Source organism: Diorhabda sublineata, chromosome 3 (assembly GCF_026230105.1).
Source record: "Diorhabda sublineata isolate icDioSubl1.1 chromosome 3, icDioSubl1.1, whole genome shotgun sequence".
NCBI classification, from domain to species: Eukaryota; Metazoa; Arthropoda; class Insecta; order Coleoptera; family Chrysomelidae; genus Diorhabda; species Diorhabda sublineata.
This window is the reverse complement of record NC_079476.1, coordinates 41,790,479-41,934,657: the sequence shown is the minus strand read 5'-3', so window position 1 is coordinate 41,934,657 and position 144,179 is coordinate 41,790,479. Positions and strand designations below refer to the sequence as shown.

The 144,179-nt window shown below is 32.0% G+C and overlaps 7 protein-coding genes across 9 annotated transcripts; 3 read left to right on the top strand and 4 right to left on the bottom strand.

Annotated features, from left to right (window-relative positions):
- Nucleotides 1-33,580: 33,580 nt before the first annotated feature.
- LOC130441268 (annulin) lies at nt 33,581-46,130 on the bottom strand. The gene is made up of 7 exons (XM_056774863.1): nt 45,832-46,130; nt 36,928-37,161; nt 36,440-36,664; nt 36,140-36,386; nt 35,208-35,398; nt 34,796-35,142; nt 33,581-34,651 (listed from the first exon to the last, which is right to left on the bottom strand). The coding sequence occupies exons 1-7, from the start codon at nt 45,947-45,949 to the stop codon at nt 33,728-33,730; spliced, it is 2,286 nt and encodes a 761-aa protein (XP_056630841.1). The 5' UTR covers nt 45,950-46,130; the 3' UTR covers nt 33,581-33,727.
- Nucleotides 46,131-47,822: 1,692 nt separating this feature from the next.
- On the bottom strand, nt 47,823-56,861 carry LOC130441628 (hemocyte protein-glutamine gamma-glutamyltransferase-like). 2 transcript variants are annotated; one of them, XM_056775389.1, is made up of 8 exons: nt 56,753-56,861; nt 54,739-54,941; nt 52,412-52,638; nt 50,030-50,299; nt 49,371-49,633; nt 48,969-49,307; nt 48,315-48,911; nt 47,823-48,113 (listed from the first exon to the last, which is right to left on the bottom strand). In XM_056775389.1, the coding sequence occupies exons 2-8, from the start codon at nt 54,935-54,937 to the stop codon at nt 47,891-47,893; spliced, it is 2,118 nt and encodes a 705-aa protein (XP_056631367.1). In that variant the 5' UTR covers nt 54,938-54,941; nt 56,753-56,861; the 3' UTR covers nt 47,823-47,890. The 2 variants fall into 2 exon arrangements, with proteins under 2 accessions (XP_056631367.1, XP_056631368.1); XM_056775390.1 differs by lacking the exon at nt 56,753-56,861 and adding an exon at nt 56,214-56,482.
- Nucleotides 56,862-60,693: 3,832 nt separating this feature from the next.
- LOC130441457 (transmembrane protein 231-like) lies at nt 60,694-63,154 on the top strand. The gene is made up of 5 exons (XM_056775156.1): nt 60,694-60,832; nt 61,587-61,753; nt 61,811-61,936; nt 62,574-62,802; nt 62,892-63,154. Exons 1-5 carry the CDS (start codon nt 60,694-60,696, stop codon nt 63,152-63,154), a joined length of 924 nt encoding a protein of 307 aa, XP_056631134.1.
- Nucleotides 63,155-64,085: 931 nt separating this feature from the next.
- On the bottom strand, nt 64,086-65,370 carry LOC130441455 (mitochondrial import inner membrane translocase subunit Tim21). The gene is made up of 3 exons (XM_056775155.1): nt 64,888-65,370; nt 64,586-64,820; nt 64,086-64,318 (listed from the first exon to the last, which is right to left on the bottom strand). The coding sequence occupies exons 1-3, from the start codon at nt 65,175-65,177 to the stop codon at nt 64,178-64,180; spliced, it is 666 nt and encodes a 221-aa protein (XP_056631133.1). The 5' UTR covers nt 65,178-65,370; the 3' UTR covers nt 64,086-64,177.
- A 252-nt stretch (nt 65,371-65,622) lies between these two features.
- LOC130441454 (solute carrier family 66 member 2) lies at nt 65,623-72,919 on the top strand. Of its 2 annotated transcripts, XM_056775153.1 has the most exons (5): nt 65,653-65,965; nt 66,023-66,159; nt 66,624-66,689; nt 69,727-69,943; nt 70,825-72,919. In XM_056775153.1, exons 1-5 carry the CDS (start codon nt 65,763-65,765, stop codon nt 71,015-71,017), a joined length of 816 nt encoding a protein of 271 aa, XP_056631131.1. In that variant the 5' UTR covers nt 65,653-65,762; the 3' UTR covers nt 71,018-72,919. The 2 variants fall into 2 exon arrangements, with proteins under 2 accessions (XP_056631132.1, XP_056631131.1); XM_056775154.1 differs by lacking the exon at nt 66,624-66,689 and having other exon boundaries at nt 65,623-65,965.
- Nucleotides 72,920-74,735: 1,816 nt separating this feature from the next.
- LOC130441600 (PITH domain-containing protein GA19395) lies at nt 74,736-75,872 on the top strand. Its single transcript, XM_056775348.1, has 4 exons — nt 74,736-75,026; nt 75,124-75,245; nt 75,302-75,406; nt 75,519-75,872. The coding sequence occupies exons 1-4, from the start codon at nt 74,844-74,846 to the stop codon at nt 75,733-75,735; spliced, it is 627 nt and encodes a 208-aa protein (XP_056631326.1). The 5' UTR covers nt 74,736-74,843; the 3' UTR covers nt 75,736-75,872.
- Nucleotides 75,873-77,193: 1,321 nt separating this feature from the next.
- LOC130441599 (transforming growth factor-beta-induced protein ig-h3) lies at nt 77,194-134,221 on the bottom strand. The gene is made up of 6 exons (XM_056775346.1): nt 133,836-134,221; nt 88,815-89,072; nt 88,282-88,545; nt 82,234-82,443; nt 81,670-82,155; nt 77,194-80,489 (listed from the first exon to the last, which is right to left on the bottom strand). The coding sequence occupies exons 1-6, from the start codon at nt 134,023-134,025 to the stop codon at nt 80,179-80,181; spliced, it is 1,719 nt and encodes a 572-aa protein (XP_056631324.1). The 5' UTR covers nt 134,026-134,221; the 3' UTR covers nt 77,194-80,178.
- Between the last annotated feature and the right edge of the window lie 9,958 nt (nt 134,222-144,179).

Genomic DNA, 144,179 nt, shown 5'->3' with positions numbered 1-144,179 from the left:
TTCAGCGTATTATACAAGGAATTATTAAACCGTCTTGTGGCAAGTATTCCAGCATTGGTAAACTTCTAAAGTGTCAGCTTGAGACGGGCACCATCCACTGATGGATCTCCGTAGGTCACTCTAAGACGTCTTGTGGGCAGCGTCTTTTCAATCTTCTCTATTCCAGCAGTATAAACCTTTGGATTTTGGTGGTTTTCGTTGCGATTTTTGTTTCTTATTGTCTGAATAACTTCGTTGATGGTTGGAATACTGAGGTCTGTGTCTAATGTGTGGTTGTTTATAAACCATGGAGCATTAGTTAAAATTTTGCTATATCTTGGTGTTTGATGGCTTACTGCAACCCCATAGCTCTACGCCATATGTCCTCATTGATTTTATGATGATTTTAAACATAAATATCTCATTTTCCATTGTTAATTACGATCGTCTGCCGATTAGCCAGTTCATATTTGGAGATTTAGCTTTAGTTGTATTTTTTTAGCTTGTATGAAATGTCAAAATATAACCTGTAATTTTGGTCGGTACTTTTCGTACGATAAAATTTGAGGAAGCTCCAAGAACAGTACCACTAAATTAATTCAAACGAATCAATTTATTTCGATATTAATTGAGGTAAATTGCTACCAATCGTTATATTTTCAGCTCCCCTATACGCCTCTGTTTTGTGTCGCTTCTTATACGTATCATCCTGTATATATATAACTAAATTGAACGTTCTGATTGTTTGAGAATTATATATACAAAATAGTAATGAAAATTTCATTTCAAAAATTCAAGTTTAAACAAGTCATTTACCAAATTGTTTTGTCATAGAATTCGCCACGCCACACGCATCCAAGTCTTTCGAGATACAGTTAACCAAAGAATTTGTAACGCTTTAGAATATATCCCATTCTCATTCACCATTGTGACCATGGTCATTAATCATACAGTATGTGTGTGTGTGTGTGTGTGTGTGTGTATGGCAATATAAACAAGTATTTTTTATGTCATCGGATACCTGAAGGTTTTTGGATAATACCTTGTTTATCATTGCCATCAACACCGTGGGGAGAACTAAAGCCTTCGAGAATCTTTTTTAACCAACCATTTAGAGAGACTCTACGAAGAAGAATCGAGCGATGTTGTCAATTTACAACTTGTATTATATTCTGAATATTTAGGAATTGTAAAAATAATTGATGAACCCATCTGCATCGAACTCACGGTGCATCTTGCGCACATTTGCAGCTATCTTGAATCCACGAATTTAGTTTGAAATTTCTATTCGTAAAAAAATTTTTTCTATCAAAAATCTTAGATGTTGCTGATGGTTTTTCGTTTATTTTCTTAATGATAATGTTTATTCAAAATTCGTATGTTTTCCCACTTCGGCAGATCAAATTTTCTTGTGCGCTCGTCGAACGATCTTACGATTCTCGCGCCCCACCGGATTTATAATGTTCAAATTGGACTCCGGAAGTGAAAATTTGGGAAGCTAGAAACGTTCTGTCGATATAATGAAGTTTCAGTACCAATTTCATGAACCAGTTTCGTCGCATTCTGAAATATGAATTTTTAACCGAGAAAAATTTTTTTGCCGGATCCATTTCGGGCAAATAGGCGATGTTCTATAAGTTTTGTTGAAAATTAAAAACATGAATTTAATCACTACAACAATATTTGATTAGTTTTCTTCACCACCGTGTATAACACTTAATTATTTAATCATAAATAATTGCATCATATAAATTTTTTTCTATGTAGATCAATATTAAAACTTATACGGATATGCAAGGTTCGGTTATTAATATTCAGAAAAAAAAAAGATTTTACCATCAATCAAAAATTTCAAATTGAAGTTCTTAGATGACGGTGTGTTAGATACAGTGAGACCCATAAGGACAAGCTGCTTGGACATGCCAAGCGCAGGTTAATGCAGCAAATCAACGTAGAAGACTGAAAAGTACAAAATAATCTGACTTGGTATAATTGCAATGAAGTTATACAAGTGATTGAAAAAAAAATTAGAAGATAAAAATTTAAAAAACCCATTTTTAATTACATAACATACAATTTGGCAACATGGTCAGATTATTCGTCGCAAGCTATCGATACAAGTTGTTTGTTCTCCATTCAAATAAGAATTGTGGGTGGCCAAACAACTTGGAGATTATTATAATCGTAAGCTCTCTTTATTACGATCGAAAGTCACAGTTGAATGTGAACTTTGGTGTATATCATAAGTGTCGACTAGATGGGAAACGGTTAAATCCTTTTTGTGGTCTATTCAAGGATGTTACAGGATTAACGTTACATAAAAAGTGACAATAAAAGGAAGTTTGTTTGTGTCATCGCAATCAGCTATTGAGATAATTCAACCTCACGTGGAAATTATTCTGATCATATAATAGTTCGAACATGCTTATTTGACGCTTCGAAAGGTTTTAAGTTGAAGTTCTCATCATCTGGCTAATCTTTATTCGTTGTTATATTTTGTGAAAGATCCGTTCTCTTTTCTGATGTTTTCTCTTTCAAAGATGGTACTCTTGGACACAAATACACCAGTTACTATCGCAATTGGTAGCAGCGCTGAATGTCTTGATCTAAATGTCTAAAAATGTCCAACATCTCCAAAAATGGTTTGTACCAGCGACAATCTCAATTGCTCTAAGTAAGCAATTTATTCAAAAGTTACATTAAACGATTTGTTTGAAGTTTAACCCAATCTTTGATTGTCCGAAGTTACTCCAGATTCCGATTCTCTACTTCAACAACACGCCATTCTTAAAAATTAATTTGTACATGTTGAAACTCGAATTGAGGAAGTGGTGTAGCCCACCAAATCGTTTCAGATCGCTCGCAGTGTTGTCGGTTCTTTGATTAGATAGATAGTGTTTTAAAATGGTACTTCATTAACCGATTTGTGACAGTGAAAATGTTCCATTATGACAATTCTCCCTCGGGCAACAAAAATACTATAAAACCATATAATTTATAAGTTTCTGGTTCGTTTTATTACCGGCGAGATTTAGCGGTTGTTGTAACGACTACGACAGAGTCTGTACATGCAAATTTTACAGGAAAATCTCCAAAACGTCGGGTAATTACCGGGATGTAAATTGGAACGTATAATAAACTGAGAATAATCCGGGCCTTATCACAGCAGAAGTTCCCAACGACCTCGTTTAGGTGGATTGTACAAGGAGTTCATCATAAGCACGATTACATGCTCTAAATGGACGAAATCGCTACACCAAGAAAATTTTCTTATTTAATACTTACACACATATCAATGTCAATATTTGATTCCAATTCAATTATTTCATTAATTTAAGCAGATAAATGAATAGAAAACAGCATTAGAGAATTAAGACTAAGAAGGTTTTACTTCATAATTACAAAAAAAAAAAGAAAAGGTTAAGCTAGAAGATTATGAAGATAATATTGTATTTGACGTAGTCTTTTATAAAACTCACTCTCCTAGCTCATTACTCCACATATTTGTTCCACGTTCTACAAAAGTTAATAAAAAATTTAAGGTTCGAACTTAAATAATGTTGATAGGAGTATCAGACGAGAAATTTTCTGAGTGTAACCTCTTCACGATAATTTGACTATACCTCCTATCTCCGTAGTCATCTTTGGAGGGGTTGGCGTGTTCTTTTCACACCATTTCCGCGCTTCCGCCATGTTTTATCCTCCCAGCTGGTTCTCCTAATGTTCCTCGCCGACTAATTATCATTAAACTATCTAAATGCTAATTAATGATGGCTATATTCGCGTCGGATTGCGCCCTGCGGAAGGAATGCTAATGAACTTCCCTTCTTTTTCATTCCCCGTTCAACGCTGTATCGCTTATCTCTCTATTGGGGAAAGAGGGGGGACGACATTGCTTGAAATGCCAAAATGTCGGCACCACTCTTTCTTCTTCTTATTCACCCGTTTCTTAGAATTATATACGAGGTATATAATATAACATATTGAAATTGTTGAATTATAACTAAAAATTAAAAAAGATAGAGTCCGGAATACAGTTTTACCATACCTATTAGAAAATAAAATTGGGGACTGATGTACAGACAATGTGGTAGTCGTCAGAATTCAATTCAAAGTTTTTATAAACTAGAAATCTAAGAAAATTTCTGGAAAAGAAAAAAAATTAACTGAAATTATGTTAAAGACAATAAACTTAGAATGAAAAGTGAAAAACTAGCAGAAAAAAGTTTTAAAGATGTATTAAAAGTTTACGCAAGGGATTCCTGTGTACAGAAGAAAAATTATCAAACCAATGAAAATACGAAAAGAGTTGTTCACCATCAGCATGGAAGAGTCTAAGAGTTTTTTTTTAAAACTAAAGTTTCGGTCCTCCATTTGATCTTAATCAAAGCTTCAACATTCGAGTTACCTCTGTGTCTGTATTGTCGATAGATTTCATACTAGAAAGGACAATAAAATCAAGAAAACATAGTATCTATGTCGAACATTCTACATAGTTAAAAAAGAATTTTGACGAACGAAACGTCAATTCATTGATTTTGTTTTAACACGTTAAGCCCCATCCAAAATTGATAAAATTTTCCCAGAGCCCAATTTTTTTTTGTATTCTTACACTCCAAGGAAAAAAAGAAAAAAATGATGATTTTTGTATGCGGTTCATATTCGCGCTCTGGGCTCGAAATAAATTTTACCGCTAAAACTTTTCCCGGGTGCCAGAGCCTGAGGTGATTATGCTTTCTACAAAGCATGCTTAAGAAAGGGTAAGTATTGACATAAGATAAGGAGGGGTTGCAAAACCTCGAACCGTGGTCGACGTAAAGAAGGACGTTGATGCGGTAAAGGAAAATTGCTATTGAGCTGTTATTTGTCACAGCGATGATGAACGCCCACATTCTTAATAAGAAAATGATAAAAAAGAAAATATAGCCATTAATGATTTCTTAAATATAGCAAAGAATTTATTGAAGAAAGAAATTATGTATGACCAAAAAAACCCATTGCCTAATGAAGAAAAAAGGTATAAGTCTAAGAGATGGTGTAGGATACGGCGAAGAAAATTATTGTACAATCCAAAGGAAAAAATTGATTACTTATACTAGTGTTTATTTAATTTTTAACAATTTTAACAAAATTAACAAGAATAGGTATAGGCAATATAAAGGTAGTTCAAGTTTAAAGATTTAATCAAATATTATTTGAATTATGTCGAAGAAAACAAAAAAAATATGAAAATCAAATGAACCAAGTGTAGGGTAATATTCCAAAGACCCAACAAATAAACTGTAAAATTCATTTAAATACGGTCCTTTTGGCCGTGGAGGAAATTTGGAATAAAATATGTCGGTCCATAGGATCGGTTTGGGTTGTGGGAAAAGTTCAGATGCGGGCCTACGGAACGCACCAAGGCCCAACTTTTTAAACATAAATTGTTGACAAATCATTGCTAACAATCAGGTTTCAATTATAGACATAACGTTATTAGATAATTGAGAAAAATGGAACGGAATGGAGTAAATGTAAAAAAGATTATATAGAGAGATTTTTGAAGAAATAGAAAATTTAAAATTTGGTTGTTTTGGGTTGATTCTCTCACTGTATTATTAAAAACTTCAAAACTTTCGTTGGTTTATTGTATTTGGTTTTCTAGTTCATTTTGGGGAACGAAAAAAAAAACTGTATAAGACAAGTACGGAAACGCCAGTGTCGAAAAGTCGCGTTTTAGTATGCAGGTCGTGTTGTAGGTGCCGTCTGCTATTCATCGTTATACGTCCGACACAGCCTCCAACTCATTTGTGACTCCTGGAGGGTCTTAATCCTTCACAGTCGACGCTCGATGACTAAACCATCATCGGGGACTGGGATGTTACTAACTTCAATAAGCTCGCAAAATAATATATAATTTTTATATTACAAATTCGTAACGAAAACTCTAAATGAGCTTATAAACACGATAAGAATATTTTTAATACAGTAATTAGTTGCACCATAGATTGTGAAATTGATTGAAACCATAAATTTTTATTTTAGATTGATTCGAAAGTTGTGCAATTAATAGAAGTAGATATTTAGCGGTATTTGGAACACATTGATCAGTATATGTAAGATCCAAAATGTACCAATCAAATTACTTTTTTAAAAAGATATATTTCAATATTTTCGAAATATGATTATGGGCTTAACCTTCGAAAAACCATAACGAAATTTAAATAGGAACCGTTGCACAAAATTTCATCAAACGTTTCGCTTCCGAAATCCCTCGACATAACGCCTGCGACAGCAAGTGGCATTTACTACCCTCAACCTGCGATATTTGGACACTACGAGTATACACTTTGCCGCAAACAATAAGCAAGGGATTACCGGCGAATTTGGTACGGAATTATTGGATATTGCGAAAGGGAATGTGGATTAGGAGAATGTCGATACTCGATACACTCCAGGACGTGGGAAATGTCAATAAAGGATATTTTTATTTAACAATCGTTGCATTTCCTCACAAATTAATTTATAAATCGAAATTTATATTAAATTGTTTGTCTAATATACGAGGATATATTGAAACATTCTTAACTTACTATACCAAACCAAACAAAATTTCAATCTGCAAACCAAACCTCCACAGCTTTTATTACCCCCTCGTTACCGACGAAAATTTACGACCTTTTAACCTTTTTTTCAGTTGTGGAGAGGGATAATAGTCGCACAGAGCCAAATCTGGTAAATAAGGGGGGTGTTCTAGTAATTCAAACCCTAAATCACGAATCTTGTGTACAGGGGCGTTGTCTTGCAAAAACAAAACACCTTTGGTTAGCTTTCCGCGACTTTTCTCTTCAATTTTTTCCCGTAGTAATGTCGAATAGTAATCTCCAGTTCTTGTTCTATACTTATCCAAAAAATCAATGATGATTATTCCACGGCAATCCCAAAAAATTGAAGCAAGAACTTTTCCAGCAAATTTTTGAACACGAAACTGCTTAGGTTTTGGAGAACCATTTCATCGATTGTTGCTTTGTTTCTGGATCGTAGAAATATACCCAAGTTTCATCTATATCTTTATATCGTTTTCAAATCGAGCACATATCGAACGCGAAGCTTTTGGTCAACATTCAAACATTTCGGGATCCATTTTGCAGCAAATTGACGTGAACTATATGATGAACGCTTCCGTATGAAATATTCAGTGCTTCAGATCAGATCCCCTTTAGTCCAAATCGACGGTCTGATAAAATCGCCTTCCCGATCGGTCATCATCTGCAATGGAAAATTTACCTCTTTTGAAGGTTGCAGTCCAATTTCTTACTGTCGCTTTCGAAGGACATTTTCACAATTTCGATGAACATCTTTTTTCTTTTAATTTATTGCGTGACTCTAGTTTACTTTTTTGACTTTAAACTTTACACTTACACTTCTAATAAGTTATTGTTCGTTGCTATGGTAACGGAACTGGTCTAGGCTAACTAGATATTAATACATCCTCAACGCTTTTTTGCGGTGCCAGTACTTCATTTTATACGACACCTACAAACAAACAGTACTTTTAGAGGTTAGCTAAACAAGTTTTCAGTGATCTACACGATTCTTTCCCATCGACATCTATGATCAAAGGTGCGAGTTTTTGAAATCTTTTCAGTGTGGAGTCGACCAAAATCCAGGTCTTCAAGTTTTGAAGATAAACACTTTTAAAAAACTTCGATTTATTTGGACAGTTTTTGGGTAAATGAATATTTGATTTGATAGCGTTACAACAAAAAGTGGATATTTTTTTTTTTATTTATGTGTAAAATAGTTTTACTATATTTCCAGTGTTCTAGTTTTTGTAACAAGAAAATAAACATAAATTAATGTCAAAAATTTAATGACCAAATATAACTTTAACCTTTATTGTGATTTAATCATCCAAAAATAGATCATTTTTTTCCAAACGAATCTCTTAAAAATTGATTATTTTATGATGATCCTTCAATTACTGAAACTTTACGAGACGATATCGAATACTTGGAGGCAGCCTGCAACAACGGCCTCTTGTCATTTTCTATTAAAAAAAGGTCTCGTTGCTCTGATACAATTAGCCAATAATCCCCGTAGCTAAATCCCTATTTATTCCTCTCCATATAACTGACGGAGGGGTAACAAGGGACCCATCTCCGTTATAACGTTATCAAGAATAAAATATACACTTTTAAAAAGCTACGCGGGTCGTTTCGATTTGACATTCGAAAAAAGCTTTGAGTAATTGCTGATAGAAAATTTATGTTTCGGGGGTTGAAAGATAATCCACAATTTCGCAGTAAAAATTGATAATTGATAAATTCGTCGTTCATTTCTCGAAAAATAAACGCGAAAATTTCGAATTTACTCAAAATTTTATGAAATAAAATATCAAGCCGACGAAATTTCCTGCCATCTACATCTAGAATAGTGTTCGAGTGAAAAGTATCAACTATGGAAACTTAACTAAAAGAATCTGACGTTAGATGAAAGTTGTTATTATGGTGATGAAGAAACTCTTGTTAGTGATTTGGATTCTGCATTTTCTGATGATGACATTATATTTATCTATTGCCACCACCTCAGCGTTTGTACAGACACGATTGACTTAGTATAGAATGGTCTGCAGAGCCAGAAGAATCACACGTATCTTGATTGTCCACCTGATAATTTACCTCTATTTTACTGCTTACCGACTGCTTCTAAATGAGGAAACAAATAAACAAAAATCGTCCATAATTTCTTGTGGTACAAATATATGAAAATGAAAAGTTTTGTGGCGATAACATAATCATGTAACGAATTAAGCTGCAGACATCGCCAACAAAAGTTTCTCACGTAATTAATATTGGAATTTCTTCGAAGAAAGCAGAAGCCGGTGGATCGTGAGTTGCGAGGCAGTCGAGCCGGTAACTTTAAATGGTGTCGCCGAAGGACTATGGAGATGATCTCGAATGTTGTATCCGATTCGACACGTAACCGTCTTCACTGTCAGTTTCATGAGGTATTCAAGCTCCAGCAGACCTCGCAGTTGATTTACAGGATGTTAAATCAATAGAAAAATTTTTATAACAAAAATTATATAATTAATAAAATTAGGGCTCCATTAGAACTCGACACCATTAAATTCGTTAATTATTGCAATTGCAATTTTTATTATTTTGGAATCTTGATGGAAAATATTGTCTGATCTTTTCGAAAAAATCTTATTGTGAATCTCAATGAACATTCGCATAATTTTATGTAGACACGACATTTACTGAAACTTCACATAATAAATTTTCCGAGTTGGCAAATTGAGACAAATCAGTGGAAATCAAGCCGGCGATCAACTTTAGTTTATTGTCTAGGGAGAAGTCAATCTCAACAATGGGGTGAGATCCACCCCTCAAATTATTCGATTAGACCCGGAGATCAGCTTTTAATAAGTAACATCCGTATCATACGACGTCGCTAATCTCTATCTGTCGCTGAATCTCGCTCGGGATTTTCATTCAGGTGCGGATTCATTTTTTTTTATACACTTTCACTGAAAAATAGCCACAGGTTATCAAAAATAATAATAAAACGAAATTTTGCTCATTTATTATTATGGAATATCAGTTTTAGAATGTGTCTCAAATTTAAGTTAAGTCGCTGGGAACTAAATGTGGTGAATACAGTGGGTGGTAAACCAATTCGATATGCAATTCGTAAAGTTCATGAAGGTACGTTGTCCTGATAATTTTTAAAGTTAGTCCTCTTCTTCTTTCACTTTCCTTAAGACTTGTTTCTTCTGCTTCTTGAAAAGTAGATGTCCAACTTTCGTACCATTTTTTTGTGAAGGTCGGCCGGGAGTTGGTTTTGGAAGTTGGTTTTTTATCCTTTTCCCTTTCATCTCAACGATCTACCATCATTCTGTTAACGTGGTCGATCTAATATCGTCGATTTTAAGATCTCTTAAAATTTTGTTTCTTATTCAATTTCTTAGGTTCACTTTCATCATGTTCTTCGTTTTTTTTTTGTGTCCGGTGTACAGGTCTTATGGTTGTTTCCTTCTTCAGAGCAGGATGACCCTTCGAAATCCACGTTCTCGATTGTTTTCTAGTTTCTGGATTGTAGCAGTAGCTAGTATATTTAAACCCATTAGGTATTCAGGCTTCTTGAAGAAGCCAGACATATTTTTTACGATGATCAAGCAGATCATCTGCGAGAATTGTATATGTCAAAAACAGGATAATTCCAGATCTTTGAATGGAACTTATCCATCAAAAATCATATCCAAAGGTCTCAAAACACAAATGTTTAGTAATAACGTTGTCGGGCCTCTATTTATCAACTCAAATATTTATAGTTAGTTACAAATTTTGTAAAATTACGTAAATCAAATAATTTTCACGTCGTGTAACACCACCACGCCTCTGGTTTTATTAGTTGGTAAAATAATAATGATTGTCTATGTTCGAAACCCATCCCATGCAAATACAGACCTGTCGCATTGTTCACTGTTTGTGTTACACAAACCACCCTTGATTCATATTCGGCCTCATCCCTTTCTAATGTCAAAGTTAATGCGAGATGCCTGTGTTGTGTTAGCTTCTGTAAATATCCCGATTTATTTAATGCTAATGATAATCAATTTACTAGAGGGGTAGTTCCCGGTTTAATTGAACATGTGGTTATAAAAATATATAATCCCTTTAAGACGAGAGGTTATATATGATGAATTACAACTTTTTTAGTCTTGGAAATTGTTCACCAACATTCAAACAAATACTATAAGGTTTTATTTTGGCTCAACTCTGATTATCATTACACTGATCTCTTTCTCGACACCAACTCCCCTTGTAGGAGCCTCCAGACTTAAACTACGGGACTTAGCTTGGGCCAACGCTGGGAAACCCGGACTTGGCAAACTAATAATGACCCAAGCCTAGTTCAAATCTGGGTAATCTAGCCCCGGCTATTCTATAGCCAGCCAGGCTTGGTAGAACTCTAAATAACTATATTAAATCTATCTTTACAAGCTTTGCCAAGGGTTGCAAACCGGTCTAGGGTTTATCTAAGCAACCAAGGCTGGTCTAGGTTTGGTAACTAAGCAAACCTGACCAAATCTGGACCAATAACGGCTTCCAAGATAAGGCCAGAGTTGTACATACTTGGTTCAAGTCTGCGCGTATACTGGGTCCATCGTAAAGTCCCATATGGACTTTTATACAATATCCATATACAAATTGTTTCGTGGGTAGACTTTACTTTATTCTTCTGAATACTTACAAGTTTATCGTCTATAGTTAGCTTGTAAAGTTGCTCAAATGTTGTGTACTCAATATAAATAAATTCCACTGTATATCAAAATTATCGCTTTTAGTAAAATTTTATTTTTTTTCGGCTCCCAAGAAATGTGTAAACAAAAATATTGAAACGACTTTTATTATTGTTGAAATGTACGAAAACAAGAAGGGAAACAAATACCACGTTTTCTTGTAATAAAGGGCTCAAGCAATATGGTAAATAGCTCGACATTCTGGCCGATATGAAGGATCAAACCACTAGAAACTGTCAATTTTGTCATCGCTTCTTGTGAAAAACCCCCCGTTTGCGTACAAAACATTAATAGACCAGGAAATAAACGTTTGTCAAATTGTCCGATGTAGAATTGTGGAAATGTTTTAAATTAAATTTATTCTTTTAACCGAAAATTTACAGTTTATAATTGTGATTATGTAAAACCTATTATATCTGTATTTACATATTTTTCTTTGTAACACACCTTCTTTAATAATTTGTTATAACTAATTTGGATTATGTCACTTATGATGAATTATTAGAAAACACGGAAACTATTTATTAATAATAACATTCAGAAATTATTAGATTGGCGTTATAAGAAAAAAAAATAATTTCTGGAATGTCTTTGCTCGGTCTAAAAGAATAATAGCGAATGGAGGCACCATCTGCTATCCATTCCCTACGACATGATACCACCGATGGACGGGATGTTCCTAAAGTACGCATACTAATGTCGCCTAATTTGCATGTAACACGCAATAACACGCAGTGTGTGTGTTTGTTGACACAGCCGCTACTTGGTCAATACAACAAAATCTACCCTGATACTGTCAATCATTAAATTCAATTAGGGTAAATATCATATAGACAGAATTCCATCCATTACAATCAATTCATAAATATAGAAAATATAAATTTAATATAAAAAAGAAGTTTTAATAGTAGCTATATAATTGAATTAATAGTTTTCTTTATTACTAATTGATTATAGATATTAATTACACCTTTTTTCATCCCTTTTACATCTACCTAGATTCCTAAAATAGTCCAGGTGCACCCCCATGGAACCACGGGAAATCTTATAATAGGAGTGTACTCGAAGTTCCATCTGATTTGGGAATAATAAAAAAAGTTTCGGAACTTTTCTGTTCTAGACTATTTTCTCGGAATATTCAATGGTGAAATTGCCCTACAGTTAACTAGGAATTTTGCCAGTGGTAAGCCTTAAAATATAAGCACGAGGAATGAAAATTAGAAAAAGAAAATACAAAGTATTGTCAAAAACAATATGGAAAACTATTTTGGTTTAACAAAGTAAAAAGACACTTGAAAACATTTCGGTATATTCCAATCCGGTTGTGATGAAAATACGTTGCGAGAATTAATTATAAAATGATACGTATCCTCGTAACAAAGTTCCTCAAAATAAATCTCCAACCTCCATCTGTTTAGATGCGACGTATCAAATAAATGGTTCAAATATAATTCACCCTTTCTTAGTTGAAAGTGTGAAATCGGAGCCGAGGAGGCTATATACTCATTAAAGTACGTTAATCGCATTTAAATTTGCTGTTTAAATATGGAGCCTCCTAATAATTCACTACAAAGTCAAACATGCCTAACTGGGGTTGTCTAAAAAGGGTTCAACTCGCTACCGAAGATTTATGGTCTTGACGTCAGAATGAGCAGTGAATGTGGTGCGAATTTAGAAAATAAACGCTCTCTGACTAGCGAAAATTGTTGATAAATATGTTGAGAACATATTCATGTTTTTAGGTGTCGTAACTGTCGTATCTACAGATACAATAAAGATTTTTTTTAACCTCGAAAATTGATAAGAAAAGTGCGTGCTTATCATCAAAGTTTCGTAATGAATTGTATATAATATAATGGTTCCTAACTTAATCTAAGAAAGATAATACCAAATATTACAGAGGAATTTTAAAGTTTCAAAATCCAATTCTTTGAGACTTACTTAAATATAATTTTTCCAATTTCCAATTGCAGAAGTCAGTAATGCGAGAAACAATCAATATTTCATAAATACTGACAGCATTAGTACCAAATTAAGAAATGAAAAATAATGTTTAACACCCGTATAACATACGGGAAACATCCAACAAACCGTCAGTCCACGTGGACTTATCATATTCACTGTTGATCAATGAAAACATCGAATGGTAAACATAAATGCGTTTCTATTGGCCGAAGCTGTCGGAAGGCGTATGAACACAATTTCTTCGTAATATTCCTGCGATAAACAGTGGCGTGACTTGGTGAGATTTATTTAAATAAATAAAAATCGGAGTTCTTTAGGCCTTTGAAGACAATGGAATTGCAAAGTGTAGTAAGAATAAAGACAGGTATGAATAAATGGATGGCAATAACCGAATCTTCAAGGATAGTTAGACGACGACAAATATTTTGTTATAAATCACATTCTGTGCTGGACTTTTCTGGCGATGTATTTGACGACAACGTTTACAATTGACTGTACTTACCTGATAAATGTTTTGACATCTATAACTTTGATTTTTAGATTCTTAACTTCTATTGTTGTTATTTAATAGACCACTAGCTGACCCGGCGAACTCTGTTCCACCTTAAAGGCAATAAATAAGCCGATTTTCGAATTTATTAAGTTAATTTTTTTATTATATCCGCTCCTAGCTCAACTCCAACTCAACCGATTTAAGTGTTCAAAACCTCAGAAGAAAGAAGATGTTTCAGCGAGTGTTTTTGAATCAAAACGAAATCTGTAGCTATATTAGAACCTGAGATATAGATCTTTGAATGTAGAAAAATTGCCAAAAACCTACAAAAATCCATAACTCCACATTGAATGTCCGCGTCTAGCTCCTCTCCAACTCAACCGATTTAAGTGTTCAAAACCTCAGAAGAAAGAGGGAGTTTCAGCGAGTGTTCTTAAATCAAAACGAAGTCTCTATCTTGAATAGAACCTGAGATATTGAGGATAGAACGTATGTATGTGAAAAACTCCCATAAGTAATGTAGAGGGGGAAATCGCATTTGAGTATAATTTGAGAATGGTAAAAATCAGATGAAATCCGATGGTTGATGGCTGATCTGTGCATCAATACCTTTCATTGAAAAAAAAAATTAAGCAAATCATCAATTTTTTTAATATATAAAATGACCATTTGATTGCAGACCAAACCCATGACGATTAAATCCACACTTTCCAAACCATGACTTCTGAATTTTTATGTAACTTTTGTACCTTAATTTTAGTTATTTGAATGCTTTTTGCAATTTTAATCGCCTTTTCCAAGTTAAGATTATCTTTTTGAAGAAGTGTCTCTTTTATAACTTGATTCTTTCTACCAAGATCAACAATGAACTTGTGTATGACAAGATTTTCTCTCAATTTAGCAAATTCACAGGTTAGACTTAAATTTTTCAATGCAGTTAAAAATTCATCAACTTTTAAGTGCCGTACAACCGTTAAATTTGTTGAAAGCTTGAAATGGAACTCAAATTTTGTAACTAAATCTACGTATTTACAAGTGTCCATCATCTTATCCAATATCACTTGCCCTCATAAATATTTTGAAATTCTTCAACCGTTTGGCCGAATCGTTGACTAAATTTTCATCTAGAGACAAAGATATGTGATTGCTTTGAACTTTCGAAGAATCTTCTGCCCGGTGGAGACTCTAACTACAGTTTTATCTTTACTAAACATTTGTTTTTGGCTTTTCAATAACCTGACACCATGTTGTGTTATGACGCTGTTAATTATTTAGCACTTTAATTATTTAATTTAAATACAGTAACGAAATTTAAGCGAGATCTCGACAGATAACCATCGACCAATTCCCAAATCTGTAAGCTGAACTTTATTTTTAGAAATCTGAAATCTGCAAGTCTGAATCCGCTAAAGTCATTTTTTAACTTGATTGATTTATTCATATGATTCATCTTCCATTGACTCTTTGGTAACCGGGGGCTATATTTACTTGGGACATCGGACAAGGTTTTCTTAAATAGCGATGGGTTTGAACATAGATAAAATATCGAAAACGCGTACAATCAAACTGAATTGCATACAATTACACTTTTAAAAGAAGCAGACTATAGAAGCATCCAAAAGATATATATGAGTCGATGAGGGACATACACGTAATAAATTTTGGTATAATGAAATCGTCAAAAGTTGAAGACAGACTTTTTCAATTAATTCATCTACTGGTTTGAGTCCACCATCAAGATTATAGTACATATCGGCTTTTAAAAATTGTCTTTAATAAACTGGTTAAACAAAGATTCAAAGAATAAATATTACAAAGCAAGGAACGTCGCAATAGTTTACAGAAGCGTGAAAATTCGTGGCCCACCCTGTAGTATCAACGACTTGGTGATCTAAACAGATGGAAAAAATAAAACAAATGAATCGAATTTTTTCATTCCCAACATAAAGATCTATTTCATCACCATCTTTAAACGTTTTAAACGTTTTCGAGTTACATTTTTAATCATTTGATGATAAACATGTGGTTTAAAAAATTACTTGCTATATCACTTAACCGATTTATAGTAGTGCCAAAGACTACTTTATGGTAAATCTCAAAACGTTGATCTCGTTAAAAATATTAAGCACGTGCAACATTGAATGCGTCCATTCAATACACTTTTAATGATCTACTGGAATAAAACTAGGAGTTTTGTCGTCTATTTTCCTACGGTTTTAAGACTATCAGCTCCAAACGTTTATACGGGGGCTTACAGATAGTTTGTAGTTAGATGATGGGTATCATTGTCACTAAAAATGGATAAGGAATTGAATAATGTGAAACGAAGGACTTCATTAATAGTGTTTCAAACGGTATATTTCAAGTCAGCAACAATCATTTTGACCTTTCAAGTGTATTTAAACGAATAATCATCATTTTTAGTACGAGAAATTAACAACAATAAGATGATATCATACATTTAAACAGATTTTTCCAAAGCCTTTTGGATTTTTCCAGGGCTCAATTCTTGGACCTTCATTTTTAATATTTATAAATGACATTTCGAAATGAAGTACCTTATATCTTTTAATACAAAACTTGACCTTTTTCATTTTAATTACTGCATTTATAATCTTGTATTGATTTAAATATTTCAAGATGTTGGTGTTACATTTAACAGTAAATTAAACTTCATTCAATACATTAACATTATCCTTGGTGGAGCTTTTAGGAATCTTGATTTCGTATTGAAAAACTCTAGGCACTTTTCAATATATTCGTTGTTTTAAAACTAGAATAAGACAATCTTATTTGGAACCAAAACTACCATGGGACTCATATCAGCAATTCACAGAAAGTATTTATGCTAAAATATATTTAGTTCCAGTCTGAAAATATTGATCCCACCTCAAGAAACAACTCAAAATCCACTCAAAAAGCTTCAACCTAAATTGCGGCGATTTTTTTGTTAAAAAATCGATTAAAAATACATTTTGACTACTTTTAGATTGTACAGATTGTCTCTGTGTGTATAAAGTTAACGAGATATAATAATGATTTTTTTCTAAGTTCCAAATAGGACTACAATTAAGTGCATCTGTCTGAAGAACCGTGTATAATAATAATTTTAAAAGTATTTAATAAAAATAATAAATTAATAAAATGAAGTATCTACGTCTATGGTAGATCAAACAAAATTGTCGGTGAGGGTTTTTTATAATTTGCAATTGATATTGGAAGAACCAGAAACACTAACCAATACAAAGAAGTTTAAAAGTGATCAAATCAATATTTGGAAACATTAAAAATATCGCGTTAAGAGTGATAAAAATAAACTATAAAATAATTGAAAGGAATTTCTTTGAATCCCACATACAAAGTTCTCGGTAGAATTCTTCATAGGAGGTAAAAAAAAATGACAAATAATTATTGACTAGAACAATGCGTGTTGATGTGTTGTGCGGGAGCCGGCGATTCTCTTTGGTCACGTGCCTACTCCTCGGCGGATGCCGCAATTATGAACCAAACATCAAAGAATCCGTCGCCCGCTATCGCTACGCCCTTAATCAACCGGTAAAATGTACGGATTTCGACTTATTAATATTCATCGACCAGCTGCTATTTCTTGCGCAGATTTGTTGAATCTTGCCTTAGGGCCGATATTACCATTATGTTTCAGGACCAATATAGGCGAAAATGCGATAGCACCCATTAGTAGCTAATTGATTGATTACCACCAAATAAAAAATAAAAAACTTACTCCAGTAAACCAGAGACGTAACAGTATAAATTAAATTTTGGACTCCATCAAACATCCTATATCAAATTGTCATATTTACTCATTTTCTATGTAAATTATGATCGCGATTTTACTATAATTGAAATCTTTTCAGCTCTTCATCACCTTTTATATTATCATTGTATTTCTAGATTATTTCGCTTTCAATCTTTTCTATTTTCCTTTACTTAATCCAACATCCTATATGTTTGATATCTATTTAATATCCCTCACACGATTTTTTCACGAAAAAAGCATCAAAAACTTTCTTATCCAAAACATCTGACATTTACAATAATCAATTTGATTGATTTCTATTTCTGCCCGACCTCAGGAATGATTTACAATTAAAGGCGCGTTTCGAAGTCTTAGTCGTACTGTTCGATTGACATATTCGCACAATTTTTAATGTTTTGATTTATTGTCTGAGATCGTGAAGGAAACAATAATTAAAGCAACTACTACTATACCCACCAACCTCCCGCGACTTTTGTAGATGTCGTACGGTTAATACTTTTATTTGCTTAACTGGATTTAGTCGAGTTTAGTAGTTTATTAAGCCCGTATTACACGAAAATGGGATAATGTTTGTATATAACTTCAAATATAACCTAAAAACCTAACCTATACCAATTATGAGTATTGAAAATGTTTATTCCTATTGACAATTAAGCTTGGAAAACTGTTGAACTGTTACTTACTAACCAAAGCCCCATCAACAAGCTTTCGTTAATATTTTTGCTAATCGTCGATTATACTTTACCTTTCATGAACTTGAAGTTGTACAATATGCTATTTATTCGGTATTTAAATGAATCTAAAACTTGTAATATTTATTTTTAAATTTATTTATCGGAAATTAACTAGGTAAGATATAAATCCGTTCTATTACAAGTCGGTTATCAGAATAACATCTGATTGGTTCCTTCTATTTGCTACTAGAGGTAGATGGCAAATAATAGTACAGTCAACGGCAAGAAAAACATCCCGCCGGATAATTTGTTTAATGCTGAAAACGGGTGGAGAACGTCCAAGATGTTCAATAGAAAACTGAAGACGATGTTTCGATATCCACGACTTTTTATCGCGGAAATAATCCGCCGGTTGAGCAAACGATTTTTCGATACGTAACTTGAACTCACCGAGAAAGTCTTGATCATCACTACAATAAAGCATTGTCCAATTCCTCACTTTGTAAAAATTGTTATAAATAAAGTAATTTCACTGAACTATCAGGCGTTTCTCATGATTTTTCACGTCATAAGACGAAGTGAAATTTCAAAGGAAATCGTACAAAAGATGCGGCCAACATTCTAAATTAACATTCGAATCATTGTTTAGACTTCAAACTATACTAATATAATGAAATATTGAGTTAAATTCACCTTTTCTTGATTACTTTCACTAGTAACGTTTGACATGATATATTTGGAAACAGTTAATAAAATTATTTAAAAAATTAGATATTGCAAATAACAATTCTACTTGTAATTTCGAAAATTATCGATTTTTATTTCAGTTCCTTTTTTAAATTGTTTAATTTTTTAATCGGATTCCTTTTTTTGTCACTCGCTTTTCATTTGTTTAAGCTAATTTCCTCCTGTTGGGATTTTCATGTTTTCTTATAATTGTTCACGATTATTAATATAATCTAATTTCTTTCGTACTTTCCATCATAATTCTGTTTATTTCTTCAGTATCAAATATGTCCACATTTTTCTATTTAATTTATTCATTCACGCAACTCTAATAATTATTTGAAGCCGCCTCTCGTTTTTGTCGTCGTCTAAACCCACCTTAAGTAATAAGGTGTCCGGGAGCACTTATACCACACACGTAGCTAAAAAGCGATTGCCCTCACTCACTTTTTAATCCATCAATCTAGCAATCGTAGAGAGCAATCGGCTTGCCACGTTTTTATAACTGACAGATAGGAGTGTTAGTGCTGCATTGAGATTTTCTTTGTGTATTTCAATGATGAACGGTGTCAGAGACGCACCAAGACCAAGTAAATATAAGGATAAATCAATTTAATTAAAAATAACCATATCTAAATACCAAAGTTTGATTATTAATAGTCTAGTTGTTATTAGTAATAGTTGAAATAAAAAGTGCTTTTTGTTTTGACCAGGGTTAAATTTTTAAAAATGTATGTTTAACTCATTTACAGTTAATGTTTGGGCAGGAAGATCTTTGTGCAGAAGCTCCTATTCATCGGCCTCTTCGGTCATCCGATTTTAATCCCTGGGATTGCACAATTTATTCGTATCTTGAAGAAAAAGTTTATGCTACAGAAGTAAATTCACCTCAAGAATTGAAAGACTTCAATGACCTCCTAGTTGACTCACAACCGTTTAGAAGATTCGTGAAAACGGAAGATATTTCTCAGAATATTCCTAATAAGGGGAAACGAATTTTATCAGTAGTAAAATTGAATAACGTTAAAGTTTTCTTGATTAATATTGAACAAGTTATATTCAATTCTACTTAATACGAAGTTTGTAACTAGCGCCCTCTATGAGAGACATAAAAACATATTCATTTGATGTATCAATTTTTAAAACATATTCGTATAAAATTTCAATACAATGTTCCCAGTAGTTTCGGCAAAATAGTAAAAAATACATTTCAGTTTTCAAAATCTATCATAGAGACGGGTTCACCTTTTTTTGAAACACCCTGTATTGTCTAGCTGTGTGTGCCAAATTTGAACACAATTTTACAGTTTGTTTTATGAATTCCGTCTTTTTTACATGAATCCAAAGTGGTAATGGTTAAGGTACAGCTTGTATACCAATCAATTTGTTGCAAAATTTTTTGGCATTGTCAGTGAGAATCCTGCCCGAAAGGAGACAAACTTCTCACAACAAAAATTCCCACAAAGCATGTTTTTGATATGTACCCCTATTTAGTGAAAAAGAATCAAATAATTAATATCTGTAGAGATGAAACTTATTTCCAAGAGACTAGTAGTTCCCAATATTAACTGCTCTAAAAGTAGTTTTAGGACTACCAATTATTTATCTATTTATCTACCTTCTCCGCCACTGCCCGCCATGAACATACCGATTGATTACGATGATATTGAAACATTGAGAATTAGTAGATCCAAATCAGATCGTTGGTATCTGATACACTTGAGATGTCTGAGATTTGATATACAAAAGAAAAGACTTGTCAGTTAGTGAATCATGCTAATCAGGTAATAGAATAAAACATGTTTCGTATTTTCTGGAACAAATATAATTTCAAAAATAAAAGAAGATTTGTAGTTAACTCGTTAAATGTAAAAATTCTCATTTTTCTCAACTGATTTTATATCTTCCCTTCAACATTAACCCATAGATTTTATGAAGAGATCTCAAAGAGATGGAGAAATTTTACGAACACCCTAAAAAATAGAAAAATTTCTTCTTCGTATAATTTACACTAAAAGATTTGGTTCGGTTTGTAAGAGAAACTACGATCTCTGTTATTTGAGACTAGAAAACATAATTAACCAACTAATCAACCTCCCATCTCTTTTTTATTTTAATCTTTTGTCCTTCCGCAGCATTTTTCTCATGACAAAGAACCAGCAAAACAAATTTTCGATCCCTCATTTTTTGGAGTCTTTTACCAACATTATAATTTGTCTTGTAAGATCCTTGGTCGAATCCAGTTGAATTGAATCCAGAACCTTTTCCAAAGAATACCATAGATAATTCTGGATTTTCTCGTGTCAATATCTAATCTTCTTTTGTCTATAGGATTATGGCTTTTTGGTAATTTTGAAAACAATGGATTTAATAGATAAAATAAGCAACGAAGACGTCTGTCTACAACTCTGTTAGTCGCTAGGTAATTTAATACGACGTTTAGCGACGCGTCCGCCATTATATAATCTATGGCGCGTACACCATTTTTATTAAAACCGCAATCTATATTTCAAAAACCAAATAGATCTTACCCGAACCTCTAATTCCATGCTTTCTAATCACTTTGAAGGTAAGACCTTTTTACTGAACTGAATTGGTCAACGCACCATTCAAAAAAGAAGTCTTAAGTGGTTTTAAGAAACGAACTGAAACTATTAGTGTTGGAAACAAAATTGGTAAATTTCAAAATTCAAATTACCTCCCAATTCTATTTTTTTTTTTTTTCGAAATACGAAATCATCGAGTTGAAATATTCAACTGACTTTGTCGTCTGTGAGTTTTTTTTAAGCGATGTGACAATTTCTAAAGATAGTAATTGGTAATTCAATTCTGATCGATGGGTTTCAGTTCTCCTAGTTCAGTTCAATTATCTGCTACTTATTTAACGCGGCGGTTCACTTTTTATTATAAATACCTTTCCTCGTAAATCATCGTAGCAATATTTTATTTAAGATATACATCTTTATGAGGTATTCAAATTTGTGTAATTTGATACCGTTGAATCCAATCAAATCTTCTAATCCAACGGTTATAGTTTATTGTGGATATAATGAATTATGGTAGACACGGTAATTTTGTTTCGAGTTTACACTTAAGTAATGATTTCGACACTAAACGTTGAAAGAGACCGCAGGATGGATGGCCGACAATCGACTAATCGTGTTTCTACACCAGAGACGGAGACAATGAAAAACGTATCTATTATACTAAAAAAAAATTTATTTGCTGACAAATTTCTATTATATAACATAAAAGTTTTCGTTCAATATTTAACAATATTTTATTAAGGAATAAAACTTTATCTTTATTTATACTTAGAAAAATGTTAAATATTTTTCATCTATAAGCAATATTCCACGCATATCCCTGATCTGGAGATGGAGGTAGTCTCTTGAAATATACCACGTACACAATCAGTATATGCTTCAAATTTGAAAACACCATCAACCAAGTTGATCTAGATTCTATTTTGGCTGAGACTGCTTCTTCGTTATCAACAGAAAAATATTCTGTAGCGGTGCTTAAACAAGGCCACACGACGTTCTAAAACCAGCAACCGTTGTGGTTGACCTTAGGAGATGACGACTCCATAAATGTAAAGAAAATCCACAAAACGGTACTGGATGATCGTCAACTGGAACAGCATGAGCTAGTAGACCTTGTAGGCTTTCCAAAAAGTGTGATACATCGCATATTAACCGAAAATTTCGACATGAGAAAGCTATGCTCAAGATAGGTGTCGCGAATGTTCAGAATGGAACAAAAACAACGTCGTGAAGTCGTTTCCTTCGGTATAATTTTCATTGACTATTTTTAACAAGGAGCGGCGAGTTTTATACGAACTTATTGCAACGTTTGAGCGAAGAAATCGAGTAAAACCAGCCGCATTTGACTAAAACGAAAGGGGTATTTCATTAAGACAATATCCGTTATTACAATGGCCAAAATTAATTAATTGAAGTTTGAACTGCTACCTCATACACCTTATTTAGCAGACTTAGCGCCCTCGGATTATTTTCTGTTCCCACACTTGAAAAAATAGCTCGGTGGTAAAATATAACACTTGTTCACGGGTTGATTGCACGTAGGGCATAAAACCCTAAAAAAATTTAACTGAAAATTTGACATTCTGGAGAATAAATCCGTGTTAGCAAAATCAAATCTAATTAATCTAGGAACGTTGTTCCGAATAGAAAGCTACGATATATGGTTAATTTATTGACCTATTTTTGTTTTCATTCAAACAACTTATTAATCTTATTATTTCCTTTTAGTTAAGCAGCTTTTATCTCAAGAATTGTTGTCGTTACCAATTGATAAGTGGAACGAAAACAGATTTCAATACATAACAATATATTAAAATCAGCTTGGGGTACGGTACGAGGTAACCTTTTGAGTCTACGTCGGTTGATATTTTTGACTAGTTGATTAGGATAAGACCGGAATCTTTTATAGTATTTCTTAATGATCACTAACTGAGATAGATCCCTTGCAATGATATACATCTTTAACTGGATTTCATATGTCCAAATAGCTCTGAATATTGTCTTATATATCAATAATTTATTTTCGAGAGAGAATTATCCAATACAGTTTAATCCCAAGATGAAGAAGTGTTTGGCTTCTTTTTCTGTGCAATTTCATGACTGTTTATCGAAATGGAGGTTTCCTCGTTTGTTTTTTTGCTTTATTTTCAATGTAGTAATGTTATCTGAGAAAACGATGTGAAGCTACTAAAAGATATAGAAACCAAAATGTTACCTTGGAGAAAACAGCTGCGGGAATTGTTTACCTCACATTAATATATTTCATATTTTTTTAAATATTCTTTTTTATTTTGTTAAGTAAATTTTGAGGACTAAACTCCGCCGCTGACCGATTTCAAACCGCCATTATTTATGGGATACACGAAAAGCAAAGTTGGTTCGATAATTAGATGCTGAAACTAATTAACCGATGGAGCGGGTCGAAGGTGTAAAACAAAGAGCCGCCAGCCTCAGGCTGACCAATATCACACACAAACTTCAAAATCGCCATATAAATAATAACACTCGGTTTGTTTCAAGTCTCGTTTCAGTACTGAATAGACGATTTTTTTGAAAATGTACCCGCGATTTAAACAAAGTCAATATGAAAATTTGAATACTTATTAAAATGACATTGAAGACGAATTGCTTAAATTTTGAATCTTTGTTTATAAATATATTTTTAAACAAATTGGCACCAGGTTATTTCAGAAGTTAGACAAAAAATTTTTAGTTACGTACGTTAGCCCGAAGCGACCTTTTATTTTCCAAAACAAATTAGTGCTGTAACAGGCCAAGGTAGTAAATTTAAATTATTGCATCAACCATACATCACTAGTGACTGTTAAAACGATTCGACTTCCACAAAAAACTTATTGCAATTTCATTCTTAGGGACCGTTCGATGACTTAAGTTGCAATAAACGCTGTTCACTGCTCTTACGCAGACGAATCGTAAAGTTTTTGTCGAGACGATTGGCATACCAACGACCACTGAAAATTAACACCAACATATTTTTTCAATCACTTAAAATTAAATAAATTTATAATTAATTTTTAATAAAATTATGACTATTCTGTCTTCTGCATAACAAAACAAAAAAGTTTGGAGATGAAATAACGAAAAATATTAGGTGAAATTTTTTAAAGTTGTAAAAGAGTTGTAAAAATGAACATCGGGTGGTTCCAAAAAAACAGACAGAACCAAGCACTTTGAAATCTTGAGGAATACAACTATCCATTAAAGCTCTTAGCTCAAATATCTTATCATTAATTTGGGGAACGCTTGGATGTGAACTAGATTTCGCCTGCGGACGCCCAGAACGTCAATTCATCGGGATATATTCTTTCTTTGGAGAAGTGCAGACCTGTGAAATCAGCTATCAAAACACAACAATCTACAGAACAATATTCACAGGTATCTCCACAAGACAAGCACCACTCGACCTACTAAAGTGTAATGGGGGTTCATCCTCTTACTTCTTACATAAAAAAATACGGACCGAATGGGGAGAATATGCAATACTATAGGGTTTGAGAGAGGAAAATATACTATTGAGAACCGTACGTAAATACGAAATATTAAAATAGAAAAAAAAAACACTTCGGTAATTAAAGATCTTGCACGTTTTGAGATTTCTGAAAGCAATATGATTAATAGTTATTAATACTGAGTACCGGATGTTTTTGAAGTGGGTTGTACGCGGACGCTCATGATGGAAAACGAACCACCGGATCCTCAACGAACTGCTAGTACTCCGGAGAGCATTGAAGGAGCAAGATTCCCAGTAGCGATTACAATTTTGTCGACAAACGCTTACCATGTTTGAAGGAAATGACAATTTGATATTGAGGACGAAGCCCATTCTCATTTGGAGCACCTAAAGATAGCAATTCGTCGACTCGTCACTCAAATTGATGTAAAGAATTTAAACCAGTGAGTAAGTAATAAATTCTATTATTTAAAACGTGTTTCTGTACCAATAAAATATCATCCAATTTCCATTAAGAACGATCCTGTATATGCACAATTTAGCACACTTGTCAAGGATCGATTATAACACATTCTCTATATTTGTATGATTATCCTTGCTAGGATAACCAGGATAGTATCAATGGAATGTTTCGACTCGATTCAAACGATCAGCTGATTTTGAAATTTTCACACTTTCAAAAACGAATTAACTTCATATATTCGTATCAAGATACTTGCTGGAGTTATCAGGATGGCATTTATAAAATCATTAGACTCGATTATCCTTCGAGTAAACCATATTATCATTGTATGTATGTTATGGAAATATATAAAGTTAGTTTGCATTAAATTGGATAGAAAAAGTTCGAAGCTAGTTAATTAAACATTGGAAGGTGATTTTTTTTTTTACTTTATTTTGGACGTTTTCGTTTTCAATAGTTAAACCGTCGGGTTAAACCATCTCCCATAATACAAAAGAAGTTTTATTGTGTAACTCGTTTACTATTTCCTAATATTTTAATGGAAATTTCTTTATTAAAAACAAAGAAAAAAAATAAACAATATTACATTACATTTTCTTTATTGCGCCCAATAACATTCTTTCGACAATGATGACATACGTTTATAACTGCTTCTTGTAACAACACCGATAAAAGAACTATAATGAACTAAGAACACTCGCTTCTCAGAAGGACATTTAACAATAATACACAATGAGAGTAAAAGACCAATAACTCCTTGAGTTTTATTATTTCTCTTCGAAACGTTTACGGTAGGAAGCAATTTTCGCAGTTCAGAAGCTTGACGAATCTAGTTAGTTCTAAAAAGAACAATGGTCGTATTGTCTGCGTTAAATTATCTATTCTTGGTGGTGAGATATTATACGTATCCGAATGGGTAGATTTTCATATTTAATGTACCTGTCATAATTTTTAAGAACTATCTCAAAATGGATCAATTCAATACCAAAAATGAAATGTATCCAACGCACGCGTTTCTTTTCTTAACCGAGTTTTTACCAGAAATCTGCGCAATCCTCAGATCGTGTGCTGCTTTAGTGAGTTTTGCGAACTCATATTGAAAGTGAGGTTAAGGACACTACCTTATTAGAATTCGTCATCAAATCGAGCAATTCAGTCGTAATTCTGATGAGAATATTGACAAAATTATAGAATCAAATAATGAAAAAAACACCGTTTTCAGTAAAAAATTAGTATGGAAAGTATTTATGGACTTTTGCAGTGATAGAAAGTATCAATTAGATGAAAATCGAATTGTGGAAGAATCGGCGTTGATTTCAAAGGATTGGGCCGTGAACATGAGAAGAAAAGATGATACAAAGCTTAAAGAAACCACGGTCAAAACCATGTGGAACCTTTAAATGAGCTGTTACAAGAAAAATATAAAGAAATGAATGTTATTATTGACCCATTTAAAAATGTATTTCAATAATAGGCGTGGGCACGAATACGATTTCCGTGGCGCCTGGATTTGACTATGCCATTTTGTGAACAACCCAAAATAAGTCGAAAATGAAGAATAAAATTTTTCGATATCTCGCTTCCTTTTCGAGATATCGATACTTGTTGTTGTTGGAAAAATTTATTTTTATTCAATATTTCTATATATAAACCTAACCAAACCTTTTATTGGTGCACTTTGAATGTAAAAAGTTGAAAAATCGTGAATTTTTACAGCCAAAATTGTATAAAAAAAATTTTCTTTTAAAAATTTATTTTATTATTATTTTTTTACAGTCATTGTTATCCAGGAAAATTGTGAAATACTACAGTAGTTTGACTTTTCAATTATAAAACAAATGAAAGTAAATAACTTTTGAAAGCATTCAGAACGGACTTTCAACTCGAGGATATTTTTATATTAAATTGCTAATTAAATCCGCAAACTATCATTATTTTTTTTAATTTATAAATAATGAAAAACAACCGACAATTTTTTATGAAAAACATCAAATTATTCATGTATTTATCGTATGTTAAGTAATATTCAACACAGAGTGATGAAAGTTATCAAAAATGTTATAAAAATCTGTTTTTTTCAATATAATTTTGGAGTATCAGGTAAATAATATAAATATTATTGAATTACAAGATTCATATTGAATTCGAAGCGATAAAATATTCATTTCCAACGAAGTATTGAACGACATCTGTTCAATATTAAAGCGAATTTTGAACTAACGTAACTTTAAGTATCGATATCTCGAAAACGAAGCGAGATATCGAAAAATTTCGACGGTTCTGTAACAAATCGAGTGTAAAATAACTTTGATCAAGTCAAAATGTGTACTGAAAACAAATTTTTAATAGGAAACAACGACAGCTACATTTTGTTAGATTATTTAAAAAAATTGATGTCAAAAAGGGCGAAAAATATTAAAATCAAGATCATTACTAAGAATAAATCGTCATTGGAAATCCGAAAATGATCACTGGTATGATAATCTCGTCCTTTATGGGCAACTTATTAGAACTCGTAACAATTTATTTTCCGAAATTACTTTTTCTTATCTACAATTATGTCGCGATTAGTGAAAAATCGCAGAATATTTTTTGGATTTTCTTCTATTGAATGACGTTATTCAAAATATGATATTAAAAAAAAAAACTTGAATTATATTACCATTTATATCTGCATAATACTTTGTAAGATACGATATAAATTACGTAATCATATGTTGAAAATTTTATTTTACTGTAATTTCATTGACTGACAGGATTTATAATTTAATCCACGCTATCAATAATATATTACTATAATTATAATAAAAAGCGTCATCGGATGTCCTAATAACAAAGTAGAAAAAGAAGTACAAAGCGTTGCACTTATTTCTTAAATTATACGAAAATGTATAAATGTACAATTTTTCCCAACGTAATATTCAATCTGCTATACAGGATTGGACTGTGCTTTGCGAGCGAAAATTATCCCAATTATCAACTATTACAAATTCAATTGCATAACTTCATAACTAATGTCGGTTTAATAAAAATTCTTAAGCCTCAATGTCGTAACTTCACTTTTTCTAAACATTCTTTCTTTTTTTATAATAAATAGTATGGACATTCAAAGAAGAACGAAGTTCTCTTTTTTTGAAACAATAATAAACGTCATGCCTGCTGTTGTCGGATCAACATTTCCAGATTACAAAAAGACCTATGACTATGTCTGTTTACGTGATTATAAAATCTAATACAGGCTTTATCTAACTATGTCACTTTCATTTATGGTTCTTATGGTTCTTTCGATACATTGGGGAAGAAACTAGCGGTTCAAAACTTTCCTTTAGGGCACAACTAGGTATGTATATGTACTTTTGGATCACACTATTCAATATAGAAGACGAATAAACTTGATCATTCGAATTTGTCGCTATAAAATGACAGACAATAATCAATAGTCATCAAAATTAAATATTTTCATTTTCGTTTTGGGAATAATTCTTCATCGGGCTTTTCTGTAGCTGGAGTAGTGATTTAAATTTATATTTCAGTCCCTCCTTAGTTCGAGCATGTGTACTTAAATAATGAATAAATAATTCAAAAACTAATTTACATCGAATCTATTCTATGAAAACTATGAAAATACACAGTATTATCATTCTTTATTTGGCGAGTTTTCAATCGAACTGCTATTTTACGTTTCTGTTTTCACTATAATATATTCTAATTATATATTTTCTCTATGTTTTGTAATTTGCTACTATTTTTTTTATAATTGAGGTATTCTTTTTGCATGGAAAATGTAAAAGCTTTATTGAGTCGTGCTATTATACGTGAAAGAAATACAAATTTCTCTACTCCAATTTCGATATAAATAATTAAGTTTTCCACTCGAGTAATACACATCCCATTTTTTATTTCGAAGTCTTTTTGGCGCCACAAATACGATGAAAAAATCCCTACAAACTTTACATTAAGAAACTAATATACAAAGGAATGCAAAGATCAAGAGATAGATCAAAGATACAGATACAAATAAAACAAAAATTAGAGAAAGAGAAATTGAAAGCAATCAATTTGGTTTTCAAAATGGATAGTACCCGTTAAACAACATATTTGCAGCTCAAGAGATAGTTCAAAGATGTAAGAATATCTACTGTTAATATTGAAAAAGCCTTCGACATAAATTAACTCATAATAAAATGCTAGAAATAACCCAAAATTCCTCTCAGGGTCAAATAAGAAAAGAAGTAAGACGTTCTACCTCTAATGCTCTTCAATTTGTACTCGATGAAGTTGTAGAAAACGCTGATGAAGCCAAAACCAAAATACCTTCTGCCATAATTAAGGAATAATGCTCAATACAAAAAAGTCCAAATATATGATCATAACATTCAAATAGATCAAATAGAAAAATTAACGTACCTGGTAACCTCGTGGAGATCCGAGCCAGATCAACCAAAGCGAGAGCAACTCTAAGAAATCCTTGATCTGCGTATAAGGATGGAAATATGTCTTTTATGAGCTCTTAATGGAGCAGAATATCTAGTAAAACATTTAGAAGCATATCTTGCGTTTTTTAAAGATTGATTTAGTCGGATTTAAAGGTTGATTTAGCCCCTGGAGCGTATCAACAAATATCGAAATAATATAAATAGCTAAAAATATATATTATGAAGAATGGGTTCAAAAAATAAAAGTATCTTTCCGTCATACTCATTTCACCTCTTCCAAAAATGCTGTTGATGTTGATAAATATTCGTTTGCAATTGTTTGCTTGATCTGGTATAACCTCAAATATATTCCCAACAAACCGATCTCCATAATTTTCGGAATTTCGCTTTTTTCTGTTGAGAGTTAAAAAAAAATATCAAGTTAATTACAATTTAATGACTCCTGATGGTATATATTCAAGTTATAAACTCTTCTTTCCACTTTGGTAATTGAGAAATACTATCATTATAAACTCAAAAGGTGTTGAAGTTAATCAAATTGAAGACAAAAACGTTAAAAAAAACCTTAACGTTTAAGATATTTCTCTATGCCTCATTATTTTCTTCAGACTGGTTGAATTAAATGCTGGACATTAGCGAGTTTTAGGAATACGAAAATTGGCAACGAAAAAAAAAACATGCAGTCAGTGGCATACAAAATTAAGTAACGAAGGTGTAATCCTAATGGAATAGAATTATTACCGAGCTTAGTTATTGAAAATTTCGATGTAATTCGTTAATTTGGAAACGTATCAATACTTTCAATCCAATTTGAACGACGGATACATTCTCAATTTTCTAAAAAAATGATAGGTCAAGACATACGATTAACAGGTGATCAGCATTTCGATCGATAACGAAGCAACAATTGCTTGCCAGACACACTGTAGTGGAGTAAAAAGGATTAGTCAACATAATTTCCAAATTAGAGGCACAGAAAATTTATTGAATGTATAAACCTATGTAAGAAATATTAAGAGGAGTCTTGGACACACGAAGACGCTAGGCGCCGAGGTTGCAGGGTGTATTACGTTGAGGACGAAACATTTTTCCCGTTCTTAAAGTTTCCAGTTCAATATCTATCCTAGTATTGTGGATTTAACCACTTTTCATATTAAGTATACTGTTTTACCGAATACAAATTTTAATTAGATCAAGTTGAATTGAGTGGAGCCAATGCAAATTTGGATTAACAAGTTATTAATTTAAATTTGTCTAGAACCCTTATCCCAGCCCACGTACGCGCTTATTTGGGTTCCGCGTAGTAGAGTCGATGGGCCACAGTAACACCAACACCAGCTAATTCATCATATCGAAGGTGGTTGTGCCCTGTAATTATCGGAGGCGCCGCTCGCACCTTCACTTGTCTCTCGGCCTCTCATCTTAGCCTCCTAATATCACCAAGACGATTAACTTTGCGGTTCTATAAGAAACGCCGACGAATTCAGTAAAACGAAATAAGAAGCTTCACGACCAAATTAAAAAAAGATATTACGTACGATGTTTCTCCCCAAAAAAAACGGTACATTCGAAAGTTCTTGTATATGTTGGAAATATATAAAACAAATACAATACAATGGACTATTTATTATTTTAGTTTGGAATTTGGAAAATCGTACTGTTAACTCTAAATACGAGGTTTGTCCGGAAAATACGTATAAAAGTTTATTTTTACAATTGTATTTTCCTCGAGACAAGATGCATTCTGCCAACGTCGTTTTCACTATTGCCAACATTGCTGCAAGGCTTCAGTTGTGATCATATGGCGCTTCCACATCTCCCAAATGTCTCCCTCGAAGCACCATTTTGTATTTCGGGAAAAAGAAGGGACTAAATCGGGTAAAAAAGGCAGGTGGTCAGCTTTAGGCAAAAAACTCACGCACAAAGGACACAAAATTGTCTTCTCCTCGACTTTTTTAATTCTCGGTTCTCGTGCTAGTTTCCATTTCTTGCTTTGACATTTGAGCTCATCATCGAACCACAGTACTCAACTCTCTGTTCTGTTTTGAAGTCATAACGATTTTCGCAAACAATTTCTTCATTTCAAGTTTTTGTGTCACAATTTCGTGTCTTCTTTCACTTCTTTTCGGATCTTTCAATTCTCTCGTGTATTGAGACAAGCAGTAAAGAATTCGTACCCGTTTCTTCTACTAAAGCCTTCTCATAATCTTGAAAAATATGAATGGAAAAATGAGACAAAGTTAAAATATAGAAAGAAAGACATTCCTAAACACGACTTGCAGATATATTAAAGGAAAATTCAATTTTGCACATTGAGGAATGCATCCTAATTCAAACTCCAAAATATTTTATTTCGATTTATGTCATCACATATCTCCAAAAATGTCCGTGTGATTGATTTTTTTTTTGTTTAAAAAAATTGGCAATACATTTCTGTAGAATGATATTATTATTACATTAGGTATTTTGGCAAGTTTATTTTGAGTCGTTTGTTGTCTTCTCTTGTCAAAGGATTGAATTTTTGTCTAAAATTTGGCAGGTCTGATGTGGAAAGAGCCTAACGTAATGTCCCAAGGACACTCCCTTATGAATATCTTGCTTTTATCCCTTGAATATCTGATTTGTAATTTTCAATTTCCATTTAAATTTTTTGGTTATTGAGATTTGTTTGATTGTTTAAAGTGCCAGTCGGGATCAAATATTTGGCTGATGACCTGGAATACTGCCAAGTAATTAACGTTGTTTAACTTTTATTATTATTTGTATTAACCTCGTATACTTAATTCCAAAAACGATTTTGGTGCCTCCATCTATTATCGAATAGTTTTTTCTCTACCCAGTTGTGGAAATTAAAAAAGGGATTATTCCTATGAGTATAACACATTGTCTCATAGATGGCAGTGTAAATTACATTCCAATTATACAAATTATTTATTATTATTTCCAAACATTTAATATAGATACGTTATTATTAGAATTTTATTATTATTAATATTCATCATTATATGTCACGGAAACATCGACAGTTTTGTTTTGGGAGAACAAAAAGAATTCTTCCGAATAAAAGTTTTATCTACGCAACAGTAGATGTCATAAATAGTATATACAGATTAAATACAGTTATTATAAGGTTTACAAAAATATATAAAAGCTTCACAAATCCAATAAAAATTTGAAAAACTGGATAAAACTGAATTATATTAAATATATTCGTTCGCGACATCTATCTTCACTTTCATGCACTTATACACGATAATATTCGCGAAAATACGAAGTCAGCGACATCTGTTAATTTTCTTTCAAACTTCATTAGAGTTAACGACAAAGTCTGAATACGAACGAATGTTTGTAGACACAAATTTAATAGTTTTTGAATTTGTTCCTTATAGGCTATATAATAATATATATTCCGCTTTAAAAACCGTTTCTAGTTTTATTAGTTGTCCGTTACTGATTCCAATATGATGTTAAAAAAGGTTACTTCAATTTTTGTTATTTTGAGAATGATTCCCAAACACAAAAACGTTTAGGAAATTACTGGAATGAGAAAAATAAGGAAAATTACGAAAAACAGATAAAAAATTGGACAGCATCAAACGCTTTTACAGATTGTATTGTTGTTCACTGCTATAAAGTCAAATTCAGCGCCATCTAGTGACACGCGATGCTCGCCAATTATATAATATTTGAATCTATAGCTGCAAAATTAGTAATTATTCTGTTTCATCTTAAACTTGGTAAATAAAACTAAGGAACATACTTAAAAATTTTAATTTTCGTGTACTCTAAAAAAACATAATAAATAATAAAAGGTTCCGAACTAGTTTATTCTGTTCCGTTTAAAATCAAGGATATCATCAGAAATAATTTATTGAAAATGATATGAAGCCGAAGTCGCAATTTCAAATGGTCTCTATATCCACGTCGTTATCCAACGCATTGATATATTTTTTGGGTTCGACCATTATCGAAATAAAACCGTCTACATCATCCATTTGCTTACAAACAAACTTGGCGGCTATAGTATGTCTCCCTATACGCGGAGGAGTGAACTTAAACTCCCCTTTGGCGCGACCTCCTGGTGGAACGCTCTCTTTAGCAAATACTTTGAGTTTATCCTCAATTCCAGGACCTTCGACGGTAAATACACCTTTTTTAATTGCTATAGGAAGAGGATTCTCCACTGAAATGTCAACGTAAGTTTCAGTATCTTCTATAGGTGGCGTCTTTAGTTTAATTTTAATATCGGGTTTTCTAATTCTAAAATCATCTTGCGCTACGTACTCAAAGTTTGTGTCTTCGACTCTAGCCAAACATACCGCATTGAAAGCGCACTGATCAATCACTCGTTTAGCATAATCTTCATAAGTAACCTCCAGTTTTATTTCGTGGGTTTCCTTCGGTTTAACAGTTATTATATATTTTTCTTGTTTCACATTATCTCCAACCTTCCCCGTATAATTGACAACTTCCACTCTTATTTTTACGGAGATCCTGTATTCTTCCGTTTTACTTCTATTTTTCATATTCAACACCACATTGAATGGCTGACCTATTTTCACGTCATCTATAAGTTTGAAATCGAAATATACGTCGTTGAAATCTTCGTTCAGGTAGTACCTAGAGAATAAATTCTCCGATTGACGCAGAGCTCTTAACATTATTGAACGTTCTTCATTGGTAGTTTCTTGAAATTTGTAGTTATAAGTTATATCTTCCCTATCGAAACTTCCTGGGGCTTTCGTGCAGATCAATTTGCCGATACCATAAGTATCTTTATCTAACAGTTTCAAAGGTTGGGTGGGTCCCGAATATTTCCAGAAAATCTACAACAAACTTTTTAAATTAGTTTAGAGGATACAGAAAAATTTTGAGTTATCAGAGAAGACATTGCATCAAAAAACCAGCCACAAGACGAGATGGGGTTTGAAGAAACTAGAGGAATTTTTTCGTGTTTCGTGTGAAATTACCTTATCGGCGTTAACTTCGGAATAAAGAAAATTTGTATCGTAAGGTCTCGATATCTCTCCTTGTTTAACAGCGGCTACGGAGGCAGGGCCGCATCTATATTTATCGGCACTCAACTCTTGGGGTGTAGCATCTATGGCTTGCCATCCTCCATACTGGCTTCCGAGATCGGGGCGATCCATAAACACTTCGTTCCATACGTGGAAATTCCAAACGGAATCAGAAACCATTTCCTCCATGATAGATCCGTCTTCGTTTAGAAAATAATCCACGGTAAGGGAGTTCTGAGTGTCGTGCGCTGAAGAGTAGTTCGTTACCGTTCTAGCTGGTATTCCTATCGCTCTGCAAGCTGAATTATTAATCAATAAACTAAGCTCTTTAAATATGTATATTTCAAACTATAAATTGATATACCTGTTGCTAGAACACCGGCAAATACCCAACACTGCCCGTATTTGACTGGTTTTTTCTTCTTATAATATTCTTGTAGTATTTCGCGGCTTCCCAACCATTTCGTAGGAGGTGTACCGCCACTGTGATCGGTCGACCAATTCCCCATCACTGCTCCATTATCGTCTGGAGAATTCACAGCTGCAGCTAACGCCCTATAATATTAAAAATGGAAATAGCATGTTTAGAAGCTTGCAAAATTTCTCCTTTCACTAATTTTCTAGATATAACTTCATGTATTTCGAACCCACAGCATATTTGAGTTAAGAAAAGTAATTTTTCTGATATTTCCGATGTCGTTTATCAAAATATCAGCTTCAATACTCATATAAAGAAAACTTTTTTGTTTTTTAGATAAAAAAGGAAGTCGATCTGCAGGATGGGTACTGCTATTACTTAATACTGATCGAAAACTCGCTTGGATTTTAAATTCACCTGTTCTGGCTACATCAGATTATTATCTTAAGCTTGAAAAAATGACTATATTTCATACTGAATACCAATAAAGAATATAAGGTTTATTGGTGCGTAAAGTTTTATAATAAAACAGGTAACTCAAGTAGTAGTGGTAGACTGAAGGTAAACAGTTTACTTTGAGTCTCTGAAGACGATAATTTGGTTATCGAAACGCGCGTCAGACAGTGTAATTGTGAGGATTGGTGTATTAAACAGTGTGTTCAGTATGAATATCATCAACAGTTCCATAAATTCCAGAAAGAACAAAGTTAGCTTCATCATTGCTATTATTAATAACTTCAAACAAAAAGACGATTCAACAACATGTTTTCTGATGGCTGCAATTAGCTGTAATCAATATTTTATTGTACAAAAATCGAAATATGTAATCTATATTTGATATGAAAAAAAAAATTATATAATTTTAGTTCATTAATTACCTGGTGATCATCACAGGATCTGATCTAAGTTTAACTTTGATTTTTGCTACTACATTTATTAAATATAAAGAGCATTCCAAAATATCTTTATCGAATTGATTATATTTCCATATCACAGGTCGAAGTCTATTATAAGTTCCTCTCCAAATTAAACCGGTATCATTAAGTACAGTCTCTTCTCTCCATTCGCTCGATTTTAAATAAACTTGATCGTATACACACCAAGGATTGAAAAGAAGATAAATTCCTGGAAATTATTGTAACTAAATCGAAACACACGAATTTCGAATGTTTGCTTACCCGTCTCCCAACTGTAACTAAATGCTCCCGAATCATTAATAAGTTTAGTATCGACTTCCATACACCATTTTCCGACTATAGCATCTGGGGGGGTTGTAATTTGGATCGAAATAATACAACCTTCGGCTTTATCTAATATCACATTCCACGACAAGTTTTTATCGGTTTTTGTTAGAAGAGGAACTGCTACCAAAGAACCGTTACCGTGAGACAGTCTTTCTTCGCCTAGAAGAGTTGAAATTGTAAATTAACGATGGGGTTATTGATTGCAGACAGTTTAGGATTAACTCTGAATATGTATTATTTCTAAACGAGTGCGCGAATTTGAAAAATTTTTACTTTTCGCGGAATATAAATTTCAATTGCAACTATTTCTATTTTCTCCTCAACATTCACGTTCATAAAAGTGTTTTACACCTTTCTTTCTTTTCTATTTTTTAATAAAAATCCGTGAAAAGTCGAAACAGATGTCTGATATCTTCACTTACCATCGACGAAAAATATAAAAGAAACACCGTCTTTAGTTACGTCGTAAGGTCGATTCAAAGTGATATCTAATTGGAAACTTTGACCTCTTCTCACCACCAATTGAGGATAATAATCACGTTCCATTAAATCGTATCGAGTCGTATGATGAAATGGTCCGTTGATTTTTATACAAGCATCTATATTTCGTATGATCAGGATATCGGGATCGTCTATTACATCGTTTTCTGAATCTCCTGCAAAAAAAATTGAGGAAATTGAAATCGAACCTATAATAATTTCGAATTTCTATAGATACTGTAACTTTGTTATTTTAAATAAAACACCTTGTATATTAATATATTTTTGAAATCTACGTAAAATTTTAATACACTTTTGTCTCATAATTTTTTCCGAAATACTTGCATACTTTTTGAGTTATTAATTTTTTTTTTCAAAAAATTTGGCCGATGCACACCCTTCAAAATTATTTTTTTACAAGGATACCATTAAAAATATGAAAATGGTTTCTATTCGTTTGCTTTAAGCAAGCTCAGATGTATTTGAATCAATGTTGAAATTTTTTTCATTTTATACAGGGTGTGTATAAAAAGTGTCCAAAGTTTAACTGTATAAATATGAAATTTCTTAATTTTTTTAAATAGAACCACCCGGTTTTTTCCGTTTAAATGCATTCGGGGGTTAAAAAATAAGGCAAATTCATACATACATACTTTTCCAAACCTAAACCTTACCGTTATCCAGATATCAAATGTTTTCTATAAATTCCTTTTCTTAAAGGGTATTCCATTTAAAGTAACAAAGTTAGTTAAAAAGATCGTATCCGAAAGCTCAAACGTAGAAGTTTTCATGATTTTACTACAAGTATTTCGCCATTTATACAGATAGTTTTAACTCGTCGTGGGACACCCTGTATAATGGAGTTGCTGGAGTATTATAATTCATACATTACATACAGGGTTTTTCAGAAAAACTTCGAGGAAATTCGGGACGTCCAAATAGTTTTTTTTATTCTAGTAATTCATTTCTTAGTAATTCAAAACTTGGATTGGGAAAAAAATAAAATCAACGATCTTACACTATCAGTTTCTTTCTTTTGGGGTACATTTTATACAACACCAAATCATTCATACTGAACAAACTGTTTATTACACCAACAATCAAAATTACACTGTCTGACGCGCGTTTCGATAACCAAATTATCGTCTTCAGAGACTGAAGGTAAACTCTGAGTTTGGTGTAGTGGTTTTGCCGGGTATTGTTGAATAAAAATCGGAATTATTTCTTTTAGTTGGGTAATTGAGGTTAACTTCAGTACTCAAACTATAAAAGTAACGAAATTTTTGTAACTTGAAGACACATTCAAAGAGGTCCAATCAACAAGACCTCCAGAAACGTAATCCATAACGAAGATGCTTTTCGAACAACGAGTAGTAAGGTGTTAAAGTAGTTGTTCAGACACAGATTTAATAGAAAAACAAGCATCGGAAAATTTTTTCACCAAAGAGTCTACGTGTAAAAATGTAGACCAAAAAACTTGATCGACTTTGGAGATCGTATTGTTGAGTTTTGGAGGTTGTAAAATTGCAGGAAAAAACTAAAGTTTTCTCAGTATTTAATCAGGACTTTGCCCATGGTAGAATGAACCTCTCCAGAGGATCCAAGTTTGTAACATTATTAATGAATATCAAAAAAAGTATTGGACATAAAACTGAACCTTGAGGTACACCATTACTGGTAAATTACTCGAAACTTTACCATTAGATCGTAACAGCTGTTTTGTTACATTCCAAGTAAGAAATTAACCATTTTAGGAAGGAATATCTTAGAAGCCTTACTACTCTAAATTGTTAATCGGAATTTAGAGGTGAACAGAATCGAAGGCATTAACGAAATCACAAAAAAAACCGTTATTTAGGGCATTTATTAGGTAGGAAATCAGATTGTCGAACTTTCAATATTTCATTTTCAAAAAGAAAATGTAATTTATTTCTCATTTCTTAGACCCTTTTGATACGTTTATGTCTCTAAATCTTCTTGATTTTAAGTATTTTCTGCTTCAAAATTAGTTTTTTTTAATAATTTTACAAAGGTAGATAAAATATTTTCATGAAGATTTAAAGATTTAAACGTCAATTATTATATATCTTTAAATAATTTAAAAAAAAACTAATTTTGAAATAAAAGAAACTTAAAATCAAGAAGATTTAGAAACATAAACATATATCTAATTATAATGCGTTTGTGGTTTATTCAAGAAGTTGTTTATATTCACTTTTTTTTTTCAGTTTAGTATCAAATCGTAAGATTTACCAAGAAATATTGTGTCAAATTAAAAAATCATGAGTAACAATTCGTCTCTTTCAATATTTAACAACTGAGCGTCACATAAGTTAAAAATAACTAATTTTGTTTAGTTAACGTCCAGTACCGAGATTTAGTAAGAGGTTCACCTTGACTTAGTAAGGATACCTCAATGAACAATTTGGCGTTGGAGGAAGTGTAATAAACCAGGGCGGTATTAAAAAAAATATTACAGAAATAGCTATAAAATACAATAATAAGTTTTCAATCGGGGAGATGTATTGGTACATTTTTGGAATTATGAAATAAGCTTAGCAAGATTGTAATTATTTGACTTGAATAAAATTCCTTATTCGTTATTGAGAAACGTGTTCACAACAACGAGTGGTATTTGTTTGTGTCGAATAATGTCAATTTTATTTTTCATTATATGGAATTTTTATGAGAATCTCTCACTCAATATGAAAACGGTTCAGAAATACAAAAATGAACAGGATTTTTATTCCAAATAACATCCTGTTTGGATTTCAAAAAATCCAGGACGCGTCATTTGAAGTCACATTATTAAATTTGACTTTCGCTAGTCTATTTTGCATTTAGCGATCATTTTACACAATTTTGAACAAATTAAATTGGGAAATGAGACTAGATTATGCGACAGCGCGAAAAATCAGAAAAAATAAGAAAAGATGTACAAAACAATGTACTCAATGTATTAAGGGCGAACTTAGAAAGAAATATGAACTTAATACTAAGAGGATGGACGATTTGGAAGAGACTAGATTGGCCAAAATACGAAAATAATGGAAAGAAACATGTTAAATAACAACAAGAGAAAGATTATAAGCTCCGATCCTGTTTTGGCTTTTTATTGTTTTTCATTTTCATAAAATTATAATGTGGGAAGTATTACATCTATGAAATCTATATATGTACTCTAAGTGCCTACACTAGAGTTACTTATTAACTTATCAATGTCTATATTCCAATGAAATTATTATAAATAAATGCAAACACAATCAATATTTCAAATGTTTTTTTATAAGAATCTTTTTTTACGTTTTTGAAAACGGTTCTGTTCTATGACGTTTTTTTTTCGCAAATATTTAACGTAAATTGTACAAATCAAACAATCTTCAATAAAAAAAAGTACACGGTGTCTCATCGAAACTTATCCAAGAAATAACTGCCGAAGTAGTAGTAACTTTCTAATAAAGTATATCGAACTTCATAAAAGTTTGTATTTTCTGTAATCATTTTACCTTGATTTTAGGTCTCTATAAATTAAAATTTCGTATAAAAAGTATATAATATCGACGTTTCGACTATTTTCAGTAGTTATCAAAATATATATTTTCATTTTGCTTGTAAACGAAATTTTATTTGATAGTAACTTGAAATCAAGATAATTTATCAAAAAAATCAAATGAAAGAGGTCCAAGAACTGAAATATTGAAAAAGTTTTTTATTGGGTGAATTCTAAAATTCTAAAAACTGCTCCCAAAAATCTCTATTTAATTTTTTAGATGCTGAAAATATGTTAATATACAGAATAGCGAAACCGTGTAATTGAATTTTACAGAAATAAACTGACCTTCTACTATTAGAAAATTTATGATATATTAAAAACAAACATTGTGAATGTTGATTTTAAAAGATTTCAATACAATACTAGAATTAACTCAATAGGAGATTACAAATTATTTGGTGAATCATGCTTTATAACATCCAAAATCTCTTAAACACTCCATAATCGAATAGATCTCGCACTGTTTTTGTTTCTCGATAATATTCAATTAAAGTAATTTTCTCGTCGCTCCTGTATGTACTCATTCCATTCCGCGAATTATGTAGGTGCATTTTAATGCAATTTAAATAATAATGAACGCATTGATACACGTCTATTTATAATTTTTTGATTGGCTTCTGGTAGTAAAAGTATTTGAACCATAAGTAATCTATGAATCGATGAAATCAAAAATTTTATATCTACGTCAGTTACAATATTCACGTTTTTTTTTCATTCATTTGCGCTGAAAAAGAATGTAATTTCTGAATCGGTCAAAACTGCACACCAGAAGTTGTTGAATGGTAACTGCGGCGACTATGAATCTTCTCCCTGGAAAAACGTACTAAAACAGGCTTCGCAGAAAGAGTGTTACTAGATTATTTTGAAACTAAATCCAAAATGTGGAAGACTTATTCAAAACTGAAAGGCACCTTAATGGTAAATAACGACGTAGACATCAGTAAATACTCGAAACTAATTGCAAATTTGAAAAATAAATCAGTTGGCTATAGATTCAAAAAATCTAAAACATTCGCCCGTGAAGAAACTAACAAGTTTATGTTGCAAACTCTTGTTGCAAATTCTTCAGGTTGCTTTAATATTTGGAATGGCAGGAGCTCTGCGGATCGAGGAATTATATAAAATGAACTGTAACTAAATTTTTGTTTATTTCAGTTTAACATACCTCGACAGCGCTGGTCATTGGCACACAAAAACAATCATAAGTTATATAAAGGATTGTTACAAAATCTATTACAATGCTTTAAGAAACTCCACGATTTTCCTTATTTCCGTCGGGCATTTAAGTGTCTCCATGAGGTTGGTTTTCATATCAAACTGTTGATACGCGGTAGAATATTCTCTGCAGTCGGTGAGGATGTGCTTAACAGCCACAGGATCTTGACAAGGACGACTCTCTGACGACATCAAATAGCCGTGTGGTTGATGCGAAGTCTTCTTATTGTAACAGCTTCCTTCCTATTTAAAAAGTTTAGGGAAATGTGAGAAGTAGATGGGTGGATGTGATGTACCTAGTGCTGTAGTACTCTTGCTCCATGTATCGCGCCAAGATTTTTTAATGAGGTGTTTGAAGTTAATCTTCAGATCACTGGCCAGCTGTACTGGGATTTCAGGATGATTCTTCGTGGCTTCTTTGGCATGGCGATCGGCACATTCATTTCCAGCAATTCCAGTGTACGATGGAAGCCAGATGAGAGAGAATGTTATGTTTTGGACTATTGGATGGTTGGTGAATATGGTTGTGATTGACTGTATGGATGAACGAGAGTCAGTACATATGGCGATATGTTTGTTTCAATTCATCAATAATAATTATAAAGTCATTTAATGAATATTTTTTGAGATAATAACTGTTTTTTTATTAAATAGCAGAGTAGAGTTCACGTGTTAAATATACAACTTTGAATAGTCAAAATATACATACTGATATTTTCCCAAAAATTTTCGAAGAATTATTGGAAATTGAGAATAATATTTGTGAATTATCATTTTTGAATCGCTCTCTATTTCAGTTCTACACAAAATTATTTCAACTAGTTTCAATACCAATGGATTAAAAATTTTCAATTTCAAGATATAAAACTCAATATTTAGATTATTATCGAAAATAATAAAATCCTATATAAACCAAATATTATCATAATTTCTCCAGTATTTGCTTTTAAAATATTTCGAAAATTCTATTTTTGTTGCTGTTTCAATTCAAACATATGTCTTATGCATCGCCTTGAACTTTTTATTGCATTCTATTGATATAATATCTATTAATAAAAATTTGAAAAAAAAAACAATAACTTAAACTTGTATGGTAATTTTGACAATTGCATTACTTATATTCAGTCGTTCAATGTAATAAAAACTAAGAAAAAGGTGACTAATCAAAATTATTTTTAGTCAAATATTTACAGATTGTTGCAATTCGAACTTATGTAACATTATGTGAACAAAGCGAGTAATTGTTTAAAAATTTCTAGACATGTTTTCAATTCTAACTGAAAAAACAAATCCACAGTTTCCAAAATTCATAAATTTCAAATGTAATGTAATATCAAATCTATCGACCTTGACAATGAATTTTAAAATATTATTGTATTGTAAGTTTGTATCAATTGATTTCTCAATTTTTGTAATTAGAATTTAGAATATAAATTAAATGTTTTGGTTTTCAAGACTTTTCGTTCAAAAACTGAATTGTAGGACATATTTTTATTATCAGTTGAACCTATCTACAAAAATATCTATCATTTGTATTGTTATACAAAAAAAGTTCATTATTTTCGTATTGACTCTGTACTAATTATAAAATTTTAATTATGTAGAAATCGTTGGGTTCTTATTGAAAACGTCTATCAATTAACTTTGATATTAAAAAAAAAAGATATATAGTTGTATTCGAAGTAACTAGCTTGAATTAATATCCTTCAAAGTACCGAGTATTTCTAGAAGCTTCTTTCAGAAAGGCTCTTACCTACTTTAGCGCGGTTTTCTTAATGACACAAATGATATCGAAAATTCCCCATTTTAGACATATTATTATAGTAAAAATCAGCAGATGGTACTATATTTAATAATTATTGCGGTTGCTAAATGAAATTTTCATCATCCAAAATCTCGCACATCAAAACCGATTCGAAACATGGCGATTAGTCAAGATGAAGAAGTTCCCTGTTGGCTAATGTTTCAGGTCTCTTTCTTCTCTTGTTTCTCTTCACATAAACTCTAATTGTAAGTCGTTCCAAGCCATTGCCAGCTTCCATCTCCAGTGACAAGCAAGCTAGCAAAAAAATTCGGGTCTAAATGCAGACGATCTTTTAATTTAATCCCGATCATTCCATGCTTTTAATTGACTAATTTCCATTGTTAAATAACTTTCAAACAGTCTTCGAAGTTACTAAAGTATCGACATTTTGCGAGCTTTGGTTTATATTGATAACAGTGGTACCCTTTACTAGAATACCCTATACTAGAAATTGGGGATATAATGAAAGTGGTTTCATTAATTAGACCTTCTGTATGTCTTCCGTTGAATGTGTGATCTTTCAAAATAACTTTATTCCTCCTTTTAGGAAATTTATTTTTTTACTAATTTTGCATAAACCTCCCCACAAATATATTATGTACAAAACTGTTTTTTAACTGATAATTTGGCACCGCACTTCCAAATCTAATTTTTTTTTGAAATCGAAGGGAATATTTTGCAAACAAACCATTCCAGAAATCAATCTATCCATTTCCAATGATCTAGTATTGGAGCTACACCATTTTGGATTCTTTATCAAAGTATCTTTGAGATTAATTTGTTTTTTTTGGCTTCTTCGAGAGGCTTTGATGTCGAAATACAAAGTTTGCATTCGCAGATATTTTACTAAAGAAGTTAAAAATGAAGCTTGTTTTTGGTTTAATTATTAGAACTCTAATAAAATGTAACACATTAAATAAAGACACACAAAACGCATCAGAATCTCAAGATTAAAAAAAAAACAAAAAATTGAATTACCTCCGATTTAAAAGTATGGGAACCGAATTCGATTTCATATCAATCTGAAGTTTTGATTTTTCGAATTTATGAAAACTGTTTTTTTTACTATTATTCTTTTATCCAGAATAAAATATGATAATGCCTGTAAAAATTCCACCATTTTATGGTTTTTTGTACCATAGTCCGGTCAATTTATACATTCGAAGTTACATAAATTACCGCCAATATGAAAATCAGTAAAATTGTTTAAAATATACATAATTAAAAATAAAATTTGAAAGTTCCCTATCATTTTTCGCAATTATCAGCAAATCGGTAAGTTTTATCATAAAAATATCTCAGACAAAAATTGTAGATCATAAAATTATCTATAATAAACGTATCAATACTTTTTTTTTCTACGAGCCACCGTTTCTGAGATATAATGATTCAAAAAGTGCATGTAAATTGCAAGCAAATTTAGCACTGCACCTCTTTTTGCAGCTGTAAAACAAAATGGGCTCAGCAGTTTTTCGCGCGTAGGTGGAAATAAAATTTGAAGGGGTTCTAATGTAACTTCCAACCCCAATCTGTAGGGTTTAGATGATGACCAAGCCACACTCGAACTTGGTACTATACCCGAAAAAGATGTTGATCAGCAACAGCTCAAACCAATTGAACTTGTTTTTTACTTTTAGTATTTTTAACGAAATTTATCGATACTTATCTAGCCAGGTAAAATGGTAAAATGGAATGACCTATAGAAAAAGAAAATTAACATATATTGCAACTCTAGAGATGTATATACATGTCGTACTTGTATATTATGACGATTACAACTTTTTATATCTCAGAAACGGTGGCTCGTAGAAAAAAAAGTATCGATACGTTTATTATAGATAATTTTATGTGATACAATTTTTATTTCGAGTATTTTCATGATAAAACTAACCGTTTTGCTGAAAAACGCGAAAAACCCCTTTCCATACACGTAAATTTCATTTTCAATTATACTGGTTTGCATTTAAGTAGCTTCACTCTTATTTTTTGGTCTAATTTGACCGGACTATCAGTAGTTTAAAATAATTAATTGTACAGGTTACAAATAGGGTTGAAAAACCGTAGCAATGACAATGAAAAAATGTTTTTGATATTTACTAGATTTTAATGAATTTCGTATTTTTTATTTGCTGACGACATTTCTAATGAATAAAATATTTTAAAACAATTTGTTGTTGAATAAGGCATGATCGCCATCTATCTTTAGAAAGCGTAATGTTGAATTTTTTGTATTTATAAAAATTTTTTTATTTATTTTAATTATGAAAAACTTACCGGCTTCTTTAGGCTTTGGCATATGCTGTAACTGTAAATCCGCGTTAAGTTTCCATTTTGCTCTAAAAAATGAAAAGCCTCCGGGGCAACATCTTTCAGAAAAATTCATTCTTCCCATAATATTAAAACTGGTAAAATAATTTGAATATATACAAATTTCAAAAATAAATTAAAAAACTTATTCAACACTTTCAAATCATAATTTTTATTAACAAATTTTATAAATAGAAAAATATCTAGTTGATATATTATGTTGAAATGAAGCGCGTGTTACTGAATTCGCGATTCTTATAAAACTGAGAGCATTTTATATGTTACTTTAACATCTCCCACGCCTTCGACATCGTTTTCATTGTTAAAATTGTTCTCCCGTCTAAAGATTTTCTTCATTAATGAATCCAATTCCACTACGATATTTTTTAATGATATATTTAAAAAAAAAATTAAATTGTTCATTATTTTTAACACTATTTCATTAGTTTGTACGTCGTAAACAAACTATTACTTTTACATTTTCCTCCTCCCATCATAATGTTACGGATAAGTTCGCAAAATGGTTCCCTAGGCCGGCACTGACCAGCTACCATGAAATATTAAAAATTCACGTTTTTTATAAATGGCAGAAGCTCCTTTGATGTTTCCTTTTTATAATAGCGAGCGGTTTATTTACGTTATTTTTTTTCTATTTCTGGGAAAGTCTTATTAAGTTTTATTTTTATTAAAACTTTGTAAAACTTCGTTTTTGTAGCGTGTAAATGAATTAAGAACATGAGGGACAGTGTTTACTAATTCACCCCACGAATAGCTACTGCTTAGCCACCATGGAATTTTAAGAATTTGGCGAATTCGCGCGGCGCCTTTCGCGTTTTTTATAAATAGCGGAAGTGCCTTTGTCTACAGTATTTCTTTCAAATAATTACTAGGAAAGTCTATTTATTTATTTCTTTTACTATTTTTCATTTTCTAAAACTTTGTGGAATTTTATTTATGTGTATAAATGTATTGTGTAAACGGAGTTAGTAAGTTTTAAATAAATAGTCGTAGTGAAAAGAGCGAATTAGTGATAATAATTAGTTAAGTGATATTTATAAGTAAATTATCATAAGTTAAGTGTATTGTATAGTGTGTAAATAAATTAAGAATGTGAGGGACAGTTTTTATTAATTTATTAATTCACCCCACGAATAGAAAGTGTGTAAATAAATACGAAAAACATTTTTTCATAATAAATTTGCTGAAACTAATAACAGCAACAAGTTCACAGATTCAAAAAATTACAATTTGAGAAAAGTCTAGAAAAACAAAATAAAAAGTCTAATTTGCTTTCTAATCGTTTTCATTTCTAACTAGATTTATCCCAAAACGCAATTAGTTTTAAACGACACTTTTTCCATTGTTTTATCTGTCATTTTATTCTAATATTGAGAAGTATTCTTCACTTTATACTTCGATTAGCCGCTATAATTTATTTATCTAAAACATATTATTTCGTAATCAATAATATCATCTCGTCATACGAACTTCAATCCAAACTCTGCTAGTTAATTTCCTGCAATCAATTCTATTCGTATACCGTGTTGCGATTAAGTGCTACTACATAAGTTTGTCCAATAGCACATAGTAGAATATACACAGTATTAATAAACATACAACTTTTAATTTCATTCAGTCGATTCCCAGCTTGGAACCACCAATTTTTCTACAGATATAGTATAGTAGATTTTTATACTTGTATACAGGGTGCACGCTTTAAAATTTAGTCTTAGGCTATATTTAGGCTATATTTAGTTGGCTGACTCAATCGTGTTCGTTCTATTAATTCATCTGTCTTGGAAAATTTCATTTGAATAATTTAGAACACGACCACAAAAATCCTGCTCTTAACTAATGTCATTAAAAGTATTACCAACTGTATTTATTATTACAGTGTTGCCAAATATCGATAAAAGGGTATTTATTCAGTGGAATCCTTTAACAGAAAATAAAAAACATGAAATGAAAATAGATTTATTATCAGTATCAATACGGTTAATTCAAAAAATACAATATTATTTTATATTTATTCAATAATAATATTCGTACTTCCGTGAGCATTATGAATTTCTTTAGAAGTAAAATTGACGATGATTTTCTTGGATCCTGGTTTTTTAGCTACAAAACTAGCCGACATGACGATCGTTTCTTTTGGTTTCACATCAGCATGATTCTCTTTTTTATTTATTCCTGGTCCTTCAACAGTGTAAGAACACTGAGTTAATGGAATTTCCAAAGGATTTCGGAAACTAAAAACAAAACAATCGATAAAAAAAGAGATTATCGTAATTGTATATAGTGTTTTTCAATAGAGGGCATTCGATTTGGTAACACTGCAGTTTAAGTGACAGTTTGAAGTTGTTTTCATTCAGCGATTTTTCATTTCCATGAAAAGTATTGATGACAATTAAACAAAAAATGATTTTTGCATGATTATATTAAGCTCTGACCTGAATTTAATATTCACTTTGTCTTCAGCATTAGCCTTAACTGGCGCAGTAATTTTTATATCGGGAAGGGTCAAATTGAAATCATCTTCTTCGCTCCAAACTTGTTTAGTTTCTTCAACATCTGCTACGGCATAAAGTTTGACAAAAAAATGATCCACCAATTTATTCAGATAATCTTTAGGAAACACCTCAAGTCTCACAGTTTCTCTTTGATGCGGTTCGAGTTTCAGAGTACCTCTGGTTTTTTTTATATCGTTCGCCGTAGTACCCATATAATAAACAGATGACGCTGTCATTACTATCTTGACGGTTCTGACGGCGTCCGATTTATTTTCAAGTCGAACTTGCATATTGAATTTATGTCCGTACGGGACGGTTTCGATATCGACTAGATCAAATTCTACGTCTTGGTGTTCATTACCGGGGATATCGTAGATGTGTTTAGCTTTAGGTACTCCACGAACGGCATTGTAAACTGCTAAACGTTCCGCTTCGGAACCTTCTTTGTTTTTGAATAGATCCGTTATGTCTGTATAGTCGTTATCTCCGTTATCGTCTGTTGGACCTAACCTCTTAGTCAAAATCATTCTTCCTACACTGAAAAAGTTGAAAGTTTTCACCTAATGATACATTTAAAAAAGTGAATTAACCTACTGATATTGGTTGATAGATATTCTGCTGAATCCCCAATCGGATTCATCGTTCTCTTGGAAGTGAACCACATCAGCATTTACTTCGGAAAATACGAAAGGCGTATCATACAAAAAACCAATTTCTCCTTTTTTAACAGCAACTATAGATGCTGGTCCACATCTCATGACAGTACCGCTAACCTCTTGTGGAGTGGCATCGATAACTTGCCAACCCCCATAACCTGGAGGTAAATCTGGTCTCGTCATCCAAACGTCATTCCAGACGTGGAAGTTCCAACAGGAATCGTTACCGGCTCCTTCGAGACCCCCTTCAATTTTCTCACCAAAGATATCGAAGAATCTGTAATTATGGATGAAGTATATCCATGATTTTGTCGAAATTGAATTTAAGTCAGTAACTCACTTATCAACCGTTAAAGTAGCATTCGTATCATGTGCCGAAACATAATTGGTAGTAGACCTACAAGGCATACCCAGAGCCCTGCAGACTGTTACAGTTGCAGCAGAATATACCCAACATTGACCGTATTTGACGGGAGTACCATTAGTCGCCAAATATTGTTCCAGTATTGCACCAGTTCCTGTCCAAGCGAATGGAGATGTTCCGTCGGAGTAATCACCGTCCCATCTTCCTTCTAATAAACCATCGTCGTCGAGTGCGTTGATCTGCAAAGCATAGCTTTAAGTTTATACCATTTTTATCTAATTGCGTAAAAGATATATGGAAAATGGAGTAGATGATCTAGATGCAACCAGGCGTAAACTAGTTGGGAACGTCATTCCTATTCATCAGATTCATAAAGGCGGCAGAAATGAAAACTATTAAAGGAATGAGCCTAAGATATCAAATATATAAGAGAAGATCTGTAAATTGAAGATATAGTACGATTCACGAGATCGAGACGACGATATTGGAGGGACCACGACTAACTTCAAAGTTACCTCTCGGTCGATTTCCCAAGAGACGGCATCTATTTGTCAAGAGGCTTAATAGAGAAAGAAAGAAGACTGAGTCTTAAAAAAAGAGAAAAAAGAAGATCTAGTTTCAATAGAATTACTTACTATTGCTGATATGGCTCTAGCGACCATTATCGGATTTCCTCTTTGAGCTGTAGCTAAACCAGATTTTTCCAAAAGAAAAACTGCTGCCGGTAAAGAGATTTCGTCAAACTGTCCAAATATCCAATGTTTTCCTTTCGGTTTTTTGAATGTACCTGTCCAAATTTTACCGGTTTCGTTTAAGACGTACTCGTTTCTTTCTTCTTCATTTTCCATATAGACGCCGTCTTCTTTACACCATGGATTGAAAATAATATAAACGTCATTTTCTACCTAAATTGAAAGATGCTCATCAGCTAAGTTAATACAAAAATATATTCAATATTATAAGATAGTATAGAAGGTGTCAATTTATAAACGTACCACGCTAATAAGTATTTTCAAGAGAAATATAACCTCAAAATCTTGAATGGAAAATCTTAGAAACACAGAAACAAGTTCAAGAGATTAAAAAATTTTTCGCTGACATTTTTTATGAGTGAAATGGATATTTTTGCTTCTTATATCCAACAAAATAATTAAGTAGCATATTTATTTGAAAATTATTATTAAACATTTACTAAAACTAGACTTTTTATAGTCCTACAGATATGGCATTGATGAGTTTGTTAATAATATTATTAATATTATTATTATTAACAGTATTAACACTCCAACAAGGATGGTTCCAGAAGTACCTGGCCTAACCTAAAGATGGTAGCGATTGATTGGAAAATGTCATTATATTAGAAACTACACAATTTGTACAGTACATGTTTCAAGTTTGAAGACACCACGTTGTTTAGTTTTTGATTGGCAGCCATTAATATTGAACGTTTTCATCGTAATGTGATACAATACTTTTATTTGAAAGACCTTAGCCCAACCAATATAAAAGCTGAACTAGATTCTGAGTTAGATGGAATGTGGATCCATCCCTTTACATCCGAAACAAAAGAATCTAAACAAAGAACTGAAAAGGAAAAACCGGCTCCAAAGAAAGCAAAGGCAAGGTCATGGCGTCGGATAATTTTTTTAATTGATTATCTTCTGATTATTGAGTTGTTTTAGTTCTTGTTTTCAAATGAACGAGTCCCGAATGTACGGTAACTTTTTAGTGGAAATTTATTGAAAATTATCTTCTCCAGGTTTCAGTTTCTCAATTTATTTATTTGTTTGTTTGTAGTAGAAACAGAATTTATTCAAAGAAAACAAGTTTTATCAAATCATTATGTCACATATTTGCATATTCATTCGATTATTAAAATTGAATTTGTATTTTCATTGATTATAAAAGAATAGAAAAGTTCATTTTAGATATTAAAAAAATACAACATTGGATAAGGAATGGAATTATTATACGAGGAGGGTCCCATAAGTACGTGGCCCGACAAAAACCTACGTTTCATCACAATCGATGGAAACATCTTCACGGCGTTGTTTTTGTAAACTTTCAGTCCATGATCATCCAGTACTGTTTTATCGATTTTCTTCAACATTTCTAGAGTCGTCACCTGTTGAAAAATGATCAAATTGACAGCTGACTCAACCTATCCCTATCTCACACAATTTTTCATTATATAGAGTTAAAGTTGGTAACCATGTTCATGGTAATTTTTAATTTGGTTAAGTTGGCAGGCGACAGTCACTTTTTGAAATTATTTGTAATCTCAAGAATTCTTAAGTATTGAGCAACAATCCGACTATTATTTAGCAAAGGTTTTGTTAATCAAAACAAGTATTGTCAAACGATTCAAAAGTTCTGCTCATTTCTTATCAAATTAAGCTTCATTTTTGTATTCAAATCTTGTCGCCACATGCCAAAACTTTGTTTATTTTTCCCATGTTTACAAATCTATTGAAAACGTTCACTATTGATGGCTACCAAACAAACACTAAACAACAAACTTGAAACATCTGCTTGGTATTCTCCAAGCAATTACCATTATCTGGTGACCAGGTACTTTTGGGACCACCCCCGTACATATTAGTCTAATTGTCTTTATTTTTATATCTTTAAAATAAATCATCGATCAATATGTCAAGTGTATCGTGACATGAATGTTTCAGCCAAATGTCATTTTTTTCATAAATATCGTTACTTTTGAAAGTGAAGAAATTGTTTGTTGTAACGATAACTTCATCATTTCAATGATTCCTTGCATTAGAACAAGGCCAAAAATAACTGAAAGTCAAATCTAGGGGATATTATTGATGTAGAAGTTTTAACATTTTCTTTAGTACATAAAAAAAGTATAAAAAAGTGATTTGTGTTAATCTTGATCCATCAGACAAATGACTTATTCAGCGATGTAATAATAATCAAAAAATAGTAGAAGAAGAACAAATTAAATATCTGAAATTTCAGTTTTCTTCAATTGATAAAAAAGTTTTTTTTCTACTTACATTATAATCTTTCCTCATTCCTCTCTTTCCTGCTATGGTAGTTATAAGACTACAATTCCAAACACCAACTTGCACATGTGGTGGTATTCTAATATTCAAAATGACCGAATTACCATTATTTTCTTTTAATAAAACACCCCATATATGCGGGTCTTTTGGAAAATGAGTATGTTTAGGTTTAACTGGAGTTACGGATTTTGTTCCCAAAATTACAGTCGGTTTTTCCCCTAAAATTGACCAGAAAATATGTTTGGTATAGTATAAAAAAGTGTTGTACGTATTCGATAATATTTAATATTTAATACAAAATACATTGTTTTGTTATAAAGTTTATAGTCGTCAGTATTCCGAGTTCCCTCTAATCTGGTGGACTCGTTCATCAGCCACAACTATACCCGAGCCATTCCTCTTGATTATTATTTATTTCAGTCAAAATATTTTCAATTTCGTGAGACAGGAAAAATTTAGAGAATGTGATGTTTAAATTAAATATACAACATTAATGTTGAAAAAATAATATTAATATTCTTTATAATAAATAACGTATATCATTTGCATCATTTATATATATTTATAATTATTTATTCGTAATTTTAAATGTGTGGAATGTATGAAACTTGTATCAATAAATAACTTCCTAGTCTTGTCAAATAAAAACGGACAAATTCAATTGATAATCACGTTCGTAGATTCAAAAAAAAAAGAGAAAAAATATTAATTTCCTCAATTATCTTAACAAACTTCAAGCATGCACTAATTTAGTTGAAATGTTTAAAAAATTTACCAGGATTTTCTGTCCCCTACATTTTATCACCAAGAGTAAGCAGGGAAAACAATATAAATCATTTTTTACAACCATAAATTCACCATTTTTTTGAGTAAATTTCCTTGTGGAGCGTTTTCCCCTATTCAATCTACTCATTTACAAAATCCCTTGGTATTTATTTTGTTGCTATTAAATTATAAACTCCACAAAATCACGATAACTCTAGAAGGGAAAGAGCGCGCCGAATGCGTTCGTGTATACCAGCTAAATAAAAATATAAATATAGCGTGAAGGTGGATTTTTAAACTGATCATCGACGACTGTGAAGTATTGAAATTCTTTTCAATACCCTATACAAACCGTTCAGTACAATACAAAACAAAACCTTGAAACTTCTGGAAATTTCGTAGAAAAAGCAGTAATGGTGTCATAACGGCCATTTTTAAATTTTCGACATCATTCACACACAACACCATCTCTCATGAAGTTTTCCCCATACATACGACTCATTTTCCGATGGATTTCTGCAGTACCATGACCTTCAGCCTGTAGAAAACGAATCACGCTTGGCGGGAGCATCAATATATTGTAGCACAACGCCGACTGACGACAGAACGTCAACAATGGCGTGAGTGTGTAATACGAGAGCTTCGAAGGATGAAAACTATGATAACCAGCGATGACTTCATAAAAGTTAATCAAATAGTTCTGGACAATTTCATATATTGACTAAAGAAAGGCATTTGCGAGCTTTGTTTATTAAGTAGGTCGGAAATATTTCAGACAACCTTCGTCATATAGAGATGTAATAGAGAGTTCCAAATACTCAAATTAATAGGCGTTTTATACGGTCGGGATCGACGAACCAACCAAGGTCGCTTTAGTTGGGTGATGACCTTGAACAAGTTTCGTCCAGCTACGGATGCCCGACAGTGTAGAACGCATTTAACCAAGACAGAAATATTGCATTGATTTTCTATAAGGACATGAAAGACTTAGAAAAATGGAAGCTGCAATAGAAAGCTAACAAAAACAGTTTTTATTAAAAAAAAACGGGATATTGAACAGATTTCAAATGCAGTCCAACCAGTATTGGTAATTGTTCATAAAGCGTCTTGAACTACAAGTGAAATTTAATGAGATATTGAACAAACCAGATGTCTTATTTTCTGTTAACGTTTTTATTATTTTCAATCACAGTATTTATGATTTTATTTAATGGAGGATATTGGGATAATGATTTTTTTATGAGGAAATATATATTTGAAAGAATGATCTATTATAGTTATAAATAACAGCCATCCCAAACTAATTATTCAAAGTATTACATAATAATGTAAATGTTAACCTACTTTTCCGATCGTAAAAACGAAATTGAAATATTTCACGCGAAAATTTTATTAGCACCATAAAACTAAAATTTGTCACATTTATTCGTGGTTCGTGGACGTTTCTACACCATTGAAATCTATCAACTATTAATGGTTTCGATAGGGATTTCGTGTAAATATCTGCTAATAATTACAAATAACAACTTTCGATGTCTCAGAAAACGTCTTACCGAATCCAAAGCTGATTCTGATAACATCTTTCTCCACGTCAAAAGTTCGATCTAGATCAATACCCAACAAAAAACTCTCTCCTCTTCTAAGGACAGGAGCTGGAGCTTCAGCTTTCACTAGTTCATATTCATCGGTGTGATGGTGCTTACTATTTTCTTGACAGAAAAAATTCACACCAGTTACCGTTATAGGTTCCATGTTTCTAAAAATAAAATACACCTGCACTATATACAAGTTGGTCGAGAGAAATTATCTACCACGGGGTTTTTATTTCGGGAATAGTTATCAGGCAATTTCAACTACCCCAACGTATATGAATATAGAGTAGTTTTGAAGGTTAGGGGGGGTTATGGTGTTTTATTATAGTTTTTTTTTAGTTAATCAAAAAAATGATGATAAAATAATGAAAAAAATGATGACGCCTTTCTACCTTTTCAGGTGTGAATCATGTTGGAGTTGAGATAATTTTTCCGTTCTCATCTATCTTCTGTTTTATTTAATTTCTAGATTTTTCCATGTTATGTTGATTTCTTCTGTCCGACTCCTCCTTCTTTTCATGTAAGTTTGTGCTTCATCTTCCTTATTGATCGTTTTTCTTCCATTCTCATAACATGGCCAAACCTCCTCAATTTTCCCTCCTATTTTGTTATGATTCGGTTTTAAATTCGAATTTTCTATTTCTTATTTTGTCGTATCTTGATTTATTGTCTACTAGCTTTTACCCGCGGCTTCGCGAGATTATTACAATGAAAACAAATCCATATAATTTAGAGCAAGAACTATACTTTAGTTTGCTTAAAAAATTGCTTTAACTCATCTGCAACACTTAACAAGAAAGCTTTTAGAGGTTCACCAAGTTAATGGAAGTGAAACTTCACCATTGGAACACCACATTCCAATAGTTTCGTCGCAATAGAAACATTTTTTATTCATTGAACCAATAACAATCGAAGGATGATTACGATATCAAATTGAAGGATCTTATTGGAAGCTAGTATCATTAAATACCGTCCAATCTTTAAACATGAAATTTTGAAGTCTCGTGGTCTGCATTTCTGCACTATAAATTCTGCTATCTTGCAATTGTTCAGGCGTTTCTATCGTTTTAGTTGCTACCTGCATCGTAGTTTGTCTTTCTGAACGAAATCATACTTGAAAAGGAGTTTGAGCTACTCTCGAAACACTTTGTATCGCTCTGCTTGCTGTTGTCTTTTCCAGCACGGGATTTTTGCTTACGAGACGTTTTTAAAGAAAAGCAGATTAAGATCTAAACAGCTGGAACTATAGTCAATTGGATTGGATACTGACGTGACCGTTGGTTGGTACAGTCCTCAGGATTGTAATGGTAGATGACGTTGAAGATGTTTGATAAAAAATTGTTTCGTATCTCGTGAAAAGTAAATGTCGAGAGGAAACTTAGATTTGATTAACGTTACCCTACATTTGTTTGAATTTTTAATAACTTAAAACCTACCTTGTATCCCTGCAACTTCGCAAGCACCTCAAGTACAGAAACGTGAAATTTTTGACACACTGAATTGGTGAAACAAGTTTTATTTTCTTGAAAATAAGTCGAAGGTGATTTTTTGTTTTTTAAACGTGCCTCCAATCAAAATCTAATTTAATTAGGATTGAGAGGAAATACAGATGATTCGTTTCCTACAAATCTAATAACGAACTCGAATATATTATCGATGGTGCAAAACTACAGCATCTAATACGAAGTCATAGTCATAATTAACTAGTTTCGATAGAAATATAAATATGATAATTTAATAATAATAATAATATATAATTGATAAAGTGGAATTTATCGGGCCGAAATTGTCGGTGATAAATTTGGAACAAAATTGTCTGCGAATATAATTTAACAATGTTGAAAATATTTGTCATGGTGAAAGGCTACTTATATCTTAAAGGTTTTCAGCTTTCCAGGAGATAAATCGCGACTTTTAAGTCAACAAAAGACAGTTCTCATCGAGCCATGAAATCGTTTAAAAAAATGTTTCCTACCTTTACTAAAAGAAAGTTACAAAACACAAAAAAACCAAGTTTTATTCACTACATGTAAAAGAATCTCGTATTCATTACTGAATCTGCGAAACTTCTATCACATAATTATATAAAAAGAGTTGAATTTCATTAATAAATAATTCATTATTGATTAAGTATCGAACAGAGGCGGATCTCAGTTTATTTAACAGCCAGCGATTTAATAAATTGTTAATTCTATTTAGAAACGTTTCATCCTAACCCTGTATTTAATTTAGTATTACGCAATACGTTGCTAACAATATTTCGACCATCATCCTTTTTTCTAAAACGTAGTTCTAGCTCGAACTCGGTCAAATTGTTTTGAAAAATTTCTCAAATTGGGTTTCACGCCTTTATAGAATTTTTTAACACCAACATAAATCAAAAACAGACTGGAGGCTGTTCACAATTTCAATTTTCGAATCGGAATTGATAGCAAATAATTTTTCACGCACAGTTTAAATTTGTTATTGAAAATTTCTTGATACGTTATTGTAGGATTTTCAAAAAATTTAAACAAACACTGAAAATAATCGAACTATTGATACACCCAGTACATAGAATTCGAGTTCCAAGTTATTTAAGAAAGGTTATCGTTATTTTGATTCAATTTAAAGTACAGTGGAGTTCTTGTTGAAATATTGATAATAATTTATCAAAATACGAGGTCTGGCTATTAAATAACGAGACTGGTTACAAAAAAGGGTTTTATTATAAAAATTATTCCCTTTCCTTCGCCACACACTTTTCCATACGTTTTTCCATTCATCGAAGCAGTGCTGGAAGTCTTCTTTGGCGAATGCCTTTAGGAGCTCTGCCGTTCTTTGCTTTACCGCTTCCATAGACTCAAATCGGATCCCTTTCAAAGCAGATCTTATTCTAACCTTTCGAGGAAATCTGAGCAGACCCGTTGACGCAAAAGCTTTTGGTCAGGAATCATCCGGATGCTCATTCGACGATCTGCACGCACAATTTGGTTGATTTTGGTCACTGCTTCCGGAGTTGAAACAATCACGGGGCGCTGGTCATCTTCAGAACTCTCTCGGCCTTCACTAAAGCGCTTACATGACTCAAAAACACTTGCAACAATTTATAGCATTTAGCCGAAGTTTTTTTTTTCAGCTTAACCAGAAATTTGACGGAAATAGTGACGGAAACGTGTTTTGGGACGTTATTTAATAACCAGACCTCGTATGTTTTTATAAAGGAAAAATATTACTAATTGTTATCAAAGTTTTGGTATTTGGTATTTAAAATAAGTGTAAACCTAATGTATTATGTTTATAGCTGCTACTTAAAAAATATTTTATCGAAAACTTCAGCTAAAACATCAAATTTGACTACAATTAAACCCGACTCTGGACTGCATTTTGTAGACTATTATGTCTAAAACAACTTAACTACCTTATACAATAAGAATTTTTTTACAGAATTGCCACAAGTTACATTCCAAGAAGCGTAGATACATTTTTAAGAAAAATTGCGTTAAACGTAAAACCCGTTTTGAATAATCAAATGAATAATCGTAAATCTTGTACTGACCATATTTGTTAATGGTTATTACCCGCTACAAGTTGATGTAATTGTTTCTAACGCTTCTAATAACGAAAAATTTCAGCTTGATATTTATATACATAACGTAAGATTTTTATTTACCTTATACACTATCTGTAACACTACGTATGTACGTATTATATTTTCCATTTTATAATTTTTTTAATCAATCAACTTCCTACAGGAACTAATTACTTATCTGTGTTGACGGTCGCTGTATAACCCAAATTTTCCGAAAACCAATCTTACTAAGAATAAGCATGTGATAGCGAATTTCGACAAAGTTAATACGCGACCTACATTGATTTTTTCATCATTAGAAAAAAATAGATGAACGAATTAGTTCGTGCTGGATACTTTTTAGAACGAACCCCGTCCTTGTACTAAACAATTTGAGGTTACGAGGCCAAATTGTTGAAAAAAGAAGTAGAATTTATTTTAAAATTCTTGACGTTACGTGACATTTTAATTGTCAATATTTTGTTCTATCGGAATAATCAATATTTAATTTTTTAATGGAAGAAACGGCATCTTGTGACAGCGAAACGGACGACGCTGTGAATAATTTGTTGAGAACAGTACGGATCAAACAGGATGAATTGAGTAAAAAAATAATAAACTTGAAGGCTAGCACAGAAACTCTAAAAGAACAACTTATCGCGGAGAAAAAGAAATGGTTGCAAGAAATACAGGAAACGCTACAACTAGAAAGAAGAATGAAAAATGAACAAATCAAATCGATGGTACATTTCGACGAGAGCGAACAACAAAGAAAATTAGAAATGTTTAAAGAATATCTGTTTTTCACAACTACGACTATGAATCTAGAGAAAGAGTTGAAGAAAAAAAATTACCAGGATTGGTTGTCGGAAATCGCCAATGAGTGTAATCACGAATTAAACAGAGTACAAGACAGTTTGACCGTACTAAAACCTTTAAAAGATATGGCTTCAAAATGGAGTTTCGATGAAAACCAAGATCAAATTAATGAAACTCAAGAAAAAGGACAAGGAGATGCATCAACTGAGCAAGAAAATACAAATATGTCTGTAGAACCATTGTCGACTGATTAAACCTTTATTTTAATCAAAAAAATTTGAAATCATTTTTATTTTTACTTTATTTCTAGACATAAAGCGATGAAAATTATTGGAAATCACATTATAATATTTTTTTTAATATTAACATTAATCATAGATATATATTTGATATTTGAGGTTTCTAACCTAAAACAAGATTTTTATCAGTTTCCGAACGTCGTCATTAAAATCAAAATACAACCTACAAAAACTATTATTTGATTACCAGCACACAATTATTCTACGCCCAATTTAAATGGCAACAAGCTATTTTTTCGAAACATAAATGTTGAAACTAGACCAAACCCGTTTATATCTTAAATAAGTACATCAGTACCAAAAAACATTTTCAATAAATAACTCTAGGTAAAAGCTACCATCTTGAACCTGCCCACGACTAAATGCATGTCTGTTTGATTCGACTTAAATCCTTTTAGCTTAATTTTCCTAAGGTTGAAAATTAAAACTTTCGTATCCAAATTGACGTTTGGCGTTTTCTAATTCTAATTTCATTACGGTATGTCAAAAAGGTTGTTTTTAATGTTCGATGTTAACTAAATCAAGATAAAACTTATTGTTGTTCGTAATCTTATTCAAAATGGCGGAAATGTTTGAGTAATTCCATAGAAACAGCACATCAATAGGTAGACGTGACAGACAAGAAAATTTCTTTTTTAGACGACGCCATCTGAAAGTTGTTCGTTCTGTATTCATTTACATAATACCGAAAGTTGCGTTTCGAGTGTTCCGTGTAGTGAAAATGACAGTTCCGTATTGCAAAACACTTTCGGGACGCTCTGGAGTAGACAACTTCAATGTTGACAGTTGACAGTTTCACTTTGATGATATTACATAACTTTCTTCCACCACAAATACAAACTTGCAGTCTTTGACATACAAATAACTATTTCTACCTACAGTCTCGCTCCTGTTGCCAAATCAAGTACTAGCTAGAACTTTTGTATAACTAATTTATTATTATTCGCACATCTACTGTTGTATAGATATATGTATATAATTACAACCCTCTTATTAATAATTTTCAATACAATGCTGGTAACTGTCTCGCTACCTAAAATTACGCAACAACAATTCGAATGGTGGTGGTAATTCCCACGGCGACGAAGGTATCTCAAAATTACGAACCAGTGATTTTTTCACGTTTGCCAAAATCGTAATCTATTTTTTAATTTGTTTGTATTATTAGAGTCAATTTCCTAGCAACGACTTACCCATCGATGTCAACATTTCATATTGTTATGACATTGATACGAACGGCAACAAACAATGGTTGTTTTAGAAGTTTTTACAAAAAGCATTAAAATAAAATACAAAAGCACCTTAGTTTCAAAAGCCACTTTCGTCGCTTTAATAATTTGGTCGTTGAGGATAATTTTACCATTTTTGATCGCATACAAAACCGGGGGTAAGTTCTCTACTACTGATTATATTCATAACCTACATATATGTAATAATCCTATATGTACACTTTATCTATACTGCGCATATTCGAGCTGGAACCTCGGAGGATATCATATTCTGTCTTCCTTAGTCAGAACAGCTTCCAATTATAGAAACTGTCCATTAAATTATTACATATATGATAACCTAAAAATCAGCGTCGGATTTAGGGGGTGTCTGAGGGGGGCTGAAGTCCCAGGCCTTACAAATATCGAAACTTTTTCGAATGTATATTTAGCCTACATATTGCTCGACACCTATAGTAATACAGAAAGGTCATTATCAATTTTAAAAAGAATAAAAATCGAGAAATAAATGTTGTAAATCAAAATTTTATATAGTTTATGAAATAGGATTTTTTCTACGCCCATGTCTGTAAACGTCAAAAATCGCACTGTCAACATTTCTTGTAAATGACATTTGGCAATAACAATGAGATCTCATAACATAATGCGTTTTGAGAATAAAACTTATTGGTTTAATTAAATTACAATTACACTTTATTTACGTAAGACTTTATTTGGTATATTTACACAAATTTAGTAAATTACAAAACATAAAAACTTTTAGCATTAGCGAGATATATTTAGGATTGAAAGAGTGATGCCCCTGAATGTAGGCAGCACATTATGCAATTTTCGTAGCATGTTTGTTATTTAATAGAAAAAAATAAATGGGCGTAGAAAAAGTATTGGCGTTGGCAATCGAAATATTTTCAGGTCTATGGTTAAAAAGTGATAAACACTTCGAACAACCGGAAATTAACATACTGGGGGATTATATTTTAATCGGCGAGGCGTATAACGCCGAAAAACCTATTATTTGCAGCACGTATGGATTTTATAAAAAATATTTGATAGGTTTAGATCGTTGTTCATCTATTAAGGTAATAAATTCAGGTATTATAATCCTCATTGATGTAATATAACTTTAAATATTTTAGTTAAGGGAAATTGATAGAAATTTTGATAAAAAACCAGACGAATTAGAATTGGAGATAAATGTAATCGTTGATATGTACAAATTGAGTTCCATTCATATCGTACTTCCGATAAAATATGAACTAAATGTAAATATTGAAACATTTTTATTAATTATTTTGATGTAGCTTGTTAATACGTAAGCCTCTCATCAACTTTTTGTGTCAACTCTTCATTCATAACACTAAGTCATCTAGATCATCATTCATGAAATCATACCATCACTATAAACTTCAAAAAGTTCTCGATGAATTTCAGCAAGTCGAATTCATATTGTTTATAAACCCAATAGACTACAGGACCGGCCTTGCTAGGCCAGGCAAGAGATCAATTTCCAAATAAAGTTTAAACTGCGTTAATGATCGTATATATGTTTAGTGATTTGTGATTTTCCAAAAAAAATACCTTCTGGAACAAAACATGTTGACTTATACAGTTGTAAACACTTTTTAAATAACACACACCTTATTTGGGAAGTAAACTATAACAATATGACAGCCGTGACGTCACGCTCTGGTTGTCAAACACCAAGCCGTGACAAGAGACGTAGTAATGAGAAAGTAAACCGTAGCCGACATTGAACTGACGTCGACATCACATGACAGGATGACGTATACAATGCACAATGGTGTCTTTAAAATAACCCTCGTAATATAAATAAATTGAAAAGTTTCTGTTTGATCTGATCTCGATTCCGATTTTATTGACAAAGTATTCCAATTTTAGATGTTATGTCCTTTGAAAATGCAGTCCTTGATTTATTTTCAATATTATTTCCAACAAGAGAAAGTGACCGAATTAAAAATTTTTGCAAATTTAAAGCTATTTCAAAATAGTGTTTTTATGTGTACAAAACAGTTTGCTAAATATTACGATAGACCTATTATAGAAGACCAATATGAAAGCAAACATTTTTTGATAGAAAATATAGTAGAAAGATATAATGATAGGAACGGTAAGAATTTTTTATTTTTGGGTATTAAGAACGAAATATGATTATTCGCATAAAAACATACCATTGATTTTGTATTTCTTGTTTTTCAGTATCAACGCATTTGACAAATATCTATACTTTTATCAAAAAAGAAAATTTGCAAACTTTCAAATTAAAACTAAATGTGAAATATCCTGAAGACAGTATCTATTACCGCCCAGGTTTCTGGCAAGTTTTGAAAATAGCGTGGGCTCAATATATTGCCATTTATCTAGTGATTGCTTGGTTATTTCAAAGATTCAATCGGTATATTTTCCGTCATAGGTTAGTTTGGTATTATGAAGAAAATCCTTTGAAAATAAAAACAATCTGAACAGGTTTTATCATTTCTTTATCTACTTGTTATGAACGATAATATCCTGTACAATTTATTATTGCATATTATTTATTTATAGAAAAATTGTTAACAATATACATTAGGGAAATTACATCGAAACGTAGGTGGTCAGTTGGTTGCAATGATTCATGTTTGACAGTTGACTTTTGAAATATTATTTGAATTTAAAAATTTGTTTATGTTATTAATGATTACATTTATTTTGTCTAAAAACTCATTAAGAATTATTGTAAATAATATCTTGAAATAACCTCACACTACCCTCTCACATGATTGAATAATGCATCGTCCAGTCAGCTGTCAAAATAAAACTGTTATTTAATAAACAAAATGTGCCTGCTGGTAAATCCACCACTGCCCAATATATAATTTATTGGTTAAGGAATTATTGTGAAATTTTCTGCTGTAATTGTATTTTGCGGGAAAAAGTTCATTGGTGAGAAAATTTAGTATAAAAAAGTATTTCAAGGTAATAGTTTTTAGTTTACCTTCAGTCTCTGAAGACGATAACTTGGTTGTCGAAACGCGCGTCAAACAGTGTTTTCATGAGTGTTGGTGTAGTGTAAACAGTGTGTTTAGTTTGATTAAGGACAAAATGCGGATTCCTCTCTGATTTTTATTAGATAGGGAATAAATGTGAGATTTCTTCCAAAGGGAATATGTTCATTGGTGGAAAAATTTCGGTACATTTGAGTAGGTTAAGTTATTAAGTTTTCCTTCATATAATTTGGTTATAGAAAGGCACTTAACATAGTGCAAATTTGAGTGTTTGTGTCCTGGTGAACAGTGTGTTTAGTGGTTTCTAAACTTCTAATTTAACACCTTTATTTCTATTTAAATCTGTTAGATTGTGTAATAAAACACAAGTTTTTTTTCCAAATTCCATTTAATAAAAAAAATACCAATATTAATATAGAAGATTATATTGCAGTCAGTCCAGTTTTAACAATAAACTCATTACAAATTCAACAAAACAAATTAAAATGAGACTTTTTGAAATTAATAAGTAATTTCTTCAAACGAAGTTACAGTTTCCGTAGGACTTGAATTGTGTCTATTGTCTTCTAAAACAATTACATTTTTAAGCATGTCATCGACTTGCAAATACATATATCTGTATTCATAATCACCAGCATCATTCTGAAAATGAATTCTTCAATTAGTAGTGTAAAAAAATTTGATTCTACTTGATTTTAAGTCTCTTCTGTTAAAAAATTAGTTTTTTCTAATAATTTTTTAAAGATAGATAAAAATTTTGACGTTTTGACTACTTCCAGTCTTTATCAGAATATTTTGGCTTTGGTTATTCAATTTCTATAAGGATGATAGGGATAATTATGATTTTTTATTCTTTTTTGTTTTTGTATGCACTTGCTTCAGAAGAACTATGAACAAAAAATATTTTACCTCGACCATATCCAAATTAACTGTCCCTGAGTGAAACGAGCCTTTTAAATGAAATTTCATCCTTAAATGTGGTCTACCATCTTTTCCTGTATAAATAACATGGGAAACGTGCTGTCTCCTACCTCTTCTTGTTTGTTCTCCATAAGCAGTAATCGGTTTACCTAACTTATCTTCTACTCTAGTATCAGCTAAACACTTTTTAACAGCTTTTGAATAAATATTATTCGGACTTTTGCTAAAATAGAAATGTAGATTACAACAAATCTAATATTCATATCACAATTTCCTCATAAAGCGAATACCTTGAAAACAATTCATTGAATACTGCATAAAATAAACTTCCTGTTACTACTAATCCAAAAGCAATAACTCCTAAATAAGATACAGTCTTCGTAGTTTCTTTTACTTTTTCTCCTAAGGGTTTTACATTTGTATCTAGTTCTGCCTTTGAAGATGATGTAGTAAGACTACCTCCTTTTTCTTTAGTTGATTGACATCTTACTGATATTCGATAGATTATAGGGCGTTGTAATTTTAAAGCTGCTCTGTAGTTTCTTCCTAAAATTGTTTGTACTAATTTGATCGGCAACATTATTTTTTAATAAAGTAAATATTGGAACATTTGAATATTCAGTATTGATGAGATTTTAATTGTCCTTGTGATCGAGAAACTATACAGAACATCCTACTAAAATTAAAATATAAATTTGGATATTGAAAATTATATCCGGAATTTTGACACTTTCTAACCTTAAATGTCCCTATTACATCTTCTTTTTTTATTAATATTGCCGTTTGAACTACAGATTAATAAAGTTCACAAAATTAAATCGATTGGAAGTACGCACCAAGTGTGTTTAATGATTTATACATCACTATTTGACTCCAATATTGATAATAAAATTTGTTTTCTGTAGATTCACTTCGATGACATTAACCATAGATAATTAATATAGCATTAGTATATACTTGCTCTATTATGTACACGAAGAGTACTATGCTAAACAAAGGTTATGCTACACGCATGACTTTTATGCATCTAATCAAAATTCCGTTCTTTTTATCCTGGCATTTGACATTTTGTGCATTGTAGCAATCTGACAGCCACCTGCTAAGTGACATAAATAGTGACTAGACAATGTTAAATTTATTCCCTGTTTAAAGAATTGAATCAAAAATGGATTGGGTAATATCAGACGAATTATCTTTAACTGTAGGAACAGTTGTTGGCTGGGTAAGTGCAGGAGCTATGATTATAGGTGGTGTCATCCCTTACATACCCCAATACAGACAGATACGAAAAACAAAAGATGCAGAGGGATTCTCTTTGTTAGTGTGTCTCGCACTTCTAATAGCTAATACATTAAGAATAATGTTCTGGTAAGTGTTTTTCCATATTATATTCTCGCGGATTCATTTAATTGTATGAATTTTAAGGTTTGGAAGGCATTTTGAATATCCTCTTTTGATTCAGAGCGTAATAATGAATTTCACTATGTTTCTCATGATTCATTTGTGCGTTAGGGTAAGAAATAGAAATCAGTTACTTCAGGCTAGGCAAAGGATTTTCACAGGTAAGTTTCAAGTATTTATAGAATCTAATCAATAATCAATAAAAATGCCTGTACTGAATATTATTAGAAATCTAATTATTACTATTAATACATTTTTTTTAATTGTGTAACTACTTTATTTCCATTTAAACAGTTTCTCATTGTTTATTAGACTTTTTGTAGTAATGTTTTAATATTTTTATATGTGTGATTATTTACATAATAAATATGAGTTGTAGTTGTAAAAACTAGTTTATAACTAAATTTTTGTGTTATAATTGTCTTAATAGTCATCATTTTGTGAAATAAGCTATAAAATTTCTCTTTTCCATATAAATTCACAATAATAACTACATTTTATTAGAAAATTTGAGAAAAAATACAGTTTTTTATGCTTTTTATGATTTTGCTTTATCCTTTATCCATAACAGTGCTTTTTATTATTTTGTACATAGTTACTAAATTTCCTTAATTATTTTTGACAGCAAAACCTCAGGAAGTACAGAGATTGCTTAATTCAAAACCTCGTAGTTCCTCGTGCAGTATAAGTGGTAATTTAGGCTTGCACCCTTTAGCTTGTTATTATTTAATACTAACACTTAATTTAATGCATAGTATCACTATTAATCACATAGTTCAAATATTGTCATGTCTGCTTATTTGCTTTCTAAAAATTTTCTGGGGAATTATGTTTCCTATCATTATAGGCTACATTTTGTTTTTCTTAGGATAACTTTCCATTTAATTATCATTTAATTCTAGTCTGGGTTTCTTTGAGCCTCCATCACATGAAAATTTCATAAAATTTGTACTTGTACTTCTACGAGGGTAGTATGAAAAGTTTTTGACCTAAAAAAAGTATACAAGGCGCTGGGCACTTTTTTTTGCAACGATCTAGATAACGGATTTTTTTGGAATATGTTCAGTATTGTCCCTTGAATTTAAATCCAAGTGGGTGTCATAGGGGAGCGCCTGCGTCAGACGACATCTTGAAAAACTCGTTTTATCGAATATCTCGAGAAAGGCGCATTGTACGACAAAAATAGTGGAAATCATTTTTATAGATAAAAATTTTTGCCATCTTTTTTATCTGAAACTTTTTTTTTGTAAATCTCATAGTTTTTTAATTCTAGCGCTTCAAACTTTTTACAATATGGATTTTGCTAAATTTGTAATTAATGGTTTATGATAAATTAAAAATTACAAAATGAGTTCTCTTACGTTCTATCTTTAGTCTCTGGAGACGATAACTTCCAATTACCTCTTGAAAAATTATACTATCATTCTTATCGAGGTCGGAATTTTTTAAAACGATCCTCGTATGCTTCTACAAAAAAACTGTAACTCACAAAATTTTCTTGAGTGATTATCAAACAACAATATCCGTACAAAATGAATGAAATTATCCAAATTTAGTTGAAAAGTTGTATAATTTTTAGGTTCAGGTGGAAAACTATTCAACTAATCCTCGTATGTTTGTGTCTAAAAGTTGTATCATTTTCATTACTCCGTTAGTGACGACCATGCACATATTTAGCTTCAAATTTTATAAACGCTGTTGTTATTCGTCAAATCTGCCTTTGATATTAGCCGGTATACATACGAGGTGCCATCAAAAAATATGGTGACCTAATTTTTTGAATCCATTTCAACTGATAAGTCTCATACTTTCGTGTGTCAGTTTGCTATTATAGTTCCTTTAGTATCTTGCTACAAATATTTGGATTAAAAATTTCTAAATTATTATTTTGTAACTTTGCCTAATTTACAATAGATTAAAAGTTATTTATTTATGCTGTGTAACAATTTGATCATAATATTTGAAGTTATCTTCGACTTTTACTATTTTTTTCATAGATAAATGTGGAATTTATGTTTTTAATAACCGTACAATTCGATTTTATTTTTAACAAAATAACAAATATCGTAGTTATCAATAATAATAATTACTCATAGCTTTTATCTGCGATATATTTAATACAAAGGTCAGAGATCTTAAAATAGAATTAGAATCAAAGTCGAGCCCTAATTCTATTAGGTCATATTCATTTATAGGACTCAAAGGTCTATAAAAGGGCGGAAACAAATATACTTTTCCATTTCCTCTAGTATACTTTATCATAGCAAGAAAATTATTATGTTTTAATTGATTTTGTCAATTTTTCTGTACATATTTCTAATTTGTATTTATAAAATTAACATGAGGGGTCAAAGTATAGTAAGTCATAATTACCAAATTCAAATAAAAGATTGTGGTAATTGAGGTTCAATTGTACTACTAGAAATGTTTTTAAACATATATATCAGACGATATTTTCTCAATAAATATTTTGTAATAATAATTTTTATAATTATAAATTATACTAATTAACGTATAAATATTAATAATACACTAAAAAGAACACTATTATTTCATTATTGATAATTTTCAACCTATAAACTATAATCATTTTGGAAGTAATGATAATTTAACTATACAGAGTGTCTCGAATAAGAATCAACACAGAGCAGAGGCGTATAGGGCGATGCAAAATATGAGGGTAAATTTTCTCTACACCAAGTTACACCCCTGAGAAGTTGTAGGGAGTCTAAGTAGAGTTTAAAATTTCAGAAAAATTTATTTCTTTGTAACACTTTAACTTGAAAATATCAATTATGAGACGGTCAAGGGTATTGAGTAATAAGTAGAAGACAATTGAACCATTCTTGGGGGTGACCATATGTTGGGCTCCCTATACGACTCTTGCTTTGTATTCCTCTGTATTGGTGACACCCTGTATATATTTAACTGGGATACAGTCTCTATTATAAATCATTGATGATTAGAAAAGTTAATTTTTCTTTCTAACTTTTTATTATAAAAATTCAATGATTGGTTGTATCTACGAGGTGTGGCTATTGAATAACGAGACTGGTGGTAAAATTTTTTTTTGATATTATATGTATATTCATTTATTATCACCTTCAATTTATACCCTTCCTCTATCCCTACATCGCTCCATGCGAATTTTCCATTGCTTCATACAGTGCAGGAAGTCTTTTTCTGTCTTCATCGCTTCAAAGGACTCAAAACTTGTTCGCGCGGTGCAAGATCCGGCGAATAAGGTGGTCTTACAATGAGATGTTGTAGAAACCTTTTGACTGACTGAAATTTTGACGTTTCGGCGTCTTCTAAACACGTGAAGGCGACAAAAATTCATGCCGTACACTGGTTTCAATAAATTATTAGTTTTTCCAAGTTTCAGAACAATCCGTTGATTACGACAAAACGAAAAACATCCCCTATTAAAAAAGAAGGAAACGGCTATACTGGTTTGTCTACAGAAATAGTACTCGATAGAAGCTAAACAACTGACAGTCGCTTATTTTTGGCGCATACTTACTTTTTTTGTAGCGGTGCTAGTTTCGTTACCAAATAGCCACACTTCGTAAACCCAAAAAATGGTTTGGCCAACGTTTCAAAGATCTTGCTGAACGTTTGGATTCGAACCGTAGAATACGATGGGATATATTTTTTGTCACACCTTTTATGAGAGTCGAATATTCGAGAGTATAATAAGAAAATGTTCGTTTCAATTTTGTTTCTAGATTTTGATGCCAAGTACTTTTGGAATTGGACGGATTTTCAATCGTACCTGGATTGTATGTTGATTTTCACGATTGCTACGTCATTATTGATGTACATATTCATAGATTATTTAATATTTGTCGAAACCGTCGGATTTTTGGCGTTGTTCACGGAGGCTATGTTAGGAACGCCTCAATTAATTAAAAATTATAGAAATAAATCGACGGAAGGGATGAGGTATGTAATAAAGAGGTCGGTAAAAGTCAGGCAACGCTCATAAGACTGGCAACGCTGTCGAATCTTTTCATGTTTCAGTCAGTTGTGCTTTTGTTTCAACAACAATTTCCGAACTACCGCTATCAAGTCGTTCAACAATGGGGAATACGTACTTAAAAACGGGCTCTGTTGCAGACGACCTGTATCTGAAGTAACTTACGAAAATATGGAAACAGTGGCGCTAGTGTTAGTTGATCAGTCGAACCAATGCATTATCGAATTTTGCGAGTGGTACCTCGGATGCAGTCAGGACGATCCGCGGTACCAACAATCCATTTTATGGTCGGATGTAGCTGAATAAATGCGTGTACTGGAACGACCAGCATCCATACGTCTTTATTGAAGAAGAATTAAACCTGTGTGGTGTATGTGTGACTTAGCATGCGGGTGGTCTCGTGGGTCCGTATTTTTGGAGGATTAAAGTTTTCTGGGAATGCCCGAAGAAGATTTAGGTGGGCAGATATACAGCGATTGAACACTCGCGAACATGTTCATTTTAAATACTAAATAGGCAAACGAGGAGTGGCCCGCGCTGTCATGTGACCTGACACCTTGTGATTTCTCCCTGCGGGACTTTCTGAAGGACCGCGTTTTTGTAAAAGGACCACGATATTCGTAAATGCAATTAAGGAAGAATTTGAAGGACAGTTTCGCCGTCTTTCCGTCGAGAAACGTTGCCGTAAATTCATTGTTCAAAATGTTCATCAATTTGAACACTCACAGTTCACTTTTTGTAATTTCTTTTGACGCTGCATTTTTGTAAATTTGTTGCTTGACTTATGCCGACTTCTGTACGAAATCCATCGGATAAAAATCCTCGATTGATTATGATTTATTTCTAGCATCAGTATGGTGGTGATGTGGACTTGCGGAGACATATTTAAAACTTCGTATTTTTTATTGCGCGACGCTCCGTTGCAATTTTGGATATGCGGTTCGGTGCAAGTAACGGTAGACTTACTGATATTACTTCAAGTTTTCATTTACCGCGGTAATATCGATCCACCGCGACCGACGCCGCATCGGATCGATTGAGTAGTTATCATATGGACGCAGGGCGAGAAAATCAACAAAGAAATCAACAATCCCCCAATAGCGGGCATCATTAACGATAATAAAATCGATAAAAAAGTTAACGGCGACACCGAACTAAGTGAATCGGTAAATAACAGCGACTCTAGTGCCGATACGGGTATCAATACCGCCGAGGAAAAATTTAATTGTACCGCTAACGTCGAGGTGCATAAAGAACATTTTTATTCTAATTCTAGTAAGGCTGTTAGTAGAGATAGTATTGTAGATATTGTTAATAACGTAGAGAGATTGGGGGTGAACGGTGTTATGAAACGCGTCTCTTATAAAGAACGCGCTAAAAATAAAGTAAACAAACTTATCCACAGGCATACGTTATGACGTTTACCTATTTCCGGAACAAAAATTTCGTTTTCTTATTCTGGCTTCCTTTCGCTAATTGCGTTCTTCCTAATATAAAAAGTATTTTATCAACTGAAATGTAATGTATGTAATTCAACGTGCAAAAGTGGAAACGCACGTAACCGGACGGCGCAACATGAAAATTTGAAATAAGTCTTTAAATTTTGGTTGGTGTTGCCGAATTATTCCTCAAAGCGATAATTTGAGTTTGTGCTTTTATCTTGGATTGGAAAATTAAATGTAAAAAAGGGGGAAACACACGTAACGGCACCGCAAGTCGGCTAAACTATGTCGAATATTTGAAATAAATCTTTTTAATGTCATCGATAGCGTTGAAATTGTTGTTTCCTAAAGCGACAAATTAATTTTGGGGTTGCATCTGGTAAGGAAATTTAACGTGTAAAGCCGGAAACACACGTATCCGGACCGTAAATTGACGACACAACAAGAAAATTTGAAATAAGTCTCAAAATTGGATCAAAAAGTCTCAACATTTTGTTTGGTGTTATCGATTCGATCAAAATTATTCCCCAAAGCGATTTTTTGAGATGGTGCTTCAATCTTAGATAAAAATTAAATCTATAAAGGGGGCTTCACACGTGACGGCACGCGAAATTTGAAATAAGTAGTAAAATTGTTCCCAAAATCGACAATTGGAACTTTTATGGGAGAATCTGGGATGGAAATTGAACGTTTAAAGGGGAAAAACACGTAATTTGAGTTGTTCGTTGACTCAGGATGGAAATTAAATGTATAGAAGTGTAAACACGTCAGTGGATTGCAAATCGACGGTACTACAAGAAAATTTAAAATTAATCCCAAAATTTTCATTTCAATCACTGATGGGGTCAAAATTTTTGTTTTCTAAAGCAAAAATTTGAATTTGTCGTTGACTATGGGATAAAAATTAAACGTATAAAGGTGGAAACACACGTAACCGGACAGTAAATCGACGGTACTACGGAGAAATTCGCATTAATATCAAAATTTTCTTTGACATCATCAATTGGATCAAAAGCAACCATTGAAGTTTGTGATTTATTTAGGGATCGAAATTGATCGAGTATAGGTTGAAACACACGTAACAGTACAAAAAATTCGAAATAAATCTCAAAATTTTCTTTGATGTCATCGATAGGAAAATTATTGATAATGTTCGTTTAGGTAGTACGTTATAATCATGAAAATTAACCGTCCGGTTTGCAATTTACTAGCCGCGCGGTACCGTGACGTGTGACTGTGTCTTAATTCCTTCAACGATATTAAATCATTACCGAGAAGTTGTCTGCATTATATTTCATCGTAACTATGAAGTTTTCCTAATTGTTGATGCTACTCAAATTGTGCCATAACTAAAACTGTTTTTCCATGACAATCCGATTTATTAACGGTCTCCAATTCACTAACCGAGCGGTGTCGTTACGTGTATAAGGGTCCTAAGTCACAAAAGCAATTGTCGATACAGTCGTATCTTTTCTTCAGGAATATTAAGTTCATATTCTACTGAACAAAAAAAATAATTAACAATGTATTTTTCTTCAATTAATAATAGTTTTAAAATGCCTGCACGTGCACTTCGATCATATAAAACGTCACCGTTTGGTTTGAAATTTACTCGCCGCGCGGTGCCGTGACGTGTGACTGGGTCTTAACTCCTTCAACTTCGAACTTCTGATCGCTTTAAAAATTCTTGAGTATTGTTAGCTGAATAGATTTAAGGCAATAAGGTTCTTCAGCCTCTTATTAAGCAATATAATCAACTATTTGTTTGTTTTTACTTTTCAATTTGAGATAAACCAACCCTAAGTCGTGTGTATATAAATATGAAAACAGGTTGTATCTACAGGGTATTCTTTATAAGTTCCAAAGTTGGCGATTATGTTTTTTTAATGTAGTTGTTATTTTTGTTTTACAAAATAAAATATTGAATATGCAAAACTTGATATCTTTAAAAAAAATTTATATTTCATCTGTTTGAAAATAATACTTTCATTATTTAAAAATAAATATTTTTTTTGATCATTTCATTGTTTAAATACTACGCATATTTTCCTACAAATTGTTTTTTTTTTCTAATCGAACTATAATGAAAAAAATTAGCGAAAAAAAAATTTAATATACGAGGTTTGTCCATAAAATAAGGTTGAAAACGAATTTCCTCGAAAGGAAAACATTGTCGTTGAATAATACATATTTGGAAAGCGAGACCTGGATGTTGAACAGCTGGTAAATATTTGGGAACGGAGGATTTTACAAACACGGAGCTCTACCGGCTCTTTGAAGACACCAGACAGAAGTCAAGGGGGCTAGACCACTTGGAGCTTATGTCTGAGATACGGGTGGTGCGCAAAGGGTATCTGCAGAAGTCAGAGGGTTGGTAAACGCCTGGGTGACCGCGCAAACGATGACTGGATGATGCCGAAGAGGATCTTTGGGAGCTAGGTGTGAGTGGGTGGAGACGCCGAGCGTTAGACTGTGATCACTGGAAGAATATGACAGACAAGTATAATGATTAACCATTCTATTCGTGATTGTCCACTCAAGAAGTAACTATATACACGTTATCATCCAAAATGTAACGTTAATCATTGTCATTTATTCTCAAAAACTAGAATTGTCTCAGTATAAAAAAATCACACTCACAACTAATTTATAATAGTTATTTGTTGAAAAACGAATTTTTCGTATGAATGTTTAAGTTGGGTATCAATACGACCATTAAAAAATATTTTTTCTAAGAATTTTCAGTTGTAATAAAAGTTTTCAGTATGTTAATTCAAAATTTGTTACTCTGACAATTTTTTCACTAGTGGGTAGGCAACACAAAATACAATTTTTTGTTTTAATATTAACATCGCTTTGACTGAAAATATTAAATTTTTTTGTCAATCTTATCATTAATCGTAACCGATGGTAGGAAAAAGTCATGATGATTTAGTTAATTTAATTCTTATTGTAGCAAATAACCGAGGACTATGACACAACTCATAGGGCGATCTGCTTTCATTAATCTCACACAATATAGTTTTGTGACGTCATAAATTACAGCAAGCGTGTAGCCATTATATGAAAGCTTTCACCTTGATTATATTGTCAAGAGCCAAGGTCATATTAAGTACAATTAATGTCTTTGTTTCTTTTGAGTAGATCCGTTTTAATTTTTAAGGTTCGTTTCTCAAGTTGTGCTTACAATTTCTTTCAAACTTAAAAACCTACTCACATTTTATTTACGTAATAATGAGAGGTAATGTCATGCAACTTCTGACGCTAGAAGACAGTCTGACAGATTTGATTAAGTAGACCGTCCTGTGCTGTGTGAAAAAGTCCTTGGCAAATAATAGCTTTTTCTATGAAAAGTTATTAAAAAAAGAAGACGAAATTACATTGTTCTATTAGTGAAGTTTACATTAACATTAATAAACAAATCATGGCGCCGCACGGTAAGTGTTGTGGAGATTCATCTCATCATCTTGAATCGGATGAAATCGGAATTCATTACAGTTTATATAATAAAATAGATAAAGAAAATTTGGAATGTTTAAATGAAACTACTGAAGGATCTGGAAAAACCGTATTTAAACCATGGGAAGAACGATTAAACTTCGAAATGGTAAACATTTGTATTTTTGACAGTTACATATAATTTTAAATATAATATTGCTTTCTTATTGTTATGAAATTAATAAATTAATGAATTGAAATAACAGTTCGTAGAATCAGACGCAGATGAAGAATTATTGTTCAATATTCCATTTGTCGGAAACATTAAATTAAAAGCTATAAAAGTTATAGGAGAAGATTCAGATACACATCCTTCTAAAATGAGACTGTAAGTTAGGTTTACTTATAATATAATATAGCTTTTTTTATAAATTATTTGCGCAGGTTCAAGAATCGTCCATCTATGACTTTTGATGATACTAGTTGTACAGCTGATCAAGAATTCGAATTGGTTCACGATACCAATGGAATCGCCGAATATGTAACAAAGTAAGTACGATGTATGGAATGTAATACAATAATTTTTCGTTTAAAATAAGTTAAAACTTAGTAGTAGATGTTTTTTTTTTAAATGTAATATTAATAAATTGTTTTTTTATAGGGTTGTGACTTTTAATAACGTAAATCATCTAACGTTACATTTTCCTAGTAATTTTGGAGCGAGTTCAACCAAAATTTACTACATAGGTCTAAAAGGGGAATATTTCGAAGCACATCATCACGGTGTGACAATTTGTACATACGAGGCAAGACCGATGCCACAAGATCACAAAAATCCTTTAACTGAATTTTCTGCAGGTCAATTAGGTGGTCAATAATTTTGCCGTTTCATAAGACTAAATATTATTTGGCTGTGAATGTCTAATTGTCGTATCCATAGAAAAAAATTTTTTTCTTAGAAAAATGTGTCAAATTTTTTTTCAATAACATAAGTGAATAAACAGATTTTGAATTATGTGACTTTTTTTCTACTAATAGTTTAATATACAAGGTGAAAAATATATATGGAAAACATTGTTTAAGTTACAATTATGGGATTTGGTATTAAGCCTCAGGGTGGGTGTAAAATCAGTATTAAGTTGAGGGTTGTCATCTGTAAAGTTTGTTAATCAGTAAAAACATGAGAACCCCGGGTTTTAGAGTCCAGAAAAGATTTAAAAACAGAGTCAATCCATCTTTTCATCTAAAGGTTGGTTAGAAAGGGTTTATCTAAGGCACACACCAAACAAACGGGAAGACAAGGGTGTATATTTCTGTAGCCACCATAGCTAACCCTTAACAAGAAGAGAAAAGAGTGAGAAAATCATTTCCCAAAACACCTTTCCAATATCGTTGGGTTTCTCCTTTCTCTTTATACCGCTGCAGAAAATGCGTTTAAGCGTGTTAAGTTCTGCTCAAACCTGAGATTTGGTACCATCTGGCTGAAATTGTGTGCCGTTCATGAATGATTTATCCACGCTGATATCCAATTTTTCAACCATATCGTGTAAAGTACCGAGTCGCTATCTTAAAATGATTTTCTATACAGCACTTACATTCTCATCAGTAATACTTGTTTTGAGGCGCCACCACCGCAATTGCTTGAGTAATTTTCGTTAAATTTCCGGAGATTTTATATTATCTTTGACCGCAAAACCTACATCCTTACTCGTGATTAAAGTGTATTTATCAAACAAAAATAGTAAACCAAAACAATGATCAGTGCGTGAACAGCAGGTGAACACTCCGGGCGAAACGCGGACTGGTATCGTTATAGGTTGAAATCAATGGCACCATAAAATACCATAAATAAAAAGCCGCGTGGGAGAAGCTTTCCTAATATGCTTAAATCTTTACTAGACTGGAATGTTTGTAATTTGTAATGATGCCAAGATGGTGCCGCTGACCCATAGAGTTAATATTAAAGATAGAGAGCGCCTTGTGAGTTGAATTGTACTATTTGAAGAAATATAACCATGTAAGACGGATGGACGAGAACAGATTTCCGAGAATAGTCCTAGAAAACAACTCGCCCGGGTCAAGGCCTCCCGGGAGACCACTTAAAAGGTGAAAAGATAGTTGGCAATCCACCTCTCAGGAAAAGATGTAGAGGCAGCTTCAGAATTAACAGATCGACAGATCTCCAAGAAGTAAAAGAAGAAGACGAAGAAGAAGAAATACAAAGAGTGTCTGTATACATGTCTTTAATATTAACTCAACCATATTAATGAAAAAATAAATGTTTCGTTTGGTCTCCTTTCCTGGAAACATAGAACTAATGAAATAAATAACGACAGTTTACTTTTAAGAACTTTATTAAATAATTCAAATATAAAATGTACAAAGTAGACTTGATGAAACGTAAGGTTAGAAGAAAATGTTATTAAAAAAATAAGCGAGAATGAAAATTTTTGTACTAGAGTATTGGGAATATATATATCTTCATCCTAAAGTATTATAAACATTTATTATTATATAATAGAATTACACAACATTTATCTAAAGTGGAAAATTGTCAATGAAAATTCAGGTAAGTTAAACATGTTATAATTTTGAGTAAGGTTTTAAAAATGGAAAAAAAGCATATTTTCGTGATTTTTTTGCGGCGACATGAGTAATACAATGTTATTAAATTTGATTACATATTATTGTACAACTTTTAAAGTATGTCAGACAAAATTTTTAATAAAAAATATTGATAAATAAGCTGGTGATGGTGAATCTCCAGAGGCGCCTTAAGAAAAGTGGTTTTGCGGTAAACGCATCAATTGAAATAAAAAAATTGATATACATTGAACAGCAAGAAGAAATACTGTGAATCAGGATTCACATTTATTTTCAATGACAGTTTACAAAAGAAAATTTCACTTATAAATATAGTACAAATGTACCTGTTTGTCCATTTACGAACTCCCACCGATTTAATCTATTAACTATGATAACAAACATTAATTTTTATATAGAAATATAAACCGATTTACAAAATATTTGCAAATTGTTCTAAACATTCATCAGTCATTGTTTTTTTCTTCTTCTAAATATAAATAATTAATTCTAAAATTAATAATACGTAACTAGAATAACTGAAGTATCATCATATGTACATAATATATATTATATTCATGTTATTTAGATATTGTTTTTTTATTATTTAAAATATAGTTGATTACTTTGTCGGTTACACTATTTTAATGATAAAATAAATTTACTTATAATACACCGTACATCAATCATTATAACGAAATAATTTTTATTATGTTGATTATTTTAAACGTTTCTCAAATTATTTCATTACAACAAAAAATATGTGAGTAATTTGAAAAAGCAGATTTTTAGAAGTAGTGAGAAAGTTTGAATGATTTCATTTCCGTAGTTATCTTTCAATTTAAAAGAATTTGAATTCATTTGAAGACCTAATTTTTTTTATTCATACATTTCTTCAGGCCTCATTGATTTAATAATGGCGAAATTGAGTGTTGAGAGTCATATCTTAGCATGGAGGATCTAATGGAAGACCAAACTTTTTGTTAGAGGACACATTTCATTCACCATTGATGTGAACGAGCCAATTATCATTGATTAAAAATCATTTGAGGTTTCTCAGCGTTAAACATGGAACAGCTGAAGAATTATCATTCAACATCATTAACGATTCTGCTAGAATAAAGGATAGAAAGACAAAGTTTTAATTTGAAACTTTTGATGGAAAAGCTTGTTAATTATTAAACATATATTAATTTGTAATGGTTCGAGGTTTAAGATTGTTTTATCTTATGTTTATTTTTATTTTTTGAATGACTAATTAGTTTAAAAATAGTTCAAATATTTCGTTTACAAGTACTATAACTGATAGTCAAATTAATAGTTCAATTAAACATTTTACTTACCAAAATGTTTATAAGTTATAAATTAAATGGTTTTATGTAGCAAAAATTACTTATTTCGAATGTAGCTGTGTAACAAATATTGTGTGTTATTTATTTTAGATTATATTGCATTTTTTGTTTGTCCTGTAAGTCCTATTAGTCTAGATTAAAGCTTAGCTCATTCCACGAATTTCTACATGAACTTTGGAAATATGAAACATTGTGCCAGTTCAAGAATTTCAATTCCCGATTTTGTAGATTTTTCCACAGGGATGAAATCGGGACCAAATTCTACCCCGGGGTACAAAAAGTATCTCAGCAGCCCTGCCAATGATTATACTGTATATTTATTGGTATAAAATCAAAATACTTATATTAATAAAAGCTATGTGGTATAAAGATAAATTTTTTAGCTGAGAATAAAGAAAAAACCAAAACGTAAAGTTGAGATAGGGGAATGACGAAAAGTAGTGTCAAGTAGAGATCTGGAGACCTTGGAACAAAAAAGGAGTGGTGTCCAAATAAAATAAACATTTTTTTTCACACAAGTTTTGTAATAAATGTCTAAAAAAGTATTTATTGTAATGGCTCTTCTTTTATAAAGACCCTGGGACTGTAGCCTAGGAAGTACTTCTCTAAATCTCCACTTGGACTCAATACAGAAACCTAAAAAATGCAGCCTAACAATCGGAGGAAATATACTTACTAATTTGGAAAAGAAAATCCGTAGGTCATGATGAAATTACACCAAAGAAATAAGAAATAAACTTTTCCATTTACTAGATTTCATATCTGATATAGAATAAAGATTAAATGGGATTTATTACCTTTACATAAGAAAGTAGATAATACAGATTGTCCAAGCTATAAGAGTATTACGATATTAAGTTCAGTGTTCAAATTTTTTGGAAAGATTCTTCAACTAAAAGAATTACAGAGTACTTATTGTGAAGGTGTTCAAGATCACATCCTTACAGTCAGACAGTAAAAATATGCTGTTTTTTGGATGTAGAGAAAGCGTTTGACATTATCCACAAGCTACAAAAATGGTCTAGTCTATAATAATTGAAATCGAATATCAAATATTATGAAGAACGTTAGAAAATTGGAAAAAAAATAAATTTATAGCTTAAGTCATTTCAAAAATGAATGAATAATTTTTTATTCATGTTTTTAGAGACCTCAAACTTGACGTTACTACAAACCTATTCAAATAACGAACCAAAAAAGTTATTTAAAATATTAATAATGATACACAGCGCATCCCCACTACTTATTCACAAAAAACTAATACAGTTTGGTTATTTTTCTGAAAACCAACGATTTTAGTCAATATTTTATTAAATAAAAGCATTTTTTTTGGAACAAATTAAACGAATTTACTAATAAAAATAGTTCAGCAACCTATACACAACATTATTTTACTGTACTGGTACTATCAAGGGTAGTACTTGCGATCTCAGTTTCATTATCGTTATTAAATCCATCGGCGAATAATACATCCGGCATGGAACCAGTTTCTTCGGCTATTTCTTCTGGAATTTTCTCAACAAACGCCGGTGTGGTCCAAGCGGCAGCTCGGGTTGATGTTGATTCTGTCGAAGTACTAGTTTGAGGAAGCGTGTTAATTGTCATAAACAATACCGTGTCTATATAATACATCGTTCCTAAGTTGTAGACGAAAACTTCACTTTCCACTATTTTTGCTTCGTTCACGTATACTTCTTCTAAAAAAAGAAAAAAATATATCAACATTTCATGTGTTCAAAACCGGATTTCTATATATACAGGTTGCCCCACGACGAGTTAAAATTATCTGTATAAATGGCGAAATACTTATGGTAAAATCATTCCTACGTTTCTGAACACCCTGTGTATTAATACATTTTTGAAATCTACGTGAAATTTTAGTATACTTTTGTCTAAACACTTTTTTCGAAGAATGCATCCTTTTTGAGTTATTAATTTTTTTATAAAAAATTTGATCGTTGCAGACTTTTATAAATAATATTTTTACGAGGATACCCTTAAAGTTGTAAAAATGGTTTCTGTTCGGTTGCTTTTAATAAGGTCAGACGTATTTGAATCTATGTTGAAAAATTTCATACAGGGCGTGTATAAAAAGTTTTCAAAGTTTAACTTCATAAATATCAAATTTCTTTATTTTCTTAAATAGAACCACCCGGTTTTTTCTATTTTATTGCATTCAGGGGTGAAAAATAAGGCAAATTCATGTATACCTAAGCATTACCGTTAACCAGATATTATTAAATGTTTTCTGTAACTTTTTAGAGATGCAGTTGTGGTCTAAATTTTATTTAAACTTTGAACACTTTTTATACACACCCGGTATAAAATAAAAAATTTCTCAACATAGATTCAAATACGTCTGACCTTGTTAAAAGCAACCTAACAGAAACCATTTTCATATCTTTGGGGGTGTCCTCGTAAAAAAATAATTTAAAGTGTCTGGAAAGGTCAAATTTTTTACAAAAAAATTAATAACTCAAAAAGTATGCATTTTTCGAAAAACGTTTTTAGACAAAATATACTAAAATTTCACATAGATTTCAAAATTGTATTAATATACAGGGTGTTCTATTTGAAATATCGCAATAAAAGAGGAAACAGAAGAATGAAAGGACATCCTTTGCAAACCAGGACCAGGAGAAGAAAAGGGTGTTTTTTCCAAACCAGGATAGGAAAAAGAAAATTGCTAACCAGGACTAGAAGACTTCTTATAATACCAATATCAAAATTATCAAATTTCGAAGTAGGCAACATGATGACAATCAAAACATGTTTAAAATCTCTCAATCACGGATATTTTTGGTAGAAATATTTATGGTAATGGATTATTTCCATTTAAAAAGTCTTGATTTTAGCAAAAATGGAATAAACTTTTACCTTTTGTCCTTTTGACTGTGATGGTTTTGTTTCCCAAAGATTCCAGCCGAACCCCATCTGTCAAATCTCTGTCGTACAATCTTCCTTTGACGAAATGATTGAGTAATATTTGCAAACCGTCTCCAGTCGATAAATAATTATCTGGCATCCTATCCAATCCTATTTTCTCGAATGCGATATCCGTTGGAACGAAAAACGTGTAACCGGTTCCGGACACGTGCGGCGCTAAATCAGCAAGATTCAAAAATCTGGTGATATGCGTAAATCTTTTGTCCCTTTCCAACGCTAAAAAAGCGTGAGATAAAAATTGTGCTCCGAACCATGGGAATGCCAATAATGGCGGCGTTTCTTTGTCTTTGTGTTGTTGATGTAGTTTGGAAACTATCGATTCGGTAACGAACAAGACTTCACCTATAAACATAATGTTACCTCTGGCTACTGGCGTGTCTCCTTTAACTAACATAGCACCGTTCACTGTTAAATTTGCTAAAACCAAAAAATCACAAATACTTTTTTGATATTATTTATTCCCAACAGAAATCTTTCAATATAAAAAATACCTACGAGTTTTCCTAAAAACAATCTCCTTTCCACCTATAGTTTTCACGATTTCCCCATCTTTTATCAAATCCTGTTTCAATCTTCCCTTTACGAAGTGGTTAACAATAACGCTTTCGGTAAATTCCGGAACACTGAAGGGATAGAAACCCCAGTCGATTGGATGCCACCGCTGAAAGGCGTGATCGGTTGGTATAAAAACCGTGTATTCTTCCTCTGAAACGATACATTGAAATTAATACAATCAGTTGTTGGGTGTCGAAGATGATCACCAGGTCTCATGCTATTAAAAGAAATATTTTCACAATTGAATGACACAAAGCATTAAAGGAAGATTGTATGAAGATGTTTCTTATGGATCGAACCAACATATTTTGGTTAATGTTTTGGATTTGAAGCTTGCTAGGCTCAAACCAAAAGACCCGAATCTTTTGCAAAAACAACGTCAAGATGAGATCTCAAAAGAGATACCTAACAACGTTCTGAAGCATCTACGTGACGTAATTCATTGTATACGATAGAATTTGTGGGTAGAAAATTAACGGGTTTCCCATTACGATAATGGATTGTCATATTTCAGCTGGTTGTGTATGATTTTTTTGGCTCAGCCACCGTATTTGCTAGATTTAGATTTTTTCGAAACTCTTCAATCTGCTTTGAAGAAGACAGCCAGCTGAATACCCTTCCAGCCCAAGCTTACAAAAATTTGGAAACATGCTTGTATTGGCTCGAAAAGAATCGTATTTTGAAAGCGATAATAAAGATCTGTGGGTTAGATAGAAAATTTTGCTTAGGACATTCAAAATATTTATTCAGAACATATCAAATCAGAATATAGTCCTTCGGGTCTCGAATTAGAAATAAGGAGTGTACGCAATGTATTTTTTCAAACCAAAACTGTCCTTATCAAAGTGTGAGTAGGTACAAACATATTTGAATTGAAATATTTCAATCTACGGCGATAAGTTTTCAAATTACAAAGTAAATTCCCGCTTTTTATGTTATTAGGTGTAGAGAAATTACTCCAAAGCAATAATTCAAATCAATTTTCTAGATTAAGTAATTAATAAATGTTTCTTGATGTTACGCTTGTTTTATTGGTTATTTCTCATTATATACTCTTGTTAGTGACTTATTCAAACTCAATTCTAAATTTTATCGTTCAAAGCACTTGAAAAAAAAAAGTAATTTAACAAAATGTCACTTTACGAAATTCTCGGAACAAGCTATTCGAATTAAAATACGTTCATCTTTTTTTTTTTGGTAGAATTAACAAGATGTCGCCGGTTCGCTCAAGTGATAATAAAAAAAGATTGTTTGTCTCGTGCTCTACAAGTAATTTTCAGTAATGAAATTGCCTCAGCTTCGACGGATTTCCTACCAGCTACTCTTGTTATTGCTTTACTTCTTCCCGAACGTCGTTTTCCGTTTTCGTCTCATCGTTTTTCCAATAATCACATAAAACTGCAGGATAGTCATGAATTTGTCTTTGATTCGCTTTTTTCACATTCAACTAACTAACAAAAAAAAACAATAGGCGTAATTACAAAAACCGCGACATGCTTATTTGCGAACGCCTTGATTCCGATCCGAGCTTTAAAATAATATAATTATGATATTTTCGACTACATTTTTCGGATTATGCAGATAATAATTTTTTGGCGCTTATTTAAAATTTTATTTACCAAATTGGGAGTCCACGACTACATGTAGACATACGATGGTACGAGTTTAAACTTGTTAGGGTGCTATCAGATGTTGCTTCAGATTCGGGAACAGAAAAACAAAAGCTTTTGCAAAATCGTAGCCATTCCACGAGGTATTTCGTTGGCTTGGGGCATTTTCAAAAGAACGAGAGTGAACGGAAGAAGAATCATGCAACGAAAAGCAAAAATCGATGAAAATTTTGAGAGAAATGTTGCTACGTTCAGAACGCCACCCAAATTTGAGTATTAATGTATTGATGATGAGAAAGATTTGTACGAAATTAGTTTCAAAAAACCTTTTGCGGAAGTAAAAATTAAAAAGTTGGATTTTTAAATATCAGTATCAGAGAATGGAACGGCGCATTTCAGCCAGTTCTTGGAAGAAACCGTAAAAGAATCCATTCATATTAAACTATATATGAAGAAGAATTCGTAATTTTATCATTAAATTTTTGATCTTCGAAACCGTTTTTGTGGCTTCTCGATATTATTATTCATCTGTCGTGAGTCTTTAAATTTTAAATTCTTTGTGACGTTAAAAAACATTGTAAACAACCAGCTAAAAACTATCCCAGTATCTTTAACATTCAATTATAATTCAACTGGAATAAAATCAGTCTAACCACTTAATTTTATTTCCACATTACGTATCTCGAATTTAAATTCATCGTGTCAGATCTAGAGTCTTGCAAGGCGCCTCCTAGAGGTGAGCCGAAGCGTCCACACTCTCTATTTGATCTATTTATTCATGCCGCCACTTTCTTTGACTCGTGCCCGAAAAACCTACACGGAACGAAACGACCGGGAGGCGATAAGAGGTTAGTCCACACTCAAGCTAAATATGGATGATGATCCAAGAGGATATTTTGTTATTTTTGTTTTGAAGTTTGTTCATTTTTCCAGCTCTGTTCGTTAGATTACATTCATCTTCGAAGTAGGTTAGGTTATAACAAACAATCTAGGAAAGGAATCTTTGATTATTAAAGTTATCATAAAGGATTCCAGAGAACTTTGACAAGCACCTAAACTTCCGGGAATTCATCAACATTGTCTTCATTCTTGGACGATTAAACGGATATAATTAATAGAATTAGTAAGGAAATGTCGATGCAAATACAAATTCGAATTATATGAAAGGATAGATCCAAATATTTACGCAATTAATACCGAAAAGTTATATAATCAAATAACTGATCTCGGTAATGTATTTGGAGATAAAATAATTCTATTCTGGTTATCTCATCAACTTAAGTCCTTTTTATCTTAATTAATATCCATTACACTAAAATTATCTCGCTCTTTCTGGTCCTACAAGGGCAAATTAATATCGCGTTAAAACGTACAAATTGTTTTTTATCTGCTATTCTTTTAGCCGTCGAGAAATTAGGTTATAAAAAAAAGCGACGCTAAAAAAAGTTAAAGTCGAGAACAAAAAGATAATTATAAGAGATCTATCTTGAGAAAATGTAGCTTTGTCGTTTTAAGGAACGCTTTTTATTGCATTTCCTGAATTTGCGTTGTTATTTTCAAGCTGAAATGGATTTTTTTGGTTACCTCTATTAAAGCCGTACGAATTCGAAGGATGATTTACGTAAAGCTAGAAATTCACTCACACACCTCGTATTTGTTGATCTCGAAACGGCCTACAAAACGGTGCTCGGCAGAACATATACAAAAAGTCGAAAGGTGTAGTCAAGTTTGGAGATAGATAGAAAGGTGCAGTTTGTCACCAATATTATTTAAAATATACATTCCAGAAGCCCTGAGTAATTGGAGAACTAAAATTGCGGGAATGGGAATTGAGATAGAGGATGAATGCTAAACAAAGTTGATCGGCGAATATGCAAAATGAGGTTTGAATATAAATAAAGTGCAACAAGTCAAAAAAGCTACACAATTTCTAAACTCATTGCTTTGGAACCTATTGTAACGTATGGATATGAGTGCTGGCTAGGAAAAAATTATAGAGGCTGTGGAAATGGACTGGAAAGATATCCAGAGCAGGGCAAATACGGAATGAAGATATAGGACGAAGAGCAGGTCGAAATACACGATTTCACAAAGAATACAGACTAAACAACTACTCTCGACATGTGATGAGGATGGAGCCCGAAGAGAAGACCGAAGAAAGCGTTGACGTATCAACCGTAGAATAAAAGGAGACGAGGAACTATTTACAATCAATTTTTCAGTCACTTTTGAATGTGCCAATCTCAAGTTAGACTTCGCTGCAGAGTCCTCGTTGAAAAGAACCGTGAAAAGCTTGATATAAAATATGAAAATAATTCTTCTAGAGTATTCGGTTCTAGGAAAAAGCTTTTCGTACAGTTTTGGGGTTGTTCCAGAAAGTAACATCCTTGGTATACTGCTGTAAGAATGGCGTCAATGTAGAAATTTTTGACATTTCCGTTTGAGTTAGTGAGCTAGTTTAAATGGCGATGTTGATTGAAAGCAAATTGCTGAGATTTGACAACAACAAGTCATAAATCATCAACCACAAAATTCGTGGCAAGATTTATATCATAGGATAAGAATAGACAAAAAAATGACATTCTCTTCTGTTGTAAATGACCTACCCTGTAAATTAGGTACAAAAAGTAAACCTCAGTGAACTGTTTAAATAAAAATCTGATTAAATTTCAGTTAGCGGTTTCGATGTACCTATTTGAAACCGTTAGATCTCGATAAGAAGTGTTGATGTCGTCGACGAGAAATAAAATCGCTTCCATAATGTTTCTCGCGAACGTGCTGTTAGTAAAAATCGACTCTACCATCTACCTACTAGCCCTTTAAGTTTATTTCATGGTTTATGTTTAGAGTCTATTCTCAAAGAACTTTCCAACCTGTTTCCGGCGATAAAGTGTGTTGGAAAGATATAAAGCCTTCTGGATTATATTGCGTGGATGAGCTTCGAGAAACTTTCAAAATTTTGAGGGCTGTGAAAGTTTCTTTTACTTTCAAGACGATTTTTTATGAATAGTTATTCATTTATATTATTCGTGAATAATATCGAAAAAAAATATAATTATACGAGGGCTACTCTCTATCTTTTAAGTTGCCATGAAACTAGAGGAAGGAACGCTGGCAACGCCGCATTTTGAAATACAACTATACAACTGCCAGCTTTGAAATAGTTATTTTGTTATACAAGTCAGCTGCTTATAATGATAACTTTTCTTTATTCATTTAAATAAGAATAATTTTAGTAATTAATAATAAATAAATAACACAGCAAAGTTTACAATGGCGGCAATGCGCATTTGGTGGTGAAAGTCCTTCACGAACAGCTGCTTTTCATTGGTATAGCGAATTTGGAAGAAGAGCGATGATGCTGGTAAGCCTTCTTCTTCAGTTACTCTTGGAAACATTGGGAAAATGACATGTTTATTTAAAAAGTCCCATTGAAGCAAGCATTGGGTGTTGAATCCGCAACATAATCATCTTCATATGGAGAAAATGGTTCCTCATTGGAAACCACATATGCTTTCATGATTTTCCTTTTGGATTTCCATTAAAAGTATTAGTATTTTAATTATTTCCCTGCTAGGTAGATAAAAAACTTTTGTATTCGCGTTTATTAGAAATTTAAATCACCTTCAAACTGGTACAAGAATTTTGAAAACTAACTTTTAATCTGGTAGAATTCTCAGATTTAGTTGTGTGCAAATATCAATTTTGAAGACTTAAAAACCAAGCTGTGTTTGGAGGAGCTCCCTAGAAACGTTTTTAGTGAACTGGATGAAATCTGAGTTGAGTAAATCTCTATTTTTTGCCGGTTCTTTTGTATTCAAAGCTAATTTGGTATCTTATTAACTAAAATTCAACTTCACGCATTATTTTGGGGTAAATTGTAAAGTTCTAGAGCTCAAATCCCTCAATATAAGATATAAAAGTAAAGGTCTATATTATATCTATTCAAGAAGATTTACCAATAATAGCAAAAATGCAAAAGTTGGTAAAGAAAGTTATAAATCCATTTTTTAAAGTTACAATACAGTCACTCGCGAGTTGGTGTTTATATTACACAAAATTTTTGAAAATAATGTACAACGTAATTGAGCATCCACCCCATTCATCCGATTTGGCCATGCACTATTTTTGTTTATTCGTCAAGCTAAAGAAACACAAGGTACAAGAAGCAATTTATTAATTCCAATTCCAAGATTGACTTAGTGAGTTTTCTAGTTATAGAAGATTCGTAGGAAACGTGAAAAAATCTTTTTTTAGTCTAATAAATATGGTATTGAATTAGTCTGTAGAATAAAGTATTCTAGATCCTAAATAAAGTACGAAAATCCATTCGGGAGTCGATAAATAAAATAAATCAGATCGCATTTCAATTACGTACCTTGTTGTAGTAAGTTAGAAACGTTAGATCGCGATAAGAAGTGCTGAAAAACCCTAACGCCACTCTTGAGAAACGACAGCACTTCCATAATGTTTTCCACGAATGTGGCGTTCGATTGATTCTTGCTATTTTCGTTCGAAGTCGAAGAGAAAGTTGCCGAAACGTCCATCAGTTTTTCTTGGGCCGTTGGAAGCGCCGAAGCGTTATTTTGTTTTGTTTCCTGTTCTTCAGCGAACAAGTAACCGTCTAAGATTACTAACAAACCTGCAGAAGAAGGAAAAAAGTTAATTGAATATCGCGTTTTTGTTATTAGGTAGTAGTGCCGTTTGAAAGGCTTCAAAAAAGTAAATTGCTTTGGTGTATTTTGTTTTATTTTTATTTATTGGTTACATCGGCCACTTACTAAGACAGTGGCGGACAAATATATAATAAAATATAATAATAACGATATTAAATTGATTATTGGTAAAGATCTTCCACAGACGGTTCGTTGAAGTTTCGGTTGTTATTATTATTATTTTCATACAACTTACCATTTGGTACTACAACTCTTCTTTCTACTACGTTAGCATCGTTAGCTTTGAGGTCGTGTTCCTTAAATATTCTAACGGTAACACTTTTTCCTGATAACGTTGTTAAAGTTGTATCGGAAGTTATATTCGTGAGATCAATGAGAGAACCTAGAACTACGTGATCCAGTAACAGTTTCTTGATGAGTTCCGGTTGCTGAAGCAGTTTTTCAGCTCGTTTTGTTGCTGAATTCTGAGGAGCGAAGATAGTGAAAGGTTCATCTGTAAATAAAATATAAATCAATCAATATCAAGAATATGAGGCGTATATAATTTCTTCCAGCTCCGAAAATTTAATTAGTTAATAAGAAAATCTCAATACGGAACGTCGCGACTGTTTTCGATTTACATCAATCATTTTATCAGTCAAAAACACGAGGATGTCTTAATTCATTACGTCAAGATATCAACTGTACCGTATAATGCATGTTAGGATTCAAATTCACATCAAATGCAGACCCTCTTAGCCTCATCACAATGAGTTATCGTTTGATAATTTCACACAGAATTGCACTCGAAGGCGACAATGACGATGTCTTCGAGAAGACGAGTTAATTTAATAAAGGGTGGTCCTACCCAAAACGCAACTTTTTGACTTTGAAAAATGTATATTTATAAAATTAAATGGTGAAATAATTGATTGAGTCTACTCATCCCATAAGTTTATTGAAAGACACGAAATGATCTCGAATTTTCCATTGAGAGGATTTGGTGGTGGTCAAGGTCAAAGTAATAATGATATACAAACTGAAATTGGTTATTTGGAATGTTTTCTGAGAAAGAGAAGGAATCATTGATGCACAATTGATTACATAGCTCAACGATGACATACAACAAATATAAATAAATAAAGTGGTTTCAATAATATGATTACTGTACTTGTTGGATGACACACTATGCGTGTATGTGCTCTCTTAAATACTAATCCTATTGTATACAAAAGATATATTTAATTATATTTATTTCTGTTCGGTTCTGTCTTTTGTTTTAGAATTAGTTATATCCCATTCGAAAAGAGTGTAGAGTAATAAATCAATCCCTCCCCTGGCCACCATAGCCGTAGACACATTTTAGAACAATTTATTATTTTATTTTATCAAACCTTAGTAAATGAATCCAACATTTATTTTCTAAGAAATTTATTGCATCAAGTTCAAATTTCCAAATATGTTCACTAATCGGTTAAAACAATTCTTTTGGGGTATTTTAAGAAAGGAATGATGTTGACAGGTGAATATTTCACGCCCTTTATAGTATATACCTGGGGAAAAATGATAATTAGGTACATTTTGCAAGAGGGCACAATTAAATTGTTATTGACAAGTTTCAGTATAAGAAAAAGTCCTATAAAAGAAAATTCCCAATATACAACTGCATTTCTAGCGCAGTGTTTATCACAGAAACGTTTACAAAACTGTATATTCAATATGTCAACGTTCGAAAACTATATTCCAATACATAAAGTAAAGTATTCAAAAACAATAATAATATTTTATTAATTAAAAAAAACCCATTGCGACGGCTATGATGGTAAGGGTCTTCTTACTTTTGGGGAGATTCAGAGGTTGGTGTGAAAGTATTAAAGTAGAGAGAAAAATAAAGATATCCCTCAATTTTGGAAATAAATATGGAATCGCTCAAGTAAGACGTTGGTTCACATCAGGAATAATAAATTTTAACGAATACAATAGTAACTAACAATTCTTCACAATTACATCAATATAAGACAAAAATTAGGTAAACCGAGACGATACGTGAATGGAGAAAAAAATAAGAGACATTCTGTATAACTTAATATATGGTTAACAGATGGTTCCTATCAGAAGTGGCGAGATAATTTGCAAAACCATTTAGGCCAAATGCGTTTCCTTGGAATGCTTGTTAACACTGGAGTTGATATATGTATAATTCGTTGGTTCTGAACAGTATAAATTTATTTTAAAACCACGTTACAAATCAGCGAATTTTTTTTTTTTGGTGTTTCGACATTCTGATTATTTTTTCAATACCATCAATCAACTCTTTCTGAAATTTCCTCCGGGCGAAATTTGATATCACCAACATAGTTTTAATCACCCTATATTCGATATTAATTTTTTTGAAAATTATAATGTACTCTGTTTCAATGTACGTTAATTACTTTAAGATGTAGTTCGCCTTGTTCAATGCAAGGAGACATAACTTCTTGATTTTATTCCGTTTGAAATTATTTCCTGGTCTATTCTTCTATGAAAACACTTCAACATGACGGTTTCGCTTTAGTGTGACACTAGCACTACTCGAAGATGATTTTATCAAGTTAGAGGATAGGAAGTAGATGGAGAGCTTTTCGAATTGTGTATAAACGATTCGATTGGATGTGAAAGCGGTGTAGTTTTGGATAAACAGTGAATTACGAGGTACAAAAAGATATGTATATATTTTTCCTAAACTCATCATACATTCTTTATACGTAGCATCAAAATTCCACTCAAGTTTGTTAATTGTTTGATAAAATCAGAACGTGGATGAGTTCTAGAATGAACTGCCATTGCAATCATTAACAAAAATCCTGTAGGATCCAACCTATTTGAAGCAAACTTAGATATGGTGGTAGACCACGACGAAACTTGATATTGCAGTACCTTCAAGTGAATTTATTTAAATAAATGGTTGTAATATTAATTTTCTGCTTGTATAGTATGTTTCTAGAAACCTTCCTCAGAGAATGTAATAAAAAAGATGTTTTGTTGAGATTTAATTGAAGCAAATGGATTTGTTTTTTATGATGCTATTTCTATACAATCTAGAACTAAATTTCGCGTTTTTTTTTGCATATGAATTATCAGTTTTTTTATTTACTTTTACACTCCGCACACGTATCCGCCCTCGAACATAGAATTAGATATCTAAGTGTGAACTAAACGTTAAAGTTTTAGGTTTGAACAGGGTGCAATAGTTTGAACAACAAACTTCGAGCTGTTCCAATCCCGTTAATTTGAATATTATAGATAGAAACCGTAGAAGTTGGCAACTTCCAGTAGATAAAGTGAATAATATTAGTTAAATTAATTGATTTGTTATTAACTATTCAAAAATTGATTTAAATTCAACATGAAAACTTTATTTAATCTCCTAATCATAATATCTTTAATTTCTACAATACCTTATGTAATTATTTTTTAATCTATACTTAATAAATGCAAGTTTTATTGCGCCACCTTGTAGAAGATAATCGCCGAAGAGACAGATCTCCAAGTAGATTGGTAGACCAAAAAGAAATATATAGAAAATATTGCACAGGATAGACAAGCATGGAAAAAACTGCTGGATCAAATATAAATGGTGTCACTTCATCCATTGGAGGATAATGGAAAGAGGAGGAGGAATTCGATACTGTATGTCGTACAACAACGTGTAACTAGATCAATATTATATTGAGTACCCAGTATGCTAGTTACTGATTATGGTTCAACTAGTATACCTCATAAATTCAAGAGTACAAACAAGCAATGATAAGACACTCATTTAAATAGAAATTTTTCTATATCAACTTGTATAATTTTAGTGATTGTTTATACAAATATGTGTACCTACTTAAAATAAAAATTTTTAATTAATTGGGAGAGCACAAAATTTCTGATTATTTTCAACTGCTTTCAGAAGTAATCAAGTTTCGTCACTTGTAAAAATTAATTGGTTAATCAGCGAAAGTGTTTTCTGTAATAAATGACTGAATTAATAAAACTGGCGGATATTAAAACTCAAAATTCGTAGTTTTAATGAAATTAATTTAAATGTTTAGCAGGTCTCTACTTCGAAACCGTTGATGTATGGTCCTCATAAAATATACAAATCGCAATGACAACCGTTATCCACACCATGCCATTTGCAATGGGAGTAGTTGGCGAAAGCCAAAGTTCAAAACTTCACCATTACGCAAAATGGAATTGCCACTAATGAAATTTCTGTCCAATCAATCTTCACTAAGCCAAGTACCTTCCGGCAACGGACCATAAATGAAATTAACATTTTCACGTGGAAACTTCGTTCAACAGTTCAAAATGAAAGATGTAAACGCGGTGACTGACCGATGGGCCTTCTAATAAGCTTAACCCATAGGCGTACATAACATTCTTAATTATAATATGACAGAAAGTAATCGTACTATAGTTGTATCGAAAAAAACTAACGGATTAACTGGTATTAATTTCAATAGAAGTTAACTGTATTTCTACTTAGAGAGTAGTCTCAGAAGATCGTGAAGAATTGTCGATTACTAGCAGAAGGAGTTGCTAGAAAACCATGTTTCATAATTCATCGTTTTATAATATAACTTTCATCCATCTATAAAAAATTTATCTTTTAAAATTTAAGTTTCGATAGCACCAAACAACTACTCAATCAATCAGCTTTATCCGTATTAACTGAGATTTATATCAGAAGAGGCCTCCAGTTGCCAGTCTGAGCAATTTCAAAATAAGACGAAAAACGAAAATAATGCATAGCTCAGTTCGCTGTTCAGTATAGAAGAGAATATGACAGTCAAAATGAGATGAATATTTGCTTTTTTTGTCCTTACTTTTGATAAAAAGGAGAAAATTACTTTCGCACGTCGAAGCCAAGTTATTCGAGCTGTGAGACCTAATAAAAAATGATATAACCTGGATAGATATTCACATAAGAAAATGTATCTCACCGGGATTCAAGTTGAAATTAATTTAGTCCCTAATATCTGTTTTCTTAACGAACTAGGAAAGCAAATATATGAAACTACTGCGCAAAACGTATTTAATTATATATTTAAACCATTTGTACAAGTGATGCAAAACAGTTCTGAATTCTGACTGGTTGCTCAGTTTAATAAGATAGGCATGCTACACAGGAGTGGTTGGGCGACAAGGTGGACAGCCAAAAATAGCTAAGCGACTGGGCGCCTTCGCATAAGCCCAATCACTCGTATTGTAAAACTTAGTTACTTCGTCTGATACGGGCCCAATTCGATTTGGACTTTCAGTTCTTTTTAGTTGAAGCGGTATTGTCAATTTTTCAACGTTTTTTCATGAAAATTCTTTAGGTTTTTCTTTCGAAAACACCGGTTGTATTAATAAATAATTATTATATATTGAAATATTAACTTATTTAGAAGCTGAAGATATTTCTAAATCAATCTATTCAAAATTTACTATCATTGAAGAAAGATTGTTAGAACATCTTGGTGTTGATTTTTGTGATACGTGTTAAGCAGGCTGAATTAAAAATTGCTTATTTTTCTATTGATGCCGAGTTCGTAGTGAGACCATTTTGATCTGCGGTAGTTGTAGAAGTAACAAAATCTATCTTTAATTTACCACGTCAAATCGCCTGATTAGAATCCCACGAAGCGTGCAAAAATCACACAAAAGTTTTAACGAATCGTTTTTGGCAATCTAAAAGTTCCTCTTTCAAGAAATACTTTTCTCGCAAATCGAATTTATTCAATAGCTAAAATATTGCTTCAAGAGTGATCTCACACGATATCCACGAAATGTTTTGATTAAAAATAGATGTGACGCCGCTGAATCTACGTTGATCGTTCGTGTACAGGGAGGTATTGCTTTGATTGATGTGCTACATAATTGCGAATACCTTCTTTCCATCATCACACGTTCGCCATTAAAATACCTTGGCTGTCGATATTACTCCCATCGGTTCGTCATCAATAGCAACGGTTCCTTTTTCTTGACGGTTGTACGATAAAACAATTTTGTTATAAATTCTGAATATTTACCGCATAAACTTATAATGATTCATTTATCGCTCGGAAAGAAACAAGTTCCGAAGTAGATACACGACTCCAAAGAGAATGTTTTAATCACGTTTATGTCTGTATTCAGTAAATTTATCTCCAAAATATACCGAATCGTCAAATTGTGTTAATTTAATGTTAAAATCAAAGAATGATGATTAGATTGTGTACACGGTTTTCGTTTCAATTCCAATCAAATTGTTTAATGATAATAAATAACAAATATTTACATATTTTTGATTAATTTGAAGTACAAAAGTGTGATTTGGACAGGTCCTTAGTGCTTAAAATTATCAAAATTCTAATGTTAATTTGAAACAATTGTTGAAAGAAGTTCTCGACGATATAAATGCAATAAACTGACATAACCAGAGGGATTGATTCTGATCCTGAAAGACCTATTATTATCTATTCATCTCCAACAGATTTCTACGTCTACGTCCCGCTGAATCCTAATGAAAATTTGTCATCGCAATCTCCATTTAATTCTTTTTCTATCCAAAATATTTTCTGTTTGAATATTCTAGACCGTCAAGGTCTACAGCAGATTCTTTCTAAATCAAAATTGAGGACAAACGGAACGAAGATCTTTGTAATCTAGAAACAATAAAACACAATAAAAAAGAAAAAAGTCTCAATTTCACAATTGAACTGAAACTTATGAACAACATAATGGATTTAAAAAATAATGTTTCGTTTGTATATGGGATAGCAAGGATAGACACCATTATATTTGAAAAGAGAGGCTTCCCGGAGAACAATTCGTTCCTGAGGAGTAAAATATAATACATCCTGCACTCATTAAAATTGAAAGTTTATTTCTCCATTCATATGTAATTTGAATGGAGTAGTTTGTTAAGGGGCTGGATACAAATGGTGAGTGTTTCGAGTTTACAGCTTATGGATACCTTGACTGAAATACAAAGCAATTCGCTTTTAGACTAAAAGTATCGTATCACATAATGAAGATCAATGTTTACAAATTCATTGAAAACTTAATATTGATGGCTGCCAAACAAATACTAAACAACGTGGCGTCTTCAAACTTGAAGCATATGCTTCAAGCAACTACCGCCATCTCTAGATCGGGTTATTTATTAACGAATAAAAAGACAGATTCTACCTAAAGGGTAAAACGATATAAGGGCAGAAGGCACGAACATAAGTTTTTCTATTCGAGTGCATACGGATAAATATTTTCATTTTCAGAACTACGGAATCGAATATCAACAGAGAAGTTGTTATTTTTTGATCTCGTCCAACAAGCATTGACACGTTGACTTACAAATTATTTTCACACTTCTACATTTGTTTTTTCTGCACTATTTGTGATATACTATAAATAAATATCATATTTTGAACGTCGAATTTTATTTACCTTCGATTAATGGACATAAAATAAACGTCAAATTTTAAATTGCCCGTCATTAATAACATTAATGAGAACGCTGTTTCTCTTCTTCTCTCAAACGACGTATTTCATGTTTGAAATTAATTAAAAAGGGCTATGGCAGGTACTCGACTATATGGGCTTACAGGAGGCTCTATATCGCGTTCATAAATCCAATTCTGCTATATCCTTCGACGACATCGAAAGAATAGATTTTCAAAACCAGATATTATAGTCCGACACCTCCGAAAACACCTATTTCAACACGGTTTATTCGGGATACATCCAAACTGTAAATCCTCCTAATTCATACAGGATTTTCATATTTTCAGAATGGCCAGTCGTAGTTAAATCGAAATTATTGTGTAATACACTGTTAAAATATTTATCCGGTATATATATTTTTCAGAAAATATTAACGAAATTTAAATCCCATCCCAAAGGATGTTTTTAGAGCTCCAATTAACCAGGAACGAAATTACGTGTTCTCTTTAATAAGTACATTCCGTTTATGAGATGATAAAAAGCTTTTTTCCATTTTAAAAATTCATGAAGTTGTGAAAATCTTAGTAGTTTTTTATGGTGTACATAAAACAAGGATTCTCATATTATCGAATGGTCCGTTGTATAGTGTTATATCCTGCAGGGATCAAGGACTGTCGTAGAATCTTAATAAGTTTGTATAGCTTTAATTGAAAGTAACATACAAGTAGAAAAACGTGACTTATTTCGTTTCGTAAGAAAGGTGTATCTACTTGATTTCATCACATATATTTATACAGATAATATTTCGGAAGAACTCAGAAACTTTACGTTCTACAACAACCGCCATTTTCTTACAGGGAGTCCCAAAAGATCTTGTTACGTTGAGGATTCCTTGCATGACCTGAATGTTCTTTCTCAAACATTCTTTTCGAGATGTAATGTAACTTTTTCTTCAATTCCCTAAGCTTCCCTTCTACCCCTACAGATTGAAGCCTTGGAATCAACCAAAAAAGGGGTGATTCACTCTACCTCCACTTCTTTCTTGATAATGGCTTCAAAGTGAGGGTCGAAACGTTTCAATGCGGTTCGAAACGACTCGAAACTGGGTTTATACAAGGTTTGTTCAACCTGCTAGTCTGGACCGTTCTTGGAAACGTTTATTTGATATTTTCTGCGTAATCTCCGGTTAAGTACGGTTCTTTTAGTATTTGCTATCAAGCTTGTGTCGAAAAGACCGTTCTGGAGACAGGTGGAACACAAAAGAGAATCGGTAACTATCCGGTTGGAACACGTAATTGGTGCTACTCAAGAAAAAATGCGGAAAAAACTGTCCAAGGCAATTTGAATTTAAATGTTTTGTTTTTTTTCGCAGAAAACTTCTAATTCTTTCTTAAGTTTTTATTTACGCTTGAAAATCTTTATATGATTCTGCCACAATTTCCATTTTCCTTTTTGCTAGTTTTACTCAAGTGAAGCCATTTAAGGTATTGTATTTTTCCTGTAAAAGTCACATGTCAGGTTTTTTCGGATTTCGAATAAATTAGACCAAGAAAAACGATGTTTGATGATTTAATATATTTTTTTCTAAGCCCGGGTTTCTTATTATTTACCGAATAACCAAAAATTCGGTTTCTTTACCTTCTGATAAATTGAACCTTGTAGAAACTTAACCTAAAATCTTATACATCAAAAGTGGTTATTATATCTATATTTGATTAGTTTATTTTTGGAAATATTCGTCATACAAATGATTAAATATTTAATATAGATGCTTTCCAACATTTAGAATATTTGTTTGATGAGGAATTGATTGATGAAATACAGAAAATTCCAGAAGTACCAGATTATTCGGTTCGTCATAAAATTGATCATTACAATTTTGATCCGATGATGAAATGTTTTTACCGTTTTCTTTTTCCTTCTCTATCAATGTAAACTAGAATTTTCAAACCAACACATCTTTCTCCAACTAGCGACTACTTCAACATAACCTTAAAAAAACACGTCCACAGATCGTTGTCACAAACACAGATCATAGGAAACTGTCAATACAAGAACGTTTTTTTGTTTATTTCTTTCCTTATTCAATACATTGACGATTGCTATATTGGCATCTTTCATAGTGTTACCAACAAAATAATATTTGTTGAGTACTTAATAAAGTACTCAAAATACTTATTAGTTAGTTCGGATTTAAATAAATTAGGGTGGAGAAACGGTAAACATTTATTCGACAATTAAAAGTTCCTACTAAAATTAAGCGGCTAATAACTATTTGGCACTTCATTAGAACGTGAAGAAACCTAACCTAAAATATATAATTCATGCAAAAGATTAATAAAGACGTTCCGATATAGACAGGAATCAATTAGGAGGTATGTCAATTATTAGAAATCTTTGTCCAAATGCCACTTAAGAAGCCTGATTAGTCTTATTGTATTTCGAAAAACATTTTCCATATTTTTAAGTTAAATTTCAAAAATATATTTTCCAATTTTTGATTTTTTTAAAGGTATTATTGAACTCGGTATGTTTCGTGTTTTGTCGAATTCAGCATTCACATTCATGGAATGATGGGAAACAAGGAATGAAACAAAATACGTAAACTGGATACCCTCCAAACGACGATTCTCAACTGGTCACGTTTATGTACCTTTTGTATCTAACAAATACTAATTCGGACTCGGTTTCCACGAACTGCTTTTGAATTTTGTTGCACTTGTTTGTACATAAAAAAAAAATGCAAACTTTACGAAACGTGATTCTGGTCTGATCTTTTTCACCGTTAGATCATAACACCGTCATACACAGTTCATAGAAATCAGATATTTCATTATTTAATTAATTTTATTTTCTCTGTTTCTATCAAATAATCGTAGATGAAAAATAAGGAACTAATAATAAAGAGGGTGTTGCTTTAACCCCGAGCTCTTTGAGTCCTTGGTAAAACAATTCATTGGGCTTAAATGGAAAAAGCTGTCGTATTGCATTGTCAATATAAATAGTAATCTGACGGTGTAAGGTCTGGAGTACATAGTGGATTTGGTAGGAGTTTAATAGTTCCAAGTTCTTCGATTTCTGAGTATGTGATTTAGCATCTCTTCAAAGGGCACTCAAAGTATAAGACGTCTCAAATCGGCTTCTTTTTGCGACGATTCATGTTCAGGCTGTTAACATGAATCATTTTTCCATCGCGTCTAATTAACAACTTTTATAGATCTAATAGTTGCCGAATGGCTGGTACTAGTTTTTCACTGCTTCCTGTGTAACTTCAATATCAAAAACAACGCTGTTCCTTTCGCTAATTTTTGTGTCTTCGTCTTCAATTTTTCATATTTTTTTTTGTTGCCACGACAGCTTTAAAATTTTGTTTCCAATAATTTTCGTTTCTTAGAATTAGAGACTGATTTTCACAAATTACGACATTTTTTAGACGTAGGAATTTTCTTACAATAAATAATTTTCTATGTCGATTTAATTAATATTTGGTTATATTTCCAACTACATATTAGAGCTCAAATTGTAACATTTTATATAAATTTTTCGCTAAGCTACTATATGAATTTTCTTTTTTTTTTTGTATTAAATAATTTATGTAGATGACTCGGTATTTGAAAAGTTCGCTGGCACTCGTGAATTTTCTAGATCGTTTCATATGTACTGGCCACATTCCAGAAAATTCCACGAGACGATTTGAAATTCTTACACTGCGACTAATTTAATCTCACCCCATAATATTTACATATATCTCAGACGTTGTCTTATTAATGACGTGTAAAAGAAAAAGAGTGAGGAAATTTACATTTTTCGACTATTGTGCTTTAGCATTCTAATTCGCAATGATATTGGTATTCGAATAATTGATTTTCATGGTATGTTTGTCGTTTTCGAAATGAGACGACTGAAATTGGTTACAACTTATCACACAAATAAAATGAGGAAATCGGAGTTTGTTTCCAAAATGAATTATAATATTTTTCCAAATTATGTTTGGTTATAATTGCCACAATAATCACTTTGACTTGCTAGGATATTAGTCAACAAGAAACCCCATAACCAAATCTAGAGGGTCTGTTCTAAAAGTAGTAGGACTTTTTTTTTAAAAACAATTTTCATTTAAGAAATTACGACAAACGGTTAGAAACACCCTTCTTATCTACACACTACTGCCAACGAGTTTTCCAGTTTTCGTATGCCTCCAGGAACACCTAGACCGGAATACTGTTCAGTTTCTGCGTCATAGCTTACTCGACCGCCTCTACCGAGCCTTTTGCGTTGATTTTAATACTCAGAAAAATCCTGACAGAACAGTTTCTGACCGGCCTTTTGCTTCTCCAAAACTTGTGTTTTCAAAAAAGAATAGTTCATAGGTGTGGGCGACCGTAGGCCTTCATATAGGGCGGTCGTGTCCCACTTAAAGTCCAATGTCTTTTGAGAAGCCGATCAGGTGCTTTGGTTTGAACCCTTTGATGTCGTTAAGTAGGTGTTTAACCGCGTCCGTGCTTTTATTTTATACCTATGACGTCACGAAATAGGGCGGACTTACTGAAATGTTTAAACTACCCACAAAATTTTTGAATTTTCAATAATTTTTTTCTCTATGAAAAATTTGTATATCAATTATCCAAAACTATTTATTTCACAAACCATGCAATTATCCTATTGTGTGATTTTGAAATAGTGGCTTTATGCTTTTCAAAGATGTATTTGTTTGTATACAATTAATAAGAAATTACATTTAACAAAAAATTAGATTCCGAATAAGGAATTCAGTTTAATAAATTTATAGACAAGGAATATCGCAGTTTGAGGTATATTTATTTTCAGGACTTGTTTAAAATTTTTTACTTAGACGAAGTTTCTTTTGATAAAAACTTTGTCTATCTACCTTCACTTGCATAGCAATTCTGCCAACTTTGATCTTTTGGAAATAATGAATTCAAGATGTAATATTTACAGAAAGTCGTTTCGTTTCAAGACTTTTGTAATTTTTTTTCATCAATTTTTTTAGGGGAACTAATAAAAGCAATTAAAAAAGAGAGGAAGGGAAAGAATCGACAAAAAAGTTGTGTTCAGCTGGAGGCGAATTTCCCTTTTTTAATGTTTTTTGTTTTCTTTTTGATCTCAAGAACTGTTGGAATTTTTTCACATCATAAGTTATGCTAATAGTGAATGTAGCAAAAAAAAAACGGAAATAGAATAACTCAAACAATAAGGGAAAAGTGTTTATTGAGTGTGAGCTCTAAAAAAAATTAGGAAAAGTTGTCAAAGCGACAAGGCAATTAATACCTTTTTTTAGGTAACGGTTTATATGCTATATTTCAAGTTAATTACAGCATTTAAAAAAATCCTTGACATTTTTTCATTGTAAAATTTAACTGTAGAATATAAATATAAGAAAATTTCTCTATCGTTACTTTTTTGCCCGGTTCAGTAAGTTTCCAATACCATTCTCATAACTGAACATAAACCTTTAGGCACTCAGTTTCCCTGGATTAACGTTGTTTCCTGCACGAATCCAATTTTTCATGGATATTACAGACAAAAATAGTTACGGTTTAATTTAATAAAAATATTCGTTGTGAAAACTGGTTAAAAGTTTTATTTTTCCGAAAATTATTTCGAACGAGGTTTTTTTAATTTTATTTCTGTTTTTTTTTATCCGTACAACATCATAAACGTATACGTGGGCTTAATTAAAAAACTAGCGATAACGTTTTTTGAAAAAGCTCCATTTTAGGTACAAAAATCGAATCGAAAATCGACATAATTCACATTTAGTTCGATAATATTACAAATTTTTTACTATAATTATTTAAAGCTACAGCATGGAACAAAAATTTATGTATTCAGAAAAGTAAAATTAGTTGTGGTGTTGGACAAACTAGATGATAAGTAGCATCCGATTCAAGGAGCATCTAACTCAATCACCTTTTTCGTTAGTTACGAGGTTTTTCTAAAAGATTTATGAGGTACAGAATAAAAATATTGAAATTTTACAGTGTGTTTATAAAATGTGATTGTCGATATTGTAATCGCGTTGTAATTTAACGCGAAAAATCGTATTTTATTGTTCAAGTTTTATATTTGCTTTACAATTAAGGAAATAATAGTGGATTTAGTTACCCCGATCAATAAATATTCCGAAATAGTTGTCGATGATAATGATAATCAAAGTTTTCTATTTGCCTGACTACAGCGTGGATGTTGTTCTGGAAATGACGCAGAAATACTATTCAAGAAGCTATATCAATGAGGATTTGTATTAGACGTTAATTGTGAAAAAAATCATCTATATATGAAAGAGCAGACCATAGAAATAATTTGAGCAATTTATACAGATGACGACGTTTTGATTTAACAGAAAACTAACGAATATGTTGAATAAAGTAGAAACAGAATCGAAGAAGATAGGCTTTGATACGAATTAATCAATACAACAGCTAGACAACTCATCAAACTTATTAATCCACCAATGTACATGGTTTAAATGACATAAATATTACCGAGGGATCCAGAAATTCCTTCCACGGTTCCCACACAATAACAAAAAGAAATAGGGTTGAATTTGATAAAGTATACAAATCGAAAACACTGATATTTAAAAAATTGGTAAAAAGATAGTTAATTAGAAACAGAACTGAAATAAGGAACATGACAAAAGTAAAAACTTGAATGTTATAACATAAGACGATGGATGAGGCTGCTGAAGAGATTATTAAGAAGATAGATGAAGACTATAAATGAAAAAAATAGGTAATCTGAAGAAAAAAGCAGGATATTCATAATTAAACATAGCTTATAATAAGGAAGATGAATGAAAATGAGTTAGAAGAAAGCGATGAAGATGTGGGATTATGAAAGAGATGACTTGAAGAAACAAGCATGATCTGAATGAATGAATATAGCTGATGAAAGAGAAGAGAAGAATCATATTCAGAAATGGATTATTAGAAGAGGAAGAGAAAGATAACAAATGAAAAGATTCAACGATCTGAAACAAGCAAGATTCAAACGAATGAATATCGGCGATAACGAAGAAAAAATAGACATCACGGTTAATCTTATGATTAATATGGATGGAAAATATGTAATTTAAACATAAAACGTACATTTAGAATCAATTTTTTTTTATGATTTCAGTTCAAAAACAAAATATTCGCTTGTTAAAAATGTAATAAAATCGAAAACTCGCGTTTTCAACATTTCTAAGCGAAATCTTCAAAGGATTGCATTTATTAAATTCTGCTTAAAATTCATATCGTTATCTGGATTTCTTTTTATTCGATAGTTAGGATTTCTCTCAACACTTCGATTGCATTTATTTTCAAAAATAATTTCATTCCAGTAATATTTGTACCGATGCAATTATAACAATTCAAATATATTTAAATTGGTAACTCTACGTATTTCTTGATATCGCAATCGGTTTACCCGACAAGTCAAGTTTATTTAGTGCCCTTTCTCTTTACATGCAAATTAGAACTGCGTTCCATTGAACTGAATATCACACACGGTTACCATATAAAGGTAATGTCTTATAATCAGAAAGCGACATAATTTAGCCCATTGTTAACACCAATGCGAAAAGCTCTTTAATACCACAATATAATCAAACGGGCGATGACTTAATGGTATGGTTCTTGTAGATATTGGAATAAATTTACATTTTGTGAATGTAGAGGATTATGGAGCTTTATTGCGTTTAAGGTATTACGTAGAAAAAAATACACACGGACAGTGATTAATCCAAAATAATTGTACTTTGTATCAATGGCGGCGATATTGATATTGCTTATTGTAATACGATATTGAAAATACAAAAAATTGACGTTTTAACCGCGAAACAGAGACTGAATAGGAGATTCAACTGTAGACTTACGTACAAGAAATGAATTATCATGTTGTATAAATGTTGTATTATTCAAGTTTGAACAGGCCACGTTGTTTAGTGTTTGTCTGGCAGCCATTAACATTGAACGTTTTCAGTGAATTTTTCAAACGTGGAAAAAATTGGTATTCGTTATATGACGCGTGATAAGACCAGCAAAAGTTGTGGTTGACCAAAGGAGATGATGATTCCAAAAATATTGAAGCAAATCCACGAAGCAATACTTGATAATGGTCGACTGGAATTGCGGACGCTAGCAGACATAGTATGCGTTTCAAAAAGTGCGTTAAATCACATTTTAACAGAAAATTTGGACATCAGAAAGCTGTGCAATACAACAAAAATAACATCAGAAGATATTTCCATCGAGTGTTCCATAACCATGGATGAAACGTGGGTCCATCATAAAACAACAATCAAAACAATGGACTGGAAAGGAAGAACCGGCTCCAAAGATGTCAAAGACCGTTCCATCTGTAGGCAACATCATGGCGTCGGTTTTTTGGGATGCACGTGAGAAAATTTTCATTGACTATCTTGAAAAAAGAAACGGCGAGTATTATGCAAACTTATTGAAATGTTTGAGCGAAGAAATCAAGCAAAATTAGTCGTTTTTGGCTGAGAAGAAAGTGTTTTTACATCAAGATAATGCACCAGGTTACACATTCGTTATTGCAATGCCCAAAATTAATGAATTAAACCATTGATTAAAGGGCGCTGGAGGATTTATTCATATACTTTCCCGTCTACTGTCTAAAAACAATCCATAATGAAACTTATTTGTGAAGTTATTACGCCAATGCTGGTTTTCTAACGCTCAAATTAACTTTTTTTAGAGCTGATGTCAATGGTATTCTCCGTAAAAGTTGCATGTACCTCAAATTAGTCCTAGGGACTCTTCATATTGATACAGAAACACCTGAAGCATTGAAAAGTCTTGTTGATTCTGCAAGTACGATCATCAATGATGGTTAGTACAAATACATGGATTTATATCATTTGTTTTCTTGACTAGTTACGGTTAAAGAGCGTTCGAAACGTTTGGCAGTTCGACAACAATTCTTTTTTTGTCATATTAGTTTTCTTTATATCAGTATCAGAATCAATATATTCGTCAGAATTAAATTAAATGTTGACATTGACAATTTCGTCACTTAAGTTGGTGGACGTAAATTTTTCAGAGCAACGAAATTCGTTAAAATGACGAATATAATTGAAAAATAACCTAAAAAAAAATATTTCTTGTTTGTCATGTTGTTGTTTCTACGTTGTAAACAGTTTTCTGTCAGTTGTTTGTAACTGAAGAGAAATAACGAACTTCTAACTTATACTATAACTAATTAAATTTACTAGTTACCACTTCGTTAATTAAATACAATTTCGTTATACACGAGAGCGACTAATTGAATTTATTTTCTAACCTTTGCTGTTTCGAAAATACTTTTACAGGCCTCCGGGGATAGTTGCCGGACTAAATAAATTGGGTCGACGACGATTCCGTTTTTATAATATCCTCATAATCTCAACCTTTTTCTGTTCCTATTTAGAGAATATTTTGGCATCAAGAAAACATTTCAAAATCTATAAATACTTTAGAGCCAAAATTAGATTTTCACACTCGATTACAGATTTTTTTATGGAAAAACCCATGTATGAACCCATGATGTAAAGACTACAAGGTGTATTATAGCGCACCAGCTGGGAAGCAGCCAATGACGATTCGCCCTCGGAAAGAACACACCTTGTAGTCTTTACATCATGTATGAACCTATGAAATGCTTTTTTCGCGTCATTGAGTATCATCAGCGCTTTTTTAAAACGTCCAGGTCCAGGTCCAAATGGTGGATCTCGAGAAAAACACTTTTAGACCGAGAAAAAATGACAGACGAAGAAGGTACAGGCGTTAAACTAAAGAAGAAGGAATCATCTTTTCCGATGCAGTACAAGCTCAAAGACAAAGTGATAATGTTCGATCAAACTCGATATAGAAAGTCTGATGAGTGGACTTGAATGGATTCCAATCTACCTAGAACTGATAGAAGACATTGTTCAAATATACAGAGTGAGCCAAAGAATACAGTCAACATCGAAATTGTGCGGTAATCATTATATTTCAAGGAAATACTGAAACATGTTGATATACACCATGTGAATATCATTTGAATAATAATCGTCAAGGATTTCATAACAAACATTTTATGGTTTTTTTTTCTGTTACATCAAAACAAATTATTTAAATTAATATATCTTTAATTGTACATGAATAACAGAAATTTTAGATATTAGAGATGATTTCTTCGTTATTCAACGAACAAAATGGAAACGATCCTTCGTTGAAACTATTTTCGATTACTCTGATAATTTATATTCCTGATACCGTCACTACTTTATTAATTTTGCCAAATACAAAGACGGGTTTTGTTTGGTATACCAATAACGAAGAACGTTATACAACCCTGGAGAATTGTACGATTTTCTATTGTAGTTAGTTTGGTTCTTATTTACCCTCAGCGGAGTAAACATTAAGGATTGTTAAAGTCAGTTTGAACTTTGTGAATGCACTATATATTTCGGTCAGCGAGAAACGTTAGCAATCCTTTTCGGCCGTTTGTTTTATAATAGATTAGCTAAAGAAAATACGGTCGAGGATATTCGTTTTATTCACCACTCTGTAGAAAACATGAAATCGTCAGATGTCTAGAGATGAATTAGTGAAAATTCTTGTGTTGGATTCCGACAAAATTTAATTTAATTTAATGAACAGGAGGATTGCATCTATCATCGAATAAAATGCTGGAGTATACAATGAGAAAACCTTGGATCTGTTCAATGAAGAATTCGAGGGGTATTCCGAATTGAAATACTTCGTGAATATGTGAGAAATTAGCTCGAATTGCTCATATTTTAGAACCCGGAAGTGATATGGTTTAATCCAAAGTAAATTAATTTTGTTGTAATCAACTGCAATCAACAATCTAATTAACAAAGTTATTACTAATTTTGTATACTTTTGAAACGTTTTCACTTGAAAGCTGACTAATTCTGAACTAGCCATAAAAGCCAACCAAACACATAGACTATCAGGAAAATCGTATTCAACAAAGGACTCGAGTTTAGTTCAAAGAAAATTGTTCGTTAAAGGGAAATGTAGAAATGACTAATGAGCCGACGCCTCCAAAACAACCAGAACATCCGTTGCATAATAACTGGTATCCAATAATTAACTAATTAAATAATTATTTGATTAATTGATACCACATTACAAAGAGAATCGAAAAGATTTTCTTTCTGTTTTCTTAAGACTTCTTTCAGCCTTTTCAGTCCATCGACCTTCCATAATTATGTCGTCAATAGCGTCAATATCGTTGTCTTGGTCTCGTGAATCCCACTATATCCTGAATTCTCAGAGCTTGTCTTATATTTGATTTCTTAGTTCATTCCTTTGATAGTTCTCAATGTCAATTATCGAAAAATAATTGTAGAAAAATCGTTTTAACACGAAACAACTACCATAGAAGGCTCGGGCCGGATACTAACCATATTTTCCAAATTAGAACAACCACTCAATTATTTCATTCTGGATTCCAGTTTTTTGATCAGTTTTCTATTCCAATGTAAACACGTGATAATTAATCAAGACTAGTTTCTACAATTGCTTTTTTCTCTCTTTGTTTATTGACGAATGATAGTATGGAATGCAATAAATATGAAATACGTTTATTGTTTAGACATTATTGGAAAGAAAAACATATAAAAGTAGACGTGGTAATTGAGTAGAATCGAACGGCACAGCGTTTAATCGTTTTTAGAAAGAAAATTTGACTGTTGAAGATCGTTCGCGCTCAGATTTTAAACTGATCAAGTACTAGCACTCGTCAATTATTAAACTCCCTTGGACTATCTTAATATACCGGTCCAATCCCATTTACAATCTATAAAAGTTATGGAATTAACCGAGATTCAAGCGAAACGTCGAGTAGAGGTCGATTCGAGTAGTAATCTGGTTGTGTAGGAATTGTGAAGCTTCAATATACTTCCAAATATTTCCAGATGGTCGAGCTACCATTGCTGAGGTTTATAGTGGATAGCTGATGCGCTGCTACGAGATTTTATCAAGAACTTGGTGGTATTCGACTTCTATCATATCTAGATTTTAGTCCAGATTTCTATATATTCAGATCTATGAAGTTTTTAGGTATCAAGAAATTTGAATCCAAAGGAAACATTGAAATGATTTGTAGCGTCTAATTAAAAAGAAATGGTTTTACGAATGTTTCTCTGTAAATTATATCATCAAATTATATATGAAAATGAACATTTTCTAATAATTGTTGTGACATAGTTTATTTTTTTAACAGTGAGATCTGTCAGACATTTCAAAAAATATAAACAATGACTTTTGTTTTTGACTGTTTCCTAAAACGTAAAACAGTTTGTTTATTATAACGAATTGTTATAGAATTGTAATAAATAATTAATTAACCACATATATATTCCCAATGATAATTTTTATTATATTGTTGGTGAAATTAGGAATTTGTTTTTTTACGACCGAGAAACGTTACTAAATTTATGCGCGTCAAGACGTAGTATTTTGTAGAAAAGGAAAAAAAAAAAAAAAGATAAGAACCCCGGTTTATTACAACTTTATTGGCAACAGAAACTGCGAATTTTATGGTTATTATTCATAGCATTTGTTACAATTCTGGCACAAAAGTTAGCTCTTATCTTTTAGTAGAAAAATATGCTTTCTACGTATGTTGTTTATGAGAAATCCGTTGGTAAAATAAAACTTAACGAATAAATCCACTGATACAATTTAATTTTTCAGCAGTAGCGTCGAATTTTTCATCTATATTTAAAAATGGAAAGAATCGTCATTTCCAGGATTTTTATTCGATTTTATCTTTACATTCTTTACTACATAGTCTAAACGTACTCTACTCTTCAACATTTCTGTTGAGCTACTGAGTCTTCTCTTTTTATCTTAATTAACGGATTTTTCATATTGGAACAACCCTTTTATACATCCTTGCATTGTTCTGGTGCAAAATCTTTCTTATTCTTTTTTTTTTAACTTTAGTAAATCATTGAATTGACATTGTTATACCCTTTGAAGATGCCATGAGTTTATCTTTATCTTCGGTGCGTTTGATATGAATGATGTTGAAGTTATATTGCTATTTATGTCTTAAAATATGGCAACACTGATGTGAATATGTCAAATATGACATTGTCATCATACAGACATTTCTAATGGTGAACGTACTCAGAAATTTTTGTTTACAGATACTTGAAACATTTGTCTTGGTCCAAAAATGGAATTATCGTGCGATGATTTTCGACATGGATTAAACCAACAGCAGTGTATCGATCAAATCTGTTCTACTTTTGATAAAGCACTTTCTAGAGTCATGGTTTTCCGATTTCAATCGTGGTCGCACTTCGCTTCAAGACGAATTTCGTAAAAATCATCCGAAATCGGCTGTTGCGCCACAAAATATCGATGCTATGCTTAAACTGATATTACAAAATGGTCATGTGACATTGAGGCGTGCTTGGGCATTAGTTTCGATCGCTTATATTCAATTTTACATGAAAGTTTGGCCTTCAAAAAGATTTGGTCGCGTTGGATATCGCATAATTTGACAATCGCTCAAAAAGCTCGTGTTGAGTGGTGCAAAGGAATGTTGATCGATAGGCAACGAATAACAAATCAAACACGAAGCGCTTAGAAGCAAACTCTTCTTCTTACGACGCCGTCTCTCTACGGAGGTTGGCGATCCAAATGGCTATTGTTGAACGAGAAGCCGCAGCTCTTTCAGCCATGAATTTTATCTACGGCCGACCGTTTTTCTTCGATCTTCCCTTCTATTGACCCTTCTATTATCTCATTATATGTCCCAGCTACTGCAATTTTCTCTTCTTGATTGTCGTGAGAAGTTCTTTATGTTTACCCATTTGCTGTACGACGTCTATGTCTCATGATCCGTCCAAGATATATGTAGGCCTACGTTTCGAACGCATCAATTTTCTTCTCCGTGGCCGCATCCGTAGAGAAGGACAGAAAAGATGTAACAGCGAAACAATCTGGTCCGAAATTCCAGGCTGAGGTTGCGGTTTGCCAGAAATGCCCTCATATTGTTCAGAGTTTTCCGCGCTTGCTCAATTCATGATTTGCTATCGAGTTTTTGGGTCGCACTGCTGGTTAACGAGCATGCCCAAGTATCTTAGAGATGACACTTGTTCAATGGTCTCCCTAATAGTTTGGTGTTGGACTGTTTTTTCGGTATAGCTGGGCATGTTGCTACCTTTCAATTGGAGAAAGGCAGAACGGTCAATTATCAATGGTATACCAGCGTTTATTTGCTACAAGTGTTTGAAAATATCAGGAAAACCAATCGAAGAAGATTAATCATTTTTCACTACGACCATGCGAACTCTTACACATTTTTGAAAACCAGAATTCTCCAGAATCGAAATATTTCCTTTCTTTACTATTCCATCATTGTATAAACATTCAGTGTATGTCTACCAGAGATACACTCTCCATTAAGCGATTCTACATACTTGGCTAAACTTATAAACCATCCTCTTATATTTCATATAAGCTTAAAGGATCTGTCGTGGATGAAATTCACAAGATTTTGAATCCTTGTCACGAATATGGAATATAATGTACACTTTACTGGAAAGATAACGTTGATTTTATCTGACGATCATGTTAATTTCCATAAATATACCACATTTTCCATGTTACTCCATGTTTTACTTTATATCAAATATACAGAGATAGTTCAATTAATGACAATTTTCTATTCTGTTTCATTATCACGATTTTAAAAACAATAATTTGTTGTTATTTGGAACAGACCGGAAAGTATAAGAATCTAAAAATTCATAAAAAAAGTGAAGCTACTTCTACGATTTGTAGATGTTACCGTCGCCGAGGCAATCAAAATGTGATACGTAATAATATAGGAATGTCGGTAAAAAGTTCTCGGTCGATAAACCAGTTAACGAACTAACGAATCGTGTTTACTCGTACATCATAACTGAAATGCATCAAACTCGTAGTAAGTGAATGGCATCAATATGTTAAAAATTTTATTAAACTGCAATAAAATTGAACCACAACGTTATGTAAAGTTACAATATTTTCGAAAGGATCAAAGGGATTACCTGGTAAATAACAATCACTTTGATGACTATATAACGTCCATATACGTTCAACAAACACATCAAAGCTAAAATATGCCGGAAACTATAATTTCGAAAATTTACATTTTTTGTTTATTAAAAGTAGCATAAATTTTTACACGTGCATATATAAAATAACCCTGAGGGTTGTTGCACACCCGGCAAATAATTACATCGCTAAAAGACATTTTGGAAAATGAAAATAACTACCCGAGCATAACATGAGATTTTGCTCATTTTCAAATTTATAGAGGTCGGTAAAAGTTATCGAAAAATCGGCTTATAAATCTGACAACGCTGTCGAAAAAGATTAAAACGAAGCATGTTCGTGTTTTGTCATCATAACACGTGATTACGATTACGAACTCGTCCAACAAAATGGAAGACGTACCAGAAATTCAGAACTGCAATTTGAACACTCACTGTAACTTTTTTACTAATATCTTTTGTAATTTCTTTAATCTAGACCTGTACAAAAACTTTTATTTGAAGTTGTTTGAAAAATATTTGTTGTTAGTATTACAAAAAGAAGTTTTCACATGATACACTCGTCGTCGAATGTTATCTTAATACTTCGCGAAGTTATTGTCAAATTGAGCTGATTCTGATTCTTCCAGAGCTTCTTGTGTAACATTATTGGAATTAATTGAATAAAATGGTATTTTATAAATGTGGTAGCAATCTTATCAAAGACAAAGTGGTTTTCTATGATCTACCAGCAATTGTTAATCACATAAACAAAAAGAACTTGAATGAACAATCACGTGTAAGAAAAAGAAAAATATCGAGCTTACTTTTGCCCTTCCATATCTTCCACAAATCTTTCCTGAAAGCATTAAGATTTTTATAGTAGCTAGTGTGTATAATAGCTAATATCCATTCTTGGAAACTCTTCTGGATTTATCTTTAAATTTGAATCACTAAAACTGAACGGGGTTCTATCTTGACCGCAATTGCTATATAGGAAATAGTTAGTGGAACCAGGGAAGTATAAAACGACTTTCGGCAACTAATATCGACAATGGATGCCATTCATAGTAAACCAAAAATGTTGGGAACACAACATTGGAACGCAATGCGTTTCATTGGCTTTCCACAGTGTCAAACAGAGGAAAATTATGAGGATATGGAAACTGGAAGTGCCACAGAAGTTGATAAGATAGGTGATGATTAATATTTTGACTTATATGGAAATGGTAACGACAAAACAAGGATTATCCGAGGAATTTGAAATTAATATTGCGGTTAGACAAGATGATGGATTCACAGTAGTATTTATTAACATTTTAGTTGCATAATTAGGGCAAATTATATCTTTGGAAGTATCATCGATAAAATAAGAGAACATATACTAATATTAGAGCGAGGTACCAAAAAGAAGAAATTAGAAGAATGTATAATATGGGTAAGATAAAGAGAATTGCACACAAATAAGAAATATACAAAATGGAATGGAAATTGAAAGTTTCCAAACCAGAAACAGTGAAAAAGAAAAAAAACATAGAATACATTGTAAATGGGTGGCGATGAAATCTGGTATAAGTATAGCCTTGCATATTTAAATCTTATTCGGGCATCACTAATATAAAAAAATGTGCTAAACTAAAATTGTTTGATCAATTTATCTTCTTTTCATATTTTAATTATCATTTCGCGTTTAAATACAGCTGGAGTTAAGAAATTCCATTAGAAACATCCCACGCTTTTTGTAATTGCCGGGTCAATGATTTCAATTCCGCATTTTTTGCACATTCAGAATGTTACCTAAAGTTTTTATCATAGTAGTACGTAAACTTCTTTAAACTCAAATTTATTTCAAATAGTTTTAGCCACACGCTAATCAGTTAAAATAAAATGTGAAAATCCAAAGGGTTCTAATTCAACCCACATCAGGTTTTAAATTGCTTGGTATGAAACTCTACAAAAATTACTATAATGATCTCTGTGAAAAATTACTTTATACGATATTTCGGTTCGCTTCAGAGCGATACTAACATGTAGAATACAGAGTGATTTAGAAATAACAGTCAGCTTTTGGACAGAAGTTGATATAATATGGAACTAAGGATGCAATTGCGTGAATAACGCACGACAATCAAAAGAAAAAGAAAATTTTACGTATTTCCTATCTTAATCAAAGCTTTATACTTTAAGAAGTTGCAATTCAAGCCTAACGTAAATAAGTCAACTCGGGTAACATTTAATTTAGTCAAAGACACGTGTCCACCACTATACAACATGAGTTAAAACACGAAATAAAAGATGCTGTCCTTAACAGAGTTGGTGGGTGACATTAAATTCTTCCAGTTGATTATGATGAGTAAAGTTGAAGGAATTGGAAGAAAACAAGCCTCTTGGTTGAAGAATATTATCCTAGTTAAGAGAAGTTATTTAAACTAGCTCAAGATACAGAGAGTCTTGCCCTGCTGATCGCCAGCGTCAAGGTGACTTAATACGGTACGTTCAGAAGGGTATTAACTGCAGAGTAATGCATTGGATAATTGGTAGAAGCTCCTCTATATAATAAATTCAAAACTCACACGGATTTACGGGAGTTAGTTTACTGCTAACAACTCTAACATTGAAATCCTCCAAAAGTTTCAGTACAAAACCCTAAGAACTATTGTGAACGTCTCGTGAGAGTGCCTTCTGTTAGACATAAAGTTTACAGTGTCAGAATAAGTGTCCACCTAAATGTATTCACCATGTACCAAACGGACTTTTATATAGAATCAATTTTTTTTTATTCATGTTTAACCTGTTCGGCTACTATGGACATTTACACATGGCAAAGGTTCACATCCCTAGGAATTGAAGCTGGAAAGTCATACAGGGTATCTTTGTGATTGCAATCTTTGGGAAACATATTTATGGTATTCAGTCAATGTTTGTTCTATCGTCAAATTGGAACTACAGCTGGAGCAAATTGATCTGGCGATAGAAGACATCAGATAACTATGACCGAGTCTGGAGTGTCCGATTCTTACCCTTCTTCTAATGGTTAAGTCTTGTCTGGAGATTCCTGCGAAGTTATTTGATTGTGGGTGATGTATAGAGTATAAGGTAGTGTTCGAGTTTTGTCGCAACGTTATTTTGGTTATTCTTTTAAAGTGAGATTTTATGTCCCAAGTTATATTATCGGTGATGGTAAGAGTTGAAGCATTTTTTGCTTGTTGGTTTGCTAATTCGTTACCTACGATTCCAATATGGGGAGGCAACCAGATGATAGTAACTGTTACTTTTAGTGATGTGAGAGATTGCTGCAAGTTGGTGGAATTAGAGATGATTTGATTGGAAATTGTGACGTTGTAGCTGCGTAGTCCACTCTTGTTTCATTCTTGGAGGCATCCGTATATAAAATAAGATCATAGTTGCCACTGATTGTTATTTTCTTGAAAGTATTTTTGATTTCTTGTTTGTACGTTGAGTGTTTGTTATATCTCGTAAGGAATGTATTGAATCTAGGAAGGTTAATGGTCCATGGCGGGCTATAGATTCGAAAGAAATTTGAAACTTTCAGTAATTGATATAAAAAAAAAATTATCAGTGCATGTTGTCATACAAAAACTTATTTATTCGACTGTTAAAAGACGATTTATAGTTAAGAATAATTCTTCATTGTACTATGAAGAAACATTGTATGTTATAAGGTGTTAAATAAAAAAAAATGTAATTAAATGTACTAAGGTAGAGATGATTATGATACTAGGTAAGTCTTGTAATGCATTTTATGTGTGTACAGGTATTCCGCTTGGTACAACTCTTGTTAATCAACGTTTTAATGACTTAATCCGTTTTTATTGCGGATCTGTGTTTCCCGATAATTAAAAACGTCTAAATTATTTCTATTTAAAAATATTTTCTCACAATTCCAAATTAGTATACACTATCGTGTTAATTGCAATTAGTTCATAAATAATTCAGCGGTTCTATTAATGTTTTTCTTTCGAGCTAAATGAGTCATCAATTCAAAGATAAACGTTCACATTCGATCCATATTCACAAGTTTGAATCGTGTATCTAGTGAACCCTTAATCATAGAATGACAAGAAAAACGTTTCGGAAATATTTAGAGTAGAGGTTGGAGTTCCATAAGGTCCAGTACTGTACTTGATAGTCAATGCTAGCCACAGCTGCAGCATACGCAGATAATACAAGCATTTTCGTATCAATTTTTGTTCATTGTATATTCGGAGAAATATCAAAATATCAGCTCGATTGTTGTCAAGGTTCTCGAATGGCAAGAACTTGATCATATGGTTTATAAAAGTCGTTTCGACTGAAAATTGAAATGACAACTCTTCCCAAATCTTTTTCCATTTTCTCTAGCAAAGATTTCAACTGTATTTACATATTCATTTGTATTATATAGTTACCTTCATGTTTATATCATAATAAATACAGTTATTCGAGACGCCTGCAATATGTCTGAAAGTTTTTATATATCTGACTTGCGGAAAACTTTTCCTTCATATTCCTGTTGCGCTTTGCATGTGAGAACGGCAGTTGTACGATTTATTATGATTGATTTTTAGTATTTGAACACACCTCATAAATATTGATGACATCGAACATTCTTTTGTAGGTCACCGGATCTTGTATTCATGGAGAATTTAAATACCGGTGTATTTAGTTGATAGATGAGACAGGTTTAATTATATTTTGAGATCACATTAAATTATGATGATATAGAAGAAGGATTGAATGTGTATAGAAGGTCATTAGAAAGGATAATTCTAATTTTTCGATATACCCACTCCTCAAGTATTTTATTTATTTGATATAGTTATGGATAAAATGTAGTATTCTACACGCGTATAATGTGTCATTATTCACCAGGTGAAGTTTACTACCACGGGAGCAAACGTCCATTATACACTTGTGAATAATATACTATTATACATAATACGGAATAGGTTTCTTTGGAGGTATTTTTGACGAGAAAAATGCGATTAAATTCATTAGATTTTAATCCAAATATCACAATCTATTCAAAAAAATTGAACCTACCACTGACTGTGGCACCATCTACTCAATAACCTTCGTCGGTTGATGGATAACAGCTTTGCTAAAGCAAAATTTTATTAAAGACGTATTCATCATTCTTCGAAGCCTTCGTTGGCTCATGTATAACATTATCTTATATTCGCCAGACAAATCGACGTATTTCCGTCAGAATCAGGGAGCACTTGTTGTCTGTGGCTAAATCCGATATTTTCTTCACCATTGACCAACATCGTGTCCAAAATGGACACCCAATCGATTTCAGTAGAACCAAAACCATCGCCTCACTCCAAGTCTAGGATAATTCGAGAAGCTATCAAAATTTGGAGAAACGTCTATACTGAACACAAGCCAGAGATTATTGGCAACCACGGCCAACAATAACATTTCTTCTAGAACCCCCCCGAGAAGCCGATCTCCACAAAACCCTCCAACATGTCCTCTATAATTAAAAATCAAAATATTTTGACTGAAAGTAGTCGAAACGTTAAATTTTTATCTGTCTTGCAAATATAAAAAAAAGGAAAGATCTAAAATCAAGTCGTTTTGTAAACGTAAATTAAAGAAATTTATATATTTTCAGACCTTTGACTTCAATCATTGCCATTATTTTTCACCATTTCCTTCGGAATTTCACCAATTCAATAAATCAAACTTCGGAGCAACTACTAGTTGATTTTGGACTCTAAAAAGTTTTCAAGGAAAGAAATATTAATTAAAATCATAGTTGAGAGCCTTATAAAAATCGTTTTATAAAAATGAATTATCTAATCTCAAAGGAGACTATCTCTCATTTGATTCACAATTCCCCCATAGCCAAGTTTCATGGATTTTGTGCTTAGTAGCATTTTTCAATAGAATCCTATCTGGACTAATTTTTTCTTGACGACTTATGAAAAAAGATTCAGTCAAGCGCAACTCAAAGAAGGCCTAAGTTTTGAATAACATTCAGTTATAATTTTATATCAGACGAAGCTTTTTGATTTTTTCTGTTATTCAAAAGGGAACAAAAGATTTTCATCGAATATTGTTAAATCTTTCTTCCATGGAATAGCGTCAATCGAAGCTCAATTTTCAAACTAAGATATCAAAAACATCCATATTTCGTACATTATTCAGTATATTCCTATTTATCCAGCTGATATGTCACTAAATTTTAAACGCAATTCACCGTGGGGAATTTGTAAGATTCCGAACGCCAAAAGCGTTGTCTTTTTTCGAATTTTTCCTCATCTCGTATCTGCGAAACTTACATACAAATGTGAAAGATATTCATAATATCTGATGAAAGTAGAGCATTCCTTTACTGGGATATAAGCAGGTCTGAACCGCTTTAGTTTATTTGAAACAATTTAGAACGTATTTTGAGCTGACATTTTACGAAGTACATATATATCAGAACAAAGAAAGATAAACCTAAGTAAATTATAATCGATTACTTTAACTAGCAGTCGTAATATAGAAATCATTAAGAAGTGATAACAATTAGTTTCCTAGGAAGTATACGAAAAGAGATATAGAAACGGTAACCAAGTTCTTATCACCTCCTCACTGGATCTAAACAGATTTGTTTACCAGCAGAAATAGAGACCAGAGGAATAGAAAACCTCACACGAAAACTGAGTCTGGTATCTACTTGAATTTATCTATAGAATGGACTGAATCTTACATCCTTTGGTTAAACTGCATCTCTGAATATTTGAACTAATCTGATCCAATAACTTTCCATGTTTTAAAAGATTAACACGATGTTTTATTGGAATCGGTCTCCTGGTCTGGGAATCACTTAGTAAACAGGAAGATAAAATAATGAAATTCTATTACATTGCAGTGAAAACATCAAGTAAGATGAATTTGATACATGAAATCTTCAACAATAATAAAAATAATGAAGCAGGCTGAAATGAAAACGCTAAACTGGGAGAATGGGACTCAGAGATACACTGAGAAGTCAGGATACTAATAACTGGGAATTCAAAATGTATTACGATGATCTGGAGATCATAAACGAGATTGGAAAGATCATGTCGAAGGAAAAGAATGGACAGAACAGGCAAAAAACCAGAAGCACGGAAACCACTAGTGAGGACAATAAAAAATGGTGTGGTAACTGGAGTTGGAAAAAAAGAAGAAGCTCCTGGTGTATTTCGAGGGAAGTTTCTTCCCATTATCAAAATCTTGAACATTAATGAATCAATCTAAGCAAAAAGGATACTTTTGTTTATAAATATAGCGAACGTTATAGTAATTTGTGACAGATAGACCAAATTAGTTCAGTTTGGATGCAGATAGATGATAAAAACCACAATATCGCTGGAGAGGACGGTGGTGTCATTTGGAAGAGGTCTTCCTCTTGAAATCGATTGATAACGCTTGTTGATTTTGATAATAGAAACTTCAATCCATTTTATTAATTGCTGCTTAAAACCAGCCGAATGTTATTGGATATTCCAGTAAATAAACTACTGATACTGGAGATAATTCACGAATAAATCGAAATCTGGTGAAACATTTTTTAAGAATGACCCCAAGGTTGAATAATTTTTGTAATAAGTTCAGAGCCCAAGATGGATCTTCCATCATAACTATATCAATTTAAATACAGTCGATCTGTGGTGTATAATAAACTAAAGCTTCGATATGTTTGAAAATAATTTTTTCGACAATAAATAAAAAATGTATTCGTTGCTAATGAGGTTTATATATAAATGATAATTATCCGGTTGAATATGGAAGTTTACAATTTTTTTTTTGTCAACTATTCGTAGTAAGGCAGTCGCGAGAATCTTGAGATATAACCAAGATAATAAGGGTGGTTTTAAATGGAATTGTATAATTTGGACTCATAGAAAGAAATTTTACAGAAGATCGGGAATACATTTACTAACTGGATATCATTATTATGATGTTTTGTAGCAGGTTTTATAACTATTCGCCCTAATCGTCTCTTCTAATACAGAAATATTTATAAATTATAAACACAAAATTTCATATAATGTAATTTGAAAATAATTTATGTGATAAAAATGGTAATTACATTATTTATTGCAGTTTTCTCTTGTTGTTTGTTAAATTTCGAGGTCATAGTTAACGATGTATCCTTAAACAAAGTAATTGGACCCACGAAATCGCATCAAAATTAATGAACAAATTGAGATTTGATTTTATCGTTTAGAAGCGATAATTATGTAAATAATTTACAGTAGTGTAAAAAAAGTGGTATAAACATATTGAAAGAATGAGGAAAATTACAGGATGAAGATAAAACGAGAAAGGACTGCCACAAATTGTTTCTACAAACTTCGAAATTATAAGAGTTCAATCTGAGCGGCTAAAATTCTAACCTTGTATATGATTATTTAGACCAGGACTAAAGCCAGTGAAAGAAAACGGTAATAGAATGAAAGATATTGAAAAAGGGAGAGAACATAACAAAAATAAGAGGATTTAAATGATATTTGAGGTCGGAAAGTGGAGAAGGGGGCGATTTAAAGGGTAAAAACCGTTTATTTACAGAACTTTCCAAAAATGACGTGAGAATTTTTGATTAAAATTGATTAGGATAATTTTTTTATATTAAGTCGAAATAAGATACAACAAAAATATTGTAAATCAAAAAAGATACGTGTATTTTGAGAGAAAAGATATATTTTTTAATAAATGAAAACAAAAATTTGGTTATTTGAATTTTTTACTGTAATTTTTGAGGTTATGTAAAACAGTGTAGATTTTTTCGTAACCTACAATTTTGCTATTTGAATTTTTCTCTTAAGACATTGCCGCAAAACGAGATAAACCGTTTCTAGATAACTTCTCAAAACAACTTGATGAAAGACATTTTATATATATATATAAAAAAAGGTTTTTGGAGATTTTACAAAACATAAATTATTTTTTTCAAGCTGGAATAAACCTTAAAACAAAAATAAAAATTGAAATCAAGAATGTCTTATCGTTTTAATATTAAAAGAAGGTTAAATATTTAGAATTGAACAGGACTGTATTCTATTAATAAAAAAGAAGAAATTCCTGGTGTAATTCAAGAAAAGAATAAAGACCATGCAGGGATACTTTTGTCTATAATTGACTTTATCTCGAAAAACAATAAAAATCGGAATCGGAAATTTTTTATCGTCGTCATTCTAAATTTCTCGGAACATATCGTATTTTTGTTTCGATTCATAAACATCTAACAAATCGTCAGTCCACGTGGACTCATCACCTTCATTGTTTACCAATGAAAACATCGAATCGTAAACATAAATGAATTTCTATTGGCCGAAACTGTACACAATTTATTTGAAATATTCCTGCTAGATAATCAGCGATAAGCAGTGACGTGGCTCGGTGAGATTTATTTAAATAATAAATTTCTTCTTAAAAAAATATTCAGTAATCTGATGATGCCATTATAATAAATAAATTTCCCGTTTATCGAGTAGTTCCGAAAGGGGTTGCTGTAGATCATTCACAGAACCGAAAACATGTAAAGAAAAATTGATATCAGTTGACAAAGCTACTCAAAATTTTATACGTAGGACAATTTAAAGTTTTGCGTCAAATTTTGTCAGGTTTTAAACACAAAAAACTGAATAAACGGTTGGCAATAATCGAATCGTCAAGGATAGTTTTGCAACAAAATTATTATCATCAGATAAAGTACTACTGAAGTTATAGTAGACGAATGAGGTACAAAAAGGTGTCAGTTCACGTCTGGTATCCTGTTTAAACCAATCTCCCTCACAGATAGGTACATTTTACTCGTCTATTTACGTTTTATAATTTAATATTCAGTTGTAGCAAGTTAACGAGGTATAATAATGATTTTTTTCAACTCTAAGTATTGAAAGTATTTATTGGGTATCTTCGCCTATGGCAAGAGTTTTTTATAATCTGCAATTGATATTGCTACTTACAAATTTTCATAAAAATCTTAAGACACGTCATGTAAAAACTTTTTTTTTAACGACAATACAATTGTTATGAATTTTTTTGGGTTATTTAACGATAGTTATAGAAAAAAAAGTGAGAAGAATGTAGATTTCGAAACGCCGTCTGTATTTTTAGTTCACAAATCTCTAGTGAAAAAATATGAAGTTTTACCTTGTTTTCTTTTGAAAGATATTAAGTAGAATCATTCAATTGATTAATGGTTAACCTTATAGAGATAAATATGACTATTATATCCTTCATTAATCAAACGTTCTGAAGAATATTTTTTCTTGGCGGAGTTTACACAAAGGTCAAACCGTTGATGATAATAAATGAAAATTCACATTTTTCGTAGTCTCAGTATAATTTTTTTTATAATATAATACAACGTTTACTACTTTTTTGTGTCCTAGCGTGAATTATTATCATTATTATTACAAATCACAAACACCCTTGATAATTAATTCACTAGGTAAATGAGAAAATGCGGCAAAAACCGAATTCCCTACCAAGTTATCATACAAATGTCTAAGATACTCCCGAAATGTATGTCTTTGAACATTTGTATAAGTGATAATCTTAATTAAGTACGTAATTATTATATGGAAACACTGTAAATGCTTTCACTGGAACTAATTATTTATGTAATTCAATATGTGGTTTCGTACAAGATTTAATATATCTTCACCTCTATTAATATGATCTGAGCTCGAGATAATTTATTTATTATTCAAGCTTGTCTGTTAAGTCATTTTTCTTAATTAAAAAAAAATTCAATCGAGTACATAGAGTGAATTCTGTATTAGTGTCTGTCAAAACACAATTGTACCTTCAATCAGGAAAACATCTACAGGAACTTCCACTTAATTATCTTTTTCCTATGTTGTCAAAACTACAAAAATTTGCTGAAAACTATGAACTCAATCTATTCAATCTGTTCGGTTCCAACACAGGTCCTGAACTCTTTCGATAGAATTTCTAGAAAAACTCGCATTTGAATTTTTTTTCATTACGTACAATTTTTAGTTATTTATTGAATTTTTTCATTCTAATTACACGAAAAATTTGAGCTTAATAATATCTGTAAATTGTACATATTTTAACGAACCAAAGTCTCAATGACTTTTTAAAAAAAAGCTGATATGTTGACGGAAGAATTTTCTTCCGAAAATTAGGTTGCTTTTTCGATATTATGTCAAAATATCTAGAAAAATAAATATTTCCAATTAAATAAATTACAGTGTATGAAGGACATGGAAAGGTAACTTTTCACAAAATTTTGTGAAAAGAAAAAGGTTTGTTGTAAAAGGAAAAAATAAAAAACAAAAAACTCCGTTTTTTGAGTTTTTTACTTTAATTTTGAGATTATGCGAAAAAAGTGTAAATACTAAAGTTTCAGATCTTTTTACTAACTACAACTTATCATTGAAATTTTTTAGGACTCGTAACGTCGAAATAAATCGTTCTTTACTCTTAAAAACCCACCTTCTCATACTTTCCGACCTCAGATAGCCCGTAAATTATTTTTCCTTTAATTTTGATCATAATCTTCCCCTTTTACAATAGGTTTCATCCTACTATTATTTTTTTTTTCATTTTCTATTATTTTCAAACACTTCTACTCTATATACTAAATCTAGTCGTAGTTCAATAGCTATAAACATTCCGATTTGCGTTGTTATGCATATACGAGGTCTGGCTATTGAATAACGAGACTGGTTATGAAAAAAAAAAGGTTTTATCATAAAAATTCTCCTTAAAATACTTCTCTCCCCTCGACATACATTTTTTCTATTGATCAAAGCAGTGCTGGAAGTCTTCTTAGGTGAGTGCTGCCTCAAATCGGGTTCCTTTTTAAGCAGATCCTTTTCTAACCTCTCGAGGAAATCTGAGCCAACCCGTTGACGTGAGAGCTTTTGGTCAGGAGTCAGATTTTTTAGCACCAACTTTCTTTATCGACGTTTACAGCCCCGGATGCTCATTCGACGATCTGCACGCACAATTTGGTTTATTTTGGTCATTGTTTCCGGGGTTGAAACAATCACAGGGTGACCTGGGCTCCGGTCATCTTCAATGTTCTTTCGGTCTTCACTACACCACTTAAAAACACGCGCACGAAATAGAGAATTGTCCCCATAGGTTTTTGCAACAATTTATAGCATTCAGCCGAAGTTTTTTCCAATTTAACGAGACATTTGATATTGAAACTATGACTACTGTACAAATATATATAATAGTGACGGAAACGTGTTTTGGGACGTGCATAGACGCGTCTAGGGTGCCCTCTAGGGGCGCAGTCTCGTTATTTAATAGCCAGACCTCGTATATACTTATTACGTAGCGCTCATCATCTATTTTTTCGAATCTTCAATATCCTTATTTAGTTTTAATTCCATCAGTGGTGATAATCCCATTTTTTTCTACTATTACCAAATATGACGTAATTTATTATTATTAATCAGAAAAACCCAACCGATTTGGTTTAATGCAATCGTTTTCGAATAAAAATCACGTCTTAGTCCATTAATTTTTAATAACAATGGCGCGTTATCTTCTTTTTCGATGACAATCGGTTACGTCATGAATTCTATAAATATTCACGTTAGGCGAGTTCCAATATTTACAATTCAATCTCAAGGTTATAAGAGGAATCAAAAATGATTCATCATTATTACTACGATGAATGTATGAAATAATTATAACTAAATTATTATTTAACAGTTTATAGAAGGTGTTTTATCGAATATTTGGCCCCCCTCAGAAATTCACTTACCAATTTCTTTAAAAAGTGACGCCTTGAAACAAAATTCACCTGTACACACCATGGGATTCAAAATTCAATATTCGAAATGACGTTTAATAGAAATATGGATTAATTGAAATATTTCGGTGTTAAAATCTCGAGATACCAACACGCTTATACGTCTTAAACTTTAACCACTTATACGACCGTCACAATTTGATAATAGAGATCAATTGTGATTTATATAAGACTTTAAGTGATGTGATAATACAATTTATATATACCCAGTATAAAATTCTCCTTGCGGAAACTCTACCTTTTGTTAAAACAAAATTTTAATACAATCAAAATTTGAACTGAACGATGTTCTGTATAATCCACTGTTTATTGTTTTTCAGGTGGAAATTCTGTAAAACGCACTAAGATTACGAGATGTTTAGCTTCTGGTGAGGATACAGAAGTTTTAGACAATTACAGACGTCGGAAACTTCCCTTTTCATACGAGGCAATCTTTGTGATATCTACCAGAATTCTAATAACTTTAATAAGTTCATCGCCAATACAGATATTAACTCCAGATAATTTAAATCATTGCTCCAGATCACCGATTAAGGTTTCGTTGCCCGAATCGAAGAATCTGTTTTTTCAAATAAATCACTTCGGATAAATAATGGAATTTTCGTTGCTATTTTACCAATAAAAATCGTTCCAACACCCCAGATCACTCATTGAAGTTTCGTTGTCCATTTGTCCATCGAAATTGGTTTCTTCAATCGATTCATCATTCCAAATAATTCTTTACCAATACAGACATCAAACTCATTGAGATTTCGGTGTTATTTTTTACATAAAAATCAATTTCTTTAATGGTTTTATCACTACAAAAAACTCATTGAGGCCTCGGTACTGTTTTCCTTAAGAAAATCAGTCTCTAAATCAAATCATTACTTCAAATCACCGATTGAGGTTTCATTGCCCGAAACGAAGAATCTGTTTTTTTCAAATACCACGTCACTGAAATGAATTATGGAGTTTTCGTTGCTATTTTACCAATAAAAATCGTTTCATCACCCCAGATCACTCATTGAAGTTTCGTTGTCCATTTGTCCATCGAAATTGGTTTCTTCAATCGATTCATCATTCCAAATAACTCTTTACCAATACAGACATCAAACTCATTGAGATTTCGGTATTATTTTTTACATAAAAATCAATTTCTTTAATGGGTTTATCATTACAAAAAACTCATTGAGGCCTCGGTACTGTTTTCCTTAAGAAAATCAGTCTCTAAATCAAATCATTACTTCAAATCACCGATTAAGGTTTCGTTGCCCGAAACGAAGAATCTGTTTTTTTCAAATACCACGTCACTGAAATGAATTATGGAGTTTTCGTTGCTATTTTACCAATAAAAATCGTTTCAACACCCCAGATCACTCATTGAAGTTTCGTTGTCCATTTGTCCATCGAAATTGGTTTCTTCAATCGATTCATCATTCCAAATAACTCTTTACCAATACAGACATCAAACTCATTGAGATTTCGGTATTATTTTTTACATAAAAATCAATTTCTTTAATGGGTTTATCATTACAAAAAACTCATTGAGGCCTCGGTACTGTTTTCCTTAAGAAAATCAGTCTCTAAATCAAATCATTACTTCAAATCACCGATTAAGGTTTCGTTGCCCGAAACGAAGAATCTGTTTTTTTCAAATACCACGTCACTGAAATGAATTATGGAGTTTTCGTTGCTATTTTACCAATAAAAATCGTTTCAACACCCCAGATCACTCATTGAAGTTTCGTTGTCCATTTGTCCATCGAAATTGGTTTCTTCAATCGATTCATCATTCCAAATAACTCTTTACCAATACAGACATCAAACTCATTGAGATTTCGGTGTTATTTTTTACATAAAAATCAATTTCTTTAATGGGTTTATCACTACAAAAAACTCATTGAGGCCTCGGTACTGTTTTCCTTAAGAAAATCAGTCTCTAAATCAAATCATTACTTCAAATCACCGATTGAGGTTTCATTGCCCGAAACGAAGACTCTGTTTTTTCAAATACCACGTCACTGAAATAAGTTATGGAGTTTTCGTTGCTATTTTACCAATAAAAATCGTTTCAACACCCCAGATCACTCATTGAAGTTTCGTTGTCCATTTGTCCATCGAAATTGGTTTCTTCAATCGATTAATCATTCCAAATAACTCTTTACCAATACAGACATCAAACTCATTGAGATTTCGGTATTATTTTTTACATAAAAATCAATTTCTTTAATGGGTTTATCATTACAAAAAACTCATTGAGGCCTCGGTACTGTTTTCCTTAAGAAAATCAGTCTCTAAATCAAATCATTACTTCAAATCACCGATTAAGGTTTCGTTGCCCGAAACGAAGAATCTGTTTTTTTCAAATACCACGTCACTGAAATGAATTATGGAGTTTTCGTTGCTATTTTACCAATAAAAATCGTTTCAACACCCCAGATCACTCATTGAAGTTTCGTTGTCCATTTGTCCATCGAAATTGATTTCTTCAATCGATTCATCACTTCAGAAAACTCATTGAGGACTCGGTACTATTTTCTTCAAGAAAATCAATTGATTCATTACTCCATATAACTTCATTAAGTTTTCGTTGCCTGTTTGCTCAAAAAAATCGATCAACTTGGTTGAGGTTTTTCATGCTTTTTGTCTTGAAAAATCTAAATTTATAACTCGAGAGAACACATTCAGGTATCGGTGTCGTAAACTATTTTAACAAGTACTTAAAATTAGGAAAAATTTGTCATTATTATTAGGGGATAGTCGTACTAATGTGTCTTCAACATTATTATTTCTTTCTGTTTATTCAAAGTGTACATAAATCAAAATTCCTTTCTAATATTTTTATTATTTTGTTTTAGCTAAAAAACAAATTTTTAAGTTTTTAAATCAATACGAATCATAACGTACTTAGAATCCTTTCAAATTTTAACTATTGTCATTGAGATCAAATTAGAAGGTAAACAAAATGTTTTGAGTATTTAGAATTCTTATTAACAAATAACGTGGAACCAACTGTAAATACATTTATTTATTGTGCAATTTACGCATATCATAAACTAGATTATTCAATTTGACGTAAAAAACCTTAATACCCGTTCAACTTTAACTATAATTGTCAGTAATACCAACAACTACCTGTTATACTACAGTCAGACGATAAATTTGAGGTAATCAACTACGGAGACAAATTGAAACGAATCTGAACGCAAGCATTGTGAGAGAGGTTGTTGTTTCATTTAATTTAACTGAAGATCATTACACGTGTAGTTCTGATTTATAATATACTAGGAATTATACGGAAAATCTTCATTACCAGGAATTGAATGTCACAAAATATATTGATAGGTCAGGAATAGAAGGGTTTAAACATTTCCACGACCGTAGAAACACTATGTATGTTCTGTGTACGAACGACCGTCCTCTGTATCCTACCAAGGACCCTAGCAGTGATACTGAAGACTACACAGATGATAGGAGAAGAAAAAATCACTGTCGGAGTCTTAATTGTGTCTTATTCAACGTTCCATGTCCCTTGCGGAAACTCGATACCATTCCTAAGCAATCCTATTCTTGCACTAGACAAGATCTGCTACTTTTCAGATCGAGAACAGTTCTACAGCCAGCCAACAGCTCGAAAGAGGACTTGTCAAATGTCTTTCTGGATCCGTACAAGAATTACTCGAGGTTTGTGCCGTTCGATGCGAAAATTTACTATTTTACTATCCAACGAAAGTGCTAGATGCCAATTTGATTTATTCCTACCTCTAATGGTGAATTCGGCTCAAAGAGATAATAGGGAATGCCACATCGTCTTGTTAGATGACGATTCTGTTGATTGGGATGAAGAATATCCACCGCAAATTTATAAACTCCCAAGTATTTATATATTTGATTTGACACTATCGATACCTATATGGTTTCAGGAATTTAAATCAGATCTAAATTATATCAAGATGGGTTGGTTGTGTATTCGTTTCGATTCTAACCGAGCTAAGTTGTTAGTAACCTACTCAGAATTTCCTCCCAACCATGGCTTACCTTTTCTTCACTTCACTTATTCTAATAGCTCGAAGTAGATGAAATACATATTTAACTGACTGTTGCCATTCGGTCAAGTTGTTGGCAATTGTCAAAGGCGTGGAAATTTCTTTTTTTTTCGGTTTTCTCAACACACGGTCTTAAATAATTAGTTCTTGAAGTAAATCAGCTATAAATATAGAGGGTATCGGATCACCACTTCAATTAGCGCCTTTTTAACATTTCTTTACGATTATGACTTAAGTTATATCGTATTAACTCTTGATTGATATTATTTACATTACTAAAAAAACAATTAAAGCCTTGAAACTCAACCAAAAGAAACCATGATAAGAAATGAGTGAAATAAAATGAAAAATAACGACTCAACAAAAAAGTAGAGCTAAAAAAAAGGAGAAAAAGCAATTGAATATGATAACGTCGTTGATATAAAGAAGAATATAAAATGGTAAATTCCACGTAGATAATTGAGAATAATAATTTACTCGTTAATATCTTTATGTTAAAACATTTATAAGATTTAATAGTATGCGGTAGTTTCTTCTATATAGTTGTACCTCAAGGCTGTGGAAATGATCTTCACATTTTAACAGTTTATGTCTATAAAATTTAATAACTATGAAACCGTATACTACTGGCAAGTTAGTTTTACTTCATTAACCAATGCTAATATTAACTTTTCGCCTAGTAGTCACTCTACTGTAGACGTATTATTAAAAATTAAATAAGTTACTCGGAAAGTCGTTGATTCTTTCGTACAACTCAATTAATTTCGCTTCTAATTTAGTAACAAATAACTTTAAAAAGTGTAACAAGAAAGTTCGTACTCTCTGAACTAAGAAAACCGAAAAGGTTAATTGGGGAAACTATTTCCTCTCTTTACCGTAGCTCGTTCTGTTTATTCTATTTCAAAGCCGTCCCTACAAAGGGGTTTATCATATATCAAATTAAATAAGATTGGTTGCGACGTGGTACCTTAAGATAAAGAAAGTTGTTAATATAAATTAGCTTTCACATTTATATTTTTTCAATATTAACTGCACAGTCCTTTTTCAATTGCTTAGCTAGTAAAATAAGCGTCCAGTCCAAATATTTTCTTCTTCTTTATAGTTCAATAGAGTTTCTGATTGTAACATAACATTGTAACGATCAGGTACAAAGAATGAAACGACCAGTCATCCTCGTCAAGCTCCACAAAATATTCACAGAGTTAGAATCAAAGTTTTTTGAATACTCCACCCCTTAACATGTAAATTTAAATTCCACTCATACAAGATTACGATTTTCCAGGAGTTCATAAACGTAATTTTGATTAAACAGATCTATAAACAATCAAAATCGTCGTTTTTGGACAGTAAACAGTCCACAAGAATTACATAAAACAAAGCTAGAATCATTCCTCATCCATTAAAATGTGAATTGAAACTCCACTCATACAAGATTATATACAGGAGTTCATAAACGTGATTTCGATCGAAAAATGTTTGACCAAGCTGTTTGGTGATGGAGAATTACATAAAAACCCATAGCGCAATCCTAAAGGTACCGTTGGGGCTCATTTTTATGAAGAAGACTTAAATTTCACCGTACATTATTGCAACCACAGATTTAGGTAGAGATTGGTTCCAATTGCATCAAAAGAAAGTTTAATACAATCTCCATTGGCAGGAATATTTATCTATCTGCTGAATTGGCGAAGCCTTCGATGGAAATTTGGTTTCAACTCCTGCACAAGATGAAACGTTAAAGCTCCAATTCTAAGATTCTTCAATAAATTTTTTTATAAACTGGAAGGACGACTTAACCCTAGTTGTTTAGACGACGAATCTATTTTGATTTTGATCTCAATCCAAATTCCCTGTACAGCTTTTTCAGCGCGAACGTTCTCAATAAGATTGAATCTTGAATACAATGATTGATTGCAAAACGATTATGTACGTCATGAAATGGACGATAAGTATGAAAAAATCTCCATTCAATTTTCTTTACTTTCTATAATCATTTTGATTTTGATCCGCAACTCGTATTCTATGGATTCTGCAGTATCTTAATCTCATTTTTTTCTTCATCTAACAGTATTTTTCTGATATATCAAGCAGCATAATTTACTAGATTTCTACCACTCAATTTTTAATTGAGTACATTGCATAATTATTATAATTGTTAGTTGAAACTAAAGTATACGTTTATGAAGTTCATCGTCCCCTTTGGTAAGAAAAGAATGTTTTCAGCCCGCCCTTGTTTCCGGAATTATTTCACAATAGAACTTGTTAACTATATCCATCCAAGTAATTTGTATGTATGTTGAAACAGTGTGTGTAATTACGGTAAAAAGATGTCGATACTTTTTATAAGGACAGCGATCTTTTTATTATCAATTTAAAAGTAAATGTGAATACTCTAAAAATAATCTTTCAACTTATTCCAAGGAAATTGAAGTACAAGCATCTTGAGGAAATAGTTGCTCTACTTCAAATAACTCTAGAGAAACTTTGAGTATACGAGAAAAAGTGAAATCAAGCCGTGAATCATCGAGACAAAAATTATTTCAAACGCGGTTTCCAAATAAAACCAAAAGCTGATCAATGCTTGAGGATATAGTTACGTTTCTGGACATGATTTGGACATTCTTTATATGAAAATAGACCCGAGCTTCGATATCATCTGACCTAAATACCTACTTCGTTCACAGGTTTTTTTCTGTTGGACAAAACGATCAGTTATTGGCATTAAAATCCGATATGTTTCCTCGACGGAAACGCTCTATTTGCAAATACAAACAATTATTTATTGGAGGCGTATGTGTAGCACTCAAAATCAATAACAGATGGGGTGTTATTCAATAATTGATATATAAGTCAATTGTCAATGTCGATCTTAATTTATAGTCACTAAAATATGCAAATGAATTGAACTAAAAGGACGAATGTATTCAAAATTGAAATTGATTAGGTCACTCGTTATAAATTATCTGTTCGACTTCAACAATGTTTGATAGTTTGAATGGACATTAACAGATGTAAATAGGGATTATAATCTAAAAATTTTCGTCAAACTCTTACAAAAAATACGTTTTCTGCGAGGTTTTCCGATTTTCCATTATATTTTAATATGATAATCTTCCATATTGAACTTCCACATCCTATATGGATTCTAATCAATGGAAGAATACTCCATCACGGTATTATCTAAATCGTGATCATCTCGAAACGAATTAAAAGGACCTCGGGTTGTTCATCAACGTCTACGGTTTTGGAGAGAACAAAGAACAACGCCTCTAAGATTTATTTCGGATGAGTTAATTTCATTCTTTTTATACCAATGAGAATGTATAAAGGTGAGAAAGTTACTTCCTTTTTTTTGGTTACTACTTAACATCCGACTGAGTGTGATTTAAGAGAATTAACACAGAGAAATTTTAGGAACGAAATTCCATCTGTACTTAGATGACGCTAAATATTTCGAGATATAAAAAGATGATATTATTTATATTGAAATCGATCGTATTACATAAATTTTTTGATGAATTGCCTCATCTATAACATCGACCATGTGGTAAGGTGGTAAATTTTTGTATGTTATTGTCAAAGCAGTTCAGTAAATTTATCCATGTTGATAATGTGGTAACTTTGTAGTAGAGAACGAGCGACTACAAACTGCAACTACGTCCAATTTAAGTGGAGGAATTTTCTTTGGTAATATGCAATAATTGGGCAAACAAATATATGATGAATCGAGAATCAATATGATAAAAAGAATTACAAAACCACAAGTTTTACTTCTTATTATCTATTTATATCCACCTTAATCACTCGATTTAGCGTCTTTTTTCAAAAATGGAAGAAAATCTCGGTACCAATATTGGCATTACGAACATGAAATAATAGAAGAAGCATGTTTCTCAACGTTGGAGTGAGTTTATTGCTCAGTAAGTTAAAATTTTCAGTAGTACTAACCCAAAGACATTGATAATTGTTTGAAAAAAGTTTATAACGATTTCGAAGGCTAGTTGCTAAAAATTTTTTTTTAAACATTTATCAATATTAGAGGGTGACTGGCGTTTTGAAATATTAGATATTTGAAACGTCAAAATCGAAATAAATCAATATGTATCCATGGCAACGTGATAAACTAAAAATAGCCCACGGTATCTGTTTTTAGTATAATATTTAATCAACTGATTTCGTGGGATTTCTACTGGAGAAAAAAATATCAACACAACAATTTACATATCGTATTTTTTTGATAAATAACGACAGATTCCTGGGTATATTATTAAGTAACTAAATTTTTTATTTGGCAATCTTATTTAGGCTCAATTTCCAATTCAATATTGTACTGTTTAATAGTTTAATTTTGTTTTAATTAATTAGATTATGTTTTTTCAAAACGACCTATCAACTTTTACCTACGTACTTAAATAATAAAACGGTATTTCCATTAAAGCCTCAAACTGTATCTTTATTCTAATATTTAACATTCATTACCAAATTCAACAAGGCATTTTCATTTTATTCTGTACATAATAAGATGGAATGTTTCTTGAAATTTCGCCATCATTTAAAATGGAATGAATTTCTTGAGGCACTAAAGATATTTCTGAAATAATTATCATATAACGACATTTCATTATAATCAATTATTTATATAGATATTTCAAATTTTATGCTACCGATTTTATGTGATTGATTCGTGGATGAAGAAATAAAATTGTAGAAAATAGTAAAAAATTGTTTGAATGTTTTACCCGATTAAGTCGGAAAGGGGCGCAAACTAAAACGTTGAGTTCAATTAGGGCAATCACATTTTTTAAAGAATTGAAAAATTAAGGTAAAAATTGTTTAAAGTATGTGAACAATTAAAAAAATGCCCAGATATGCATGAAATTTGAATAAAGAACAGTTTTTGGTAATTTTATAATTTATAATTTCGAAAAATCACTTGATTTCGACGAATTTTTTATTTAAAATCTTCGTTTGTACTCCGGATTTACGAAAAAAAAAAGGAATGAAAAAAATGGAAAATTATATTAGTTTCAGGGCTTTAAATGTTTATGAAAATGCACTCATTCACGTATAATTGTTGATAACTTTTTTCCAAATAATTAAATGGAGTTGTTCTATTTTTTTTTCATAATTTACACAAAAAAATGAATAAATTGAAAAAAAATTACACGGAAATGTTGATTTTTCAGGTTTTTACAATTAAAAATAATAACAATTTCTTTTGAAATTGACCTTTTCCCCACTTGTACCATTTTTATTAATTAATCATTAAAGTTATATGAACGAACATTCTAAAAATCACTTATTGTAATCGAGTGTACAATACTAAAAGTTAATTTTGAAAAATTGAAAATTTTTACCATTAAAAAAATGGTATCTTTCTAAGGGCGATTGTTAAAGAGAATTTATCAGAATCAGAAAACCATATAAAATCTTCTAGCTAGATATTTCCTATATTTTTTCACATAAATTTGTCGTAAAAAAGAAGATTTCTAAAAAAATCCTCAAAATCGGATGATTTTTCGATTTTATAGAGGGTTTATTATAACATTTAAAGTCGGAAAACCACATGAAATTTTTAAGTGACATAGAAAATGAATAAACAAAAAATTTTTCCCAAAATGTTCGTTTTTTGTGTAGATTAACAAAAAAAATCAATGAACTGCGTTTGGTGTTTTGTAAAAAAGTTACGAACGATTATATGCGAAGAAGTGCGTCACATTTAAAGTCATAAAACTGTATGAAATCTTCTAGTTAGATATTTCCCATATTTTTTTCATAAATCCGCCGTAAAAACGAAAATTTTGAAAAAAAAATGATCGAAATCGGATGATTTTTCGATGTTCTATATCCAAAAAACGAGAGGACCGCGAAAGTCTAAGATTACCCAGTTTTTCTGTAACATTCCTTATAAATATAAAACAACTCGTTAATGATTTGGATATTCCTAATTACACTAATTTTACAAACCTGATATTTTAACTTCGTCGTTACTAAAAACCAGCCACAACGAAAAAAAATGATCGACGTTGTGATTGGCAGTGAGTTGTCCATCAATTCCTGAAGTATTCGGCAGGACAACGGCACCGTCTACGAAGAGCGATGTTGAGCAGGTCATGAGGACGCACACGAGGTACGATATTCCGACGTTACCGGCCATGTCACTTGTTGAGCAACGCGACTGGTGACTCTAAACTGCGGAACACCATAACACAAACTGCCGGTTTGTATCGCAGTGTGTGCCGTCTTCTTTCTGTGCGGCGGTGCACTGGCGGTGGTGGATAACTGTGGTGGCGGAACCGAGGAGAAGGACTGGAGAAGTAGTTCAAGAATCGATTCTATATGAGATCATACTCAACTTTTTATTTTCACCATTTTAATACCCTACCTAACATTTATTTATAACAATAAATTAATTATTTTTTCTTAGAATTCAATGGATAAATTTAATCTACTAAAATCAGGTTAGTTGTAATTACGAAATACAGTATGAAACAATAAATATCTAGCTTATCAAACGTTTCGAGAGAAACATAATCATCTTCATAGTAAGTATTTGTAAACTGTTAGTTTTGCGAAATGTGTTGATTTAATAAGAATTTATTGTAAAGAAAATAACCGCGTGAATAAAAACAACTTTGAATTAAAGTATATTTATCCACGCATTTGTTATATAAAGTAATTTCAATTTCAAGTCGGTAATGGAACCATAAATTACCGTTATTACTTCTGCTTAGTTATAATTTATCATCGAGATGATTCTAAAATATGCATTGTCAGGAAAGGATCCAGATAGGATCATTTGCTTTTCCCTCAAATATTCAGGGAAATTTAACAGGGAATATCTTATAATCTGGCTGCGAAAGGACGATGCTGATGTTACTTTTTAGAAGCGTAATGCGGCGTTACAGTTTATAGTAACTACAGGAGCCCTCAAATCCTTGAAATATTAAGTGGATTAACGGACAATTCGAGATCGTAGAAGATGCTAAAAATAGATAAATATTTATGGATTTATTATAAAACTTATGTCCATGCGTTTGGCCTAAAAGGATTAATTTACTACAGGATATATTTGGATAAAACGAAATGTTTTATAGATCTTATACTTAGAAGATATTGCAGTTGTTGCAGATTTATGCGAGCTGGCATACGGAATCCATCTGGAACAGATCTTTCAACACCTAAATGTTGTGTATAGCAACAATGTCAAGCTCAGATACACGTTGGAGATACTTCTAAGGATTCTTCAAAGATGAGATGCTCGAATGTGTCTCTGACATGGGATTTTTGGTTTTTATAGAAATGATGGTCACATAGAGGGGTGCCTTCAGATAATAGTACACACCTACACTCTACAAAACGTATGGTACTTGAAGAAGAAGTTGCCACGAGGTTAGAAAATATTGACAAGCCGTAAAAATGCTTTCAATCAAAATACTCGAACCTATCTAGTTATCGAGATCGTAGAAGATGCTAAAAATAGATAAATATTTATGGATTTATTATAAAACTTATGTCCATGTGTTTGGATAAGATAAACATGATTAATGAGACGTTTTTCTTTTCCAAATATTGCAGTTGTTGCAGATTTATGCGAGCTGGCATACGGAATCCATCTGGAACAGATCTTTCAACACCTAAATGTTGTGTATAGCAACAATGTCAAGCTCAGATACACGTTGGAGATACTTCTAAGGATTCTTCAAAGATGAGATGCTCGAATGTGTCTCTGACATGGGATTTTTGGTTTTTATAGAAATGATGGTCACATAGAGGGGTGCCTTCAGATAATAGTACACACCTACACTCTACAAAACGTATGGTACTTGAAGAAGAAGTTGCCACGAGGTTAGAAAATATTGACAAGCCGTAAAAATGCTTTCAATCAAAATACTCGAACCTATCTAGTTATCGAGATCGTAGAAGATGCTAAAAATAGATAAATATTTATGGATTTATTATAAAACTTATGTCCATGTGTTTGGATAAGATAAACATGATTAATGAGACGTTTTTCTTTTCCAAATATTGCAGTTGTTGCAGATTTATGCGAGCTGGCATACGGAATCCATCTGGAACAGATCTTTCAACACCTAAATGTTGTGTATAGCAACAATGTCAAGCTCAGATACACGTTGGAGATACTTCTAAGGATTCTTCAAAGATGAGATGCTCGAATGTGTCTCTGACATGGGATTTTTGGTTTTTATAGAAATGATGGTCACATAGAGGGGTGCCTTCAGATAATAGTACACACCTACACTCTACAAAACGTATGGTACTTGAAGAAGAAGTTGCCACGAGGTTAGAAAATATTGACAAGCCGTAAAAATGCTTTCAATCAAAATACTCGAACCTATCTAGTTATCGAGATCGTAGAAGATGCTAAAAATAGATAAATATTTATGGATTTATTATAAAACTTATGTCCATGTGTTTGGATAAGATAAACATGATTAATGAGACGTTTTTCTTTTCCAAATATTGCAGTTGTTGCAGATTTATGCGAGCTGGCATACGGAATCCATCTGGAACAGATCTTTCAACACCTAAATGTTGTGTATAGCAACAATGTCAAGCTCAGATACACGTTGGAGATACTTCTAAGGATTCTTCAAAGATGAGATGCTCGAATGTGTCTCTGACATGGGATTTTTGGTTTTTATAGAAATGATGGTCACATAGAGGGGTGCCTTCAGATAATAGTACACACCTACACTCTACAAAACGTATGGTACTTGAAGAAGAAGTTGCCACGAGGTTAGAAAATATTGACAAGCCGTAAAAATGCTTTCAATCAAAATACTCGAACCTATCTAGTTATTAGTCTTCAAAATTATATAGAAATTTCAAGTGAAAAAATCGAATGGAATGATCTATAATACATTTTTTTTCCGAGGAATCAGTCCAAGTACAACTTAAGCATGTAAAAACTGGTCCAAATAGAAATTTTTAATTATTCTTAGTTTAGTTTTAACATAAAAATATATGGATCGCGCTCAAGAATGTCAATGCAGCGGTTTGTGGATCTTCCAGTACCTCAAATTATGTAATTAATCTACAACATTAAAGTAAATCTCGATATTCCTGCTTGCGCTCCCCTAAATTATACACAATGGAATATTATGAAGAAAAATTCCAATACACAATATGTTGCATGCCTCTTTAAAATACGCCATAAGAATTAATTCTAGTAATTAATTAGCGAGGCAAGGAGAATATGTTTTTTTAAACTCTACATTGTAGAAAAATCTTTCTTTTAGAATATTAAAAAAAGATTGAATCCGGGATTGGCTTTTGAGAAAAGCGCTTGCATCATACAGTCAAAATCCAAACTTAGTAGGGCAATCCTCTTCGGTGCTAAGAAGCGGAAGGTGAGGATTGCCAAGTAGTTCATTTCCGAATCTTGAGCTTAACGCCTCCCGATATCTAAGAAACATAATCCTTCCATTTCACAGATTCTATTCATTATTATATCGACATAGGGTGTATAGACCGAGCAATAGTGATTAAAAAATTGTTCAAAATAAGATGGTATTGAATAATTTCCATCTCCAATGATTTCATGTATGAAAAAGGTATTTTCTCCTATAGATTCCTTCCTCTTCCTTGGTTCCCGATGTATAATCCAACACTTGAAGCTTTACCTTTTGGGTTTAATACGATCTTATAGACATTCTTTTGGTTTGTGTTTTATTTTTTGTATTCTTTATGGTGTGTGTTGTGTAACATAACCTAAACTAACGATCCAATTGTTTTATTTGATTGATTATTTATAGAAATCCGGGATGATATCTCCTTACGTTAGACCATAAAAATCATCTTGATTCTAGTATCTAGTCTGTACATAGTCCTCGATGAATTCATCCTCAGTCCAGAATATTTCACATCAGATAAACAGAATTTTCATTTTATCTTTTTGCATATAGTAACAGTAAAGAAACAAGTGTCATTAGAGATTTTTTCTATACATCAGTTTTGGACTCTTACACCTTATCAAGTTTATTTGGATTGTATTACAATCGATAGTTAATAATTCCTGCCAATTACCAAAATATGTTCGTAATTTATTAGATATTGAATGAAATTGTTGCATTGTTGAGTTATTATAAAAATAAAAAACGACCCTCACTGGTCTATTCACATTTTCATCGTCCCTATCCTTAGAATCCTAGCAGTTTTCGTAATACTCAACTTGGTTAAGCTCTTGGCATTAATTGGAAAATTGCATTAAGCCGAATCGAAGAAGAACTGTTTGATCTCAATGGAAATTGCATACCGTAGTTTGGACTTTTACGTTTAAAAAAAGAGAATTCTTAGTAATATCAGTCACAGATATACCAAATTGATTAGTTGAGACGTTTTATTTATTAAGTTTACTTACTACTAGGGTTTAGTTTTATTCTATGGAAGAATATTAAGTACTGAAAATGTTTTATCGATTTTTCTAAATCCAGTTCTTCAATGCAATGAAAATTCCGCTATATGAATGAATGAATATTTAAATCAAGCTTGTAAGCGATTTATTATACTCATTACATGTTTATGATCCAATTTTAACCGGAATAACGTATCCAGAATGATACATTTCTTTGATTTTGGTTTGAATTTGAAAAAAATAATCTATGCAATTCGTGCAACTCTCAATATGACAATAATCTTGGAAGAAACGATAAATAAATCATGAAGTTTTGTAGGTAGCGAAGTTTTTTTCTTTCGAATTAATCTTTGTTGTGTAACATTCCGTGTATATTTGAATAATGAATAAAGTAATGAAAGCACCGCACCCACCTCTATTACTTTTTTCAAACTTCATCTTTGTAGTCTCATCAAAGTACATTTGCATAGAGTTTATGTTAAATGCGACGTTGACAATGTTTATGTTAATAAAACTGAATTATGACATGTTCGCGTGTAGACTTCATATTCGGAGTTGTAAATATTTAGGTTTAAAACCCTACACACCTAGGTGGTATTTACTTCTATTAGAGCAGTTACTAGTTTCTGTCACGCAAAATTGTTTGCTTCTAATTAAAAAAAAAAAAATAACTGACGAGAATTCCATTGATTTTCAATTGACTAATTTTGTAGTCATTTATCATCAATATCGGTTGTTTTTATAGAAAATATTGTGTTAGTCGAATCAATTTATATTTATTAGTGAGAATTATATATATTGTGCGAAATTGTTGGGTTTACAGTGTGTCCCACGACGAGTTAAAACTACCTGTATATATGGCAAAATACTTGTAGTAAAAGATACTGTAACTTTGTTATTTTAAATAAAAAACCCTGTGTATTAATACATTTTTGAAATCTACGTGAAATTTTAGTATAATTTTGTCTAAAAACTTTTTTCGAGACATTCCTACTTTTTGAGTTATTAATTTTTTTGTAAAAAATTTTACCATTGCAGACCCTTAAATAATTATTTTTTTTTTCGAGAATACGTACGTCACACGTATTTGAATCTGTGTTGAAAAATTTTTTATTCTATACAGAGTGTGTGTAAAAAGTGTTCAAATTTTAACTTCATAAATATCAAATTTCTTCATTGTTTCAAATAGAATTACCCGGTTTTTTCTATTTTAATGCATTCAGAGGTGAAAAATAAGGCAAATTCATGTATACTTTTCCATACCTAAACCTTACCGTTATCCAGATATTAAATGTTTTTTGTTAATTTTTAGAGAGGACTTGTAATAACTGTCATCTGTCAATTGTTGATACTTTCGAAAACCTTCAAAATTGCTCGTTTTCAATATAATAACGAAGATTATGTAAATTTGCTTTTAACCTCTGAATGCGTTAAAATAGGAAAAACCGGGTGGTTCTATTTAAAAAAATGAAGAAATTTGATATTTATGAAGTTAAACTTTGAATACTTTTCATATACACCCTGTATAAAATAAAAAATTTTTCAACATAGTTTTAAATACGTCTAGCCTCGCTTAAGGCAACCGAATAGAAACTATTTCCATATCTTTAAGGGTATCTTCGTAAAAAAATTATTTATAGGGGTCTGCAACGGTTAAATTTTTTACAAAAAAATTAATAACTCAAATAGTATGCATTTTTGGAAAAAAATTTTTAGACAAAAGTATACTAAAATATTACGTAGATTTCAAAAATATATTAATATACAAGGTGTTCTATTTAAAATAACAAAGCTACAGTCGATTTTGAAAATATTTTAGTTAAAAGTTAAAAGTATTTCGCCATATAAACAGATAGTTTCAGCTCGTCGTGCGACACCCTGTATAACAAGGAAAAATGAAGAGAAATTGCGTATTTGTGTGATGAACATAACGAATATCATTTTTTGCTTCGGGATAAAACTTTGTATAAGCTATGCACGTTCTCAAAAATAATAAATTCGTAGCAATGGTCACACAAGAGCGAAAAATCCTCAAAGATAGGAACGCGTCGCATATTTCCACATCATACTCAACCCTTGTCGTATATTTTTGTTGGGCATATCCTTCTCTAAGCCTACTCGATTATACGCGAATATAGTCTATGCATATATATATATATATATATATATATATATATATATATATATATATATATATATATATATATATATATATATATATATATATATATATATATAGATCCTAATAGTCCGGTGGATACTCTTAAAAATTTTACAATTACACTGTCCGAAGCTCGTCTTTAGAGATTTAGTTAATCTTGATTTAAGAAATTGGTCCCAGTACCTGGCCTAACAAAGATAACTCATTTTTGGAAGCAAAATATTATTATTTTTCCATCGAATCTCCTTCTAGCTTCATACAATTTTCACAGCGATGTTTAAGAAGCTAGAAACTGCCGATATCACCTTGTTGGAAAATCTTCGATCACTAGTCTCGAATTAGAAAATAATCCGAGGGGGCTAAACAGAACACAATCTACATAAATGAATTAATATGTGCGGACTAATATTCGCCAATACAAAAGAAGAGCTACAAAATAGAATACAGAAATGGAATGATGGAATAAAGCAAGCAGATAAACATACAAAAGACAGAATTAATAAAAACATCAAACAAACCAGAAAAAATAACTGTGCAAATACAAGAAATGAACACAGATAGCGTTAACTGGCTAAAGTATCTATGGATAATCGGAAAACCAGATGGAAAAATTGACAAAAAAGTACAAATGTACAGAGTATTCTTCAGCAATACGTACAAAAACGAGAATTTACGAATCAGTACTACTAAGAATGCTGATCTATTGTCGCTGATCCTGGGTGCTAACAAACAAATTGAAACAAAAAATAACAACGTACAAAATGAAAATAACTGGTTGGATAAAATGAGGAAAGACACAATTAGACGCTAATTAAACGTAGTGAATGCAACGAGCTAAACAGGAAGCAAAACCTAGTTGAATGGAGAAGAAATCAGTCAAGTAAATCATTTAAATATACGGAACTTGCTTAGCTACTTTTAACTAATTCTAATCAGATTCTTCCCGATAAAACAATTTTTCTTTTAATCATCTATATGTACCCAGACTATGACGGTTTTTTGGATAGGATTTTTTGATGATATAACGATCTGGACCAAACTATCTGACAACAAACAAATTTACTACTACTTTGGAATTTAGATAGGAAATAAAGAACATTATTAAAAAAAGGTCTGCATTCTTTTAGAGCCAATGTCACTATTATTGCTTGTATATATGAAAGGAAGCACATAGAGCAGATATATTATCTCATGGAATTTCTGTCCGGATTCTTTGAAAATTGGTACACGATTAAAAACAATAAAAAAAAAACCTTTGAGGTCCTGATTCTATTTAAAATGAAATTTTCAATAGGAAATTATTCTACCCAAGAATGTAGAATTATCAATTACATATTGCGCCAGTTTCGAATATACAGGGGCTAATAATAACTCCATATAATACTCAATTGAATAAATTATTTATAAACAATCATTGCTATGAGAAAAATATTTCTGGAAGCTCTAACTTTGGTTACGTAGACTTCTTCAGAAGCTAGCAAATTTTCTAGAGGTTTTTTGTCTAGCTTAGCACTACTCCTACGAGGTACCTAAGAGTTTCGCTGAAATGAGCAGGACATTCGCCGATCAAATGGTCTGCTATTTCTTGAGGAATTTGTAGTGCACGAGGCAGTGATCTAGCACAAGATCGACCACCAGTTTAACATCGTTTCTGGACATCTTAGACTTCTTAGCCGATATTGTGCCAAGGCTTTGTTTGCTTAAGAAGCCAAATGTACGAAACGCTCTTGCAGCTTCATCGATGAGAACCTTCTATTCATAGGAAAAAATCAATTAAGTTCTTAAAGTTAGGTTATGGTGCTAGAGCAATATTTTTGCTTTTTTGCGCCCCGTATAGACAGTCGACTAGTAAATAATTGTGGGAAATTAGTCATAAACTAAATTAATTCGAATGAAATGGAGTGGAAAATTTTTTTTTCGCTATTGTCTCAATTGAAAAAAAAACAGTGAAGGATCGAGAAAATTCCTCGAGGGAAAAAGAAGGGTGCGTTAGACGTAACCATATTATATTGATTTAGTATCCGAGAAAACAAATAAATACTCCGAACAACAACTCAAAAGATAAACTACTCCATTAGATCAGCTGCAGAACAAAGATGTGAATTTGAAGCATCTCCTCCCGGCCTTCCAAGAGTTGCTATAAATCGAACACGAGACAATTTCGACGATTCAGTCTAATATACGAAACAATATGGGAACTTCCTACTTTTCCGGGAAGTATGAGAAAACTTCTGAAATTCGGTGCATGTGTGGAAACTTTTCTGTTTCTCAACTTTCTAGACTTTATTGGCGTGACGTTGGGCTTCTTAATTGGAAAATCTAGTCATAAAAGTACGAAACGTACAAGAAATTATTCATTTCTTGAAATATCTGAAAGAAATTTATCAAATTTATCTTACATTTGAAAAGCAGTTAACTAATCCAATTCGTAGTTTATTGGATAGATAATTGACTAGATTTCTATGCACTCATTTCGTATGTTGCTAGTTCAACCAATGAGAAACTATTTCAAAACGGACACCGGGCAATAAGCAGGTACATGTAAATGAGATAATCATCATCCATCAGGATGCGATGTACACGCTGTTTCAGACAGTAATTTCCGTCACAGTAAATTCATTTAACCCCCTGTTATCGCCAAAAATCAATACAAATCACACATTGAATTTCATGCTCTATCCACCGTGAAATTCAATGAGGACCCTCTTCGGCTCCGACTCCCATTCCGCACTCGTACACCTTAAAACACCAATTTATTTATTTGTTTTATGGTCCTCTAAAAATAGACCTTTGATGATATCCAAACAACTGTAAAGAAAATGAATTTTTTATTTGTAATAGGAGCGTTGAGATATTGACAGCACGAAAATTACGAATGAAAAGTTTTTTGTGAATATTAGACTAGAAATTTACGGCCCGATAAGGAACTTATTAGATAATTTATTGGTCAGGATGTAACTCAGATCACTACTGAAGTCCTAATCAGTTTACCGAATATAATCCATATCAGGATTACCTTATTTGGTCCTGATCAGGATTGCCTTATGTGGCCCGCACATTTTCCTTATGTAGTTTTCGTCATGATTCTCTGGAATGCTTTCTGGTCATGGTATTTTTACGTGGTACTGATCGGATTATTCTTCTACGTATGGTACTGTGGTTGGAATATAGTCGAGTGGTTGAACCAAGCGAAAATTATTTATAAGAATCCATGAATCATAGAAACCCATCAGGTGGTACCGAGAGATTCCTTTGTATGGATATGATCAGAAAAACCTGATTTATTTCAAATAGGATTAGCTTGGACCTCGTCAGGATTGCCCTAATGAGATTAACCTTGTTTTTACCTGATAAGTTCATTGTTTGAGGGATATCAAGAAACTATTATAGTCGAAATCGTATTTAAAAAATAATTACTACGAAATATGGAGCAAGAAATAGCTACTCATCCGCCCAAATCGATTACGTCGTATGAATTAGATCAGAAAGCATGAGGTGTTGATACCAAAAATATTTTAGCTTCTTGATGGGGACCTGATAGACACGACAATACTTATCTACAAATAAATTGTATACCTTATGAAATAATTTCTGAATTCATTTGACCATAGAAAATAGAGTAGAAAAAAGAAAAAAAAATTTGGAAAATTCTCAAGACAAAGCGTACGATTACAGAAGACGTAAAATAAAGTACAAAGATTCAACAACGTTTTAATTGAACACTATAGAAATTGGATTCTAGTTGAACCGGGTGCTCAGCAATTGTTCTCGA

What these genes read in the sequence shown, in the direction of transcription:
- LOC130441268 (XM_056774863.1), bottom strand. Translation starts at nt 45,949, where the DNA reads ATGGGAAGAATGAATTTTTCTGAAAGATGTTGCCCCGGAGGCTTTTCA. An exon ending in GATCCTGTGATGATCACCAG is followed by an intron (nt 35,399 to 36,139) that starts GTAATTAATGAA and finishes TTAATATTATAG; the next exon opens with GGCGTTAGCTGCAGCTGTGA. An exon ending in CCGAAGTTAACGCCGATAAG is followed by an intron (nt 34,652 to 34,795) that starts GTAATTTCACAC and finishes AGTTTGTTGTAG; the next exon opens with ATTTTCTGGAAATATTCGGG.
- LOC130441628 (XM_056775389.1), bottom strand. Translation starts at nt 54,937, where the DNA reads ATGGAACCTATAACGGTAACTGGTGTGAATTTTTTCTGTCAAGAAAAT. An exon ending in GAATGAGGAAAGATTATAAT is followed by an intron (nt 50,300 to 52,411) that starts GTAAGTAGAAAA and finishes CTTTCAATTTAG; the next exon opens with GTAGAAAATGACGTTTATAT. An exon ending in AAAGTGAATATTAAATTCAG is followed by an intron (nt 48,114 to 48,314) that starts GTCAGAGCTTAA and finishes TTTTGTTTTTAG; the next exon opens with TTTCCGAAATCCTTTGGAAA.
- LOC130441457 (XM_056775156.1), top strand. Translation starts at nt 60,694, where the DNA reads ATGGTTGTTTTAGAAGTTTTTACAAAAAGCATTAAAATAAAATACAAA. An exon ending in GATCGCATACAAAACCGGGG is followed by an intron (nt 60,833 to 61,586) that starts GTAAGTTCTCTA and finishes AAATATTTTCAG; the next exon opens with GTCTATGGTTAAAAAGTGAT. An exon ending in ATCGTTGTTCATCTATTAAG is followed by an intron (nt 61,754 to 61,810) that starts GTAATAAATTCA and finishes TAAATATTTTAG; the next exon opens with TTAAGGGAAATTGATAGAAA.
- LOC130441455 (XM_056775155.1), bottom strand. Translation starts at nt 65,177, where the DNA reads ATGTTGCCGATCAAATTAGTACAAACAATTTTAGGAAGAAACTACAGA. An exon ending in TTCAATGAATTGTTTTCAAG is followed by an intron (nt 64,821 to 64,887) that starts GTATTCGCTTTA and finishes TTTCTATTTTAG; the next exon opens with CAAAAGTCCGAATAATATTT. An exon ending in TTAATTTGGATATGGTCGAG is followed by an intron (nt 64,319 to 64,585) that starts GTAAAATATTTT and finishes ATTCATTTTCAG; the next exon opens with AATGATGCTGGTGATTATGA.
- LOC130441454 (XM_056775153.1), top strand. Translation starts at nt 65,763, where the DNA reads ATGGATTGGGTAATATCAGACGAATTATCTTTAACTGTAGGAACAGTT. An exon ending in TAGGCAAAGGATTTTCACAG is followed by an intron (nt 66,160 to 66,623) that starts GTAAGTTTCAAG and finishes TATTTTTGACAG; the next exon opens with CAAAACCTCAGGAAGTACAG. An exon ending in TTCCTCGTGCAGTATAAGTG is followed by an intron (nt 66,690 to 69,726) that starts GTAATTTAGGCT and finishes TTTTGTTTCTAG; the next exon opens with ATTTTGATGCCAAGTACTTT.
- LOC130441600 (XM_056775348.1), top strand. Translation starts at nt 74,844, where the DNA reads ATGGCGCCGCACGGTAAGTGTTGTGGAGATTCATCTCATCATCTTGAA. An exon ending in AACGATTAAACTTCGAAATG is followed by an intron (nt 75,027 to 75,123) that starts GTAAACATTTGT and finishes TTGAAATAACAG; the next exon opens with TTCGTAGAATCAGACGCAGA. An exon ending in ATCGCCGAATATGTAACAAA is followed by an intron (nt 75,407 to 75,518) that starts GTAAGTACGATG and finishes GTTTTTTTATAG; the next exon opens with GGTTGTGACTTTTAATAACG.
- LOC130441599 (XM_056775346.1), bottom strand. Translation starts at nt 134,025, where the DNA reads ATGGCCGGTAACGTCGGAATATCGTACCTCGTGTGCGTCCTCATGACC. An exon ending in GATTGTTTTTAGGAAAACTC is followed by an intron (nt 82,156 to 82,233) that starts GTAGGTATTTTT and finishes TTTTGGTTTTAG; the next exon opens with CAAATTTAACAGTGAACGGT. An exon ending in CACAGTCAAAAGGACAAAAG is followed by an intron (nt 80,490 to 81,669) that starts GTAAAAGTTTAT and finishes TTCTTTTTTTAG; the next exon opens with AAGAAGTATACGTGAACGAA.